This window comes from Lineus longissimus, chromosome 14 (assembly GCF_910592395.1).
Source record: "Lineus longissimus chromosome 14, tnLinLong1.2, whole genome shotgun sequence".
Lineage (NCBI taxonomy): Eukaryota > Metazoa > Nemertea > Pilidiophora > Heteronemertea > Lineidae > Lineus > Lineus longissimus.
The window spans coordinates 9,632,209-9,776,387 of record NC_088321.1 but is presented as its reverse complement, the minus strand read 5'-3'; the positions used below and the strand labels follow the sequence as shown (position 1 = coordinate 9,776,387).

Below are 144,179 nucleotides of genomic sequence, written 5' to 3'. Positions count from 1 at the left end.
CATTAGACTAGCAATATTACACTACAGGCGATGAAAGTCGATTGGCGATGGCGCTCGTCGTGTCCAATCACGCTCATTTTGGTTATACAGAGTTGAGATGACCGATTGGACAAATTGAGACCACAATTTCGAAATTCTGCGATGATAAGTTGTCATTCGATAGCGATATTACACTACTGGCGACGAAAGTCAGTCGGCGATGGCGCTCGTCGCGACCAATCACGCTCATTTTGGTTATGCAGAGTCGAGATGCTCAATTGGACAAACGGAGACCGCAATTTTGAGATTCTACGATGATCAGTTGAAATTAGACCAGCAATATTACGCTACTGGCGATGAAAGTCGGTTGGCGATGGCGCTCGTCGCGTCCAATCACGCTCACTTTTTTTATACAGAGTCGAGATGACCGATTTGACAATCTGAGACAGTAATTTCGAGATTCTGCGATGATAAGTTGTCATTCGGGAGCGATATTACACTACTGGCGATGAAAGTCGGTCGGCGATGGCGCTCGTCGGGACCAATCACGCTCATTTTGGTTATGCAGAGTCGAGATGCTCAATTGGACCAACTGAGACAGCAATTTCGAGATTCTGCGATGATTACTTGTCATTAGACTAGCAATATTACACTACAGGCGATGAAAGTCGATTGGCGATGGCGCTCGTCGTGTCCAATCACGCTCATTTTGGTTATACAGAGTTGAGATGACCGATTGGACAAATTGAGACCACAATTTCGATATTCTGCGATGATAAGTTGTCATTCGATAGCGATATTACACTACTGGCGATGAAAGTCGGTTGGCGATGGCGCTCGTCGCGACCGATCACGCTCCCTTTGGTTATGCAGAGTCGAGATGACTAATGGTCAAACTAAGACCTTAATTTTGAGATTCTGCGATGATAAGTTGTCATTCGATAGCGATATTACACTACTGGCGATGAAAGTCGGTCGGCGATGACGCTCGTAGCGACCGATCATGCTCATTTTGGTTATTCAGAGTCGAGATGACCGATTGGACAAATTGAGACCACAATTTCGATATTCTGCGATGATAAGTTGTCATTCGATAGCGATATTACACTACTGGCGATGAAAGTCAGTCGGCGATGGCGCTCGTCGCGACCGATCACGCTCCCTTTGGTTATGCAGAGTCGAGATGACTAATGGTCAAACTGAGACCTTAATTTTGAGATTCTGCGATGATAAGTTGTCATTCGATAGCGATATTACACTACTGGCGATGAAAGTCGGTCGGCGATGACGCTCGTAGCGACCGATTACGCTCATTTTGGTTATTCAGAGTCGAGACGACCGATTGGACAAATTGAGACCACAATTTCGATATTCTGCGATGATAAGTTGTCATTCGATAGCAATATTACATTACAGGCGATGAAAGTCGGTCGGCGATGGCGCTCGTCGCGACCAATCACGCTCACTTTGGTTATGCAGAGTCGAGATGACCAATGGTCAAACTGAGACCGCAATTTTGAGATTCTGCGATGATTACTTGTCATTAGACTAGCAATATTACACTACAGGCGATGAAAGTCGATCAGCGATGGCGCTCGTCGTGTCCAATCACGCTCATTTTGGTTATACAGAGTCGAGATGACCGATTGGACAAATTGAGACCACAATTTCGATATTCTGCGATGATAAGTTGTCATTCGATAGCGATATTACACTACTGGCGATGAAAGTCGGTTGGCGATGGCGCTCGTCGCGACCGATCACGCTCACTTTGGTTATGCAGAGGCGAGATGACCGATGGTCAAACTGAGACCGCAATTTTGAGATTCTGCGATGATTAGTTGAAGTTAGACTAGCAATATTACGCTACTGGCGATGAAAGTCGGTTGGCGATGGCGCTCGTCGCGTCCAATCACGCTCACTTTTTTTATACAGAGTCGAGATGACCGATTTGACAATCTGAGACAGCAATTTCGAGATTCTGCGATGATAAGTTGTCATTCGATAGCGATATTACACTACTGGCGATGAAAGTCGGTTGGCGATGGCGCTCGTCGCGACCGATCACGCTCCCTTTGGTTATGCAGAGTCGAGATGACTGATGGTCAAACTGAGACCATAATTTTGAGATTCTGCGATGATAAGTTGTCATTCGATAGCGATATCACACTACTGGCGATGAAAGTCGGTCGGCGATGACGCTCGTAGCGACCGATTACGCTCATTTTGGTTATTCAGAGTCGAGATGACTGATTGGACAAATTGAGACAACTATATCGATATTCTGCGATGATATGTTGTGATTCGATAGCGATATTACACTACTGGCAATGAAAGTCAGACGGTGATAGCGCTCGTCGCGACCAATCACGCTCACTTTGGTTATGCAAAGTCGAGATGACCAATGGTCAAACTGAGGCCGCAATTTTGAGATTCCGCGATGATAAGTTGTCATTTGATAGCGATATTACACTACTGGCGTTGAAAGTCGGTCGGCGATGACGCTCGTAGCGACCGATCACGCTCATTTTGGTTATGCAGAGTCGAGATGCTCAATTGGACCAACTGAGACCGAAATTTAGAGGTTCTGCGATGATTAATTGAAATTAGACTAGCAATATTACGCTACTGGCGATAAAAGTCGGTCGGCGATGGCGCTCGTCGCGTCTAATCACGCTCACTTTTTTTATACAGAGTCGAGATGACCGATTTGACAATCTGAGACAGCAATTTCGAGATTCTGCGATGATAAGTTGTCATTCGATAGCGATATTACACTACTGGCGATGAATGTCGGTCGGCGATGGCGCTCGTCGCGACCAATCACGCTCATTTTGGTTATGCAGAGTCGAGATGCTCAATTGGACCAACTGAGACCGCAATTTAGAGATTCTGCGATGATTAATTGAAATTAGACTAGCAATATTACGCTACTGGCGATGAAAATCATTCGGCGATGGCGCTCGTCGCATCCAATCACGCTCATTTTTGTTATACAGAGTCGAGATGACCGATTTGACAATCTGAGACCGCAATTTCGAGATTCTGCGATGATTACTTGTCATTAGACTAGCAATATTACACTACAGGCGATGAAAGTCGATCGGCGATGGCGCTCGTCGTGTCCAGTCACGCTCATTTTGGTTATACAGAGTCGAGATGACCGATTGGACAAATTGAGACAACAATTTCGATATTCTGTGATGATAAGTTTTCATTCGATAGCGATATTACACTACTGGCGATGAAAGTCAGTCGGCGATGGCGCTCGTCGCGACCAATCATGCTCATTTTGGTTATGCAAAGTCGAGATGGCCGATGGTCAAACTGAGACCGCAATTTTGAGATTCTGTGATGATAAGTTGTCATTCGATAGCGATATTACACTAATGGCAATGAAAGTCGGTCGGCGATGGCGCTCGTCGCAACCAATCACGCTCATTTTGGTTATACAGAGTCGAGATGACCGATTTGACAAATTGATTCCACAATTTCGATATTCTGCGATGATAAGTTGTCATTCAATAGCGATATTTCACTACTGGCGATGAAAGTCGGTCGGCGATGGCGCTCATCACGACCAATCACGCTCATTTTGGTTATACAGAGTCGAGATGACCGATTTGACAATCTGATACCGCAATTTCGAAATTCTGCGATGATCAGTTGTCATTAGACTAGCAATATTACACTACAGGCGATGAAAGTCGGTCGGCGATGGCGCTCGTCACGTCCAATCACGCTCATTTTGGTTATACAGAGTCGAGATGTCCGATTGGACAAATTGATTCCACAATTTCGATATTCTGCGATGATAAGTTGTCATTCGATAGCGATATTTCACTACTGGCGATGAAAGTCGGTCGGCGATGGCGCTCGTCGCGACCAATCACGCTCACTTTGGTTATGCAGAGTCGAGATGACCAATGGTCAAACTGAGACCGCAATTTTGAGATTCTGCGATGATTACTTGTCATTAGACTAGCAATATTACACTACAGGCGATGAAAGTCGATCGGCGATGGCGCTCGTCGTGTCCAATCACGCTCATTTTGGTTATACAGAGTCGAGATGACCGATTGGACAAATTGAGACCACAATTTCGATATTCTGCGATGATAAGTTGTCATTCGATAGCAATATTACACTACTGGCGACGAAAGTCGGTCGGCGATGGCACTCGTCGCGACCAATCACACTCATTTTGGTTATGCAGAGTCGAGATGCTCAATTGGACAAACTGAGACCGCAATTTTGAGATTCTGCGATGATCAGTTGAAATTAGACCAGCAATATTACGCTACTGGCGATGAAAGTCGGTTGGCGATGGCGCTCGTCGCGTCCAATCACGCCCCCTTTTTTTATACAGAGTCGAGATGACCGATTTGACAATCTGAGACAGCAATTTCGAGATTCTGCGATGATAAGTTGTCATTCGATAGCGATATTACACTACTGGCGATGAAAGTCGGTCGGCGATGGCGCTCGTCGGGACCAATCACGCTCATTTTGGTTATGCAGAGTCGAGATGCTCAATTGGACCAACTGAGACCGCAATTTTGAGATTCTGCGATGATCAGTTGAAATTAGACCTGCAATATTACGCTACTGGCGATGAAAGTCGGTTGCCGATGGCGCTCGTCGCGTCCAATCACGCTCACTTTTTTTATACAGAGTCGAGATGACCGATTTGACAAATTGAGACCACAATTTCGATATTCTGCGATGATAAGTTGTCATTCGATAGCGATATTACACTACAGGCGATGAAAGTCGGTCGGCGATGGCGCTCGTCACGTCCAATCACGCTCATTTTGGTAATACAGAGTCGAGATGACCGATTGGACAAATTGATTCCACAATTTCGATATTCTGCGATGATAAGTTGTCATTCGATAGCGATATTTCACTACTGGCGATGAAAGTCGGTCGGCGATGGCGCTCGTCGCGACCAATCACGCTCACTTTGGTTATGCAGAGTCGAGATGACCAATGGTCAAACTGAGGCCGCAATTTTGAGATTCTGCGATGATAAGTTGTCATTTGATAGCGATATTACACTACTGGCGCTGAAAGTCGGTCGGCGATGACGCTCGTAGCGACCGATCACGCTCATTTTGGTTATGCAGAGTCGAGATGCTCAATTGGACCAACTGAGACCGAAATTTAGAGGTTCTGCGATGATTAATTGAAATTAGACTAGCAATATTACGCTACTGGCGATGAAAGTCGGTCGGCGATGGCGCTCGTCGCGTCTAATCACGCTCACTTTTTTTATACAGAGTCCAGATGACCAATTTGACAATCTGAGACAGCAATTTCGAGATTCTGCGATGATAAGTTGTCATTTGATAGGGATATTTCACTACTGGCGATGAAAGTCGATCGGCGATGGCGCTCGTCGTGTCCAGTCACGCTCATTTTGGTTATACAGAGTCGAGATGACCGATTGGACAAATTGAGACAACAATTTCGATATTCTGTGATGATAAGTTTTCATTCGATAGCGATATTACACTACTGGCGATGAAAGTCAGTCGGCGATGGCGCTCGTCGCAACCAATCACGCTCATTTTGGTTATGCAAAGTCGAGATGGCCGATGGTCAAACCGAGACCGCAATTTTGAGATTCTGCGATGATAAGTTGTCATTCGATAGCGATATTACACTAATGGCAATGAAAGTCGGTCAGCGATGGCGCTCGTCACGACCAATCACGCTCATTTTGGTTATACAGAGTCGAGATGGCCGATTTGGCAAATTGATTCCACAATTTCGATATTCTGCGATGATAAGTTGTCATTCGATAGCGATATTTCACTACTGGCGATGAAAGTCGGTCGGTGATGGCGCTCATCACGACCAATCACGCTCATTTTGGTTATACAGAGTCGAGATGACCGATTTGACAATCTGATACCGCAATTTCGAAATTCTGCGATGATCAGTTGTCATTAGACTAGCAATATTACACTACAGGCGATGAAAGTCGGTCGGCGATGGGGCTTGTCGCGTCCAATCACGCTCATTTTGGTTATACAGAGTCGAGATGACCGATTGGACAAATTGAGACCACAATTTCGATATTCTGCGATGATAAGTTGTCATTCGATAGCGATATTACACTACAGGCGATGAAAGTCGTTCGGCGATGGCGCTCGGCGCGACCAATCACGCTCACTTTGGTAATGCAGAGTCGAGATGACCAATGGTCAAACTGAGACCGCAATTTTGAGATTCTGCGATGATTACTTGTCATTAGACTAGCAATATTACACTACAGGCGATGAAAGTCGATTGGCGATGGCGCTCGTCGTGTCCAATCACGCTCATTTTGGTTATACAGAGTCGAGATGACCGATTGGACAAATTGAGACCACAATTTCGATATTCTGCGATGATAAGTTGTCATTCGATAGCGATATTACACTACTGGCGACGAAAGTCAGTCGGCGATGGCGCTCGTCGCGACCAATCACGCTCATTTTGGTAATGCAGAGTCGAGATGCTCAATTGGACAAACGGAGACCGCAATTTTGAGATTCTACGATGATCAGTTGAAATTAGACCAGCAATATTACGCTACTGGCGATGAAAGTCGGTTGGCGATGGCGCTCGTCGCGTCCAATCACGCTCACTTTTTTTATACAGAGTCGAGATGACCGATTTGACAATCTGAGACAGCAATTTCGAGATTCTGCGATGATAAGTTGTCATTCGGGAGCGATATTACACTACTGGCGATGAAAGTCGGCGATGGCGCTCGTCGGGACCAATCACGCTCATTTTGGTTATGCAGAGTCGAGATGCTCAATTGGACCAACTGAGACAGCAATTTCGAGATTCTGCGATGATTACTTGTCATTAGACTAGCAATATTACACTACAGGCGATGAAAGTCGATTGGCGATGGCGCTCGTCGTGTCCAATCACGCTCATTTTGGTTATACAGAGTTGAAATGACTGATTGGACAAATTGAGACCACAATTTCGATATTCTGCGATGATAAGTTGTCATTCGATAGCGATATTACACTACTGGCGATGAAAGTCGGTTGGCGATGGCGCTCGTCGCGACCGATCACGCTCCCTTTGGTTATGCAGAGTCGAGATGACTAATGGTCAAACTGAGACCTTAATTTTGAGATTCTGCGATGATAAGTTGTCATTCGATAGCGATATTACACTACTGGCGATGAAAGTCGGTCGGCGATGACGCTCGTAGCGACCGATTACGCTCATTTTGGTTATTCAGAGTCGAGATGACCGATTGGACAAATTGAGACCACAATTTCGATATTCTGCGATGATAAGTTGTCATTCGATAGCAATATTACATTACAGGCGATGAAAGTCGGTCGGCGATGGCGCTCGTCGCGACCAATCACGCTCACTTTGGTTATGCAGAGTCGAGATGACCAATGGTCAAACTGAGACCGCAATTTTGAGATTCTGCGATGATTACTTGTCATTAGACTAGCAATATTACACTACAGGCGATGAAAGTCGATCAGCGATGGCGCTCGTCGTGTCCAATCACGCTCATTTTGGTTATACAGAGTCGAGATGACCGATTGGACAAATTGAGACCACAATTTCGATATTCTGCGATGATAAGTTGTCATTCGATAGCGATATTACACTACTGGCGATGAAAGTCGGTTGGCGATGGCGCTCGTCGCGACCGATCACGCTCACTTGGTTATGCAGAGGCGAGATGACCGATGGTCAAACTGAGACCGCAATTTTGAGATTCTGCGATGATTAGTTGAAGTTAGACTAGCAATATTACGCTACTGGCGATGAAAGTTGGTCGGCGATAGCGCTCGTCGCTTCCAATCACGCTCATTTTTGTAATACAGAGTCGAGATGACCGATTGGACAAATTGAGACCACAATTTCGAGATTCTGCAATGATAGGTTGTTATTCGATAGCGATATTTCACTACTGGTGATGAAAGTCGGTCGGCGATGGCGCTCGTCGCGACCAATCACGCTCACTTTGGTTATGCAGAGTCGAGATGACTGATGGTCAAACTGAGACCGAAATTTTGAGATTCTGCGATGATAAGTTGTCATTCGAAGCGATATTACACTACAGGCGATGAAAGTCGGTCGGCAATGACACTCGTAGCGACCAATCAGGCTCATTTTGGTTATTCAGAGTCGAGATGACTGATTGGACAAATTGAGACAACAATATCGATATTCTGCGATGATATGTTGTCATTCGATAGCGATATTTCACTACTGGCGATGAAAGTCAGACGGTGATAGTGCTCGTCGCGACCAATCATGCTCACTTTGGTTATGCAAAGTCGAGATGGCCGATGGTCAAACTGAGACCGCAATTTTGAGATTCTACGATAATAAGTTGTCATTCGATAGCAATATTACACTACTGGCGCTGAAAGTCGGTCGGCGATGACGCTCGTAGCGACCGATCACGCTCATTTTGGTTATGCAGAGTCGAGATGCTCAATTGGACCAACTGAGACCGAAATTTAGAGGTTCTGCGATGATTAATTGAAATTAGACTAGCAATATTAAGCTACTGGCGATGAAAGTCGGTCGGCGATGAAAGTCGGTCGGCGATGGCGCTCGTCGCGTCTAATCACGCTCACTTTTTTTATACAGAGTCGAGATGACCAATTTGACAATCTGAGACAGGAATTTCGAGATTCTGCGATGATAAGTTGTCATTCCATAGCGATATTACACTACTGGCGATGAAAGTCGGTCGGCGATGGCGCTCGTCGCGTCTAATCACGCTCACTTTTTTTATACAGAGTCGAGATGACCAATTTGACAATCTGAGACAGGAATTTCGAGATTCTGCGATGATAAGTTGTCATTTGATAGGGATATTTCACTACTGGCGTTGAAAGTCGATCGGCGATGGCGCTCGTCGTGTCCAGTCACGCTCATTTTGGTTATACAGAGTCGAGATGACCGATTGGACAAATTGAGACAACAATTTCGATATTCTGTGATGATAAGTTTTCATTCGATAGCGATATTACACTACTGGCGATGAAAGTCAGTCGGCGATGGCGCTCGTCGCGACCAATCACGCTCATTTTGGTTATGCAAAGTCGAGATGGCCGATGGTCAAACCGAGACCGCAATTTTGAGATTCTGCGATGATAAGTTGTCATTCGATAGCGATATTACACTAATGGCAATGAAAGTCGGTCAGCGATGGCGCTCGTCGCGACCAATCACGCTCATTTTGGTTATACAGAGTCGAGATGGCCGATTTGGCAAATTGATTCCACAATTTCGATATTCTGCGATGATAAGTTGTCATTCGATAGCGATATTTCACTACTGGCGATGAAAGTCGGTCGGTGATGGCGCTCATCACGACCAATCACGCTCATTTTGGTTATACAGAGTCGAGATGACCGATTTGACAATCTGATACCGCAATTTCGAAATTCTGCGATGATCAGTTGTCATTAGACTAGCAATATTACACTACAGGTGATGAAAGTCGGTCGGCGATGGCGCTCATCACGTCCAATCACGCTCACTTTTTTTATACAGAGTCGAGATGATCGATTTGACAATCTGAGACAGCAATTTCGATATTCTGCGATGATAAGTTGTCATTCGAAAGCAATATTACACTGCTGGCGATGAAAGTCGGTCGGCGATGGCGCTCGTCGCGTTCAATCACGCTCATTTTGGTTATACAGAGTCGAGATGACCGATTGAACAAATTGAGACAACAATTTCGATATTCTGCGATGATAAGTTGTCATTCGATAGTGATATTACACTGATGGCGATGAAAGTCAATCGGCGATGGTGCTCGTTACGACCAATCACGCTCACTTTGGTTATGCAGAGTCGCTATGACCTATGGTCAAACTGAGACTGCAATTTTGAGATTCTGCGATGATAAGTTGTCATTCGATAGCGATATTACACTACTGGCGATGAAAGTTGGTCGGCGATGGCGGTCGCAGCGACCAATCATGCACATTTTGGTTATGCAGAGTCGAGATGATCAATTGGACAAACTGAGACTGCAATTTTGAGATTCTGCGATGATCAGTTGTCATTAGACTAGCAGTATTACGCTACTGGCGATGAAAGTTGGTCGGTGTTGGCACTCGTCGCGACCGATCACGCTCACTTTGGTTATACAGAGTTGAGATGAACGATTGGACAAACTGAGACCGCAATTTCGATATTCTGCAATGATAAGTTGTCATTAGATAGTGATATTACACTACTGGCGATGAAAGTCGGTCAGCAATGGCGCTCGTCGCGACCAATCACGCTCATTTTGGTTATGCAGAGTCGAGATGCTCAATTGGACAAACTGAGACCGCAATTTTGAGATTCTGCGATGATTAGTTGACATTAGACTAGCGATATTACACTACTGGCGATGAAAGTCGGTCAGCGATGGCGCTCATCGCATCCAATCACGCTCACTTTGGTTATACAGAGTCGAGATGACCGATTGGACAAATTGAGACCACAATTTCGATATTCTGCGATGATAAGTTGTCATTCGATAGCGATATTACACTGATGGCGATGAAAGTCAATCGGCGATGGTGCTCGTCGCGACCAATCACGCTCACTTTGGTTATACAGAGTCGAGATGACCTATGGTCAAACTGAGACTGCAATTTTGAGATTCAGCGATGATAAGTTGTCATTCGATAGCGATATTACACTACTGGCGATGAAAGTCGGTCGGCGATGGCGCTCGTCGCGACCAATCACGCTCATTTTGGTTATGCAGAGTCGAGATGCTCAATTGGACAAACTGAGACCGCAATTTTGAGATTCTGCGATGATCAGTTGTCATTAGACTAGCAATATTACGCAACTGGCGATGAAAGTTGGTCGGTGTTGGCGCTCGTCGCGACCGATCACGCTCACTTTGGTTATACAGAGTTGAGATGAACGATTGGACAAACTGAGACCGCAATTTCGATATTCTGCAATGATAAGTTGTCATTCGATAGCGATATTACACTACTGGTGATGAAAGTCGGTCGGCGATGGCGCTCGTCACGACCAATCACGCTCACTTTGGTTATGCAGAGTCGAGATGACCTATGGTCAAACTGAGACTGCAATTTTAAGATTCTGCGATGATAAGTTGTCATTCGATAGCGATATTACACTACTGGCGATGAAAGTTGGTCGGCGATGGCACTCGTCGCGACCAATCACGCACATTTTGGTTATGCAGAGTCGAGATGATCAATTGGACAAACTGAGACCGCAATTTTAAGATTCTGCGATGATCAGTTGTCATTAGACTAGCAATATTACGCTACTGGCGATGAAAGTTGGTCGGTGATGGCGCTCGTCGCGACGGATCACGCTCACTTTGGTTATACAGAGTTGAGATGAACGATTGGACAAACTGAGACCGCAATTTCGATATTCTGTGATGATAAGTTGTCATTCGATAGTGATATTACACTACTGGCGATGAAAGTCGGTCGGCGATGGCGCTCGTCGCGACCAATCACGCACATTTTGGTTATGCAGAGTCGAGATGATCAATTGGACAAACTGAGACTGCAATTTTGAGATTCTGCGATGATCAGTTGTCATTAGACTAGCAATATTACGCTACTGGCGATGAAAGTCGGTCGGCGATGGCGCTCGTCGCGACCGATCACGCTCACTTTGGTTATACAGAGTTGAGATGACCGATTGGACAAACTGAGACCGCAATTTCGAGATTCTGCGATGATAAGTTGTCATTCGATAGCGATATTACACTACTGGCGATGAAAGTCGGTCGGCGATGGCGCTTGTCGCGTTCAATCACGCTCATTTTGGTTATACAGAGTTGAGATGACCGATTGGAGAAACTGAGACCACAATTTCGAGATTCTGCGATGATAAGTTGTCATTCGATAGCGATATTAAACTACTGGCGATGAAAGTCGGTCGGCGATGGCGCTCGTCGCGTTCAATCACGCTCATTTTGGTTATACAGAGTCGAGATGACCGATTGGACAAATTGAGACAACAATTTCGATATTCTGCGATGATAAGTTGTCATTCGATAGCAATATTACACTGCTGGCGATGAAAGTCGGTCGGCGATGGCGCTCGTCGCGTTCAATCACGCTCATTTTGGTTATACAGAGTCGAGATGACCGATTGAACAAATTGAGACAACAATTTCGATATTCTGCGATGATAAGTTGTCATTCGATAGTGATATTACACTGATGGCGATGAAAGTCAATCGGCTATGGTGCTCGTCGCGACCAATCACGCTCACTTTGGTTATGCAGAGTCGAGATGACCTATGGTCAAACTGAGACTGCAATTTTGAGATTCTGCGATGATAAGTTGTCATTCGATAGCGATATTACACTACTGGCGATGGGAGTTGGTCGGCGATGGCGGTCGCCGCGACCAATCACGCTAATTTTGGTTATGCAGAGTCGAGATGCTCAATTGGACAAACTGAGACCGCAATTTTGCGATTCTGCGATGATCAGTTGTCATTAGACTAGCAATATTACGCTACTGGCGATGAAAGTTGGTCGGTGATGGCGCTCGTCGCGACCAATTATGGTCACTTTCGTTATGCACAGTCGAGATGACCGATGGTCAAACGGAGACCGCAATATTGAGATTCCTCGATAATAAGTTGTCATTCGACTAGCAATATGACACTACTGGTGATGAAAGTCGGTCGGCGATGGTGATCGTCGCTACTGTTCAAGCTCCTTTTGGTTATACAGAGTTCACGATGACCATGATGATGACGATGACGATGATCATAACGCTGACGATGACGATGATGACGACGACGACGACGACGAAGACGACGACGACGACGAGTTTGTCCATATGGTCATCGCTAAACAAATTGATGGTGATTGGTTGTGACGATTGCAATAACCATCGCCGGTAGTCTAATATCGCTAGTCGAGTGACAACTTATCGTCGTAGAATCTCGAAATTGCGGTCTTACGTTTTCCAGTCGGTCACCTCGAGTCTGTATCACCAAAATGAGCGTGATCAGTCGGGACAAGGGCCATCGCTGACCGACTATCATCTCCAGTATTCTAATATTGCTAGTCGAATGATAACTAATCATCGAAGAATCTCGAAATTGCGGTCTCAGTTTGTCCAATCGGTCATCTCGACTCCGTATAACCAAAATGTGTGGGATCAGTTGTGACAAGGGCCATCGCCGACAGACAATCATCGCCAGTCGTCAAATATTCCTAGTCGAATGACAACTTATCATGGCAGAATCTCAAAATTGCGGTCTCAGTTTGTCCAATCGGGCATCTAAACTCTGTATTCAAAAATGAGCGTGATCGGTCGCGATGAACACCATCGCCGAAAGACTTTCATCGCCAGTAGTGTAATATCGCAGGTCGAATGACAACTTATCGTCGTAGAATATCGAAATTGCGGTCTTAGTTTTTCCAGTCGGTCATCTCAACTCTGTATAACCAAAAGGAGCTTGAACAGTCGCGACGAGCGCCATCGCCGACCGACGATCATCGCCAGTAGTCTTATATCGCTAGTGAAATGACAACTTATCATCGCAGAATCTTGAAATTGCCATCTCAGTTTTTCATGTCGGTCATCTCAACTCTGTATAACCAAAAGGAGCTTGAACAGTCGCGATGAGCATAATCGCCGAACAACTATCATCGTCAGTAGGCTATATCGCTGTCGATTGACAACTTATTGTCGCAGAATCTTGAAATTTCAGCCTCAGTTTGTATGAATGGTCATCTTAACTCTGTATTTAATCAAAATGCTAGCGCTCGTCGCGACCAATTATGGTCACTTTCGTTATGCACAGTCGAGATGACCGATGGTCAAACGGAGACCGCAATATTGAGATTCCTCGATAATAAGTTGTCATTCGACTAGCAATATGACACTACTGGTGATGAAAGTCGGTCGGCGATGGTGATCGTCGCTACTGTTCAAGCTCCTTTTGGTTATACAGAGTTCACGATGACCATGATGATGACGATGACGATGATCATAACGCTGACGATGACGATGATGACGACGACGACGACGACGAAGACGACGACGACGACGAGTTTGTCCATATGGTCATCGCTAAACAAATTGATGGTGATTGGTTGTGACGATTGCAATAACCATCGCCGGTAGTCTAATATCGCTAGTCGAGTGACAACTTATCGTCGTAGAATCTCGAAATTGCGGTCTTACGTTTTCCAGTCGGTCATCTCGACTCTGTATAACCAAAATGAGCGTGATCAGTCGGGACAAGGGCCATCGCTGACCGACTATCATCTCCAGTATTCTAATATTGCTAGTCGAATGATAACTAATCATCGAAGAATCTCGAAATTGCGGTCTCAGTTTGTCCAATCGGTCATCTCGACTCCGTATAACCAAAATGTGTGGGATCAGTTGTGACAAGGGCCATCGCCGACAGACAATCATCGCCAGTCGTCAAATATTCCTAGTCGAATGACAACTTATCATGGCAGAATCTCAAAATTGCGGTCTCAGTTTGTCCAATCGGGCATCTAAACTCTGTATTCAAAAATGAGCGTGATCGGTCGCGATGAACACCATCGCCGAAAGACTTTCATCGCCAGTAGTGTAATATCGCAGGTCGAATGACAACTTATCGTCGTAGAATATCGAAATTGCGGTCTTAGTTTTTCCAGTCGGTCATCTCAACTCTGTATAACCAAAAGGAGCTTGAACAGTCGCGACGAGCGCCATCGCCGACCGACGATCATCGCCAGTAGTCTTATATCGCTAGTGAAATGACAACTTATCATCGCAGAATCTTGAAATTGCCATCTCAGTTTTTCATGTCGGTCATCTCAACTCTGTATAACCAAAAGGAGCTTGAACAGTCGCGATGAGCATAATCGCCGAACAACTATCATCGTCAGTAGGCTATATCGCTGTCGATTGACAACTTATTGTCGCAGAATCTTGAAATTTCAGCCTCAGTTTGTATGAATGGTCATCTTAACTCTGTATTTAATCAAAATGCTAGCGATCAGTCGCGACAAACGCTTTCGCCGACCGCTTATCACCGCCAGTAGGCTATTTTGCTAGTGGAATGACAACTTTTCGTCATGGAATCTCAAAATTTTGATCTCATTTTGACTGAACGGGCTTCTCAACTCTGTATGACCAAAATCAGCGCGATCAGTCGTGACAAGGGCCACCGCCAACCAACTTTCATCGCCAGTAGGCTAATATTGCTTGTCGAATGAAAACTTATCGTTGCAGAATCTCAAAATTGTGGTCTCAGTTTGTCCAATTGGTCATCTCGACTCTGTATAACCAAAATGAGCGTGATTGGTCGCGACGAGCGGCATCGCCAACCAAGTATCATTGTGAGTAGGCTATATCGCCAGTCAATTGACAAGTTATTGTCGCGGAATCTCAAACTTCAGTCTCAGTTTTTCCAAACGGTCATCTCGACTCCGTATAACCACCGACTATTATCGGCAGTAGGTTATTATCGCGAATTAAATGACAAATTATCATTGCAGAATCTCGAAATTTCGGCCTCAGTTTGAAGCAGTTGAGCTTGCTGAGTCATTATTTGTCCATAAGCTACATTTCAATTCAACGATGACAATATTGTTTATATTTCCAGGAGGCCAGGAATGAAAAAGACCCCAAGATAGACATGAATGCTATTGACTCCAGAATATTGTATCTCAACGGCGTCTGTAAAAATTCGGATAAGCAGAGGCGACAGGATAGTTCACAGAATAGTTTGCAATCTTTTTTGTCTCAGTTAGCCCACCAACCGTCTATATCTTCATATGATCCTGGTGATCCTCTTAGATTCTTGGTCTGGAAAGACTCTTTCGGAAAAACTAAAGAACATGACATTACCTGCCCATACCTAGGTGACAAATTGAAACTAGATTGTTCATGTTCAATGCATTTAGCTGCGGCTACGGTAAGTAACCTGGTTCAAAAATTGGTCGATGTTTTTGAGCATGCGGGAAGACGGCGCATGTGGGATATTAGACGGAATAGTGGAAACCCAGCTTGTGCCCCCTCTATAAAGAACTATGGCAAGCAAATAGCTTTCGAGCAGGCTAAATCTCATGTACTTCCGAAACAACCAAAGCCGGTTTTTTGTTGGGAAACCCAAAAGTATCTCTAAGTACATTGATAATCAACTCAGTATGCCTTATTTCTTACCTAGACAAACATTTGTATTGATGCGGGACCAGGGCTACTTTAAGATCCAGTTTTCTTGCTGGTGATAGGGCATCGGATCTTCCTCTATCCCTACTCAAGAGGTGAAGTGCTTGGAGGACAATTCGAGCATGAGTATCTCTAAGTACATTGATAACCAACTCAGTATGCCTTATTTCTTACCTAGACAAACATTTGTATTGATGCGGGACCAGGGCTACTTTAAGATCCAGTTTTCTTGCTGGTGATAGGGCATCAGATATTCCTCTATCCCTACTCAAGAGGTTAAGTGCTTGGAGGACAATTCGGGCATGAGTTTTTGTCATAACCTCACAAAAACTATAAGAGGTGGTAATGGCAGTACAAACTGGTTTATAATATAGCGCTGTGATGATCAGCATGTTTGCCCAATTTCTGGGTTGGATCGATATGTACAGTGGTGCTTACAGTGGGGTGTGGATATATCTTGTGGATGTCTCTTCAGAATTGTTAATGAATGCTGAACGGTTTTGGATCAGAATGTCACTTATCAGACAATGTACATCCGTTTGAAAGAATATTTGGCAACTTTAGGATCGGATGAGGACGAGACACCTCACAGCCTGCGTGCTGGTTGTTCCATTCTCTTGGGTATGTCAGGGGCTGTTCAGTCGGAAGAACAGATGATGTCACATGTGGGCTGTAATACTGCCAATTCGACTAGGTATTACACTATGAGGGATGCCGGGATAGTTGCAGGGCGCTTGGCAGGGTCAGTGCAGACATCTGATGAGGTTGAGGCTACATTTGCAAAGTACAGTGATTGTAATCTTCATAATTCATTCTCATAACAGGTGATTTGTGACACCATATTGTGGATATCAAGTACAATAAAGTAATCTGAGATTATTGCTAATTTGTTCTTCTATCTTATCTGTTTTCATTATAGTATTGGGGGAATGTGTTGGGAGTATTGAGAAGGAGGAATTTTGGTGAATGTTATAAGGAAAGGTTCGTTTATGGAGCTTGACATACCTTATTTTCCCCCAATACTATAATGTGATAGAGAAGCAAGGGGAACAAGCAGTGTCAGTTGTGATAGGCGAACATAAAAAGTGATGCATGCACGAAACCATTGCTCGGTCACTTTTGTGTTAGACAACAAGGTGGAACCGACAGAAGGAGGGGAAATTAATATTATCCCATGAGGTGACAGGCACATGGAGGTGCCCACCCACCAACCCACCCACCCACCCATTACACCGAAGGTCTGGTGGTGCTTTGTTTCTGCTTTTCTAACACATGCCTGATTTTTCCCAAATACTACAATGTGTTAGAGGAGCAAGGGGAACAAGCAGTGTCAGTTGTGATAGGCGAATATCCTCAACCTGAAGGAGGTGTAAAACCCTGTGCTTGCTCAGCTCGCTTATTATTTGGTTACGCCTACTGAAAAACACAGCCCTCGGATGATGGGCGGGATAGATCAAATGGTGAACACCGCACGATTTGACTAACATTTCTCAAACTAAATTGTTAAAAACTCTATTTTTCAGTCAATTTTAAATTTTAAAAGAGCTATTTTTCAGAAAAATCCATTTTTGTTGGTGAACTGTCTAGTTCCCAAAAAAATTGCAGCAAAGTGGTTACCCATTTTTTCTTTGGTTACAGGATAATTACTCAACTGATGTGCTTATCTGAGGATTATAATATATAATCACTACTATAATGGACGTAGAGCTGTAATAGTTTGTAATGTTAATCCTCCATCAGTTTAGATCAGATGACTATCAAACTTCTCCTGAGAGTCGAGATTCATACAGAGCCCATCCTAGCGGGCTTAAATATTTGGATTCTGCAGCGATTATAGAGAAATTGCATTTTTTGTTGCTTCCATATAAGGGCATGGTCATCATCATGAGGTAGATTGTCAAATGTCACCAGGAGTTCTCATTAGCATATGAGGACATTTCTTGAGTCAACGGTGCAGAAAAAATATACCTAAACTAGAGGCCTGGCGGCCTGAATAGCTACGCTGGCGGAATTTAATAGCAAGGAATGAGATGAATGACAAGAAAATGTAGCAAGTACTATATGCGAGTACCAGAATGTAGGTTTATGGTAGATAGGGAGATGTGGACAGACTAGATGGAATCAAGCTTAGACAAATGGGGCCAAATTCATGAAGGGCGTTCAGCTTAAAAACAGCGTTTAACTACTGAATAGACAGATTCAGGTCCTTCATGTAAATCTTCACAGAATATGAATAGGCCCTATTACTAATCAGGGAGAAGTTACACACGTCTAATGAATTTGGCCCCTAGGGTGGATGACAGTTGTGAAGGTTTTATTTGAACTGCAGTGAATGATTAGTAGTTGAGGGGTTCTTTTGTCACATCCGCTCTTCAATACCTTCAGTGCCTTTGCTGCAACTGTGTTTAAGCAGGACAGCGCAAAACTGCTCTTTCAATACCTTTAGTTTGATACCATTAACGCGACTGCCTTCTTCTTACAGCGTTCAAGTTGTTTATAATTTTCTCTAATTGAAAATATTATCCACTAGTAGCGTACTTACCTGTTAGAATTACTTTTGAGTGTTATCCCGGCTACCCGGATCCAATGCCGATCTCATTTTTTATACCCCACCATTATCACCTCCTGCGCATGCATACAACGTACTTCCTCTTTATCTGAGGTTGCTATACACAAACCAAAAATCAACAACAGTGGGGAGGAGGGTGGGAACATTCTAACAGGTAAGTACGCTACTAGTGGATAATATTTTCAATTAGAGAAAATTATAATCCACTGCATAGCTCCCTTACCTGTTAGTATTACTTTTGAGTAGAAATACTGAAACTTATTAGGATGGTGGGAGTCTTGAAAAAAAGGATATGTCAGAAAGAGCTGATTCTGGCAGTCTCTGACACTCTTGGTCCTATCTAAGTAAATTCTAAGTGCCCTGCATGGGCACAACCAGATGTCTTCCTGCACACTGGAGACTGAAGACATTTCAGGTAAAAAGATTGCTTTACTCATGTAGTTGGCGGATTCATTTTTGGCCATGAACCCTGGGGATGGAATGAGTGCCACCCCTTCCCTTGACCAAGACAAATGGCCTTCGTCGATGGATAAGGCATGAAGAGTGCTTCTCCGCCTCGCCGAGGCTGCTGCTATAAAAAAGGCTGTCTTCCAGGACAGGAATTTCATATCTGCCTTCCCCAGAGGCTCGAAAGGTTCCAAACAAAGTTTCATGAGTACTAGAGGCAAATTCCAACCCAGGCAAATATGCCTAGACGGAGGTCTGATGTAAATGAAAGACTTAATTATGTCAGAAAGTAGAGGGTGCATACCCACTACTATTCCACCCCAACCTGGGTGCACCACTGATATAGCAGCCTTGTAACCTAGAATAGTTCTAACCTGGAGATTCTTAATCTCGAACAAATAAGTAAGGAAAGAGGAGACCTGGGCTAAAGTGGCCTGCAATGGTCGAATCTCCCTCTCCCTGCACCAATCAAAGAAAATTCGAAGTCTGGCATCGTATGTGTCCCGGGTTGACTTTCTTCGGGCCTGGGCTGCATGCTCTGCAGCATTGACAGGTATGCCTTTCTTAGCCCAGGCATTCTTGATAATCTCCATGCAACTAGCTTCATGATGGAGAGGTCTTTGTGGAGTTGTTTGTTGTGTGGTTGGTACAGTAGGTCGGGTCTGTCCGGAAATTTCAACGGCGACTCGATTAGGAGATCTAGTACCCCCGAGAACCAAGGCTGTCGGGGCCACCACGGTGCTATGAGGATTACAACACAGTCCTCCTCTTGTATTTTGTTGAGTACCCTCTGTATCAGGGCTACCGGAGGAAAAGCATAGCCCAGGATCCCCCTCCAAGAAATTGACAGGGCATCTACTGCCCATGCCTGATTGTCTTGAACTGGGGAGACATATACAGGAAGCTGGTGATTTAGACTTGTTGCGAAGAGATCGACATGGGGTCTGTCCCATCTGCTGAATACCAGCTTCAGAATGTCGCCCTTTAGGGTCCACTCTGTGGGGAATGTCCTGTCTCTCCTGGACAGAGCATCCGGGACTATGTTTTTCACCCCTGCCTTCAGGGAAATGCCAAGGCGTGCACACCAAAGCAGGACTGACCTCGTGAGGAGACACAGGTCCTTCGAATGAGTGTCCCCTTCTTTGTTTAGATATGCAGTCTCCTTTGTGTTGTCGGTTAGAACAAGTACCATCTTGCCCCCAGTGATTTTTTGAATCCCATCAAGGCTAGCTGTACAGCTCTCAATTCTAGCCAGTTTATGTGTTTTATTGCCTCTGCCTGGGTCCAAAACTCCTGAAAGGCTGCTGCCCTCCTTGAGTGCTCCCCAACCCTCGAGAGATGCATCCGTTGAAATCGTCACTTGGGTTTGTTTTTTTTGGGGGGGGTTATACTGACCCCTTTGAATAAATGGGCTTCTAGTGTCCACCAGTGGAGCTGACGTTTCAGATTGAAAAGTAGAGAAATATGTTTCGATAGGATATTCCTCTGGGGGCACCAGGACTCCCGTAAATGAAGCTGATGGGGCCTCATCTGAAGCCTCGCCCATTGGACAACGTCTATGTATGATGCCATCATTCCAAGGATGCTGAGAATTTCTCGAGCAGTGGCCCACTCTCAGTCCATTAGGGATGAAATTGCAGACTGTAGAGCTGATGCTTGTTCCCGTGATGGGAAGGCCAGACTGTCCACTTGGTTCAATATTGCCCCTAGGAAGACTATTACCTGGGTTGGTGCCAATTCGGATTTTTTCCAATTAATCAAGAAGCCCAGGACTGTGACAGTCTGGGTCACAAAGCTTAAGACCTGTTTCAGTCAGCGTCGACTGAACGCTCTTATAAGCCAGTCGTCTAAATAGACGTGAATTCAGATTCCTCTGGTCCGAAGGTGGGCCATGAGGGTTTCAACTACCTTTGTGAATACCCTTGGAGCCGATTTTAGTCCAAAAACCAGGGCCTTGAACTGAAATTGTTTGCCCGCAAACTGGAATCTGAGGAATTTCCTGGATTCTATGCTCACAGGGACGTGAAAATATGCGTCGGACAGGTCCAGCGATGCCACCCATTCGTTGGGTTTCAGAGACCTCATCACTGACCTGAAGGTCTCCATCCTGAACGGACGGCCTACTATGTATGAATTTAAAGCCTTTAAATTCAACACAGGACGCAAACCCCCGGTTTTTTTGGGAACGAGAAAAAGATTTGAATAGAAACCTACCTCTTGTGGATGCACCGGGACTTCCTCTTTTGCCCCTTTTCCAACATCTTTTCTATTTCCAAGGACATGGCCCCCCTCTTCTCTTGGCTGAGAGAATTTGCTGTGTCCGGATGAAAGTTTGACAAGGAGGGCTTTTTTCGAATTCTATGGAATAGCCATTTTCCAAGATGTTGAGCACATACTTGTCTTTTGTAATATTTCGCCATTTTTTGGCGAAAGAGCCAAGCCTGCCCCCACTGGAGGCCTTGAAGATGTCGTGGTGGTGGGGGGCTGGGGTCCATGGTTGCTATTGTGACTGTTTGGGGCGAAAGGACTGCTTGAATGACCTTTGCCCTTTTCCCCATTTGTTGCCCAGGTGACCTTGAGTTGCCTGCTGTTGTGCCCCCCATTTTTGCTGAGGCTTCTGCTGACCTTTTTTGTCTGCTGAATCATAGCCTGGGGCCCAAGCTTTGTCCCTGGGCAGTGGCAAGCCTCGTTCCTCGTGAGGGCCAATCCCTTGACCCGCTTGAACTGGTTACCAACGGAAGAAGTAGCTTTCCTCTTGGTATTTCCAGAATTGTCCCTGCCAAAACTGATGGCAGTCGACGCCATCGTGCTTGCCATTTCTCGAGCGTCACGTCTTAACTGTGAAGATTCCTTCGCAATATCATTAAACTTTCCTCCAAAAAGTTCAGATCCCTCCATGGGAACCTTCAGGAGGGCGTCCCTGTCTTACTTGTCTGGAAGATTTAGGGCTTCCACATACACATGCCTACGCTCGTTGACACATTTTGCCAATGCTGTAGTGCTCAGGGCGGCCACATCGCAAGTTGCCGTACCTAGTGCCCCCAAAATCGAAGCAATGTCCTCCTCCTCTGTGGAGCTCGCTTCTGGAGCCAGGGCCTGTCTGAGGGCTGCTAACAGGTATGATGAGTGAGACACCACTCTCTGTTGACAACGAAGAATTTGTCGATCCCTTCCAGGGCCTTCTCCGTCTTAACTTCAGAGGAGTAAAGTGACCTAGGTTTGAACCTACCGCTACCCACCTTGGTGTTAAGGTAAGTGGCAACCAACTTGTTGAGACTTGGACATTTGCCCCTCCGTTCGAAATCAGTCTCCAGCCATCCATATTGCCTCCTTAGTCTATTCTCATCCGAGAATGACACCTAGGAAGGCTCTTGTTAACTTTGTCCCACCTGATGTCCATGATGCCATCCACCGGAAACATGGGGGTCTGGGGGTCGGGCTGCGTCACAAGACCCGAGAATGCCCCTTCTAGAATGGAAGTTTTTCCTTTTTTCATTTGGTGTTCGACAGGGATGTCCAGAATGTTGGCCACCCTGTTCATCGTTGCTGGCCAAGTGTGTGGAATAACCTCTGAATCCTCAGAGGGGTCCACCTTGGATGAAATAGAAGCTGTCTCAGCCTGGTCTCCAGTAGAGTCCGGTCGTATTACCCCTTAAGCTGGTGCTACCCCCAAGGCAGCTGATTTGGGAATTCTGGAGATTCCCGGGGGCAGGGAAAAAGAAGTAGAGGGCGCCCCCCTCCACGGTCTCTTAGGGGAAGGAGAGTCTCCCCCTCCAAGAATACTATCTTCATAATTGTCTCCAAGTACAGAAATAATATCCCCACGATGGACAGGTGGACTCCTCCTTTTTTTCTCCCATGAAGGAACTCGATCTTTTTCTCCCAGTCTGCCCCAGCAGTGTCGGAGGATTTTTTTGAAGATGATGACCCTGATGGTATTAAGAGCTACAAGTTGAAATACAATAAAGAACAGCCCTTCCTGTCGTTAGTGAAGAAGTAGCATTGAGTTGACTCCGAGTTGGTGTCACTGTAATGTTGGCAGATCAGTGGTCATGCAATGAACGCTGCTCTTTTGAACTTTGACCATCCTTCGATTCTCGGAATATATCTCTCCTTTATAAGTTGGTCCTTACTTGTTGTTGGAGTATGGCCGGCCATGAGTGACCATAAGTACTGACCTATTGACGCTTAGTTCCTGGTCGACCTACAATATCACGGACTTGTCAGTTGCTTATTTGTAGGATGGTTATTCAGCCAGATATAGTTATCTGGTGATTGAAACCTGTGTCGTATGCCTTTTACGTACGATGTTCTTACTTGTACTTGTATTATACTTGACATTTTCCGTGGCCTTGGGATTGAATGAAATGCATGGCATTGACTACGTACCAATCCATGACCAATCGGAACTAAATGAGTTACCGCATTCTCCCAATGCATCGGAATGTACTATTACTATCTCTTCTTTTTGTTGTAGAAGATACTTTGATTTGTTTTTCACCTTTTTGCAGCATACTAGGGTATCTTATTTACATCCTCTTATCCAATGGGGATTGACATAAGTCAGTGGAGGGCAAGAATTGGTGCATTCAGCATGTTTAGTGTTCGCGGCAACCGCTCATCGATAACCAATAGTGATGATACCTGGTGTGGTCTTTGTTGGAATGTTGATTACATGAAATTGGGACTACTGGTTTCTTTAGTCCTATTGTTAGGTTTTGCACTAATGTGCCGGCCTGTTGGTCTTTTTATATTAACCTGTGTGGCTTGTATTATATTGCTTCAATGGTCCCTTGCCCTTCTCCTCTATGCCGTGACCTATACAGCACTGCATGTTTACAAATGCTGGTCATCACCTTCCTGCGTGTTGAGTGTGTGCGCTATAGTAACACTCATAGTAAGCGCATGCCCAGGTCTTCCTACCTTGTTACTATGTATTACTAACCCAGGCTTGATTAAACAACTTCTATTACTGTGTGGAGACATACACCTCAATCCAGGGCCTATTGGGTTGAACGTTCTATATTCCAACGTAAATAGCCTAACTGCAGAAAAGGGTCAGCGATTCAATGACATGAGTCTTACACTCAAATCAGATGATATTGATGTGGCCTGTTTGTCTGAGACCGGTTGTAATCTAGATTTGGCAAGTGTTAAAATAAATGGCTATCATTGTATGGATCAATCACTATACAAGCCCAAGGGACGCGGTCTGCTTGTCTTTGTCAAAGAGTCTCTGTGTTTCAAGAGAAGAAAAGATCTCGAAAACCAGTTGGATGACTGTATGTGGTGTGAGATCAAATCCAGCTTTAATACCATATTAGTAGGGTTATTTTACAGATCTCCTTCGCAATCTGCTGCATTGAGGAATGAGTACTTTACCAATGTAGACGACAATATTGGGAACGCCTTGACCGGAGCCTCAGGCACGGTAATAGTTGGTGGGGACTTCAATGCCCGCAGTAAGTTTTGGTGGAGTGATGACATTAATACTGTTGAGGGAAACTTACTTTACGACATCTCTGTCAAACATTCACTTTTCCAGTTCATTGATAAGCCGACTAGGATCACAGAGGCAAGTAAATCATGCTTGGATCTTATATTTTGTAATACAGCCGGCCAAGTCTCGAGTTCTGATGTTGGTATCCCATTTTCATTGTCTGATCATTGTACAACCTCAATCTGTTTCGACTTCGAACGGTCCTTTCCATCTGATCCTTCCATCTTGAGAGCTGGGAAGTTTTCCCAGCTTGATCATGAAAGGTTAAATTCATCGGTTCGCAATTTCGACTGGGATTCAGTCTTTAGATCTGGCAATCCCGATGCCATTTGTAATCTTTTCGTGAGTACTCTGTACTCAATGTTCGAGGCCCATATTCCTCATTCTGATAGAGTCAGCAGACGTAACGATATGCCATGGTTCAACTTAGTGATTAGGAGAGCAATACAGAGGCGTACAAAACTTTTCAAGAAAATGACCAAGGTTAACAGTGCCGGTAATGTTTACCGCTTCAGGGAAGCAGTGAGGAACGTAAGGGAGCTTGTTACCGGAGCAAAGCGTACACATCACGATAAACTCTGTAATTCGCTCAGTGAGCACTCAACAGGTTCGAGGAACTACTGGGCCATCCTGAAACAGCTACTGGACAAAAAGGTCAGTGGTGGAATAGCGACCTTGGTGAGTTCCGGTGTTGTCCTTGACTCGGATGGGATGAAATGTGAGGCTTTCCTCAACCACTTCTCAGCTAAATTTCATCACAACTACGTCACATCTACGGTTCCTGATTTTGGCAGAAGAACCGAGCGTTCGTTATCAGATCTACATGTCTCTAAGGAAGAAATCAGGAAGCTTTTGCTAAAGTTAGACTCATCAAAGGCCGGGGGCATTGATGGTATTACTAACAAAATGATAAAGCTGGTTGCTGGTTCCCTGGACGAACCGTTAAGTCGGTTATTTAACTTATTGTTGCTGTCAGGTCACTTCCCTTCAGCCTGGAAGGTGGGTATTGTTGTTCCCATATTCAAAAACAAGGGATCAAAATGTTCAACCGATAACTACAGGCCGGTAACCTTACTGAATTCGTTGTCAAAGGTATTTGAACGCACAGTGTATGAGGCTATCTTGAGGTACCTTCAGGAGGATAACTTGTTGTTTGAACGTCAATCCGGATTCCTGCCAGGTCACGATACTCAGAAACAACTTGTCGCCATTGTTCACAATATCTTGTCAAACAATGATGCCAAACGGGTAACAAGGGGCGTCTTTCTCGATATCTCAGGGGCATTTGATGCCGTACCACATTATCTCTTGCTAAAGAAGCTCAAAGGCTATGGCATTATTGGAAATATTTTTAATCTCCTTCAGTCCTATTTGAATGGTAGAGGTGTCAGAGTCAGGGTTAATAACACATTATCCAACCTGACCCAACCAGGCTACGTAAACTCAGGAGTACCCCAGGGATCAATACTGGGGCCTCTCATGTTTCTCATTTACATTAATGATTTAAGTGAATATGTTAGGAACTGTACCTTGTATATCTATGCCGATGACTGCTCACTATTTCTGCCAGTAAGCTACGCAGAGGACATCAATCTGTCAACAAAATTAATTCAGGAAGACCTTCACAGTCTTCTTGCATGGTCGAAAAGATGGAAGCCAGACTTCAAAGCTGAGAAAAGCAAGGAGGTTATTTACCACTCACCTCGTCGTAAGGTCGGCAACTTTTGTTATCTCGAACTAAATGGGAGTGTTATCCCCCGTGGCCAGTCTCACAAACATCTTGGTATCATACTGGATGAAACACTGTCGTTTGAGCATCACATTTTGTATGTTGTGGGTAAATGTAACAACTTATTGAACCCATTAAAAACTTTGCAGGGTTCACTACAGTCCAAACACCTCGAGAAGCTTTATTTCTCATTCATATTACCTCACTTGGAGTATGGTTCTGTCATTTTCGACTCGGCAAACATCACTTTACTATCTAGACTCGATAAGGTTCATTATCGGGCTGCCCTGATTGTGAGTGGTTGCATATGGGGCACTAATACCACCAAGGTTCTTGACTGTCTGGGCTGGGTGACCCTTGGAAGGCGGAGAACGGAGAAAAAGTTAATCCTGATGTACGATGTTGAACATAACAATATACCCACTTACGTTCACAATGAATTTGTTCAGTATCTGTAAGTGTCTGAGTGAGCGCTGGTTAGCTGCTGCTCCTTGGTCTCTTGATAATTTGTGTTTTTTCATCTGGATTGACAGTTTTTAAAGATCTGTTTCTTGGACTAACTGTTTTGTGAATAGACAGTGATTCTAGAGATGTCATTCTTGTTGAGAGGAATAACTCTGGCTTTGTGTTACTGTGTTTGTAAATTCTTGGCCCAAGCAGGGCGGGGACAGTGGCCATATTGCAGTGTGTCTAGCATTATGCATGAACATATACATACAAGTACATACTCAGCCAAACAGCTTCTAGACATGAGGAAATTGAGTACTCGTACTGTGCAATGTGAACAAGCGTCAGTTTCATTATTAAAGGACCTTTCCTTGTTCAGGAGAAACTCAACAAGGCGGAACTGTCGTGGGGGCACTCGGATTGTAAGGAAGATTCCTGTGGTGTGTGGTGGCAGTGCACGTCTGTCTATCAGAAATCGACACCCCGATCTGTTTCTACCGTCTTGGTTAAATTCCACGCTTGACCCCACTGCTCGGGACAGGAACTTAACGTCAGTGACCTTAGATGCAGGCCATGTTCCTAAATCAGATAGCAAGAACTCCATCGCAAAGTGCTTGATGGTAAATGCGCAGTCCGCTCGAAATAAGACCACTGAGATACTTGAACTTATTAACGAGAATCAGCTCGATATTCTCTTTATTACCGAGACATGGATTGTGGCAAACCAAACAGACGACCCCATCCTTGCTGCTTTAACACCACCAGGTTACATCTTTCTCAACTTCCCGCGATCAACAGCTGGCGGGGGCTTGGGAATTATCCACCGTCAGAACATAAGCGTAAAATCTGCGAAAGTTGGGCAGTATCAGACCCTGGAATTGATAGAGCTGTCAATTTCCAATAAAACCAAGGTTTTGTTGGTCTATCGCCCTCCTCCGATCAAAAAGAACAAGCTCAATTTTGGTGGGTTCATGCGGGAAATGGCTGAGTTACTTGACTCGTATGCAACTGAGACCGCCCCTCTAACCATAATGGGGGACATCAACGTTAAAGTGAATCGAAAGGATGATCCAGAAGCCATCAAGTATCTCCACCTGTTGGCTACGCATGGGCTCATCCAAATCATCGACAAACCGACCCACCGATCAGGCAACACCCTAGACCATATCATCATCCGGCCGTCAGCTGTTCTTGTACCAACCTTCACAGTGGAACCGCTAAAAGCCATATCCGACCACTTTCCAATTTTCTTTGAACTCTGCGGTGTCTATAAGGACTGTCCCAGTAACCAGGTAGAAAAGAAAGTACGGAAGCTCAGAAAAATCGACACAGTGACTTTTGCCATGGACATTTGTGAACGGTTGAATAGCCTAAACGGTGAAGAAAATTCTGTGTTGGCCTACAATGATGCCATGTCTTCTTTGCTTGACAAGCATGCTCCGGTGACCACTGTACGTATCAAGGGTACCTCTCGTAAGTCATGGTACAATGATGATATACATGCTGCTCGTAAGACACGGCGTCACCTTGAGCGCCAGTACAAAAAGTCAGGTCTGGAGGTACATCGCCAAATGTTTGCTGAGCAGAGCAAGATAGTGGTGTCATTGATAAATAGGGCAAAGACTGGCTATCTGCATGAGAGACTTGCAGCATGTAACACTCGTGACATGTTTAAAGAGGTAAATGGGCTCCTTTCCGCTGATCAAGGGGGGAAACTTCCCGACTCTGATGACAAACAGGAGTTGGCAAATAAGTTTGCTCATTTCTTTCATGAGAAGATCGAGACCATTCGTGCTGGCTTTGTTAATGAATGTACTAGCCCGACTGTCCCACCTTTGGAAGATCGTTGTCTGACCAGTTTCAGGCCTGTGTCCTCTGATCAACTGCGAAAGGTGATCAAAGAGAGTCCTCCCAAATCATGCGGTTTGGACCCTTTGCCTACTTGGCTACTCAGGGATGATGTTGTGCTGGATGCAATTTTGCCACTGTTGGTTCGTTGTGTAAATGAATCGATTGGGACCGGTCAGGTACAGGACTGCTTAAAGGATAGCTCCTGGAATAAATCGTTGGCAGCCTTTTTGAACGAAACCAATGGAAATATATTAAATGAGTATTCCTCTTTACCACAAACCTTTTGAAAGTGGAAGAAATATAATAGTTCAGGGAGAAAAATTGATATTAATAGTCCCTATTTTACTGACATGGACAGCGCCATTTTGAGTCAAATTTCCCTCGGTGATGACGCGGTGTGTGCAATGGCAGTGATTGGCTGAAATTCCGAAGCACCGATCGTGCATATTGTGGGCTTGTCACCGCTTTTCGCGCGTGCGCAGTGTGTGAATCCATGTCAATATCCGTTTCTTCGCGATCTCTCTCGCATGTCTCAAGATTTCACGCAATTAAATCATTCTAATTTCGTTTTATTTGGACATTCGCGTAATATATGGATTGCTTGAATGCAAAATGCCTCGGTGCATAGTCCAGTTTGGCCATCAACATCGGGTCCAGCTGCATCTTCAATAGCTTGAGCCATAGTGTCATTGCCGTCAATGACTCAAGCTCCCCCTCTTCATATTCCGGCTCAAACTGGTAGCCCTGTACACCAACATTTCCCCCTACATCCAAATCTTCATAACTCCCGCTGCTCATCGAAGTGTCACTGCTGTCAACGTAGCTTTCATCATCTGAAGCCCCCTTGATAACAATACAATAACACGATCTCAAAATATCAATCGGCTGACTGCTATTGTGACAATACTGACAATGTGAATTGCACACGTGACGTCACGATTCTCCGGTTTTGGAGGAGAGATCGCGAAAAAAGTGAGAAAATGGCGCCCTCCATGAACTCTGTGTTTAGTGGATTTAAAACACCTTTATTGGTACAAACGCAAATTTTTGAGCGATATACAGTCCTATATTGGAATAATAATGATATACGAAATATGCAGGTGCGTTAGTTTTCCCGATTATCGCTATAGCGATTTATTCCAGGAGCTATCCTTTAAAGAATGCCTTTGTGACACCACTGCTAAAGAAGTCAGGTTTGGATTGCAATATCCTCAAAAACTATCGCCCTGTGTCCAATCTTCCTTTTCTATCAAAAGTCATTGAAAAGGTGGTGGCGAAGCAGCTCGTGTTGCATATGAAGGTGCATGGCCTGTATGATCCGTTACAATCTGCTTATAGAGTTGGACACAGCACGGAGACGGCATTACTGCGTATCAAGGCAGACATCGATGTGGCTCTTGACAGGGGGCAGGGTGTGATTTTGATCCTCCTTGATATGTCTGCTGCTTTTGATACTATCAGCCATAAGCTTCTGATCTCACAACTTGAGGACAAGCTTGGTATCAGGGGGACAGCCTTGGAGTGGTTTAAATCCTACCTCAGCTCGAGAACTCAGTCGGTGCTCGTTCAAGGGCAAAAGTCTGACAAAATGCCTCTCCTCTCTGGGGTGCCACAGGGCTCCGTGCTTGGCCCTATACTCTTCTCTATATACATCAAACCCCTTGCGGCAATCATTGAAAATCATGACATGTGTCGTCATGGCTTCGCGGACGACATACAATTATATGATACGTTCGATGTCACACCAGAAGGGCTCCGCCTTGCCATTAAAAAGGCTGAATCATGTGTAGCAGATGTTCGGGAGTGGCTTGGCCCCAATCACTTGAAGGGCAATGATGATAAAACTGAATTCCTCATCATTGCGTCGAAGAGAAAGCTGTCAAGACTTGAGCCACTTCCTTCAATCCAGATCGGATCATCCTCTGTTACTCCCTCATCTCAGGTTCGAAATCTTGATGCTGTTTTTGATGCAAACATGTCTATGTCACAACAGGTGTCCCAAGTGGTGAGGGGGGTTTACTATCAGATCCATAGAATAGCAAAAATCAGACGATACCTGGACAATACCACCTGTGCCAGAGTAATAAATGCGCTAATAACATCTCGCCTGGATTTCCAAAACGGTCTTTTGCTCGGATTACCGGGCTGTGAAATCCAGCGCCTTCAAAAAGCACAAAATGCTAGTGCTCGCCTCTTAACCAGGTCCAAAAAGAGAGAGCACATAACCCCTATTTTAAAATCTCTTCATTGGTTGCCGGTGACATCACGTATCGACTACAAAGTTCTTCTCACAACCCACAAGGTCATCCATCATGAGGAGAGCCCACAGTATATGAAGGAACTTCTCAGTCTCCGTGCGCCCGGCCGCAGACTTCGGTCCTCGGATGACCCTTGGCTCCTTGCCATCCCACGTTCAAATGGGGTCTTCGGGGATCGATCTCTGTGTGTCCGGGCCGCGGGGCTGTGGAACGCCCTTCCAAGCTGGTTACGTGATGTCACTGTGCTAAACACTTTTAAGAGTAAACTCAAAACTCATCTTTTTATCCTAACATATTCAGAGTAGGCCATACATGTTTTAAATATTGATATTTTCCGGATGTTTTTAAACTGTTTTTTATCCTCATGAAATCACCACTTTTAATGTACTCATTTAATATTATGTACAGTGCTTAGAAAATGTATGCACCATTATTTTAGCACTTTAAATCAAATAAATTATTATTATTATTATTATTATTATCGAAACCCCGTCTTTGACGGGCGTCTTAGAAATCGCAGAACCTACAATCTTCCTAGAAACATGTCGCAGAATCTCACAAAATCCACAATACCCAGCTCAATTAGGCACTGGTCTTCCCTTCCAATAGATGTCCAAACTCGTTACTCTCGAAACTCTTTCAAATATCACTTAAGACTATTCCTAGGCAGGAATCAAATGTCCATGGCTACGCCCAAACTAAACCTACCCCGTCAAGCTGAAATCGTTTTGAATAGGACCAGATGTGACCTTATATTCAAAAACCACCTGTTTTCTCATAACTTTGTAAATGTTAACGACCCTTACTGTAAATGCGGACACAAGGCGCAAACCACACGCCACCTCTTCTTCAATTGCCCTCTTGCCGACATGCTTAGGGTTGATCTTCTTGATGACCTGAATACGCTGCCATCATTCACCTTTATATTCTACAACCTTTGTCAAGAAGACAGGCTGCAGGTGTTATTGAATGGCCATTACAGATTGTCTATTGTAGACAATATCTTTATCGTTACTAGAGTCAGCACCTTTATTGTTGAACTCGCCATTCTTTAACTTATGAAGCCTGTTTTCAATTATCATATCCTTGTTTGTTTAATTCTTCTCTGCCATCTTTCACTTTTCTCTATGTAATAATAACCAGGGCTAATAATGCTTGATAGCCTACCCCTGGGATTCATCTGTATGTTACAATATTATTGAAAGTAATAAAAATTATTTCAAACAATGACCTTGAACTATGACCCCCACTGTCAGAACAGCCGTTTTCAACATGCACAGAAGTCGCATCATCGGGTGTGAAAAGCGGTAAATCTACCTGAACGGAGTGAGACATGATACACAACAAGTTATAAATACAATATAACCAGAAAATCTAGCGTAAAAGATTAAAAAGAGCATGAAAAACACGGGAAATATTGAGAGCTTTCTTATCTGCGATCCGGGTTTGAACGTGCCGAATATAAAGAGGAAGTACGTTGCACGCATGCGCAGGAGGTGATAATGGTGGGGTAAAAAAAATGGTATCGGCGTTGGATTCGGGTAGTCGGGATAATACTCAAAAGTAATTCTAACAGGTAAGGGAGCTACGCAGTGGAATAGTGAGTCATAAAAGTATATCAGGGTAAACCTACTCTTAAATACTTTTAGTTTGATATCAAACACGGATGACACCTTTCGCTGTAACCGTCTCCAAGAAAGGTCAGTTGGTAATGAAAATGGGTTAGCACAAACCTACTGTTCATTATCTTTAGTTCGATACTAAACACGACTACTTTAGCTATAACAGTCTTAAAGTAGGGCAGAAGGTCATAAAAGTAGGTCAGTGCAAATCTTTCCTTCATCACCTTGAGTTTAGATTAGTTCTTATGACACTGCCCTATTCTCTCCCATAAGGCTACAATGCAGTCTCTAGATTGTGACATGAGGCATGATGCCGTCTCTAACATCACCCTCTCTACTCTTATATCATTCAGGCTCAATGCCATCTCTTACTTGATTGTGACATGAGGCACGATGCCGTCTCTTACATCACCCTCTTCTCCTATATCAATCAGGCTACAACGAAGTCTTGACATCAGGCATGATAACGTCTCATACATCACGCTCTTTTCTTATATCGATCAGACTACAATGTGGTCACTTACTTGATTTTGACATCACCCTCTTGTCTCATATCATTCAGGCGACAATGCGGTCTCTTACTTGATTGTGACATGAGGTATGATGACGTCTCTTACATCACCATACCCCTTGCCTGACCTCTTCTGAAAAGGTGCTTGACTTTCAGTTGCAAGTTGCAAGTTGCGGGACATTTTCATGTGGAAACAATTTGGATTCCTGGTATCAAATGATCAGACGCAGTGCTCTTTATCTTTACACTGGCAGATAAACTAAACATAAAGGACTCCAATTGCGCCGTGGATAATTTATTTTCTGAGTTATTACCCTCTCTCTCGACCCAGGGTCGAGCGCGACAGTAAAGGGGTAGGAATTCTAACTCGACCTAAGGTCGAGCAGTATAAGGGTTAAAGGTTGCATGTTCAAGAGTTTAGGTTTAATAATAATAATAATATAATAATAATAATTCTAATAGGCAAGCAATAATAGGCAAGCTTATTTGATATTATAATAAATAAAAAGTCAGAGATGCCTATTCAATTTCAAGGCTTCTTTATTCAATCAACTTGTATAATACAGTAAAACAAGACCAAAACATGAAGGACAAATCAGCTAAGATACAGCGTCTTCTTTCCCGATCCTGTCAATTTCATGGCTGACTGGTTGATTGGTTTCGTGTCACCAGTTCCACAGTATGCACAGCAACACCACTTTGCCAGTGGAGACCACCAGACCACCAGACTCGTAGATTATAAACTGCATCATCCTGTAAACATGAGAAAAAATAACACTTTGTAAAAAAACACCATCAAAATAAGATATTTATTATTAACATTCCTGATTATGTTACAAAAACAATGAGTAGTCTGTGCTGATACGTGAAAACCGTGAGAGGATATACAACCCTGTATGGCTTGCTGTTCATGTTGGTGGTAAGGTAAAACATAAATGTACAAAAACAGTTTTGTGAAAAACTAGTGAATTGGTGGTGGGGGGGGGGGGGATAAAATAAAGTTAAATTTGAAAAAGTTCACCCTTATTTACTAACGTTCACCTTGGTAGAGTTTGGATACATGGCTTGCAATGCATACTTTACTTCCCTGCACATATGTTGCAGTTTATTGCATTTCTTCATGTACCGGTATCGGGTATGTAACTGTAATGTATGGTGAATAATGTTGGCCCAGTTCATGCAGCTCCTCACGGTTTCCGTATCAATGGCAGTTTTATTGTTCGTTAAAAATACCTCGCAATTCCAGCAGACTACTTCGTCGCTATTATTTGTGTACTCTGACCAGTGTCACTATCAAAGGTATTCGATATCATTGTTATTTTGACAAGAAACATGAGAAAACATCAACTTCTTGTGAAGCGGTCCTCCATGTTTGTTCATCTAGCGTTTGGGTTTGTTTTGATTACGTCGATGATGTTTATAAATACAAAGAGGCTATTCTTATAACAACGTTTTGTCTGGATTTCAAAGTCATTCTCCTGTAGTTGTTATATTCATGTGTAATAGATAATTGTGAAGTTTTACGATTATTTCATTCTGATGATTGGGAAGAATTTTTTGCAACACCGTTTTGTGTATAAAATGTACTATGGCGTTCATGTGTGTTTTGATCTTCGACTTCATCTCAATGACTGAGCAAATTTAACGAGACAGAAAGCCAAAAACGGTAACACTTCCTATGTAAACAAGCTAAAACAAGGGAGTCATTCCATACTATGACTTTTCAAATAACAGTTGTCATGGCCAATTGTACCTAGCAAATGAAGAGAAAATACAGAGAAAACTCACCCTGGTTTTCTGTCAAAACGTCTGATATACGTACATGAACTGAGCGCATGAATCTGGGTTTCGCTACGTGTCTTTTATCGGCAATATTATTAAGAATTAGACAAAATAACCCCACAAAACGACATGTTGAAATTGAGAATCAAAATATAGGAAAATACCACTTTCTAACTGCTTGTTTTGAAAAATTTAGATGCGAACTATGTTTTGAAGTGAACGTACACACTCTTTATACATTCGCAAAATGGCCATCACTTTATCAGCCTCGGCTGCAATGCCTTAGGGCAATGCCTTATGTGTAGCGCATTCAGTACATTACAGAGACAGGTAGAATTGAGGCCGTTTTGCCATTTTTGACCAGACGACAATTTCCAGCTTAAAATCTGCCAATTACTACCAATTACGGGGCGTTTAGTCTTTCTGCTGTGAATAGCTATAATCCTATCGAAATAAGAGTTCAAAATATTGGTATCCTGGCACATTTCCTGGCCCAGCTACAGCAAATTTGAATGAAAATGCAACTATTTTGCTGGAACTACTTTCGGCCAGCTCCTGTACAAACCATAAGCTCCGCTGGAAGCCAGCGTAGCTAATAAAACCAAATTGCAAAACAAATATCAGTGTAAATTGTTTAGGTACCTACTAATGCTATTTATTCTCCCATTTCATGTAAATTTCAGTTGCTTTATTCACTTTTAACTGAGAGAAACAACCCATCTGACCAGTTGATGGCTTCATGTGACCATTTGATCCACCATATTCATATGCAATATTCCTAAACATCCCCCCCCATGCGCAACTTTATACTAGCCTCTTTGTACACAACAAGATAAGGGATCTACACCTATTGTGGCTTTGGGGCGTTAAACATACATGTATAGCCTATAGACTAATCTATTTTTGGAGGGATTGAGAACCTACCTGTATTCTTAGTACAGCAGGTATCCCCAGATCCCTGATGGGGTGAAAACGTTCTGGTTGAGGTGATATTCCGAGGGACCCCATAGGGGCATTGTTTATGGGTGCTGTCCCTTGATTATGAAGGGATTTTCAAATGAAGGTGACCATATATGGTCTGTCCAAAAGTGCTCTACCACAGCTTTCAATACTTGATGTATCTGAAGAGTCACCCATGGCATGGCCCATCAAGGAGCTGCTCACAGTGCTGAACCTCTAACTTGCCGGTCGACTTAAGTGCTTTGCCTGAGACCTTGCCTGGAGGAGCACACATTTTAAAGTTATAGTAGTGATATTTTAATTGGGTCGAGCAATTGGGCAGCGACATGACATGTGAAGGCCTATCTGAGTTCTCCTTCTTCTCCTCCATATAAATAGCAGCCTACTGTTGACTATTGAGGAACGAGGCATGTTGACATTGCCTTATCATCTCTATCGGACCAATTGACATACTTTTATATGCAAGCAATAGCACAGGGTCAGTCTGTGGACAATTGTTGGTTTAATTTGTCTCTTCGATATTGCCCCTTTGATATTGCATTTGATTTTCATTGCAATTCAATCTTTTGGCCCATGCAATTCAAGGTAGGCCTATAACCAATTTCAACCTGCCTGCGCCACGGGTATAATGCTAGTCTTGATAATTCGTACTGCTCCAAAAGGCGTTTAAGAGCCGTACAAAAACTTTTTACTCCAAGGGGCTGTAAATGTGATGTAGCAGGTGTAGCACTTATGAATGCAATGAAATAATGGTAGTCGAGTCAAGAATATCTCCAATACAAAGTTCACTTTATTCAGAAACCAATCCAGATTTGTACTTTCTATGCCGACTGGGATTAACATGAATAGTCACAGATGTAAGCATTACCTCACTCAAAGAGCAGTATCCCGTCTCTGATACTGGCATCTCAGTATCACAACTGTCTATCAGCTATGGGATTAGCATGCATTGTCACAGAGCTGAGCTTCACCTCATTCAAAGGGCGGTATCCCTTCTCCGATACAGGCTGAGCCTCTAATGCATCCAATGTATCAAAACCATCAATCACCCTGAAATAGAAGTATTTATGTCATTCTAAAAACAAGTCAACCAACCAAATCCTACCTAGATAGTTTGAATAAAGGCAATGCAGTGATAATGTCAGCATAGCATAACAATGTTCTTTAGCTTAACTAGTAAATAGGACATGGTCATACCTGTTCGTATGCCTGGATGTACCTTAAAAAATACTTATACCAAACATTTGCCAAGTATTGATATAAACGAGAGGCCTGGAGGCCTGGATAGTTACGCCGATAGGAACACATAAATAGGACTTAGAGGATACTCTTGTGATAATCTTACAATTGAAATTGAATACTAGAGGCCTGGCGGCCTGAATAGCTACGCTGGCGGAATTTAATAGCAAGGAATGAGATGAATGACAAGAAAAGGTAGCAAGTAGTATATGCGAGTACCAGAATGTAGCTTTATGGTAGATAGGGAGATGTGGACAGACTAGATGGAATCAAGCTTAGAGAAACGGGGCCAAATTCATGAAGGGTGTTCAGCTTAAAACAGCATTTAACTACTGAATAGACAGATTTAGGTCCTTCATGTAAATCTTCACAAAATATGATTATGAATGGGCCCTATAACTAATCAGGGAGAAGTAACACACGTCTAATGAATTTGGCCCCTAGGGTGGATGACAGTTCTGAAGGTTTTATTTGAACTGCAGTGAATGAAGAAGTTGAGGGGTTCTTTTGTCACATCCGCTCTTCAATATCTTCAGTGCCTTTGCTCCAACTGTGTTTAAGAAGGCAAGCGCAAAACTGCTCTTTTAATACCTTTAGTTTGATACCATTAACGCAACTGCCTCCCTCTAAGGGTGTTCAAGTTGTTTAGTGAGTAATAAAAATATATCAGGTAAATCTACTCTTAAACACTTGTTCGATATCAAACACTGATGACAACTTTCGCTGTAACCGTCTCCAAGTAGGTCAGTTGGTAATGAAAATGGGTTAGCACAAACCTACTGTTCATTATCTTTAGTTCGATACCAAACACAACCACTTTAGCTATAACAGTCTAAAAGTAGGTCAGAAGGTCATAAAAGTAGGTTAGTCCACATCTCTCCTTCATTACCTTGAGTTTAGATTAGTTCTTGTGACACTGCCCTATTCCCTCCCATAAGGCTACAATGCAGTCTCTAGATTGTGACATGAGGCATGATGCCGTCTCTTACATCACACTCTCTACTCTCATATCAATCAGGCTACAATGCGGTCTCTTACTTGATTGTGACATGAGGCATGATAACGTCTCATACATCACGCTCTTCTCTTATATCGACCAGGCTACAATGTGGTCACTTACTTGATTGTGACATCACCCTCTTGTCTCAAATCATTCAGGCGACAATGCGGTCTCTTACTTGATTGTGACATGAGGCATGATGACGTCTCTTACATCACCATACCCCTTGTCTGACCTCTTCTGAAAAGGTGCTTGACTTTCAGTTGCAAGTTGCAGGAAATTTTCATGTAGAAACAATTTGGTTTCCTGGTATCAAATGATCAGATGCAGTGCCATCTTTAAACTGGCAGATAAACTAAACATAAAGGACTCCAATTGCGCCGTGGATAATTTATTTTCCGAGGCATTACCCTCTTTCTCGACCCAGGGTCGAGCGCGACAGTAAAGGGGTAGGTAAGGTCGAGCATGACACTAGTATAAGGGTTAAATGTTGCATGTTCAAGCGTTTAGGTTTAATAGGCAAGCTTTATTTTTTAATATTGTAATAAATAAAAATTGAGAGATGCCTATTCAATTTCAAGGCTTCTTTATTCAATCAACTTGTATAACACAGTAAAGCAAGACCAAAACGTGAAGGACAAATCAGCTAAGATACAGCGTCTTCTTTCCCAATCCTGTCAATAAATGTACATAAAACATAAATGTACAAAAAAAATCAAAACTTTTGTGAACAAGAGGCCCAAGGGCCTGGCGCTCAGCTGAGTTGTTGTTGCGTTGTTCGTATATATTACATTGCTCGTCAAACTCTACTAAACTAAGGACTCAAAGCCTGAGGATATTAGCTTCTGGATGTGTAACAGTGAATTACGGTAGACTGGCGCAATCTACTTCAAGCAAGCTCCACCCTTGCAATGTGTGCGCAAACAGATAACCTAACCTATATTGGACCATCAATTCTACACACAGCAACATGATTCATCCTCAGCTGTTACCATGATGATGATGATGATGATCCTTTTCGCAAGTTGGTCGTCTTCTGTCTTTCTTCCATATTTTAGTGCCACCGGATGTAGTCTGCCCTTGTGGAGGGAACCTTTCAGCACAGGACACAAGAATCCATGCGAATTGAATCACATGGAGAGACTAGCCCAATCACCCGCTTTTGGCTGGGTAGAAATGGGTAAATCTCACAGACTGAACCTTAAACTCTACTGCCGACGTGTGAGGCTGGTCTGACAGATGAGCAAGTAGGGTCCACCTAATGCAGAAGGCACCAGTTTCCCTAACTAAAAGGGTAACATTAACAAAATGCTCTACCCAACTCTATTATTGCCTAAAGGCCTGTGTACACTAGTAAAATATTAGCAACATTTTTACAGCATTTCCAGTTGCAACAAATGTTGCGTAGTGTGTACAGAGCAAAACGCGTCTTACATTTACAACATGTTGTAAAATTGTTGTAAAATTGTTGTAAAATTGTTGCAAATTAAATGCAATGCAATTCTTTGTTGCATGTTGTAAAAATGTTGCAAACTCTTCAGCCAATCAGAAATAGGATTTGCGTCATGTGATCTACCTGAGGTCATGTGACTTGAACAAGAAGCAGGTATAGCAACTCTCAAGTGAGTGTCTTGCTTCGTAGGGTGATGAAACCTTTTCTAGAAGTTTCATCCATTCGCAGGAAGTTTTTGTATGACGGCTTGTCAGTCAGCCGCAACTCCTTTTACAGGCAGTGGTATGCCCCATGATCCACCCTCATTTTGATCCAGGGCCTGGTCCATATTCTCTTTGGTTATTTCGCCGCCTCTTCAGTCTCTCAACAATGACAGCTAAAATTGCTGCAGAAGCACTCAAAACACATCTTCTCTCCTTGGAATCATCCATTTTCCCTCCAAAATACCTATTTCCCTTTGTTCCCACTAAAAAGTTTGCAACAATTTACCAACATGTTGTAAAAATGTTGCTAATTTGTTGCAATTTTGTTGCTAGTGTACACAGGGCCTTGAAGGGCTTGTTGCAAAATTGTTGTAAAAATGTTGGTAAAATGTTGCTAATATTTTACTAGTGTACAACCTGCTTAAGTCAAGTGAAACTCTTACAAACCTTAGCAGAATGCCACCATTGAAATGTTGATAGCAAGTAAAAACTTTAAACAGATAGACTTGATTTTTTTACCCAACTGCCACATGCGGTTTTCTTTATTTAGTCAATTTTGAGGTAAGTATTACAGAATGAAATACTTAAATACTAAAACAGACTGGCTCTTCTGATGATTGCACTGGTGAACACCGAAGTCGATGGGATGTGCAAAGTCCAGTGTTTCTGCCAGAAATAAATTCAAGGGGGGGCAAAACCATAATTTTGCAGAAAATCCTGGTCAAAACAACAAATTTTGCCTGTTTTTGGACAATTTAGGGGGGGCAACTGCCCCCCTTGCCCCCCCCCTCCGGAGGAAACCCTGAAGTCATAGCTCGATCCTCTCTCTAGTCTTGGTCATCTGTGATGTGGTCACCAAATATGTTCAAATGCAGCTGCAGTATGCCAGTAGTGTAGTGCAGATCATTCCTGCAAAACATGATGAGGACACAACATTTTAATTTTGATAGATAGCTAAACTAGCCAAGTTTTATATCAAATACAAGGCCAACAACAACTGATAAGGCGCTAGGGCCGAATGATCAAGGAAGTTCATTGAGAATACATTGTGATAAGAGTGATGAATCAACCCCGTTTGAAGCATTGTGCTATGTACAGTGTGCATGTACCGTCAGTGTGTATCAGCTATCGCATTTATTGTTTGTTGACATTTCAAATCGCCGGAGTCGATCCTCAATTACACTGTTTATGTACATTGGCAACCTTACCCGATGATATCAGAACGATGTTTATTATTGTCTTGTTTATTCACATTAGTTCTGCTATGTGACAAGAGTTATTTGTTGAGTAATCCATGACTTAAAGCCGGACTTTGACATCGTTTCTCAGACCAAGCTGCATTTCGCAGATCGTTTTTCAACGATCGTCGACGAACTATTTCAAATTAATCACATCCAATTAAACAATCCAAGCCTTCCCTAATGTCATCAACATGCAATAACACAAGCAGCCAAATATTATCGCCTATGAAATTGTGCATTTAATGAGAACTTACCTCCGAATTGACAGAACGCGATCTATTCCATGGCATGGTCTCCTTACGTCTGAACTGCGCAGACTCCGAGACGTGACGTTCGCTGCACGTGGGATAACTCGCGCGAAATTTAAAATGCTCTTCTTGGGGGGTGCTCACTAAATTGTGCCAGTAACACCACCTGGTGAGAAATTCATGAACCACGCCTATTGATAATGAAAGAGAAAGCTTTGCTCTATAAGATTAGATTTGATTCATGATCCCCAACTTAAAGAATTAGGAGAAATCAGCTGCTGGAAAAGTTTTTGGAACATTTCGCTCCGTCTCAACGCCTCAGAGGGAAAATCTATCGCCTATCCGCCATAGTTTTGAAACGTGCCTGTTTAACGGACAGACAGACAGACAGACAGACGGACATTCATTCTACCATTTACTCATATGAATAGCTCAGCTTGTCAGCTGAGCTAAAAACTAGTGAACCGGTGGGGGGGGGATGAAATGAAGTTAAATTTGAAAAAGTTCACCCTTATTTACTAACGTTCACGTTGGTAGAGTTTGGACACATGGCTTGCAATGCATACTTTACTTCCCTGCACATATGTTGCAGTGTATTGCATTTGTTCATGCACCGGTATCGGGTATGTAACTGTAATGTATGGTAAATAATGTTGGCCCAGTTCATGCAGCTCCTCACGGTTTTCCGTATCAGCATAGACTGAGAATGGCAGTTTTATTGTTCGTTAAAAATACCTCGCAATTCAAGCAGACTACTTCGTTGCTATTATTTGTGTACTCTGACCAGTGTCACTATCAAAGGTGTACGATATCATTGTTATTTTGACAAAAAACCTGAGAAAGTTCAACTTCTTGTGAAGCGATTCGCCATGTTTGTTCATCTGGCGTTCGGGTTTGTTTTGATTACGTCGATGATGTTTATAAATACAAAGAAGCTATTCTTATAACAAAGTTTTGTCTGGATTTCAAAGTCGTTCTCCTGTAGTTGTTACATCTATGTGTAATAGATAATTGTGAAGTATTACGATTATTGCATTCTGATGATTGGGAAATTTTTTTTGCAACACCGTTTTGTGTATAAAATGTACTATGGCGTTCATGTGTGTTTTGATCTTCGACTTCGACTCAATGACTGAGCAAATTTAACGAGGTAGAAAGCCAAAAATCGGTAACACTTCCTATGTAAACAAGCTACGGGAGTCATTCTATACTATGACTTTCTAATAACAGTTGTCATTGCCAATTGTACCTAGCAAATCAAGAGAAATACAGAGAAAACTCACCCTGGTTTTCTGTCAAAACGTCTACCCTACGTAGATGAACTGAGCGCATGAATCTGGGTTTCTCTACGTGTCTTTTATCGGCAATATTAATAAGAATTAGACAAAATAACCCCACAAAACGACATGATGACATTGAGAATCAAAATATAGGGAAATACTACTTTCTAACTGCTCGTTATGAAAAATTTAGATTGGAACTATGTTTTGAAGTGAACGTACACACTATATACATTCGCAAAATGGCCATCACTTTATTAGCCTCAGCTGCAATGCCTTAGGGCAATGCTTTATGTGTAGCGCGTTCAGTACATTACAGAGACAGGTAGGATCGAGGCTGTTTTGCCACTTTTGACCAGACGACAATTTCCAGCTTAAAATCTGCCAATCACTGCCAATTACAGGGTGTTTAGTCTTTCTGCTGTGAATAGCTATAATCCTATCGAAATAAGAGTTCAAAATATTGGTATCCTGGCACATTTTCTGGCCCAGCTACAGCAAATTCGGATGAAAATGCAACTATTTACCTGGAACTACTTTCGGCCAGCTCCAGTACAAACCATAAGCTCCACTGGAAGCCAGCATAGCTAATAAAATGAAACAGCCAGGGGCCATTGTGCTCACTGTATATATTTTTTGTGGTTAGGAATTCATCCTGGTTAAGAAACTTGCTACCTGTATAGTATATAGGTCAAACCAAAGTTGGTATGACATGTGATGTATCCTTGATTGGAGTACCCGCCATAAAAATATCATCGAAAACAAGTCTCTAATAAGCGAGATATTGCACTTTTTACCCCTTATGTTTTGGCCCCAAGGTGGTCAAGTTGAGAATCATATCTGACTGAAATCTGTGGCAGAGGTTACATGACGTAGGGAGACATGTGTACCAAATTTGAAGTTCATAGCTTAAGCGGTTAAGAAACGTGCCAATATTACACTCAAACGACCAATTTACGCCATTTGACCTCTGTCACCTTGCAAATTAGGTCAAATTAAAAACCCGTATGATATGTGATGTATCCTTGCTAGAAGAACCTACCATAAAAATTTATCAAAAACGAGTCGCTCATGAGAGAGATACCACACTTTTTAGGTTTCCACCTCTGATTCTTGAATTGGCCAAGTCAAGAATCATATTAGACCGAAACTCATTGTCAGAGGTCACCTGACCTAGGGAGTCGTGTGTACAAAGTTTCAAGTTCAAAGCTCTAGCGGTTAAGAAATGTGCCACTGTTTTGAACCAGGATACAGACGACAACGACGGACACTGCGGTGTTGTATAGACTACCCTACGGTGAGCCAAAAATCTCTTCCCATTAAAGAAACAAAATGCAATCATAACATCATGCATTGGTATAGGCCAGTTTTCTTCGCCAGGCACCAGAAGAGCTGTTGTAGTTAAATGTGGTCTGGACCACATTTAACTCTATTTATATCTATTCCTTTTAAGTGTAGGCTGTGACAAACAAATCCAGTTCATACATGGTCACAACCTAGGGGCAACCAGTAAATGCAGTTGGGACCTTTACAGCAATTCTTTTGAAGTATAGGTTGTGACAACCTCAGGGCAACCAGTAAATGCAGGCTTGAAATTGATATCAATTCCTATAAACTTTTGAAACCTGAGCTGCTGGGGGTATTTTTGGGTCTTTTCAAAAATAAATTTTTAATAAGAGCAATGCGAAATGTGGCATATGCCCCGCCCGTGTGTTGGAACTAAAGATGGCAACCGTGGCAGGTATGTGAATTGTATAATATTAAGATGTTGTGGCAGATGAGGTATTTATCTAAAAACTGTGACTAAGGAAAGGAAAATGAGTCGTAATGACCATGAAATGGAAATTAGGTCATTCCCATTTATGGAATCAGCAGTTGACCAGGTTTTAAACTGTTGTAAAAGATTAACTATGGAATTAAAAAACTGATAGTTTGGGAGTGAAATTTGCTTTTGAAAAGTAATGCATTTTTCATAAAATATAGCAGTAGAAACGGATTTTACTTAAAAAAAAGACCGCAGCTTTCCTTCAACCCCTTATTCAATTTTAGTCTGATTCTCAAATTGGCCACCAGGGGGCCAAAACTAAATGAAATGGAGGTAAGGCCCCCAGACCCCCCCCCTTCATAGCTTCGGCTGCAATTGGTGGGTCGTTGGCAGGTTAAGTTTGCAAGTTCACCAGCACTGGAATTGTACGTTGGATTTTAATTTTGTTGGGAGCTTTGGATTATTATTATCCGGGTTGTTAACTGTTGCTAATCACAAAAGTACAATGTAGGCCAAAATATCCTTGTATTCTGAATGAAATAAATGTTTGCCAGGCCCGCCCGCCTGGCATCACGTAATTGGTGAGGACGCAGCCCGTCATCTTTTTCCCGGTTCATGTCGGTTCATATCATCCTCGGTTCATATCATCGCGGCAGGTAATCGGTCAATGATCATCGGTCAGTAATGACCTAGGTTTGAACGTAATTTATTTCGGTTTATTTGCTGCAAAACCTAGGTCATCAAGGCTATAGATTTGAGGTACGAACCACGCAATACACGAGGCGATTATCGGTTTCTGGCCGGTTCCTTATGGGTCCGTAAGCTGCCAAAACCGATACATACTTCTGGACCTGGCTGTATCTATGTACTCTTAACAATATCCTCGATTTTCAATTAAATCTGACAAATATGGTCGCCATCTTAAAAATTGAACGAAGTCCTGGTTATCTTAAACTGTTGAACAGATATCAACCAATTTCCATGTTACAGGGTTCATACACATACCAAGATATTTTTAAAAAGTATATTTCAGGGGTATATGGGTATGTTTTTCAAGAGTTTTCAAGGGTAAATCTCACCTAAAATTACTATAATGCACTGGGGGTTGGGGATAGTTTTGAGTGTTGAGAGGTCCAGCGGGTAGTTGTCCAGTCTCATGGAAAAAAGAAACTCCGAAAGGTTACCAGGACAGGTCCAGCAGGGACAAAACCATCACCTGAGACAATTTCCATTTCCTGCGGAAATGTCATTTTATTAGTTCATACCTACCCAGGTCAGACTTTTGCATGTGTACTCTTATCGGACACACCCGAGGAAAAATTATTCAATTTATAATAGAAAAAAGATTAGCTACAGCCTCTGCCTCGTAAAAGCCGCCATTACTTAGTACTTACTACTCGAGCGCAAGAGTAAGTCCCGTTGCTGTGGGGACAGGCAGGGCGGGTAGTCTGACCTGGTTAGGTATGAATTAATAAAATGACAATTCCACAGGAAATGGATATTTTATGTCGTTCATACTCTACCCAGGTGAGACTTTTGCATCGAATACCAACAACCTAGGAAGGAGGGTAAACGGTGACTTACCTTGTTGCAAAGTGAACTGTCTCCAGAGCCGCATAGCAGAACCCACCAGGTGAGACCAAGGGAACCCAGAAAAATAGGCATGGGGGCAACCCGGGCAAATGGCCAAAAGACCCTTTGAGAAAAACAAAGGAGAGCCTAATCCACCCCTCCTAGAGTAGGGGAAAAACACACACATGGTAAACGCTCAGCACATTTGGTCAAGAGGCACACTGTGGAATTACAAGAAATGCTGCGATTCAAAATAGGGGGAACCCAAAAATGGGACCCATGGAATAACTCCAAAGAGTCCTAGGCGGCTTAACCCTAAGACATCCGGATGGGGCGAATGCGCGGGCATGACAGCCCGGACAAATGTCTATGTCCCCCCCCCCCCGCTTTTTTGAAACTCAGGGGGGCGGAAGACACCTGTAGAGAGAGAAATTCGATGAGTGGACTAGGCAGGGAAACCTCTAGACCACGTGCTGAGCTGCGACAATTGGACCGAGAGACAGCATACCGTCTGTTAACGTGGAACAATCGCGCATATAATACTGGGAGAAAGTGGAGTGGGAACTCCACATAGCCACATCTAACACCTCGTTTAGCGCCACTCCCTTATACTCGGCGCAAGAAGTAGAGATGGCACTAATCTTGTGGGCCGTTACGGCGCCCAAGCGGCGAAGCTCTGGAGAAATGAGAGTCATAGAATAGGCCAGCCAGACGGTGGCCACTAACCTCCTAGCGACCGTAGCAGCAGCTATCTCCCAAGTAAACCCCTCTCGATAAGACACAAAGAGGCGCTTGCTGCCGAGGCAAATGGCAGGCTCCTTGGTCTTATCAATATAGAACTTCAATGCCCGAACCGGGCAGAGACTTCTGTCCAGAAGATCCCTAGAGACCGTAGCAGACAAGGAGGGGATGAAAACCGGGCGCCTGGTTCTTTGCAAGAAAACCTGGGATAAATTCTAGGACCGCAACCCTCTCATTAAAAGCCAATTTATCAAAGGCTAAGGCATGGAGCTCGGACCATCTCTGCGCCGTGGCCAAAGCCACGAGAAAGACGGTCTTAAAGGTCAGATGTTTAAAATATGCCTGGTGCATAGGCTCAAACGAGAACTTCATGAGAGCCCTTAGCACCACCGAGAGATCCCATTTGGAGGTACGCTGGATGGAACGGGGACGTTCCAGAGACATATTGCGAAGCAACGACGAGACAGTCTCATCCCAGGACGGTTGCCAGGAATCGGTCAACTTTAAAGAGACAGAAACAGCAGAGCGATAGACCTTCACCCCCTGAACCGAAAACTTCCAGAATAAGAAATTCAAGAAGTCGAGGAAGTTGGGAAGAGAGGGAGCGACCGGAGAAACTCTGTGCTCCGTACACCAGTCTCGAAAGACATCCCACTTGCTGTCGTATGAAACATGGGTAGACTGTTTCTGAGGCTGAGCGATAGTCTCCAGGCGGGAAGACCGTAGAAAGAAGGGTCTTGATGATAGACCCAGCCGATCGGGTGATACAACAGATTATCTCACCCCGGCAGACAGCGTGGGTGGTCTGTCAGGAGCTCCATCAGGACCGGGAACCAAGCCTGGTTCGGCCAGCACGGGGCTATCAGACAAACTCTGACTAGAGAACTTGCCACTTTGCTTAGTACCAGAAGCAACAGAGGGACTGGCGGGAATGCATTAGCATTGAGGCCATCAAAGGAGGCTGACAGGTTGTCCACTCCAAATGCCTCCTCGTCCGGAAGAGGCGAATAATACAAGGCAAATCTCTTGTTTAGCGGGGTCGCGAACAAGTCCACGACTGGGGGTCCCACATCCCCACCAGATGGGAGACCGCCTTGCGATGAAGGGTCCATGCCGTCTGGACCAGGCGGTCTGCCCTGGAAAGGGCGTCGGCAAGGATGTCCTCTTGCCTGGGATGTGATGGGGGAGGAGCTGAATGTCCAAGTGGAGACAAAGCTGCAGGAGCTCCCAAGTGAGGTGACACAAAGTGTCGGACCTCGTCCTCCCTTCTCTCTGAATCTAAGCAATCACTGTCGAATTGTCGGAGAAGAGAGAAACCCTGTGACCACCTAACCGAGACGTGAACGCCCCCACCGCCAGGATGACAGCCTGCCTCTCGAGAATATTGATCGAGAGGTGCGAATCCTCCGCTGAGCACGTGCTCTTGGCGGTCAGGTCCCCTTCGTTCAGATAGGCGCCCCAGCCATAGAGGGAGGCATCCGTGAACAGGGACATCTGAGGGGACAGAGAACTGAGCTCCATCTCGGACCCCCACAACTTCCAGACCCATTCGAGGAGAGAATTCGCGATCGAAATCCGACAATCAAGAGGGTCTGATAAGGGGTGCCAACTCGAAAGGAAGAGAAGCTGGAGGGGGCGCATGTACAGGTGGCCGAAATGGACCTGGTCCGCCGCCGAATGAGCAGGCCCAGCAGAGACAGAAACTGTCGAGCTGAGACGCTGTCTCGACGAGGAAATACCCCGACCAGGGACCGGATGTTGAGAATCGGGTCCGGAGGGGGGGGGGGACATGAGGCCCTCTCGTGTGCGAAAGCGCCCACCCACGAAGACAAAGTCCTGAGCTGGATCTAGCTCGGACTTGTGTAAGGATCTGAACCCGATTCCAGGACAGGTAGCAATGTTAATGCATATGGTAACTGCTCGACCTCAGAAACTAACGATCAATAAGCCAACTGTTTAATAATTTACTTAACCGACACTCTGTATCGATCGTCCTTCTCGGACCACGGGCCAAAATAATATTTCATGGCACTTGAGGATCAATAATCAGGTCGATATTGCTGTTTAAATAATTCACTCTTAATCGATCGTTCTTCTCGGACCAAGGACCAAAATAATAATTCTTGGCACCTTGAGGATTGATAACCGGGTCGATGGTAAATCAATGTAATTTCCTGAGTAAAAGTTTATCAATATCTGATCTTCCGAGGTCGATAGGAGCGGGCAAGTATTTAAGAAAATGCACCGCCATATCACACACACTCCTTTTCTCGCTCCTTCTGAAAGGCTCCCTACAAAGATTTCCCAAAGAGACTGCTTCACAAAAAGCTAATTTAACTGACTAGCCTTCTCTGGAACACTTATTGCTTTACCGAGACTTACACTATCTTGGAATTACTTTGACAGTTATTTATGATTTTAACATTCCTGACTTATCACATGCAGTGTTATATTGGATTACTGAATAAACTCTTTATGTTGTTAATTTTAGTCGTGGACTTTGGTTCTATTTTCGGTTGCGGCAGGCTACACACACACGGGGCAATCTCGGGCCTTCTGACAAGCGATCTCCCCATAGGCTAGTCTTCCCCCCAAACAACGTACTCTCTAAGACGGATACATCATCATCACCTGACAACCGGATTGGACGGCCATCCATCATTTCTCTCATTCCTCATCGTTTAGTATAATTAACACCCCCTCATTTACACTCCCCCGCCGTACATGGTGGAGACAGAAGTGTGTGTGTAGTGCAACCTGGGGATAAATTGTGTTTTCACGGATTAGTTGACTCTCTCTGATTTTTGTTTTCTTTTGGATATCGTACCATATATAATCATGGATGACGACCCAGTACAGCACTGGGTACGTAACTACGTACAGGGCGAAACGGCGGCGGTTAACACATTTCGGGCCACTGATCAACTCCGCCCAAACTTTTTCGGAGGAAGTTCCAGCGAATCGGTGACAAACTTTCTCTCTAAGAGGACGAGGATAGGTGGTGTGTAAATTTTACGCTATATTTGAAGGGACCAGCATATCTCTGGTTTTGTGAATTACCACAACTGGTGAGGGAAGATTGGGACGAGATCCGCCGCCAATTCGTAGAAAGGTTCGAGGCCACTGAAAATCTGTACGTTCAGAAAATGCGCTTCATGGATTGTTAGCAGCAACCAAATCAGAATCTGGAGATGTTTCTGGACTTTTTTCAAACCGGCTGTTCCAGATACGACATCACAGCAGGCAAACGCCTCGGCCTCTTCATTAAGGCACTCCAACCAAAACTCAAGTCCGCAGTCATACGTCAGCGACCAGATGACCTGACAACCGCTCGGACTGAGGAATCATGTCTGGAAATAGAACACGCAGCATCTAAGGACGCCGGAGGTCCGTTAGTAGCTCCCATTCTGCAAGCTGACAACACCTCCACACTCCGACGACAGGAACTCATTTCTAGCGCACAGTACAATAAAGACAAAGAGGAACAGTCTCACCTTATGGAACGGATGTTACAGACATTGAATTTATTAACAGATCAATTGGCAGAACGTACCACCCAGGACGTCCAGCCAGGTGCCAGCGCCTACCTGCCGACTCAGGCCCCACGGCCTCAGCCTAGCACGGCAAGCTACCCGACCCCTAGAGGAAACGAGCGGACCACCAATGGTCAACCAATTTGCCGTATCTGCAATCGTGTGGGTCACATGTCATATACATGTCGGGAACGTCAGCCACAAAAGGACCAGATAGCCGCGGCCCCTCGGAGTAAGTACTGTACCAACCACGGCCAGTGCGCACACACCACCAGAGAATGCCGCCTTTACTCGCCTGGACAGACAGGACAGCAACATCAGAACTCCTCGCATTCGGTAAACTACTTGGCCGGCATGCGGATGTAAGGGGACCGCATGATTATACTGGCTTCAAATCCCCGGATGATCTTACTCACATCGACGAATACGGAATGGCGACAGAATATCGATCGACGTTGCCACAGGAGGCATATTTTAGCTACGACCAGAACTGTATAACCTCAACGCGTGCTGTTACAGAAGAGGATTATGAAATGGATTACAATTCTCCCCATATCATTCAAAAATTCGGGAGGCAATCAGAGGACGGCCGCAGGGATAATGTATGCGGGTTAAGGTATAGTGCGTACAGTTCGCCATCAGGGTCGAGCAAGCTACCAGATGACAAAAGTCACGTTGATGGTTCCTTGCCTAACCGCAATGACGGGAGTTTGCCTACTTGTCCTTATAAACAGGTTCATTTTTCAGACAACATCACACACGTCCAAGAACGCCCCGTGCCTCAGAAAAGCATATTACAAACCCGTTGTTTAAATGATAAATTTGCAGGCTACCCCGACCGCGCCCCACCATGCCCCTCCCACCAGATTGTCCCTATCGATAACCCCCAAACATCTCTCATAATTACCCACAGTCCGTCTCCCAATTCCCAACATGTTTTTGATTCCCCCACTGACTCACGTTCTTATGACTCAACAGCATCTCGAACTGAAGTATCGATTAACCAGAACAAAGGTAGTATTTCCCATGGAAGGTTGAATATGGACCCCGAGTCCGCCATTGTTGCAAGTCCGCCTTGCACCATGGCCAGTAAAATAGAGGCTCAAGGAGCCACGTACGAAAAACAACAGGCTAAGAAAGCTTCCGAGCTGAGGGACTCTATGAAGTCATCTGCCGGTCTCTCTCGAGGGAAGGAGACCCCTAGACTTTTAAACAATTCTTGTTGATGTTACAATGTTCCCTAGACGACGGTGATATTCCACTCTGGTGCAAGTGACGTGGCCGGCCCACGAAACGGGCTTAATTGGTATATGTCACGTCATCTTACATCACTTGGTCAAGGTATCAACATCGCCTCCCGATAAAGTATCTAAACCCGATAGCCTCACGTACTACAAACAATTCTGAGAGTAAAATCACACACCTTATTTATCTTGCCATTTCTGTCCCCCCTGTTGCTACAACAGTATAATAACAATTTAGCTTACTTGCTTTCGTCATAATAATTAGCCCCTAAACGTTAAAATCCAACATTCGTTTTAAAGGTGATTTATAAAATTTAATTGTTAACAGCTTAACTCCGTATCATCACCCCCTTACTAAATTAACATTCATCTCCTGATGAATACAGTAACAAAATATCCACGTGTCCTGAAAGTTAGGAATGTCAATAATTCAATAGTTCAAAAGATTCAGCATACATTGGCATAGATGTCTTTTATCCTGAAATGTACATTTCATGTTCATTTTCGAGAATGTTCATGAGAAAAGTAAACTGTTAGTATGCACTGGGAACGTGCGGCGTGGCTGGGCACACTGGGAATGTGTGTTCTTTATTGGAATGGCAGGATGCACTGGTATCGTACATAGGTTTTGCTGAAATGCGTACTGGGAACGTACATAACATAGGTGGCACTCTAAACGTGTGTCCGATTGGTTGCACTCTGTGGACATTTACTAAACAGTTTTTCCGCTCCTCCAATGCAGTTTGCAGTACATCCTATTGACGTTGAGGTGGTGACTGTATTCGTAATTACACGCCTCCTTGAGGACGATATGGCTGGCGAGAAATGGTTAAACGATAATGTCAATGATGAAGAAAGTTCACGACGACAACGAGTATAAGATACTGACGACAAGATAATACGGGTTGGCGATATATACGAATATGAGTGGTAGCTACGAGTGGCATATGAGAATGTCTAATGCCTAAATACGATTATATAAGTCCACACAAGATTAATAATCACGAAAATTCTTTCGTGGCGGTTGGCAGCGAATGCATCCAGTGTTAATCCTTTATATAGGCGGGTGTATAATACATAGTCCTTATTATACTTCCATAGAGCGAATAAAACACAAGTTCCTTATCCTCGAAATCCGTTTCCAAACATGTAGCATATAAGTTCAAAGTTTATTATATGACGAGACGATTTGCGATCACGGTCGATTCCTTAGCAATTCCGGTACTCTCTCACAGCTCTCAGATTACTTAAAATAAAATAATTTGTTTTTATTTAAGGTTAAAATATTTTAAGGTTAAAATTTAGAGTCAAGATTAAGATGTCTTCTTTTTTTTAAAATTCAAGATCAATTGCAATTTCTTTGTAAAATCAGGATAGGCCAAGATTGGTTCATTCGAAAGGCATTGTTGGAGTGTCCGAAATGCTTTTTCACAGTCTGGTGACCGCTCAAATTTGGTACTTTTCTTCAGCAGTCGGTTAAGAGGTGCTGCAATTTCTGCATAGCCCTTTATCCAGCGTCTGTTAGTAGTTTGTTATACCTAACCAAGATCTCAACATTTTGACTGATGTTATCTTAGGGAACTCTGCAATGGCTTTAACCTTACCAGGGTCAGGACGTATTCCATCAGCAGATACCAAGAAGCCTAGATATTTGACTGACTCTAAAGCAAAGAAGCATTTTGATGGTTTCAGAGTGAGTCCTGCTTCACACAGTTTTGCAAAGATCTGAGACAGGTGATTGAGATGCTCCTCAAAATTTGATGAAAATACCAGGATATCATCAATATAGATGAGAATATGATTTGCACAAGGCAGTCCCATGAGCAACTGCTCCATAGATCTCCGAAAGAAGGTGGGAGCAGAAGTAAGGCCAAAACTGACCGTCTCAAACTCCCAAAATCCAGAGCTGACCGTGGAAAAGGCAGATTTTGGCATCGAAAGTTCGTCAAGCTCAAATTGATGATACGAGCTACGGAGATCAAGGCTACTGAAGTACTTAGGTTTTGCAGATCCCAATGATTGGATGGTGTTGGTAATTAAAGGCAGGCTAAAGGAATCTCGCACTGTGACGGAGTTAAGTTTTCGGTAATCGATACAAAAACGATAATTATCAGGATCATTAGGGTCAGGACTAGGGTCCTTCTTCTTTACCAAGATCACAGGCGAACTCCAAGGTGACTGAGAAGGTCTAATGATCTTCTGGTCTGACATTTTCTTTACATGCGCGTCAATGATCTTTTCCTGAACTCGGCAGGTGTTGTACGGTCTTTGCCTAATAGGTGGTGCTGTACCTGTATCAATGTTAAGCTTAGAAAAAGATGTTCTGCCTATGTCAGCATCAGTGTTAGCAAACACATCCCTATACTCAGACAATAACTCTTTAAGTTGTTCTTTCTGAGGTGCAGTTAGGTTTGCCTTAGACAAGTCAACTTTCGGAGGTTCTCTTTCTTTCTTAGTTCTGAGTTTTACATTAGACCCTTCTTTTGCTTGTTTTAGCTTGTATGCTCTGGAGGTAGGCTTATTCAAGTTATTGATGTGATGGATTGCAGGTTCAGCTTCATTGAAACTATCTTCATTTTCTAAGACAGAGACAACATCAACTGGCTGTTGAGACAAATAGCCCAAGTTGCTACATCTGTAAATGGTTACAGGGGTGTTGTTTGGATTCATCAGTAGACATGGTACTTTACCATTGTCCACTTTGGCCAACACTTTTGCAGCTTACACTTCATAGCGTGAATACAAATTTTCATTTGGTAAGATCAAACCTTCATGGCCATCAGAACAGTCAGGTGTGTCAATGGAAGGCTGTATTACCATCTGTGAACGAGGTGGAAGTTTAACTGAAGTAGAAGCAGTAAGTTTGAAACAGTCTGAGATATTCCTTCTGTCCAGCAATGGAATTGGAATCATGCCAGGAATAGTCAAAGTGTGATCATGAAAATTAATCAAGCTTTTGGTTTGTCCCAAGAAATCTGCCCCTAGAATGATATCTGCAGTCAATGGATCAGCCACAAATACTTCATGGCTGACTCTTTGGTTCTCCAAATCTAGTCCAAGTGTAACTTTTCCTAAGATTGTGATGTCTGAGCCATTTGCTGATTTTGCAATTCTGAGTTCGATATGCCTAAGATGTTGTTACCTAAGTGATGTGAAATTGTCATACACTCCCCTACTACATAAGCTGATGCTGGCACCAGTATCAACAAGTATCAGTACACTAACTCCATCTAGTTTGCATCTAATTGAGTTGGAAACAGTTGACAATACAACAGGAATGTTCTGGTTCTGAGTCCCTTGAGCTAATTCATAATCATTTTGGTTACTAGAGTGAGTGATTTCAGGTGAACAGTTTGACAACATTCTGGGTTCAAGACAATCAGTTTCATCATAATTCACAGCCTCAAACAATTCTAATACCTGACGCTGTGCTTCCGTCAGTGGACTATTTATATCTTCCTGGAAGTTACCCTGACCTCCAGTCTTCGTGTTTATGTCTGTATGCAAATCGTTTACTCTAAAATCAATACCAACAATTGACTGACCATTGCCTTGTGCCATATTGTTTGCACAGCTCTTAATATCAACAACCCTATGTTCTGAGTTGGCCACAGAGTTTCCAATCTATACTATAATGCGCGTTGTGGCCGCTATTTAGGAGGTAATTTTTGTTTCAAAATTGGGCCTTTGAAATGCGTCGAATTCTTGCAACCTTTGGCTTCGTAGGTCTGGATCATACGTAAGAGTGTCACTGAGGGTGTCATACGTCGAATATCTTCGTGGTTTTAGAATAAATAACAACTTTTCAGAGAGCACGTCGACTGGAGAGCTCCGCTCATTCTCAAAAGCATACACAAACTTCACGCATATTCTCCCTGCCACATCAGTAGCTTCCAGCACGTATGTAGTGCTATACAACCTGGTCCATGGTGCAGGGTATTAGCAGGGAGATTAAAGATTAGCCTGTTCTATTTTAGTTCTATTCGAGAAACACTGACCTGAGTGATAAGGCAAATTCTGCAGAGTGGTCCGCCGGAACATGCAGTCAGGGTATCAATAAACAGTTATGCCAGGATGGACAAAATATGTACAGTGGCCAGCGCTTGCTCTTTGTTTTATTCTTTACTGACAGATGTTGTCAGTTTGAAATGCGTTCTGCATCTCTCCATGCGCCTGGCTTTGGTCCGACAGTGGCATTTGGTACGGGAGTGGGTAGGTGATATGCCTAATATGTGAGGGCCTTATTTGGAACAGGACCTGCTGTCACTGGTCTCAATGCATTGTGCAAAATAGCGTACTCCAATCAATCTATTGGGGGTTGCATGTAGATAGCAGCAATAAGTCCCTAAATGCAGTTAATTTCGTGTTTAACCTTTAATAAAACTTCAGTAACGTTAGAAATTTAATGTAGCTCAATCATCGTGCCCATTTAAATAATGTATATTACATTTCAATTTTGCCCGCTCCATGGGTATATGCTAGTAGTACACAATTCATACAGTTGTGGACTCGACGACTTATTTTCACTTAAACAGTTCCTCTGTGGCTCTCCCTGTGGAGCAGATTCCTCTTTTCGTGGGAAGAATGCAGGGGCCCCTGGATCCAAGTTCATAGTACCTTCCTTGTACAAATATTCATTCAATGCATCTCTATTTCGCAAATTCTCATGATAACCATGGTCATTTACCACAGTTGGAGTGAGGGATGCATCACCCTCGCAGACCTCTTGGTCCATACCATTCATAGACAATATTTCATCAATGCTCCACAGGGTCTGTATCTCTTTAGATACAGATGGCAATGGATTTGTACTACACAGATTTGCCTGGCTGACCACATCAGGAGAAGTATCTCTCCTGTCTTTAACATATGACACATTACTTAATTCATCAACTGACTGGTGGGGCTGAATAAACCCAAACTGCTGTAGTCTAACTGGTGAGTTCTGTTCACACATCGTTCTAACAAGTTCACAATTTCTATCACTACTAGTTTTGTCAAAGAAAGATTCAATCTCACTCACTCTAGACCATTCTGTTTGGTGTTCAAAAGGTTTATTACCCTGCCCGAACGGAGCCCCTAAAAGTGTTCGAACAGTGTCTAGTTTTCCGACCTCATGCCCTTGTGACAATCTCTAGAAACATGGCCCGGTTGCCTGCATTTGAAGCACAGACCATTCTGAATACAGTATGCCTTGGTACGGCAGTCAGTGTCGACATGGCCACTGCGCTTACAAAATCTGCAGGTCCGTGGACCCACAGAGGAAAAATCGCGCTGTTGCCCAGAATTTCGAGGGAATGTATTTCTGTTTTGGAAACTATTCCTGTGATCAAAAGTAGACGGTGTTCTTGGGCTAAACTTCAAGGATTTCACTTCCTTCTGAAGTGAGGAGATTGCATTGACAAGCGTGTCATTGCGAGCCTCAGACTCTGTTGCAATAGTATTGACAGCTGCAGGTGCGCTATCAATTTGGCCTACTGATTCCCCTAATCGGGTATATAAAATTGCTTCATCGATTGTGGTTGGATTTTTTGCTATCACAAATGCTTTGAGTTTAGGTGATAAACCGTGGATGAAAGGGTTCAACCTTTCAGCCGGTGTCTTGCCAAGTTTGGCACAGCGAGCGGTTATGTCTTCTAGAAATGTTTCGAGTGGTTCGTTTGGACCCATTTTTCTACTTAGTAAGTTTTGCTCATCAACCCACCTTAGGTTGGCAGTATCATATTTATCCCTAAGAGCCTGTGTGAGAGCAGCGTAGGTCGCTTTCTTGCGTTCGGGGAGATTTGAGTAGAAATCCCAAGCCATGCCAGTCAAGGCAAGGGGAATAGCTGCGAGTTTCTTAGTGTCCTTCCAACGCTGGAAGTCGCAATAAAAGTTAAATTTTGCTAACCACTCAGAAAAATTTTCGCCAACCCTACCTTAAAAGAGTGGGGGCCGTGCGGACGTCATCTGTTCTGGCTGTTCTCTGTCCTGGAGGGCATTGATTCCTCTCAAGATGTCGATCAATCGCGGGTCACCCTGTGCACCTCGAGCTGGGGTTCCTGGTCCAACGGCTCCTTCATCCTCCTTTGCATCAGTGGTATCCTCCCCAGTGCGGGTAATAACATTTACTTCCATATTGAATATTGAACTTGTGAGTTCGGCTTCTCCAACTTGAATATCCGGCGTCTCCACCAGTGTTACGGGATCTTGTTTACGAGTTTTGGCTTGTTGGAGAATTGCTGAGTTGGGAAGACTAGCTAGCAGGAGAGAGGCTTCTTGTCTTTTAAACTTTTATTTGATAGATGATTGAATATGATACAGGATGTTGTTTCTATGAAGTCATCTGCCGGTCTCTCTCGAGGGAAGGAGACCCCTAGACTTTTAAACAATTCTTGTTGATGTTACAATGTTCCCTAGACGACGGTGATATTCCACTCTGGTGCAAGTGACGTGGCCGGCCCACGAAACGGGCTTAATTGGTATATGTTACGTCATCTTACATCACTTGGTCAAGGTATCAACATCGCCTCCCTTGATAAAATATCTAAACCCGATAACCTCACGTACTACAAACAATTCTGAGAGTAACATCACACACCTTATTTATCTTGCCATTTCTGTCCCCCTGTTGCTACAACAGTATAATAACAATTTAGCTTACTTGCTTTCGTCATAATAATTAGCCCCTAAACGTTAAAATCCAACATTCGTTTTAAAGGTGATTTATAAAATTTAATTGTTAACAGCTTAACTCCGTATCACCTTATTCATTACGACCTCCTCAAAACATGGGACCCCAATTTCGATCTCAGTCTAGCATCGCCCGGGAGGTTTCATTGCGCGCAGTCAGTAAATGGCCAAAACGTAGCTCTATTAGGTACCGTACCGGTAACACTCCGAATTCCTAGTTCAGCAGTAAAGTTTGAGTTTTACATTTGCAAAGACTTCGGACTGCCAATGATACTTGGAGCTGATTTCCTAGAACACACTAATCGTCGGTATGCTGGAAAACCATGCAGCTACAAATCGGTAACGAGGCCCCCCCCCCCCCTCAGACGACAGGAGAGCCCCATCAGTACTGTAGCTCTTGTCGAGGCACCACGCCATCCGGTCCACCTAACACAAAATGTTATACTTGACCCTGACACCCATACCAGTCTGCTAGGCATGCTAATGACAGACGTTCAACCCACTGTCACAGGCTATGTTCAAGTCCCAGACGACCTCGAACACAAGTACGGGCACGCCATTCACAAGACGTAGTGCCTCCCTGACGAGGACTGTCACCTCCAGTTTTCGGTCATCAATAAACGAAGCACTCCCCTTAGGCTATTCCGAAACATGAAGATTGGTGAGTTCGTGCCCGAGCAAACCCCGGTACCGTATGTCCGTCCCCTCCTTACCGACAGCGGTAACCCCGCAGACTCTGAAGACCCCCAGGCTAAACAGCTTCCAAAGCCTACCCCACCAATCTTAGATCACGACTCAGACCCAGACATTAACTTCAAAGAGGACGACTGGAGCCCTGGCCCAATACCAACAGAGTATGTTACCGACGAATACCCCGCAGTTTCCCTGCATGGATCGGCCCTCAATACCGAACAAAAGGTAGAAATGATGAGTTTCCTAAAGGAAAATAGAGACTGTTTTGCAAACTCATCTGACGAGTTGACCACCACTAACCTCGTTTACCATCACATAGACACAGACGGCTCACCCCCAATTCATAAGCCACCGTATAAATGTTCAATGTACCAGAGACAAGAAATTGAAAAACACGTCAAAGACCTGTTGCGACGAAAACTGATAGAGCCCTCCTCTGGACCGTGGGCATCACCGGTCCTCGTGGTCCCCAAAAAGGACAACACAACCAGACTGGTAGTGGATTTTAGAGCCATTGACAAGGTAGTGGTCAAATCCGGCTACCCCCTAACCCTAATTTCCAGCATCTATGACGAAATCGGAATGACAAAACCAGCTATATTCTCATCTCTAGACTTTCTACAAGGATTTTACTCCATACCAGTTGAGAAAGAATCTCGTGATATCCTCTCATTCGTCTGCCATCTGGGACGGTTCAGGTACCGAAATCTCCCGTTTGGCTTGTCCACCACTCAAATTCATACACCCAACTCATTCAACGCCTCCTGGCGGGCTACCTACACAAATTTTGCTGGAGCTATGTTGACGACGTTCTGGTGGCCAGTAGCTCACTTGAGGAACACATAGAACACCTCCGCTTGATATTTGCCCGACTGAGAGAAGCAAACTTGAAACTACGGGCTAGTAAATGTCTAATGTTTACTACCAAGCTCGAGTATTTGGGTTACATCGTCGGCACAGATGGGATCCAACCGACCCCACAGGAGTGTGAGAGCATAGCAAAATACCCAAGACCAAGGACAGTCAAAGAAATCAGACGATTCCTCGGCATGGCATCATTCTTTAGACGTTTCATATATCAATTCGCTAAAATATCCGGCCCAATGGTTGACTGCGAGGTGAGTTTTACTGCAATCAAATCTGCGCTCACATCCTCCCCCGTTGTCCTCACATTCCCCGATTGGGAGCGGCCATTCATTCTCACCACGGATGCGTCGAATGACGCCATTTCAGCGACCTTGTCCCAGAGCGATGATGAAGGTCAAGAACAAGTCATATGCTATGCTGCAAGAAGGCTAACAGAATTAGAACGCAAACGAGGCATCAGCGACAAGGAGCTGACCACGATCTTGTTTGGCATTGAGTATTATGGCAACTACCTCGATCGAAGGCCTTTTCGAATTTGCACTGACCATTTAGCATTGAAATACCTACAGGGTATCCCGGCACCCAGGGGACGCCTTGGTAGGTATGCTATGATACTAGCCTCCAGGGACTACGAAGTTGTATATCGCAAGCCACAAAACGTACAGCATGCTGATGCATTGTCACGTATTGATTTTGACCGTCTCGAAGGTGCGGACACAGACCCCCAATCTCAACCCGCTACAACGACCAAGACGACCTGATAGCACCCGGAAATGCTTCCATCTCGGCCGTAATGCCATGTAACTCAAGTTACTCTTGTCCCTCAGCATTCCCCAGGCTGTTTGTAACAGATATTCCCCAACAAAACGCTGATGACATTCCGCTAAACGACCAACGGGAAACTACCGTCTTGGCCATGGATAATGAATCACTGTTGCAGGACGTGCATCGCCTCCAACGCGAAGACGCTGAATCAAATTACATCATTCAGTATCTTGAACACCACGTACTTCCTGAAGATGACACCCTTGCCAGACAGGTAATCATTAACGCTGACCTGTTCATTCAAAACGATACTGGCATTTTGTACCGCCTAGCCCATGGGCAACGTATAAACAACACCAGCGAGTTATACAAACAACTCTTTGTCCCAGAACCGTTGCGGCTGTCCATTCTCAGAAGCCTACATGACGATCCCGTGGGATCACACTACGGAATAAACGGACTGTTTCCAAGGCTTTCTCAGACGTAGTACTGGCCCAAGATGTATTCCGACGTAAAGAATTACGTCTTGAGTTGTCACAGTTGCGCCGGACGCAAGGCCCTATCTAAACCCGTTAGACCAGAACTGAAACCTAACGTGAGCTATGGTTGCTTTGAACATGTCCACTGGCATCTACTAGGGCCACTCAAACTCACTGATGCCACCAAGAAACGGTACATTGTCGTCATGGCCAATAATTTCACGAAATACTGTGAAACTGCTGCGATTACCCGCCCGACGGCCGAAGCGGTAGCAAAAGTGTTTTATGATCAACTTCTTATGAGACATCCGACCCCAAAGTACCTTGTCTCAGACTCAGGCAGCTGTTTCATGTCCAAGCTAGTACGACAGATGTTGCGTTTCTTCTCAGTGAAACCGGTTTTTGTCAGCCCATATCATCAGCAGGCCAATGGATTAGCCGAAAGTGGCGTAAAACGCATTTATCAAATGTTGTCCCATTACGTCAATTCAAAACTGTCAGACTGGGACGTCTACCTATCTTCAGTCACTCATGCTGTACCCCATGCATAGCCAGTACCGGAATCAGTCCATACCAGGCCCTATACGGACACATACCTTGTACCCTGGTTGATGTACAGCTGACCCCATTGGATGAGAATAGCCCCACCGTTGAGGCTTATACATGTAGCTAGGTCATTTTGTATTTGGGCCTCAGTTTTTGTTACACCCTTTGTAGGCTTGTAGGCCTGTGACCTGATTGAACTGAGCCTCAATCTGGTGTCACAAAATTCCAACATGTCTTCCATGAACATGTTTTTTTTCTTCTCCATCTAATTTCCAATTTTGTTCAACTTTAAGGTGATGAACCTGGCTATGCCTCCCCCAATGGTCCAAGCTAAATATTACTAAAATCCCCCTGTTCTTTATTTCGTAGGTAGTAGGCCCACATCTTTGTAATTTAAGAAACTAAGTAGAGAGTCAGCATGACTGTAGTGCTTTGTATATAGTGTATGCTCTACAAGCACACCCCATACAACTTGTGATTTAGTGATACAACATTTAGAAATAAACACCACATTCACATATCCAGACGTGTTGTAGTTATAATTAGGGTATCGATCCATGATTTTCGGTTGTTACATACACAGCAGACCTCTGACAAGCTACGTTTGCTGCAAGAAGTCATACACGCTAACTTGGAACATTACCGTCAGACCATGAAGCGATATTTCGACCGCAAGTGTTACAACCCAGGTTTCACAGTGGGAATGCACGTCATGAAGTATACACCCCAGGTACCAGTTGGCCTACAAAAGAAGCTGTTACATCTCTACCGAGGGCCGTTCTTGATATATAAGCAAACAGGCCCCGACACCTTTCTATTGAAAACAGTAGACGGGAAACCGTTGAAATTCCCAGCCAATGCTGCCAGTCTGAAACCATATGTACACCGAAGCCTACATCTCATAGGCCCACCTGACAACCTCGAGGTTGAGATCGTTAGACCGCCATATCTGACCACGCCACCCACCAACATTGTCTCGGGAGACGATTCTACGGCGGCGCCGAACACAAAGGAAAAACCCGGACCTATGCCGCACCCAGATCCCGATCCCGGCGATGACAACCCTTCATCAAAGAATATTTTGATGCCAAAAAGTAAAAAAAACCCAAAGGAAAGTCTGTTTAATTTCCATGGCACCCTAAACTCGTCGTTGGATACCCCCCCCCCCCCCCCCCCCCCCGGAAAAAACACATCATTAGCATAGTAAATACGTAGAGACTGTGTTCGCACTTGAACTCATTAATGCTATTGCGGTCGGCACCCCCACTCAAGGTGGTCATAGCCTTCCCTCGGTAAGAAATAATAACATTGCCATTTCCCGAGTCCATGCTTATACCAATTGGTGGGCGAAAATAAACATAACAACATGCTTGCAGCACAACATTATTCCAATGCCAACACTCATCAACCATGTGTCACAAACCCTTCAGCATTTCCAACCTCAATGTGACCCGAGTTGAACGCTGTTTTGCCGAATGGAATAAAATAAACACAGCACTTAACCATAGTAACCAAGTCAAATCATCACAGCAGTTCCAAAACAATAGCCGGTTGTAATCTACTTACGTATTAAGAGATAAATACGGAGGTTGGCCTCGAAAACAATCAACAGGACCACGTTAGGCGTTCCTTCGGTAACGGTGGCAAGATAAAATAAAGAAGTGAGCCCTATATACACAATCTTATGTAACCGGCTCGTGCCCTTACGTCACCCCGACCGCTAAGACGGCCTGAATCCCCGGTTTTGGCCCAGTCTCTGGACAATACTGCCTGACGCAACCTTGGATTACCATCTTGCTTCATTCGGATTATCCCTTCCACTCAGCTCTTGGATTATACTTCGCCTAAACTCAAAAATATATTACCTTTGGAGCCTTCCTATTCAGTCCCTTTGGAATATACTGCTCCCCGGATCCTCGGATACCTTCGCTTCATTACATTCTGTTAGAAATATTCATCTACCAATTAACTACAATGGCCAGTACATCATCAACCTCTGCAGCTAGAACTACAATGGGAGATTTGGTGAGTCTTTTCATAGTGATATCGTGCGCCCCCCTTCCAACAACCGGACGAAATGACATGACTCTTCGCCATAACGTCGGAGTGCTGTTTTCCAAGCACGCGGTTTTGGATGTAGGCCATTCTACGTGGACTTACCTTTACCGGTTCAATGTTCCGGACTATACCGCGGTTGTACCAGACATTCCGGAGCTCGACTGCAAAACCATCTGCTGGCTCAGTCATCATTCCTGTAACAACGCTCGCCGGATAATTCAGGCAGCAGACCGCCGCAGAAACATTACCCTTTCCCAAATTCAGGAGAAAACCGATCTCATCATGAACTTAATACCGGTACGAATCACCTAGGTGCAAGGACCGGCTGCACGTCCCAAGAAACGCTCGCTGTTCGGATTGGCTCGAGAATCCAAAATCGCCCAACTCAACAGACATGTTAATTCAATGACAAAGTACATGGCTACCTCGTCAAAAGCTATTCGACATAACTCGGAGGAATTAGTCTCATTCGTGCACGCGTTGGACCAACGTTTCGACAACATCGTACAACAACTAAAGGACAACCATAATCTTATCAACCAAATGGCCGCTTTAGCGCAGTATAATATGTCTCAAATGCGGGCGGAAATGAACATGTTAATGAGTATGATCCACCATATAGGTGTTATAAACTCTCTTGATGCTGAGATGATGGATGCTAGTCAGCGTTGGTTAGACGGTGTGGAAGTATTGTTGAGAGGATATCTTAGTCCATCGATCCTACCTGTCAAACAACTCCAAGAATCTCTCCAAGAGATTCAGCTGCAATTGCAGGCTTACCCGTCGTACAAATTGTCACGTTTCGATCCCCTCTATTATTACCAGCGTAAAAATGTACTGTTCACCAAATCGAGACGAACCCTTTTTGTGTCTTTGAAAATTCCCCTCAGCTCCATTGACACCACTTTCGCCTTGTACCAAATCCTTACCCTTGCCCTACCAGTTAATGCGTCTTCAACAAACGTAACCAAAATCACTAACGCGCCTGATTTTCTAGCGGTCAGTGCTGACCGTAAATATTTTGCGGACATCTCCAGGGACCAGGTTTTAGGTTGTAAGGGCGAAAATGACATACTTTATTGTCTGACGGTGACCACCATGCGCTCCAGGGAACATCCCTCTTGTGCTTACGCTATTTTCATAAATGACGGTGGCCTAGTAATGAAACTATGCTCCTTCGCGTATCGCCCAGATGGTTTGGAAAACGGAGCTGTAGACATCGGAAATGATTTTTTGTTGCTATCAAATATCGACGAGAAATGGCAGGTGGTTTGCCCAGAACGGTTGCCCTCTTATAACCTCAAAAGTTGTAAATTTTGCTACATTCGCACCCCGTGTGGCTGCGACATATTAGGTAAAACTACGTTCATTCCTAGAAGAATTTCCAACTGTCAACCAAATGCAAAATTGAAGCTGTTGCATACCACCAATTTAGCTGTGGCGAGAAGCTTTGTAAATTCCCCCTTGGCAAAACAGCTTGATCCAGACACCACCTTTCATTTCTCCCAGGCGTTAGACACACCTCCTTGGAAGCTCAATGATGCCAATTTCAACAAATCTATCGAGCGTGATGAAGGTTTTAGCATGGATTTTCAGAAATTGGCTAACAACGTAAAGAAAAATAGCGACAGTTATGCTTCTACCACCGATTATCTACTTTCCCAAACCGAGAAACTCCCTGAGCCGACTAATCAAAACTTCATGCTCATTATGATTGCCCTAAGTATTGCTGGTTTATCTATGGTAGGCCTCTTATTCTTATTTGCCAAATATCGGGCGCTTGCGCTAGCAGTCTCAGTGGCCACCAGAGTACCGTTAACTTCCGCCTTTACATTGACGCGCCGCAATTTTTCACTTACAGTTGACCCGTTAGTGGTCCCCACATGTCTGTCTTCTGCCCCCTTACCCGACACAAACACCGACGGCTTCACACTCCCCGATCATTCCAACACATTAACTTATGTATTGGTCCTCCTCACCGCCTTGTGGATTCTTAAGCGCCTGTTCACTTTCCTACGCTCTTGTTTCTTTCACCCTTCAAACCCAATTAGACTCCGCACTGATACAAAGGCAAACATTCTTCTCTACCTCCAGAGTGATAATCGATCGTGCTTCTTACCCGTTACCCATTTGCAACCGAATGTTGTATTGACTGTGATCCGCGCGATGCCATCCATCGCTGTTTCCTGTAGCCATGTCCGAATTTACGCACACCGTTGCCTGCGTGCCGAGGTGTATATTGATTGGCATGCTACTATACGCCTACAACTCCGTGAGCTCGGTATAACCATTCCAAAAGTGGTTAGGGTCCCCTTACTGTCGACCACCTTGGTTAGAAAAATCCTTCAGGATTTACAGTTCACCCGTGTTTACCTGCACCTAGATGGAATGCTCACTCCCTTCCCTGAAATACGGCCCGCAGAAGTCGCCTTACCCATAAGCAATCCCATCTACCAGTTAGAGCCACCCTCCCGACAACAACTTCAAAGCCAAGAGTCGACCCCTAGAGCGTCAGATTTTACCACTGAACCCCTTTTGACCCCAGATTCCTCAGCAATTTCCAACCAGCCCGCGGTGACCCCACGCCGCCCAGCTTTCAATAAGTATCGGTCCACTCCATGAAATGGCCAGGGCCATTGTGCTCACCTCATGTGGAGGAAAGATGGATAAAGAGCATGGTATTGTGTCATGTAGTGTTAGGTTTGATGTAGGTCCAAGCAATAACAATTTCCCCAAAATGGCCAATTTACAGTACATTCGACCTCTGTGACCTTGAAAAGTAGGTCAAATCAAAGACGACCCGGGTGACACATTGAATGGTTGTTAGAATTAGATGTACCTATGATATAAAATTGGTGCCAATCGGGCAAGTCATTACTAGGAATAAAGGCATTTTGAAGAATTTAGGATTTGGCCCCCTCCCTGGAGGCCAAACGGCAAATCAGATCGCACCAAACTTCGGTACCTGAGATCACCTGACCAAGGGGTACATGTGTACTTAATTTGTGATCAATAGTCATTGCAGTTAAGAAACGTGCCATAGTTACGGTCTGACGGCAAATTTACGCCATTTGACCTCTGTGACCTTGACAAGAAGGTCAAATTAAAACCCTGTGTGACATATACTGTATGGTGGTTAGATGTACCCATGATATCAAATTGGTGGCAATCGGGCAAGAAGTTAAGGAATAATCACATTTTTAAGGTTTTTTGGATTTTGCCCCCTGGTGGTCAAGTGGTGAATCATATTGGACCAAACTTCGGTCCCTGAGATCACCTGACTAAGGGGTAAATGTGTACCAAATTTGGTATCAATAGTCATTGCAGTTTAGAAACGTGCCATCGTTACATCCTAACGGCCAATTTACAACATTTGACCTCTGTGACCTTGAAAAGGAGGTCAAATCAAAAACCCGGAGGATATATGATGCACCTTTGCTAGAAGTACCTACCATATTTTTTTCAAAATTTCCCGACTACTATTAAGGGAGATATTGCATATTTTCACTTTTAACGTTTGGCCCCCTGGTGGCCAAACCATGAAACTAATCGGACCGAAACTTGGTCTCCAAGGTGTCATTACATAAGGGTACATGTGTACCAAGTTTCAACTCAATAGCTCTAACAGTTACGAAACGTGCCCTGCTAACGGACGACGGACGACGACGACGACGACGACGACGGACGACGGACGCCACGGTATGGGATAAGTTCACCTCTGCTAAGAGGTGAGCTAAAAATGCCAGGCCCCTGAGATTGTATATGCCTAGGCTATACCAAGAACACTGACGTTGCCAGTAATCCACCCCGAACCACCCGCTAACCCCTCGTCCAACGACCCTCCACCGCCACCGCCACCACCACCACCCCCACCACCGAGGCCTGAGTGGACCCTCCTTCCTCCAGTCACTCCGGACAATTCACTGACTTTCACAGGCGACTCGACTGACTATCTCACAGCCGACCAATTGATGATCCCTAACGATCCCTATGAACGTACTAGCCCAGCTAAAACAGCGAAACATCGCTCCGTTTATTCAATTGTCGTGCCTCCTACGGAGCACAGCGATGTTGACATTACTGATCAAACTACCAAAGCAAATAAAGGACGATGTTTACGTCCTTCAGCAGGTTCTGTTAACTATTGGTCCCTCTGACCCGGCAACCTCACTCAGGGTGACAGCCCTCTCTTCCAAATATCACCTCCCGCACCATATTATGACGTCATTAATTACCAACCGACACTGCCATACCCTGTTTCAAGTTCTCGTACCGCGCCTGGAAGCAGCCCTACGAGCCGTAAACGCGTTTTGGGATAGGCAAACTCAACCGGCGACTTGCCTCTTATGTGCCACCACAGTAGACGCGGCCCATTTCGCATCACTATACTTTGCGTCTTGCTGCGACACCGTAGTCCACCCGGATTGCATACAGGCATCGTTACATATGGCCTATTTCTCCAAATGCCCGGGCTGTGTCGCTAACTTCATTCCGGAATTGCACCTCCTTAATTCCACCAGAACCGCAGGGAATTGAGGACGTTACTCCTGTCTCGTCACCGTGCCCTTCGCCAACCGATGTCGCTGACCTCCCCTATACCTTTAGTGTCAAAAGGGTTGTCAGGGATATTAACACCCCATCAGCCTCAGGCACCGGGACAGTAATCACTACGCCATATATATATATACAGAGTAATTAAGCCGGCGTGTTTGCCACTTCGTTTGTATTCCCAATTACAATATTGTTGACATGTTAACTCCGGACAGGTGTGTTATGGGTATTTTCCACCAGCCCCGGTGTAATATTTGTGGGTGTCTCCGTGTAAATTGTAGCGTAACTTGTACACCACTTGTAAATTATTGCAATCTGTCGTGGAACTGTTTAGCTTCACCGCATTACCCCCCCTTTTTTTTTAGAAGCGTAGGGACACGCTTCGCCGCAGCGAGGGGAATGTAAGGATGTGAACCCGATTCCAGGACAGGTAGCAATGTTAATGCATACGGCAACTGCTCGACCTCAGAAACTAACGATCAATAAGCCAACTGTTTAATAATTTACTTAACCAACACTCTGTATCGATCGTCCTTCTCGGACCACGGGCCAAAATAATATTTCTTGGCATTTGAGGATCAATAATCAGGTTGATATTGCTGTTTAAATAATTCACTCTTAATCGATCGTTCTTCTAGGACCAAGGACAAAAATAATAATTCTTGGCACCTTGAGGATCGATAACCGGGTCGCTAGGTAAATCAATGTAATTTCCTGAGTAAAAGTTGATCAATATCGCATCTTCCGAGGTCGATAGGAGCGGTCAAGTATTTAAGAAAATGCACCGCCATATATACGACTATAGTGAAAATAAGCGGAGCGGAAGCGCCTGGAACTGATAAATCTTTCCCTCGAAGTAAAACCGAAAGAAGGGTTGAAAATCTTGATGGGTAGGAACGTGAAGATACACTTCCTGGAGATCCAGCGAGATTGCAATAGCGTTGGGCTGCACTGGCACTGCTGCTGATCTGGTTGTCTCCATCTTGAAGCTGAGCACCCGAAGGAACCGGTTCAAGCTGGACAGATCGATGACCAGTCTCCACTTCCCCGACTTCTTGGGGACCAAGAAGACGTGGCTGAAAAAGCCCGGGAGGATAGATCGTCCACCACCCGCACCGCCTCCTTCTGGAGGAGGGAGAGAACCTCTACGCGCAGGGCTAGAGCCCTGGTAGGGTCTAAGGGAGGGACGACCGGGTGGGGATTGTGGAATTCTATTGACTATTGTGGGACCAGTTCAATTTATGCATTGTGGTGAAGTGTTTGTTGGTTTATATAATGTCATTATGTGTGCCCAATTGGGCTGTGTGTTGGCAAATAAATCAGACTGGTATATAGAACCAATGTGTTTGGATGTGTTTCTTGAAGCTGGAGAATTACAAATGGTGCCGTGACCAGGATTGCTATCTAAATAGAACAACATGCCGCCATGGATCCTAGACGAGCTGAGTGAAATGAGGTTCCAGCGTAGAAGTAAATGCAGGACTTTCACGATGGTTGCCAAGAAAATTTAAGGTGTCGTCAACAAAGTAATTGCAGACGTGGACGATTTTGAGTTGGTGCAATCGATTTTGAACATTTTACTTGAAAAGATCAAGGATTTGCAGATAATGGACATGAAAATCGAGTTCCTGTTGCTGGAACTTGACGAGTCTCTAGCAAAAGTTGAAGTGTATGAAACATCTGAACAGGCGTTGGCTGATCAAATGAAAATCACCAAGGCAAAGATTTTCATGGAGAAAAGGAAGGCTACAGTGACTACGGGTCCAGCTAGAGCTACCATACCACCGGATAAAACTCGTGTAAAAATGTCGAGGTTGCCAAAACTGACATTGCCGAAGTTTGATGGGACTATAACTGAGTGGTTGCCATTCTGGTAACGGTTTCAAGTGGAAGTCGATAAACATCCAGATTTGTCGGATATCAATAAATTCGATTATCTGTATGGATTATTGGAGAAAGGAACACTTGACGCGGTGAAAGCGATTTTGCCATCGGTTGCAAACTACACAGTTATAAAAGATACTTTGTTAGAAAACTTTGGTAGAAATCGAAAGATTGTGCGTGCCATTCTCTACGTCTCATCCATCTGCCAAACCTAAGTTATCTGGTTCAAGTTTGAGGACATTACAATGCTGTTATGACAGACTTACGAAGCCTCGCTAGGCTCAAAGTGGATACGAACGCATGTGCATCAATATTGGTACCTGTGATCGAGGAAAAACTTCCCAGTCTAATCCGGGGATACATCGCGGAAATTGACAAAGGGGACACCTTTAACTTGGGAGCCTTTTTGGATGCACTCAGGTGTCAAGTTAACCCTTTCGGACCCAACACCTAACCCACCCATCTACCCAGGCCCATAATGGGGATTTTTAAAGCTTTTTTCTGCTGGCCTGGTGTGTTAAAAATAAGAGAGATAGAAGAAAATGACTGCTTGGGTTGGATAGACAACTGAATAGAGAATATTTTCGTGGGGAAAAATTTTTTTTTTTAATGCTAATGAGGTCATGTGACCTCATTAGCATATTCTCAAAACTGTCAGCAAGTGATTTTTTTTACTTTGAAAATTCTTGGCTCTCTTAGTTTCAAGAACCACGAACAAAAACTGCTTGGAATAGGTAGGGGGGTGGGGCATCTTCATTTTCACACATTTTTTTTTCAATTATCTTCGAAATTATGATTTTGGGGACATTTTCCTCATTTTTGGGCGAAAACCTCAAAATCTGAAGAAAACGACATAATTTCATATTTCAGCCAAAATAAAAGGTAAAAACCACTTCTTTTGTTATTATATCTTTATTAGAACTATTAGAACTTTGAAACTGTGATAAACAAATTGTTTTTACCTGATATTTAGGTGAAAAAATACAAGATCACCCTGTTTTTGAATTTTTCACACCCGCAACTGCGACATGTAAGATTGTATGATTCATGGTCCAAGTGGTCGAACTCCCAGTCCGAATCAATGTTTTCCCCATCTTGACAGCTCCATATCTTCACCCCCCAGGTCTAAATCAGACTCGCTATCATCATCGAGCACCGCAAGAACATCTTCAGTAGACAAATGTGCTTTCCGTTTTGCCGCCATATCGCCGCGCTGCTACTCTACAATGCATGGAGTACAAATGTCTACTACGGCCGTATATATCGGTGGGGAATCCCCAAAACCAGCGAGACTGGTTTCATTGATTGTAGACATTGGTTTGATAGGCAGTTCGAAGATGGCAGCACCGTAACTTGCTAGTTATCAACGATCTTCTGCATCAACCGACCCACGGTTGCTCGGGTAATTGTGGTGGGGTCAAGATCAACCGTGTCACGGTTGCTCAGGTTCGAAAGGGTTATGCGCTACGAGGTAGAACAGCAGGTTGTCTTTGATGACACGAGATATAGACCCTCAGTTGGTATGGATACGTCATGCAGTCTCGGTGAAGCTGTGCCTCAATCGACAATAGGATCCTGTGCGGGACTCACAATCCTGAATTCAGGTAAACAACAGCATCAGCATGGAATGTACATTTTTCTTCTCTTAGCAGCCAACCTGCATCTAGCAACCGTTGCAGAACTTTCTCAAGATTAGCCAGGTGCTCCTGAGCGGTCTTGCCCGTAACCAAGATATTTTCGAGATACACAACGACATGATAAAGTCCTTGTAACAAATTGTCCATTGTTCTCTGAAATATGCCAGGCGCGGAAGAAATGCCGAAAGCTAGACGGTTATAGCAAAATAAACCACGGTGTGTGTTGATAACTGCTAGCTGTTTCGAAGCGTCGTCTAACTCCATTTGTAGGTAGGCATCTGACATGTGAATGTTTGCAAAGATCTGACCTCCGGCCAACTTGGCATACAGGTCAGCTATCTTTGGCATGGGATATTGGTCCCCCTGGTAGCCTGATTGACAGTGAGTTTAAAGTCACCACCGATACGAACTTGCCCATTTGGTTTACGAACAGGCACAATCGGTGCAGCCCAATCTGATTGAGCCACAGGTTCCAAGATACCGAGAGCTAACAATCTGTCAAGTTCTTTATCGATTCCATCGTGAAGTGCATATGGCACTGGACGTGGCTTATGAATACTGGTACAACATTAGGATCAATGTGAAGTTTTGCTTTCACGTCGACCTGCCCCAGGCCTGGTTTAAACAAGTCGCGATATTTCGACAACACAACTTTGATTTCACTGATGCGCTGATTTATTTTTTCTCACGCACAGAATGAGTCTCGAAAATAGTTTCCCACTTCAGATGCAATTTAGACATCCAGTCTCGTCCAAGCAGATCTGGACGATCTCCAGCCACGACTAGGAGAGGCAGCTCCGTCTGTTGGTCCTCGTACGTGACAGGAACTACACACATGCCTGATGGTCGAAATTCTTGGCCGGTATAAGTACGTAACCTTATCAAAGCTGGTTCAAGATTTAAAGTTTCTGTGCCGGTGCACAGTCTATCGAATTCACTCTGACTCACGATGGTTTTCGAAGCCCTGGTGTCGAGTTCGAAAGTTATGTCCACACCATTGATAACAGCATCAACGGTATATGGCGTGATAGGTGACTCCGCCCATGCCTGCTTTCTTCACTTGTTTACAACTTGTTTAATACGGAGTCCGATGATCCAAACAAGTTCTCCAAGTGTTCTCCCAAGGCAGGTTCTGATTATCGTCGTATTCATAATCATCACCCACATGATGCTGTCTATTCTTCGGATTGAATCTAGGTTTTGCTGATTGACCAGCCTGAGTCCCATGTTTTGCCTGTTTCGATTTCCGGCAAACCTTAGCAAAATGGTTCATAATACCACAGTTATTGCAGTTTTTTCCCTTTGCAGGGCATTCTTTAGCATGTGGGTATGGTCCCCCACACAATCCACAAGTTAAGTCTTTCGCCTTCGATTTTGCTTTGGGTACAAATTTCCTTGGTTTTGATTGATTATTATTTGACTCAACTTTCTTAATTACAGACTCCTGTCCATCAACCATGGCCTGAACCCCACTAGCCTCTCTAGCCCTAGCATAGGCTAAGAGTTGCTGCAAAGTGAGGTTTGGGTCCGCAATGCCTTTTGACGAACTTCAGAGTCACGACAAGTTTGTACGATCTGCGATTTAATCTCACGATCCACATCATGGAACTCACAATGTACGCTCAGTTTTCTGAGCTGAACATGATACTGGTTAGTCGATTCATCCGGCTTTTGTCGTGCCTGACGAAAGGTATAGGTTTCAAATTCAATGTTCTTGGCTGGTTGGAAATAAGCTTGGATTGCATCCTTGCATGCAGCGTAATTATCAGCATCACCTCGATTAGAAATATTTTGGAATATTGTGAACAGTTCCTCACCCACACAGTGTAACAGCATTGCTCTCTGCCCGAGTTGATTAGTGATATTGGTGGCAACTAAAAAGTTGTCAAACCGTTTGATGTATTGTTCCCAATGTGATGCTGCAGTCTCCCTTGATTCAAGAGAAAAAAAATGTTCCAAGTCCGCTAGCTTTGGTTTGAGCGACATAATGAAGGTTTACCCGAATATTGTCCACTGCACAGCACTATAGATACGAAGCACTGTACTGACCGATCCGATAATGTATGTTATGTACACTGATGTACACAACTACACGAGCAGGATTCTGCCTCGATCTACGGTCGATTTATGCACGAATACACGCGTGATACTGATTACTTTGTACTTTTGTTAGAAGTTAGTTTATCCTCGTCGCCAAATGTCATGTCTTGAAGTATTGATGGATGATACTTAGGAAAGATTAGCTAGATATGATAATGTGTACAAAGTTTCAAGTTCATAGCTCATGCGGTTAAGAAATGTGCCACTGTTTTTAATACAGGATACAGACGACGGAAGGACGACTATGGAAGACGGACACTGCGTTGTTACATAGACTCCCCTATGGTGAGCCAATAAGCGAAATATTGCACTGCGCCTGGGTACAAAGTTTCAAGTTCACAGCCCAAGCGGTTAAGAAACGTGCCACTGTTTTTGAAACAGGATACAGACAACGATGGACGACGGACACTGCGGTGTTGCATAGACTTCCCTACAGTGAGCCAAAAATCAAATCACACACATATCGTCCATCATCTCTAAAAGTTGCAGTGCTCTCCACTAAGCGGTTACAGAAAAGTTGCCTGGAAATGTTTTTTTATCATTTGATTCTCACCTAAAAGCAAAAGTGCTCAATGTCTAATGAACGAAGGAAATATAAAAATTTTGCCTGGAATTAAAGTTGTTGCAGCTTATAACTTCAAAGACAGGCAGTTATTTCTAAATAACTCAATATATTTGTCACAACAAAGCGATTGTGGTCTTGTTAGGGAGTTTTTCCCAAATGTACGCGATGATGACGTGCCCCGTTAACATGTATTTTAAAATGCGTTTCCAATGTGATTGCATGAGGACAACCCATTTGTGTCGTATATCACTGGAAACGGCCAATTTCCCTGATTCTGCAGGTTGTTAAATCGGGCATTATATTTCTTTAAATCATCAGTGTCGCATTGGCTCCTAGCTCTGTTCACCATCCCAAATGCCAATTGGGTCGGACAATCACGGAAAACCCCAAATATTATACATTTCTTCCTGTATAATTCTTACAGTGACCATATTCCTGTGAAAGACAGTTGCTTACGCTTCACAAAAATCAAAAAAAAATCTAGGGTCAACCATTGAAATTTTCAGATATGTTGAATTTTGCCAAAATCAGCGAAAAATGCAGCAACTGGCACTGGACGGCATTTTAACACAGGCCCGATGCACATCCCAAGTTCAGTGTATACATTCGTTGGCAACAACAGTAAAATGCGTTGTTTCTCGTTAGCCGCCTATTGAGTAGCGCTCCAGTTTTCAGAAACTCCAAATAACATGTCTTTGCCAAACCAACCACTTAATCCACACTGACATACTGCGAGGACCAAGAATCAATGATTTTCTAGGAACTACGGTTAGGGGTTGGTCATGCATGAATAAAAAAAATCCCTAATGAGACCTAAGCAGCCCATGGAAAGACCTCCTCAACACATGACTGACAATTAGGCCTACAGAACTAGTAATAGTCCATTTGGAAATGTTATGTCCACATCGTTTGGGGCTCTGGAGGTTGGACGTCTTTGAAGTGGTTGTTATTGATCCTTGCCTCAAAAACAAACAGGATTGTAGGGGTTCAGCATTCTCAGTGCAGAAATGAAGCCCAATAGTAATTTTTAAAGGGCCCCCCGGAGAGGCCATATTGTGTTTCTTGGTATTTCTCTTTCATAATTGACAATCGAGCTTATGGACTTTAAATAAAATTAAAACCTCAGCATTTCATCCAGATTGGTTGAGAAATAAACCATACAGAGTGGAAAATGTCCAAATTCAATGCAGTACATCAATGTACACAAATGCATACAAAAATATTTTTCGTAACCACGGTTACTAAAATTTAAAAATCATGTTTGGTTTTTGGGTGAAGACCAATATAAAACTTTAATAAATCAAACCAGTAGTTTGCCTTCCAGAGCCCCAAACGATGTGGACATAACATTCACGGATAAACTATTGTTAGCAACAGTAGTAAAGGCCTTGATGATTTTCTGCGTCTCTAGCTTTCAGGCCGGAGAATATCACCTCGTGTGATCTGGTGACTCGGATCAGCAACTTATGCAGTTTTCAGGCCGGAGAATATTACCTCGTGTGATCTGGTGAATCGGATCAGCGACTTATGCAGTTTTCTTTTCGAAATTAAACACTGACCTTTCAAAAATCCGATCCATCACTGATATATGGGCTGCAGCCTGTGAAAACATATTGAGGGTTGAAATCGCAATGTTTCTATCTATCATTACTCACTTGGCAAAAACTGTGTATTTCATATCAAGATGTTGCTGCCTGGCATATGTGATGAAAAACTGAGAACCATTCGTGTTTGCCCCATTGTTAGCCATAGACACCATTCCACGTTTATTGTGCTGAAAAAACAAATGTCATATCATTCAGTTACTGTTAACCCTTTGCCTACATAATGCGTACCCTGTACGCAGTAATTTACTATCGCTGGACACGTCACGCGTACTGGGTACGCCTCAAACAAATTGCGTTTTAAGTGAATGCATAGAACTGCCATCTGCTAACAACCTTCTTAACTGCTCTAATGATTCGTGCTGCCAGTACAAACAGTCGGCGGCCATTAGAACTACACAATGGCGATACTCATGACGTTTCTCACAGGTAAATAAAATTATGGAAAAAGTGCTCTCGTGTCCCAGGTGGGTTGTGGCTCAGGAGGCAAAGGGTTAAAGGACCACTCATTTAATTAAGGGCATTATTAGCAGCTGAGGGCTGTCCAGTGACTTGCCATTCCAGAGTGTGCAGACACATCATTAAATAACATGAAATGGAAAAATTCAAAAACTGACAGAAATATCGCGCGGTTTTGATCTATTCCCGACTGGACCAGAGTGAAGTCTCTGTAAGAGTTAGTAGGGTATTGAATAAGCGGGTTTGATCTTGCTGTCCTAAATATACCTTGATTTGAAGAGATGACTTGGAGGACGATGGATTTTATCACAGGAAATCAAACAGGAAGTGAATGAGTTCCGAAAACACAAGAATAAACAATCGAGACCGAAGGACACACAATTCTCTCAAGGTCAAAAGTCAACGTTTGAGAAACCAAAACAAAAGGAGTCGTGTTGGTTTTGTGGAAATGCGTGTCATCTGCGGGCTGAATGCCCAGCCAGGAACGCAAATTGTTCGAAATGCTCTAGAGTTGGCCACTTTGCCGCAACTTGCCATTCTACTTTTAGTGCAAATGGTAAATCTTCTCAACAAAGTCGTGGTCATAATAGGCAAACGAATGTGCTTCCTGTCAAGCACTATAAGGAACTTTTCATGCCTCAACATGAGTTGAATGCGCCGTGTGCAAAGCTAATAGCGCATGGTGGTACTGAAATCACCAACTTGGGATCTTGTGAGGTATTCATCCGTGACAATGGCCAACTTGTGAAAACACATTTTGATGTGACTGATATCGAAGGGCCCATCATTCTTGGTTGTCGGTCCTGTAAGGATATGGATCTAATCTGCATCAATTGTGCTGTAAAGACAACCCAAGTGTTGAAACCAAGAAACATTCTGATCAGTAAATGCTCATCAAGGACAAAGTTCTGGAGAAATATTCTGATTTATTCTCTGGTATTGGATGCTTTGTATGCGACCCATACCATATTCAGCTGAAAGAAGGAGCAACTCCTGTGGTTAACCCTCCACGTTCCGTTGCTGTACATATCGAAGACTCTTTCAAATCTAACTTGAAATAATCTCATCAGTCACGGAACCAACTGAGTGGGTCAACTCGTTTGTGATCCTTGATAAAGGGCAAGGCAAGGGTCTTCGTATCTGCCTTGACCCTAGAGATCATAACAAGGCCACAAAAAGGGAACATTACAACATGAGGACAATCGACAACATCATGCCCAAATTGGCTCGGGCTACTCATTTCACAGTTGTCGATGCTAAATCCGGATATTGGATGATTCCTCTTGATGAAGAATCCTCATTACTAACTACGTTTAGTACCCCTTTTGGCAGATTCAAGTTCAATAGACTGCCATTTGGTTTAGTAGTTTCACAGGATGTTTTTCAGCAGCGAATGGACACTATCTTCGCCAATCAACCTGGCGAGGAAAGTCATGACAATAACTTTAGAAACATGTGTGATCAGGCTCGCGCTAACAATGTGAAGTTCAGTCGTGAAAAGCTTCAATTCAAGGTTGAAGAAACATAATTCTATCGCCATCACTTGTCTCACGAGGGCCTGAAGCCAGACCCAGGCAAAATTCGCGCCATTCAAGATATGCAACCCCCCAAGGATATTCAGACATTACAATCATTTCTCGGACTTGTCAATTATCTGAATCGTTTTGATCCAGCGATTGCGCCTGTAGCCACTCCACTACGTGACTTGACAAGGAAGGAATCCACATACATGTATCTGTGGAACCCAGAGCACCAAAGAGCCTTTGAAAAGCTGAAGGAAATCATCACATCCACTCGTGTATTGAGTTACTTCGATCCAAAAAAGCCATCTTGCATACAGAGTGACGTATCTCTAAGGGGTCTTGGAGCTGTTCTTCTCCAGGATTCAAAACCTGTATGTTACGCATCACGCACGCTCAAAGACACTGAATCAAAGTACAGCAATATCGTGCGCGAATTGCTAGGTGCAGTTTGGGCACTCGAACGCTTTCATCATTTCGTTTACAGGAAATATGACTGGAGTTTATTCATCAACAAGAGCAATGCAAGGCATGGCATATGCCCCCGTGAGCACATTGAGTTGGTGTATTAGGAAAGTGAAGTGTTTTTCAGACAACCCTGGGCAGCTGGTGTCATAGCTGACTGGGTTTAGTTGACATCGTGAAAGAGTTATTGGTCTGTAATGCTCGCTGTACATGTTATCTTTTTCTACCCACATAAAAAGTTACATTGTTGTTATGCAGTGGTCAATTACAACTCTGAACCCCCCATTTCAGGGGTCCACACTGATGCGACGCCGCATCCGCGTCGCATCCGCGTCGCATCCGCGTCGCATCCGCGTCGCATCCGCGTCGCATCCTGAGGTTTCCAAAAAAATCCCAAGCGTTGAATTTCTGACGAACTGAGTAAACATCAGCGTCAAATTTCGTCGAATGTTTGAAAATAACAAAGATGATCTTTGGTGAATTCCTGCGTACGGGACCGCCGAACATACCGAAAGACCGTCACATGTCAAAAATGTGAATTTGCGTGGCATTCCTGACGTTCACTGTTCTGACAAGTAAAAAACAGGTGATAATAATAATAATAATAATAATAATAATAAAATACAGTATATTATAGTGCCCTGTCCAAGCTCTAGGCTTGCTCCAGGGCACTGTACAGAGTTTCAAGCATTTTAAAATGTCTATATGAAAATAATAATTAAGTCCATTTTAGTTAAAAGGGTCCATACTAAAAGTGTCCAAAAGGGTTAAATGTCAAAAGCTGATTTAAAAAGGTGGATTTTTAAAGCACGACTAAAAGATTTGGAGTCATTTATCACAGCAAGATCTTCCGGCAGAGAGTTCCACAAGTAAGGACCACTACATTGAAACGAACGATGACCATTTTTGTTTTTTGTCCTTGGAATAATTAATCTATGTTTGAATTGTGAGCGCAGTGGCCTAGTTGGCTGGTAAAGATTGACTGGTTCGGATAAATATGATGGTGCTGTGCCATGAAGTGCTCGGTAAACAAGCAATAAAACCTTGAATAGAATTCTATATTTGACTGGCAGCCAATGTAGTGTTTTTAAAACTGGAGTGATGTGTTCATTTCGTAAACAACACCGAGATTTCGAACTGATTCAGCCGGAGAAATAGACAACCCGTCGATGTTAACATTCACGGCGATCGGTTCTTCACGGGAAAATTTGGAAGTATACAGCATAACTTCAGTTTTATCTCCGTTTAGTTTCAAAAGGTTGCTCTCCATCCACGTACCAATCTCACTAAGGCAAGCTTCAAGTCGCTGAATCTGAATGGTTTGACTCATCGCATTGTTCTTTTCAAGGAAAATGTACAGTTGCGTGTCGTCCGCGCAGAAATGATAGTTGAGTCCATGTCGTCGGATTAAATCACCCAATGGCTTGGTGTACATTGTATATAGCTTCGGGCCGAGGACCGAACCCTGAGGTACACCGAACTGAAGTAATCTCGGACACGAAAACTCATCATCAATTTTGATGGACTGGTAGCGGTCGTTCAGATATGAGTTGAACCACTGGAGGGCCACACCCTTGATGTTGAAATGCACACGTAATCGTTCCAAGAGGATATTATGATCAAGCGTGTCAAAGGCGGCTGAAAGGTCTAACATTACTAACCCAGCTGCATTCCCTTTGTTGAGGGCGTCAAGAATGTCCGACTGAACACGGAGAAGAGCGGTTTCCGTAGAATGGAACGGCGTGTAAGCACTTTGGTATTGCTCACGTAGAGAGTTGGCCTGTAGGTGATCGTCCAATCTTTTGGCCACAACCTTTTCAAGAACTTTCGAAATAAAACTAAGGTTAGACACGGGGCAGCAGTTCTTTAGAGTGTCCTTATCTAGGCCTGCCTTCTTAAGCAATGGTCGAATATGTGCATGCTTTAAGTCCTTGGGAACTACGCCATCCGCCATAGACTGATTTACAATTTTGGTGATTATGGGAACAAATTCATCAACTGTGTCCTTTAGAAGCCAGGTTGGTAGTGGATCTAGGGCACACGACTTTGATGCACTGGACATGATGGTCTTCTTTACCTCATCCTCTGTAGCTGGATTGAAGACTGAGAGTTCACTGCACAAGTTACAAGCGGGCGTTTCAACAATGTTCGGCAGTCGTTGCATTCCATTTCGGATCTTGACAATCTTTTCAGAGAAGAAATTGTTAAATCTTTCGGCAAGTTCACTTTTTGAAACATGTTCTGGTAACACTGGCTTTTTCGAATCTGCCAGAAGATGCTTCGCTACCTGGTTGATTTTCCGTTGGTTTCCATCGCACTGGGTGAGCTAATCCTTGAAGTACGATCGTCTTGTATCCAGTAACATCATGTTAACTGCACGACACTGGGCTTGAAACATTGGCGATGGACCTCTAGTTTCGTTCCTCTCCACAGCCTTTCGAGGCGTCGGCCTTCCTGCTTAGCGTCACGTAATTCCTCGGTGTACCAAGGTGCGTTTGGACGAAGATGGATAGTCCGTTTACAAACTGGGGCATGGGAATCGATTAGCGTCTTAACACTCGATGTGTATGCTTCAACTAAATCCTCTGAAGATCCTTTCTTCGAATTCAACCCTGCTGCCCCCATGATGTCATTTCTGAAGGCGTCAGTGTCAATAGCTCGCAGCTTTCGGTACGATACCTCCTGCTTTAGATTCCTTGGCTTATCATACACTGTGTCGAAAGAAACCACATAATGATCACCTGACGGGTTGCCATCTGAATCGAAAAGGTCCGGTTTCGTAACAGATACATTCGTCACAAGGTCGCTCGTATCATTTGTTATAACAATGTCTGACGTGTGTCCCTTTTTATGGGTTGGACCTGTCACGTGTTGACGAAGACCATTGGCATCCAGACTGCTCTTTGATGCTCTGAAGCTCCAAAAAAGAAGAAGCACTGAATTCCTGGAGCAAGGATCTTGTGCTCTGGGTGAGAAACTGACGATTCCTGGACGACCCCTTTTTTCCCAGGTGTCGAATAAATGTCGAATGTCTGATAGGGGGGGGGGGGGGGGGTTCAGAGTTGTAATTGACATTCACAAACTAGGGGCAACCAGTAAATGCAGTCGTGATCTTTACATCAATTACTTTTATATGTTGTGACAAACCATTTGAGCAGCTAGATAAATGGCCACAACATATGTACAACCAATAAATGCAAGGTCAGGACCAAGTCCAAGGGGTATTGATAGCCAGCATTGATAAGGAGTTACTGCGCTTTGCACTGACAATACTCCAAGACAAGAACTTGAAACACAAAATGTGCGACATTGCGACAAGTTCGCTTAAAAGGATGCAAGTTCTCACCATTATCACCCAAACTAATGGGGTAAATATATTCCAAAGACTTTTGATGAGTAACTTTTTTTCTGATGCAGTGTTAACACGAATTTGAGCGCGATTACTATAACGGAAAACTCACACTCGCCCTTCTCAAAAATTGCAAATGGGATGGATGTTACTGTAGAACAGAACATTTTTGTGTGTAGAACATTTTTGGCAAATTTCGTGAGTGGGTCATCTACGTGGAAATATTCTGCAGCAACAATTCTATTTTATGGTTGACATGCCTATGAAGGGGCATTGCATCAAGTGAGGCCCTCTCGATATGACTAACCCATAATTTAATTTAATTTTCAAAAATTTGACGGATCAGATACTGCTGCCGTTTTGACAATTTTAGATATCACGTGACGGTGACTTAGCACATGATCGTTTGTTCTGCTTGCGCATTAATTAAACCCAGTGTCGCGTAATTATTCTTGACATGTTGTCTGCCACTGTTGCCAAGTCAGAGGTTCATCACTTTTCCCGTGGTTTTACTAAAGGGGTTTTCTATTGGCGAATTGTTATTTACGAGAGTGTGGGTGTGTAACTATTTCCCCCATGTACCATTGTGATCCCTTTAAAGAGACCATTCATGTATGGTCTCTTTAACTCTTTCGCGTCCGCTCCCGGGCATTGCCGGGTTGCGTTCCCAACAGTTGACGGCCGCTCCCGGCCATGTCCGGGACCCTATCTTCCCTGATTCAAATGCTTGTAGAGCCTACTATGTGTACTAGGGATAAAATACGAGCACACTGTCTGCTTCGTAGATAGTATCGCCATCTATACAAATTTTGACACCTTATATTGGCGGTTTGGGAGCTGGTATTGACCTTTTAGTCGGGCATGGTGTGATATTTGTTCCTGGTTTTCGATTTTGCTAGCCACAGGTAAAAGCCCTATTTACACATGTAACTGTTACTAACACGTAGTTTTAAGTCCAGAAGTCTCAGAAATACATTGATTGCCAGTTTTAGCTAGGATTTGAGTGGTTTTAGTGATGTTTTTGTGAGGCGACGTGCTGAACAGTTCAGGCCTATGCTATACAGCCTCCCTTCTTCATCAGATTATACGATTTGTACACTATATTTTTCTCTCTTGCATGTTTTATGCATTTCTCAGTGATCTCAAATGCATCCTGAGGATTGTGATTTGCCAAGGTATGGGTGTTTGAAGGCTTCAGGTACCTTTTTGTTGGAGTGGCCCAAACCTTGAAGTATAACAGGACATATATATTGTAATGTTTCTCATCATCAAGGTGCACTTGTCCCTGCAGGTATTTTGTGAGCCAAATCAAAGTGGCTTAGTTAGAAAACACTTACCGGTATTCTTTTCAGAAAAGATGGAAACTGAGATAGCCCAGATTTTTATGCATATGGATTCTGAAGATGATTTTGGGGGAGATAGCGACGATGAAGACGATCAGATGGATTATCAAAGTGCAAGCCCTGAACCTCTGATTCTCTGATGCAGGAGATGCTGTGAGGCTGGAGGCAAGATACTCTGAGCATTGGCCTGAAGATCTTCCTTTTCAGGATGCTACACCTGGGGTGAAGAGACGGAGGAAGTTGCGGATTTGTGCACAATGTCGAAAGGATCCAAATCCATATGTTGTGAACCACGACCTTCCACGTGCTCCCCCCAGGCCGGAGTCATCAGTCCAATGCCCTAAGTGCCAGGTAGCCCTCCACATCACCCCCTGCTTCAAGCTGTGGCATACATCTGCCTAATTAATTCAACAAACAAGCTGGTAATTGAAAAGAGCTTTTTTTAGCATTTATCAGCTATGATCCGAATCATGCCCCCTACGACCCCCCACGACCCCCAAGCCCAGGGGGGGATACAACAAAAGCTTGTCTTCTATATTGTTCTTTGAATGTTTCCTCCCAAAATTTAATGTTTTCAGTGATAAATAACTAAAGGTAAACCATTTTGATTCATTTCAAAACCGTTCATAATCATTGAAAAATTTGAAAATTTTTTCGACCCTTGCACTCAGTTACTATAATATTTTGCCTACAAGGGGTTAATCTTTTGACCTGAAACACTACATGCTATTAGCTTATGTTCTTATCATCATTTCCTAAAAATTTCAAAGCTGTATTGAGTGAAATAAACTTTCTAAAAGTTTTGAAGTGAAAAAAAGGAAAATTTCCCTTTTTGCACCGAATGACCCCAGATTTTAGACCCCAAGGGGTTAAAATTTTTGAAAACTTTGACTATGTTCATGTAGCTAAAGGTCTTGCCATTAGTTTGTTAAAGTTTCATCTTCATATTCCAAGCAATAAAAGTTCTATGATGTTTTTAGCAAAAAAATTCATTTCCTGAATTCTTCCAAAAAAGTATGCGGCCAGAGACTACGGTACACTATAAAAGTATGTGGACGCGAAAGGGTTAATACACTTGTAAATAAACACAATGTTTTAATCCTCGAGTTAAGTCCTTCTTTCTTTGAACTGTTAGGAAATATGGTGGAGGTCATGTGTAGTGTTTATGGCATGTATGAAGGGCAGACTTGATTTAGCCAAGGTCGGTGAATGTTGAGGACTGTTGATTGACTGTGACTGTCGTATTTGCTGAGGGTAGGTGACATTTTGTAAAAGTATGTGATATATTTAATAAGGTTGGCTTTTGGATAACCATTTGAATTGGTGTATGGTCGAGAGAAAAATTGAGTCTTGGTGAGATCGGTGTGCGGTTGAAGTTTGATATCCCAATTTTTGGATAAGTCCTCTGGAACCGCTGCTGTACAGTATGATGGAAGATGCCAAGTTTAGAAATTTTAGTGAATATATACATCCAGTGTAATTGAAGCGAATGTATATATGCTGTGTAATTTGTATGATTTGTTTTAATTGTAATTCATTTACTTTGTATGTTTCAGTTTTCCCTAAACTCTATGAAGAATCGTATTGAGACTTGAGGCCTGGATCCTTACAGGGTGTGGTCTGTTGTCATGGTTCGTTGCTAAGCGTCCAGTGTTATAAAAGCTAGGAAACATGCAGCCTCCGGGACTCAGTCCCCAACTTTTGGAAGTGTAACATTGTATTTGTATTTTAATACAAATACGGAAATAATATGGTACAATACGAAACATTTAAAAATGTTAGAACTGTAGCCAATCTTGTCATGTTTGTGATGAGCCATTTGTTGAATAAAGATGTTATTTTTTACTCTGTGTACGTTCTTTTTTGCGTTAGGTCGCAACACATGATAGATAGCAAAGAACAACTTGGAATTACTTGGGCCACGGCCTACAGTGTACTGTAGCAATAGCATGCATGCAATGGGGCATGGCCAGTAGTTGGCTTCGGCTATTAAATCAGGGCGGGCCTGATCAATGAAATGTCGCATGCAATCATCCTCCAAAGCAGACAAAATATTCTACCTCATCACAAGACTACCATCACTGTGCCAGAGTACGGCATGCATCCAAACACTAATGATCCAGTGTGCCCATGTGATTTTATACATTGCATTCGGTACCCATTAGGCGAATAGATTTCACCAGGATCGAATGAAGTGTCCACTCTTCAATTAAGCACTTCTCCACCGGTCGATTTCTTGTGTATATACATATTTAGCAAGCCAAGCCTAATTTAGATATCAGCCAATTAACTGAAATTTAGTATGGCTGTGTTAGAATGGCTAACGTTGATATAACACAGTTCAAATTTTTGAAATCAGTCTAATGGTTCATGAAAAATCATGATTTTTGTGATAAATTATCATTGGAAAAACGGGAGTCAGTGTAGCAATTGCAGAAAAATATGATCAACAGCGCGACAACACTTTGCCCATGACCAAGATTGGAAATGGAAGAAAATAAGCGTTTTAGGAGAAAATCTTTAAAAGTAAGGATTTTTTAGGAAAATTATGAAAATTGAAAAAGTAGGAGGTATCACAGGCCTGAGCTAGGGCCAGGGAGGGGGGCAGATGCATCCTCCGGACATCCCTGAAAAACGTGTTTTTAAGCAGATTTATTCATTTTTTATTCAGATCTTTAATTTTTTTAGCAAATGAAACAGACAGGGACCATTGTGCTCCAAATACAGATATTTGGTGGTAAGGAAATTATTCTGGTTAAGAAATATACTTGTTTTGAATACTTTGTACATTTTTGGGGATTCTTTTTCCCGTCCTTTTGTATTACGTCATATCCTTTGATACGTCATCACGTCGCCGTCTTTGTTGTTATTTACGTTACGTACAGTGGAACCTACCTTAGCGGACACCTCTCTATCAGGGACAACCTCCCTATTAAGGACACTAGTTTTGGTCCCAAATTATTACTTTCCATTCAATTTGACCTCTCTAATCAGGACACCTCTCTATTAAGGACAGCATTTGTCAGTCCAGTGGGTGTCCTTAATAAAGAGGTTCTGCTGTATTTCGGTTGGGTTAACGCCATTTTTTAGAATCATTCGCAGACGTCAGTCCTGTTTCCATTATAACATAGAAAATCACACTCTTAGGTATGATACCTTTCCTTTCGATTTCTCTTTGATTCGTTTGTAATGTTCATTCACAATACCGAATGTGTTTCATTGCCTCATGTTTGTATATTTGTTTTTGCAGAACGTGTTTTATAATAAATCATCAATCAAGAACGTTAAAGAACCTTTTTCTGTTAATCGTCATAGGATCTAAACCAATTTCTAAGAGCGACAATTTCTAAGAGAAATTATGGGTGATCATGACGAAGCTGAGAGTACGGGAGGCGTGGCGACGAGAGCGGAGAATTCGGCGAATTCCGTCCGGATTGGGACTCTCAAGAAGGAGAGGAAGACATTGCGTTGAAAGGTTACGCGCACCATGAAGAGGATTCGTGATGGCATGGAAGCTCGATACATGTTGGAGTTCAGGATAAGGAAAGAAGTAAGTGGCCTTGATTCAGACGTTGAAGTTGTTAGTAATATAAACGGGGAGCTAATTGAGTCCGTGGCGGAAGCTGACAGAGGTTCGAAGAATGGGAAGGCCAACTGTTGAATGATTATTATGGCTTCAAAGAGCAGTTCGAGAAGTATCATGTAGGAGCCAGTTTTCGCGGGTCTTATCACTAAGTGCAGATTTACTAGCTTCCAGCGATTCCATACACGCAAAAGCTTATTTATTACGAAATTTGAGATCAATAACGAAATATCTGGGGTGCTGCGTGGATGTTTTAAGCGTGAATTAATCTTGAAATCGCTCACTGAAAGATCGATGCAGACCAAAACAAATCCGAAGCGGCTCCCCCATTTTCGCGGGGTATTGCGCATGCGCGACTGATTGTTGTGTTTCTGTGTCGTGTGCATGATCCTAGGTATTGACCCAGTGTTTTGAACGTAATTAGAGAATTGCTTGCCTGTTTAGGACGCATTTTGGGCGCTTTCTTTGCGGAACGAAATGAAAATCAAAAATCAGAAAATTTCTTCTCTGGAAACGAAGTGACGCGCGAGAAAACGGGAAAAAACGGGTTTTCGCGAAATTGGGGATGACTCGAAATTGGGGAGCAGCACCATATGTAAAAGCTAGCGTACAATCGAAAGACCGCGATGGTGGTAGCAGTCTGATTGCTACAACGTCAACTGATGATGATGGCGGTAGTGTTGTCCATGCCAGCGCGTTGAAGAAAATAGGCCTCATGACAGTCATGATGCAAATCGTAGCGGCGATATCGTTGAGAATACGTCATCAACGCACAACCAATATGTGGAGAGAGTCAAAGCGCCCGAACGGCAGATCAATTCGATGATGACTTTGTCTTCAAGCGGCGGCAATATTTCCATAGCTGACGCATTGTTCAGATTGCAAGCATCAAAGGACATTCCGTCGGTTGAGTTTTGTAAATTCGACAGTAATTCATTGAAATATGTTGATTTTGTGGAAACATTTAAAGTGCAAATACATGACAAGCGTTATCTGTCAGATGACCAGCGTATGGTGCAATTGAAAATGCACCTTAGTTGGGATACCTTGAATGACAGGCTTAAGTTCCAGTGGGTTGATGTATGCGACGGCACTGAAAATGATTAAAGAGCAGTTTGGCCAGCGTAGTTTGATATGCAGAGCATTAATTCCACAGAGAGTTTGCGTCGGATCATTTTGCGTCTTCCTGATCTCCTCATCAACAGATGGAAGACAACAGTGACTGACATACGGGACAGAGGAGAAACTCCAACGCTCGAGCACATCAGTAAATTCGTACGGAAGCGAGTTAAGACTGATTTCGACCCAGACTTTGGTGACCTCCAGACAGGATCATACGACAAGACTGACTCCAAGACAAGGCAGAAGGACCGTAGCCATGTTAATGTACAGAAAGGTTTAACGCGGCTCAATACCAGACTACAGCAAAACCGGTCCCAAGATGTTACCTTTGCAAAGAATTGTACAAGATTTCAAACTGTCCGACTTTCAAGGATTCGTCAGTTTCTGAACGCTACAACATGGTGAAAGACAACCGTCTTTGTTACGGATGCCTCAACAGAGGTCACGTGACCAAGGACTGCAGATCCAAGCGGAAGTGCGAAGTGAATGGATGTAAGAGACAACACCATGCCATGTTACATTTCGATACACCCAGCGCCAGCAGTACAACCTCAACCTCAACCCTGGATAGAGGCGGAATTTTGCCAGTCGTACGTGTCCGTTTTAGAGCAGAAAATGGTCACATCAGAGAGGGTAACATGCTCATTGACAGCGGTGCAGGGACAACCATTGTCAGAAAGAATTGGCCAAGTCACTAGGATTACAGGGAAAACGCGAACACTTGGAACTTTCGGTCGTCAGAGGCGAAAGTCTGAACCAAGCCGACAGTAGAAGACTGAAATTTTGGATATCATCTCTAGCTGGTGGCGAGGAATTTGAGATTGAAGCACATGAAATAGAGAAAACGGTACTAAGTGTACCACCCCTTGACAGACCATGGCTGACTTCATACCGACATTTGAGAGACATCTGCACACAAGGCGGGAGCTGTTGATTTGATATTAGGCGTGCAGTACAGTCACCTACATGCAGAGGAAGAAATCTGTCAAGGCCTAAACTTCGAACCAGTTGGAAAACGCACGAAATTAGGATGGTTCGTCATTGGTTGTGACAGCACTAATATTCCCAGGATATCAGTCAACTTCGTCCAGAAATCTGACATGGAGAGATTTTACGACATGGAAACACTTGGAGTTCGCGCTCCTTCTTGTTCTTGTCCACTTGAAGTAATATCAAGAGAAGACAATGAAGCGATGGACTTGCTAGAAGCGTCTTGCCATAAGATAGGCGACAGATACGTCATAGGCCTACCGTGGAAGGAAGACCCATCAGCGCTACCAGACAACTATCCCCTTGCTGAGAAGAGACTTCAATCGTTAGAGCGCAGCCTTATGAAGAATCCGGAAAAAGCTGAACTGTACAAGAATGTGGTAAACCAGTACATTGAAAACAGTTGGGCAGTAGCATTGACAAAAGAAGAATTGGAGGATGAGAAGATGCCGAAGTTCTATCTTCCACACCGCGGAGTATATCGACCAGAGAAGGTTAGTACAGCACTTAGGGTAGTATTTAACCCTGCATGCAATTACGAGGGTGTTTCATTGAACTCCCTTCTACACAAAGGTCCGTGTCTCATTGGGGATCTTTATGGAGTGTTGCTTCAATTCAGAGAAGAACGTGTAGCCATCATCGGAGATATGCGAAAGATGTTCCTACAGATTTGCTAAACGAGCACGATAGTTTGGTTCATCGATTTCTTTGGAGAGATTTGGATACCGGAAAACCACCTACCATTTATCGTCTGACAAGACATGGCGAGCTTTGTGATGCTTAAATTAGCCGAGGATTCAAAGCGACCCTACCAGACTCAGCAGAGGTACTTGAGCGTGATCGGTATATGGACGACCTTATCTATTCAAGCCCTACGCCAAAGGTCGCAGGCGAGAGGATGATGGGATTGAACATAATCCTGAACAGCGGAAGTTTCGAAATCAAAGAATGGTTTTGTTCTTCTGAAGAAGCACGAGATCTCATGCAGCCGGAGTCCGAGGGATCTCCTGAACAAGAAAGTAGTGAGAGAATCTAGACCAACGCATCACCTATCAGCCTAGACAGCGAGGACCAAGAGATTCAGAAGACACTTGGCGTTTGCTGGAGTTCGAAGGCAGATACCATCCAATTCAAAGTGAAAGACATGGACGCCAAGACACTGACAAAGCGAGTGGTTCTCTCTCAACTTTCCATGCTGTACGACCCATTGGGATTAGCAGTGGCAGTCACAATCAGGGCAAGAATGGCAATGCAAGAAATCTGGAGGCTGGAGAAACTTGGTTGGGACGACCCATTGCCTGATGACCATGCAGAACACTGGCAAAGGATATTCATCGATTTGAAGAAACTGGAAACCGTCAAATTCCCGAGAAGCGTGAAGCCAACGACTGCAAATGGAGTTGCAGAATTACATGTATTTGCAGATGTGAGCTTAAAGACATACGGAGCAGTTGGATATATGCGATGGAACACAGACGAAGGCCCTAGAGTTCGACTATTGACTGCGAAAGGGAGAGTAGCCCCACTTCAACAGACTACAATCCCAAGACTTGAACTGATGGCAGCACTTGTAGCATCTAGACTAGCGAAAACAATTGTAACTGAACTCAAGGACAAACCGACCATGACGCTATGGACTGATTCGCAGATTGTTTTACACTGGTTGCAGTCAGAATCAATCACGTTAAAGCTGTTTGTAGGTGTAAGGGTGGCAGAAATCCAGTCTACATGGAGTGCAAGCCATTGGAGACATGTTCCTACAGACAAAAACCCTGCAGATGATCTGAGTCGCGGATTGACAGTTGAAGAAATAGAAAACAGGTGGATAAATGGACCAGAATTTCTGAAAGGACCACGAGAAGAATGGCCAGATGTTTCGGAAATCCAGACACCAGTAGATGACGTTGAAAGGAAGAGACAAAAACCCATTTGCATGACAGTGAAAACCGAACCACTGACTGACCCTCAGAACTTTTCAAACTGGCAACGACTCATTCGAGTGACTGCATATTGCCTTCGGTTAGTGCATAACATGAAATGCAAAATCAAGAAGAAGACTGATGAAATGAACACTGGAACTCTACAAGTTGAAGAAGTAGACCTCGGTAGGAACTATTGGATTCGTCACGCACAGAAGGAGTTAGGTAATTGGAAGAAGCGGTGCAATGACTTTACCCCCTTTATGGAAGACGGAATCCTGCGAGTTGGAGGAAGACTGAGGAAATCGTCATTGACATATGACCAGAAGCATCCCGTCTTACTTTCATCCTCAAGTTATATTTCCAGGCTAGTAATGCAAGACACTCACTGCAAGATGGGACACCCTGGATCGGAGAGGACCCTCTGCCAAAGCAGACAAGAATTCTGGATATTGAGAGGACGCCACCTAGCCAAGGAAATCACGAAGAAGTGCATGATATGTTGCATGTGTAGACAACATTGTCACAGTACACTGATGGCCGACTTACCATCCGAACAACTTAAACTCTTTTCACCACCATTCTCGACAACTGGAGTTGACCTGTTTGGACCCTTCTTGCTCAAATATGGACGGAACAAATCAATCAAAGCTTGGGGAGCCATCTTCACATGTGCGACGGTACGCGCCGTACATCTGGAAATTGTAGAAAGTCTTTCAACTCAGTCATTCCTCCAGTCATTGAGACATTTCGTAGCACACCACGGCTGGCCTATGACCATAATTTCAGACAACGGGACCTCATTCGTCGGTACTGAAAAGGACCTAAGAAAACTAGTGAAAGAAGGAAGAAAGCAGATCGAAAACTTTGCTATTTTGCACGGAGTAAAATGGAAGTTTATGACACCGCTCAGTCCACACCAAGGAGGATTCTATGAAAGCCTGATAAAGCAAGTAAAAGGCACCCTGAGATTAAAAGTTGGATCACACATCCTCACTTGGAATGAAATGTCCACAGTCTTCGCTGAAGTTCAGAGTTTGGTCTATTCCAGACCAATAGGATATTCATCCAATGACCCTAATGACTTGCAACCATTGACTCCAAACCACTTCTTGCTTGGACACGCGACAATTGACGTGCCACAAGGACCATTTCAAGAAACAACGAACCTACACAGACATTTTGAGTTCATGCAGGCCCTCGTAAATCAAGTGTGGAAGCGTTTTGCCAGAGAATACGTTCCAACCCTTACGAAGAGAATGAAATGGACGCTAACCGGACGCCAGCTTCAAGTTGATGACGTTGTCCTGGTATCAGAAATTAACACACCAAGAGGAAAATGGCAGATTGGTCGCATCACCGAGATCTTCCCCGGCGACGATGGGATTGTCAGAAATCTTAAAGTGAAAACAAAGTCGGGTGAGTATAAGCGCGCTGTCCAAAAATGCTGCTTATTATTAGAAAATTAAGACCTTGCCATATCAAATGGAGCATGGGTAGCGGGAGATAGGTTAAACCGAACTCGTTCATCATTTATGTGCCAGAACTTACATTACCTCATTGCATATGAACCTTGTAAGATGTGCATTTGTGTAAAAAAGCTATTCCTCAACTCATCATTCGTATAGATAGAGACTATAACCAATTGATTGATACATGTAGTAATTTGAGCATTTACAGACATGATGCTGATTTGTAATTAAGTCCTTACTGTCTCATATGTAACTGATTTCATATGTATTTGAATATATCTATTGTATTGTATATAGGTGTAATGTAATTTAAAGGGTAAGTATCAAAGAGTCAGAATTTGGTTGAATGTTATAGTCAAGACAAGCAATGTGTATATAATATGACTTGTTTGAAAAATGTATTGCAGCTTTGGCCCCGGAGAGTTTGTTTCAAATACTTTGTACATTTTTGGGGATTCTTTGTATTACGTCATTTCCTTGGATACGTCATCACGTCGCCGTCTTTGTTGTTATTTACGTTATGTATTCGGTTGGGTTAACGCCATTTTTTAGAATCATTCGCAGACGTCAGTCCTGTTTCCATTATAACATGAAAATCGCACTCTTAGGTATGATTACTTTCCTTGCGATTTCTCTTTGATTCGTTTGTAATGTTCATTCGCAATACCGTATGTGTTTCATTGCCTCATGTTTGTATATTTGTTTTTGCAGAACGTGTTTAAAATAAATCATCAATCAAGAACATTAAAGAACCTTTTTCTGTTAATTGTCATCAGATCTAAACCAATACTAGATGTATAGTATTAACCACTTAACTGTGCAGGACGAGATATCTCGTCATGCACGTGTGCACCGCTACTGGGTACGACGAGATATCTCGTCATACTGTTATACCTTATTTTCTAGTAGTCATATCAGTTCTATGCAATACCATGATCGTCAATGGGGATTCCCCGAAGTTCGTCGATGTTTAGTCTCAAGTTTTATTGAGGTGTGGCAGCACTGTCGGCGATTTCTCGGAAATGGCAGCACCAAAAAAGGTTAGGCGTGTTCTGGATGACAATCTTTTGGAACAGATACTCGATTCTGACAATGAATTGTCCGATTATGTATCTTCTAACGATGATGATGAACCTTATGCCAAGAATGCTTCCGATTTAGATGCAACAAGTCAGAGTGGGGATGATATGCCTGACAATGCAAGCTCTGACAGTGGCAGTGATGGTAATATCGGGCATGTGTTAGGTGGTCGCCGTGGCAACCAAGTTCAAGCGCGGGTAATTCAAAATCAACCTCCTTGGACAGAAAATGGACAGCGTCGTGACAGGTTTCAGTTTACTGCTGTACCAGGGTTGAAGGCTAATGTTGCCGATAAGGATGATCCAGTGCAGTACTTTGAACTGTTTTTTGATGATGACATTTTAGCAGTTATTGTGGAGCAGACCAACCTATATGCTGCACAGTTCATTGATGAGCGCAGAGGTCAGGAGAAACGTAGGCACGTTATAAACAATGGCAGGACACAAACTCTGATGAAATACGGGTTTTACTGGCTCTCCTTTTTCTACAAGGGATTATTCAGAAGCCAGATAACCAGATGTACTTCAGCAAGCGGCAATCCATTGCAACGCCATTCTTCAGCGATATAATGCCATGTGATCGCTTCCTTCTGTTGTGCAAATTTTTACACTTTGCAGACAACACCATGATGGATCCTGGCATTCCAAATGTGTCCAGGAAGCTCTACAAGCTGTACCCTATCCTAAACCATCTGCGCCAGAAATTCAAGTCTGTGTACCAGCCAGAGCAGGAGATTGCAATAGATGAATCGCTCATGATGTGGAAAGGCCGCCTTGGCTGGAAGCGAGCACGCTTTGGCATCAAGTCCTACGAGTTGTGCGAATCCCAATCTGGCTATATTTGGGATTTCTTCATCTACACCGGGCAAGACACCGAATACCGTGCTGAGTACCGTGATAACCCATCAATGGGAGCCAAGGTCGTCCTCTCGCTTGCACATCCTCTCCTCGATCAAGGATATGGGATAAACATGGACAACTTCTTCAGTTCTCCAGTCCTGTTTGACTTCCTGTGTCAGCATGAAACAGATGCTGTAGGTAGAATCAGATCCAACAGAAAAGGCCTACCTGTCCAGATGAAGCAGAAGCGGTTGAAAAAGGGGGAAAGTTGTGAATACTACCATGGTAAGTTGATGGCTCTCAAATGGAGAGATAAGAAAGATGTCCATATGCTCTCCACTTACCACAATGGTACCAAAGTAGATGTTAGACAGAGAGGAGATAAGGCGGTGTCGAAACCCCAAGTCTGCCTTGACTACAACGATACAATGGGTGGCGTTGACCTGAGTGATGCCTATCTGGTGTGCTATCCCTCAGCCAGGAAGAGGCTCAAAAAGTACTACCAGAAGCAATTCAGACATCTAGTAGACATGTCTGCTCTCAACGCCTACTTGCTGTACAAGAAACAGGGGGGAAAGATGGACAGGCTGACCTTTCAGTTGGATCTGATTGAGGGCATTCTGGCAAAGTACAAGCAAGGGGCACCTGCCAAGCCTAGACGAGGTAGACCTCCTCATGGTGAAATACCGCAGCGACTAAGTGAGCGTCACTTCCCCAGTCACATTCCTCCCACTCCCAAGAAAGACAAACCTACACGTAGGTGTGTTGTTTGTCAATCTAGGAAGAAGAGGAAGGAGTCAAGTTACTACTGCAGAAAGTGTGACAAAGCCTTGTGTGCTGCCCCTTGCTTTGAGCTTTACCACACTTTGGTGAGGTACAACACTGACATTCTGCCGAATCCAGCGGATGAATCGGATGGGTCAGGTGACATGGATGTGTCAGATCAGGATGACTAGACAGGCTAGATATATTACAGATTGAACTGTGTGTTACTGAGTTACTGTTACAGTTACTGTTGAAATTACAATGCATTGTGTTACAATGCATTGTGTGAATAAAACATACTTACTAAAAAAATTGTATTTTTCGCCAAATTAATCCCCCACTGGGGGTGGGTTAACGTAAAAAAATTAAGTGGTTAAGGTCAAACCAAAGTTGGTATGACATGTGATGAATCGTTGCTTGGAGTACCTACCATAAAAATATCAACGAAAAACAAGTCACTAATAAGTGAGATATTGCACTTTTTACCTTTTTTAGTTTTGCCCTTCTGGTGGCCAAGTTGAGAATCAGATCGGACCGAAATTCATTGTCAGAGGTAGCATGTTGTAGGGTGTCATGTGTACCACATTTCAATTTCATAGCTTTAGTGGTTAAGAAACGTGCCATAGTTACACTCAAATGGCCAATTTACTCCATTTGACATACGGTACATGTACATGTATGTACAGGGAAATGGATTTTCGGTCCGTAGTCGATCATTCTATTTCTTTTTCAGTGTTGGCAATTGGTTGTAGCAGAATTTTTCTACTGGTTGTTGGTAGGTTCGTGTGATGTTTGGGGAATGGAAATCCTTTCGGGATAGTCCATAGAGTTAAGAATGGGAATTCTTGCGAGTACAGACCATATATGAGGAGTGGGAATCTTTTATGGTGCAAATCTCAGATGATTTGGCAAACTATATAATTTTAACTTATCTTAATAATTCTCAATCTACAATATTACTTTTAGCTTCTGACAGCTTAGTTAACAAGTACAGTCAAACACTGGTTTCTAATTAGTATTAATTAACATTTTCATCAGAACAGAACAAAGGACTAAAGAATTCATGCTTAAACCTATACTAGATTCATTCAAAGTTATTGTGATCACGTTTGATAACCTATGTAATAATATTGACTATTAATTTAGCAGGCCCAGGCTATGAGAGAAGGCATACATGATCTTGCATGTTCAGCTCTCAGCCTTGTTTGGAATGTGTGATTCTATGTAGATACCACTTGTAGTCATAACAATTGTTTTCCTGCAAATCAAAGTGATTTGATTAGGCATTCAGGTTCAGGACTCCAGCCTGGGAACAACGCCAGATTAGGACACGCCATTCTGTGACAGCGATTGTACATCTTTGTATTTAGTTAAGTGAAATAATATATCTAGTTGAGGAAACCTGACTTAAGTCTTCTACAAACTTTTGAGCTATTTCCCCCCCATAATATTTGGTGGAGAACTCAAAGGATCCCGAACATTTCATAATGACAATATCAGCAGTCCCGCCATCACTTTCTTCAGTGTTAGAACATCTAGGATTAACCAATTCACCAAACGGGTGGACTCTTTCATCAGCTGGAGATGGACTTTCCTTAACGCTCAACTGGACGGAGGATGGGGGAGTCGAAAGCTTTGCTTCCCCACTACGAGTAACTGGTATGAAGTCACCATCAACACTTCGTCGTGATCATCGTCGTATGCAAGCCTACTTGCAGAAAGTCAAGAGCCAAGCTGTAAGTGACACTGTGACAAACTCTCTTCCTCTGATTTCTACTGTTCACGTTCCCAATACTGCCAATTCAAAGGACCAAGCAACAAGCATGTCAGCTCCAGAGAACCCTCCAGCAGAAACTTCATCAACAAGCACACAGTGTAATCCAGAAACGTCATCATGTGCGGTCCAATGCATCACAGAGAGTATTTCAGTTGGAATCCAGTGCAGTAAGGAAACGAAGTCTACCTCTAATCAGTGTGACCAGCTAATATCTGCTGATGCCCAATCACAGACAGGAACTGCACCGAAGGACCAGGATAGCAAGGATTCATCACTGCCAACTGCGGTCAACACAAAAACTGAATGCAGGAAAATGGTAACAGAAAGTGTTGTAGCAAGACGAAAGTGCTATGATGGAGAACAGTTTCTGATCAGGTGGAGAGATCGTCCAGCCAAGGAAAGTTCATGGGTAAATAGTGCTGACCTGGACGGGGAGGCAAAGACATTCATTTACAATTATGGATACAAAATTAGAGGCAAGGCCTATTCGGTGGATCCAACTCTATCGAAGGTACAGGATCTCCACAGTGACAATGTTGCCAACATCGGAGTACTTTTCAGCAATCCTGCAACACAGCAGACGAGTAGAGAAGCAGCATTGTGCCTTGAACCGCTGGAAACCAACATTACTGAAGTCTGTCCCATAGTTTCCAGAATACATACCGCCTGCAAAGAACTTTGCTCACACCCAAACCTTAGGTGTTCACCTTCAAACTACCACTAATAGGAATCCTATGACAATCTACGTGCCAGCTGTTTACAACGTCCAGGACTGCATTGAGGAATATATCCAGTGCTCTCCAGACATACGCAATAGTGACGCATCAAGAGTTTTTGCATACTTCCATTACAAACATTTGAAAAGAACATTTTCACTAGCCCATGACATGACACTCAACAAACTACCCAACACCGGCCAACCCCATGTGGTAAACAGAGTCTTTGCTTATGACCAAATGTCTTTCTCGCTTGATTTTGGTGGTGCCGTTTAATTTAGCCAATGTGCATTCTTGCAGTACCGTATATTTTTCTCTTTGTATTAATTAAATGCTTGTTACATGTAGTCTTTTCTCAAAGGTGTAAATTTAGAGTTTTAAAACAACAGGAGTATTTTATGGGGTGAATCCATAGTAGCTAACACACTCAATTTACGGTGAATTAATTGAACTGCTTTCTAAGTTATATTTTATCTGTTGTCTTGGCATATTTTGCAGTTTAGCTCATGATTTGGACTAGAACTTGGATTTTGGACTGGCTGCAACTTGTGTTAAAATTATCTTGATTCATTGCAGTTTGTGTCACCTCATTTTGTATGTCTATGATTGTATAATTTGCTTTGGTTTTGTCTTTGTAGACAACGTGTAATTCGCAGGAGCGAATTTGATTTTAAAACAACAGGAGTCTTTTATGGTGCAAATCTCAGATGATTTGGCAAACTATATAATTTTAACTTATCTTAATAATTCTCAATCTACAATATTACTTTTAGCTTCTGACAGCTTAGTTAACAAGTACAGTCAAACACTGGTTTCTAATTAGTATTAATTAACATGTTATTGATGTTGGATTAGCCACTCCAAACATGTTCAAGTTTGGCATTGTTTGTATTTCTGTTTCACAATATGAGTACACCTTTTCATCAGAACAGAACAAAGGACTAAAGAATTCATGCTTAAACCTATACTAGATTCATTCAAAGTTATTGTGATCACGTTTGATAACCTATGTAATAATATTGACTTTTAATTTAGCAGGCCCAGGCTATGAGAGAAGGCATACATGATCTTGCATGTTCAGCTCTTAGCCTTGTTTGGAATGTGTGATTCTATGTAGATACCACTTGTAGTCATAACAATTGTTTTCCTGCAAATCAAAGTGATTTGATTAGGCATTCAGGTTCAGGACTCCAGCCTGGGAACAACGCCAGATTAGGACACGCCATTCTGTGACAGCGATTGTACATCTTTGTATTTAGTTAAGTGAAATAATATATCTAGTTGAGGAAACCTGACTTAAGTCTTCTACAAACTTTTGAGCTATTTCCCCCCCCCCATAATATTTGGTGGAGAACTCAAAGGATCCCGATTAGGAGAAGAAACCCTTTTGGGGGTAGGCCATATATATGAGGAGTGGGAACCCTTTCAGGGTAGACCATTTAGGGATGGGAACTCTTTCGGGGGTAGACCATATTATGAGGAGTTGGAACCCTTTCGGGGTAGACCAGCTAGGGATGGAAACCCTTTCGGGGGTAGACCATATTATGAGGAGTTGGAAGTTATTGGAACCCTTTTGGGTTAGACCAGCTAGGCTAGGGTAGACCATTGAAATTCATGAGGAACACTAACCCTTGATGGGGAAGACCATGACAAGTGGGAACCCTTGAGGGGGTAGACCATAGAGGAGGAATGAGAATCCTTTTGGGATAGACCGTATGAGGAATGGTAATTCTTTCGGGGATGGACCATGTAGGTGGAATGGCAATCCCTTCAGCGACGGACCACAGATTATATTAGGGCCTAACGGTTACCCTGGCAGGGAAAGTCCAACCTAGTGATGTAAACTCTCTTGGGGCATCAGAGGAAGCTGATACTCTGGGGTAGAGTTAGGCGTCGGGATGAAGGGAAAAGGCATTAAAGATTGTGCAAGTGATGTGATATAGGTACTATTAAACTAGAGAAAACATAGCATTTGTCGACATGCTCGAGCAAAAGGAAGCTATGAACGGGGCTGTTTTGGAAGATCAACAACAAACAGGGTGGATTGAAGACATGTGCGCTAAATTATAGGCAATAGCTGCTGACCTGGGTATACATATCTGTATACGCCGAATTAGACTATAGTGGCTGATGGTGTAAGAGAATTTGGTAATTGGTAGGGGAACAAAGAATGTATGCCGGCTGAATTATAAGCAAGACTTGCAGATCTGGGTATACATAGCCGTAAACACCGAATTCGGCTATAGTTGCTAACAGTGTAAGTGTATTGGGTAATTAGGAGATGAAACAGAAGAATTCTATTATGTGCTTCTTTTTTTCTTAAATTAGCTTTTGACCTATAACTCTTTTGGATACATTTACTTGGACACTTTTTACTTTTTACTTGTTAAGATATTAATCTTTTTAAATTTATTTTCGCAATGGACATTTTAAAATGTAATCTCTGTACAGTGCCCTGGAGCAAGCCTAGAGTTTGGACATGGCACTATATGCCGTATTTTATATTATTATTTATTTATTGAAGTAGGCAAGCTCTGGCTAACAAGTGAATGGAAGTCAGTTGACAGCGGAGGGAATTGAATTTTGCAAGGGTATTTGTTTGGAAAGATTTAACTCCCTATAGCTGGCTGGGCTGGTCGGTTGCAGATGTTCCTCGCCCGGTTATTGAGGGCAGGGATTACGGTTTGGAGGAAAGGTAAAGGTTCAATGATTCATGGCAAAGGAGGTCAGGTCTGTGTTTCAAACATGTAGCTAGGCTCATATTCAACATAGGGGCAACTAATCCAGTGGGCAACAATGGCGGAGGAGTATTACAAGCTAGCCGATCAGGTGATTGGGCGTAACTCTGTCTAAGTGGCAAAATGTGGAGTAGGGTTCGAGATTGGTAAAATATATATCAACAATTAAAAGTAGGAGCTATTGGTTTTGGAGGGGAAGTGAAAATTCTTCAGTTCGAAAATCATGGCCTAATGACTAAAATGATTCTGGAGGAAACTGCAATATAAAAACACCTGTGACAACAGAGTCTTGGGGCAATGGTCCAAGAAAGGCTAAAAAGCTTTCTGAATCCGATAAGGGGGAAAAAGGCAAAAATGACAACAAATGTAGAGAGTGAGAGACCTTTAGCTTCACCCTGGAACTGAACCCACAGAGGACACGTTGGAAGGGGAGCTGATTGGCCCTGTAGCCCCTTTCAACCCTCAGGCCCTGGTTTTTAATTGGTCGGGCACAAGACCGGTTTGGGAAGAATTTCCCAAACAATGCGTTCAAATATTAAGTGACCAAAATGAGAAAACTGGGACCGATTTATCACCAAGTTTTAGTGTAGTAAGAGTGGTAGGTTTCCCTTCGACAACAGAGTACATGTACAGAAACTTGGGTACATTCTTTGAAAAGCATTTGTAGAAAGGATTTTAACTATAAATAACTTATTTTGGTTACTCTTTTTATACTTTATTTAGCACAACGTTTCTACCAGTGTTTGCACAGATTTGGTGTTATATAGCATATATTTTCGACCTCCAATGTGGTGGATCCGTGAGGTTGATCCATGATTTTGGCGGGAAATTCAAATTTGGTGGGAATTCAAATTTGGCGGTAAAATTCAAACTGTAGCTAGAGTTCAGAGTGGGGTCACTACTATAAATAGCATGGAGACAATGTGATTGATGAGTCATGTTTGTGATACAGTCATGCGGGCGTAATTGTGATGTGTTGATTGGTTGATTGTGCTATATACTGTGATGATAACAAGTATAACCTGTGGTCAAAGACAACCCAGCGACACCAAAGTGTTCATGGCTATGCCAATAAACAACCCAGTTCCTCACCCGAGACAGCTTTCGGAATGCGTGAGGATTACATAATAGGCCGGAATTCACCCATGTATGCCCTCAGTTCTACTGTAGTAATTAGGATTATATGTATTGATTAGAATCAACTTGGCGTGTACCTTATGTTCAAAATCACAACTAAACCTGCCTTCCTACTACACTGAAGATCAGGGACCTGTTTCATAAAACTTTTTTAAGAAGTTCCTTTAAGGAACCATAAAGGAAGGAGTTATTTAAAATTTAAAGAAACAAAATCAGAGCGTTTCACAAACTGGCTTGAAGGTACCTTTAGCCTGCCCTTCCTTTAGCAGGTGAATCTACGGTTCACCCACCAAGCGCCCATTAAAATTTACTCGAACGCTAAGTCGGAATTCAATTGAAATGCGGTAATATCTGCTCAGAGGCACTCTGCCGGTTCGTTATGTGATGTAATTATGTTGGATATAGGCCCTTCGTGCAGCGTGTTTGACAAGCATTTTGGCAAATGACAACCAAACTTTTAAGGGGGGGGGTCATTGATAAATAAACGAATATTTTTGGCTTTACTTTTACTTTGAGATGGTCCCTTATCCCCATGAATCAGTCTATAATGTTGCAACCAATTCCTCTCTTATTTGGTTTCCGTTCATGTCATTGTACCTTGGAGGAAACTCGTCATCCCCAGCATCACTATCAGAGGAATCATCGTCTGTACTATCCGGATCATGTAAGACTGGCAACTTGTATCTGACGGAAACATTGTGAAGAGCACAGCAAGACTGAATTACCATAGATGCTTTTGCAGGAGTGTAATGTAGCTCCTTCCTGAGGCATCTGAAGCGTTGCTTCAACAATCCATTGCAACGCTCAATGATGCTCCTAGCTTTACATTGCCTCCGTTGATAATGTTTTTCCTGTCGTGTTTGAGCATCACCAAGAGGTGTCATAATCCACCTCTTGGAAGGATAACCAGAATCTCCCAACAGCCAACCATTTGGTGGATTTCTCTCGAATTCTCGGCCTAGTGCTGAACTGTGAAAAACACGACTGAACAGGTCACGTGATGTACTGACTGGGGGGAATCGGTGACGTCATCTCATGGAATACCGTAGTATTGTGAGTGAAGTGAAATTATCATTTACAGTTAGTAAAAGGGTAGGCAAATGTAGGGAATTAAATTAGACTAACCGTTAATTAAAATAATTTTTACCTGTTTTCCCAAGTCCCATCAGGTATCTGCGATATTCATCTTTCATTACAGTACACATGTTCTCCAACTTTTTTTGTAAATCTTTCTCTGTTCGTTTTACTTACAGGTTCCTTTTGTTCATTGCGTCCGTAATCTTGGTCCATGCCCTGTGTTTTTTCTAGTTTGATATGGTCCCTGAGAATTCGGCTCTTATTATATTATTATATTCATATTCGTCACAGAGACGAAATTTTTCAGCCTCTGTGAAGTGGCCTTCCTTTTGCTCGCCATCATGATCTGTGATCTACCAGAAAATGCATTGGCCTATACGCCCTCGCAATACAGTCACAACTATTTATTCATTCATTCATCTTAACCCGTCCAATCAACAGAAAATGATTCAACCGTGTAAGGAAATGTGATCATTATACCCTAGCCACATGGGGAAGTAGGACTAAGGCATTTTATGTGTAAAACTTATCAATGTGTTACACATAGGATCATTATAAATAGCCACATAAGTGTTACACTAAACATAGTGTAACGCTTAAGGATTTAAGTGACTAAACTTGGGAATGTTTATCCCCAATGCACCTGTTGATGCAATATTTCGCCGACACAAATCTTCAACTGATGCCCGAAGATCTTTGACCAGACAGAATGCCACTGGTGTGCTTTCAGTAGCGCCACCATTTTTATGCAACATGGCATTACCAACTTCAATGAGAGAGTCGACAGGAATTCATTCTTTCATTTCATCCCTCATGAGGGTTTATTTGCAAAAATATTCACCCCCTTGTTTGCTAGAAATGTCCTCAAGTCACGGAACCTACTCATAGGGAGTTTCAACAACACTTTCAAATCAATACAATCACCAGGTGACAAGTTGGCAACATGGTTATGGTTATGGTTGGGTTGGTCTTAACAAACTGCGTAAGAGTCGCCACAAGATCTTCATTGGATGGACATTTCGTACAAGACACCAACTCAAGGACTCTCTTTAAAACAAGTGACCTTTCACTGAGAGATCTCTCACTTGCTTTTGACGATGGTATTACAGGTTTGACAACTAACATACGGGCAGATCGCTTGTTTGTGACAGTGCTGCGAACATCCATGACACAATCTGGACTTTGACCAACTCTTTCTAACATATCTTTGCCAGTTAACTTCCCTAATTTACACTTCAAATCTCTTATTTCCCTATCCTTCTCTAAAAAAGCAGATTCTAACTTTGCAGCTTCAACTGCAGCCTCATGTATCTGACTGTCACCGACCATACTGTTGAGCATACTCTCCATTTCTAATCTAACTACATTATCTTTCAGTTGGGAAATTTCACCTTCTGATTTAAAGACACTTTTTGAAAAAAACACTCTCCTGAAGAAAAAGCCGCCTTTGGAGTTTCTAGATTTCTGCACAGTATCCTTCATTCTCCTTGATTGTTGAGCCAGGTTTTTCTTGCCGTGATTTTGTAGATTGATTCAACGCACTCCACCGACTAAACCACTCACAACCAAGTTGGTTAATAGTACCAGTGTCAACCAAGTGCTGCTTGTTTTAGTTCAAGGATGACACTGTCCCGTGTACGAATATCCTGATCGCACACCTCCTGAATTTCACTGGCTCGGTCCTGTGATGCAGTAGCTGTTTAAAGGGAGGTTAATGTGACCACAGTTGAAGAAGGTCAAGTGAGAGCCTAGATTTTCACCGACACCCAACAGAGATTGAGCAATAGCTAATAGAAATCAAGTAACATTACATGCCACGGTGAAAATAGTTCCTTCGTACAATACACATAAGAGGCGTTATCGAAACATGAGTTATTTGTATTTCATGATTCTGTGTTTGGGAAGGGTCTGGTTTAATCATTGAATTAATAACGGTAGTTTTGTTTACTGTCACATCATTGTCGGAAGGGTGACGCTGTGGTCTCCATGCAATTTGTTGCGTCGCCCTGGGCAGTCATGTGAGGGTATATAAGGGCTGGTCATCTACCCTGTAGGGAGAGTGAACTAGACTAGAGTACAGTAGAGTTGAATAGAGTTGCCTTGGGATCTCCAGTTAGGATATCCAGGTCAAGTCAAGGAGATGTATGTAAATTGAAAGTGAGAGCAAGATACTGTTGAAAGAGACGAAGTCGCAGTTGTGTTGTCCGAGTCAGGATATAATTAAGCTATATTATTAAACTATATCAACCGCAGAAATTGTGATTGCCTCCATTTTATCGTTGCTATCGAGCCTCTTAGTCAAGCAGAGTCGCACCACTGGACGAGCTGAGTCGTCACACTGGTGGACGAACCGGGTAGACTCCCAATCACTCATTTATTCTGAGGAATACTGTTTATTATCTGAGTACATGAGAGGAATATTGTTTATATATGATTATACTGCTTGAGGAATATTGTTAGTGATTATCCTGAGGAATATTAACTTATATATATATACTAGCATATACCCGTGCTCTGCACGGAGTTGTTGGGAACTGTGAACGCAACGGCCAAGGAGGAAATATTGCGACGTCAACAACACGGACATGGTTTGGGTTGTTTTGTTAGCTGTTTAGTGGTTAAGTGTGCAATCGTTTGAAACAAAACATCATCCAAAATGCACTTTTTGATGCATTAAGGTAAGGAAATACGGTACTGTCCTGTTTGGGCAATATTGATGACTATGTCACAAAAAAAGCAAGGCCATTGAGCGCGTAATAAAGTCGAAGTTCGCGCGACAAAAATCTCCAACTGTGAAATAATATATAAGATAAGGATTATACACTCCCTGTCACCCTGGAGCTACGGAGCAGAACTGTCAAAGTAAGTCCCATGACACATGTCAGCGTTGGCAGCAATGTTAAAGTCACAACCACATGCATGAACAATATTGTCAACAGTTATGAGGAACCGGTGGCATCGGTAGGTATTACTACCAATGCCTCAACAACCACTGAAACCACTGTAACACCATCACAATTCTACGCTGACCGCAGGCATCGACCATGGAATGTTTGGGGCTACGGCCACCACCACCACCACCCATTCCCAGCAGTCATGAAGGGCACCCTCCAACGTCCGCCAATGGGGTTGATGGGGCCACTGGTACTGGCAATGAGATCCGGCTTCTAGCTGAAGCAATTGGTAATTTGGCACATGGTCCTGGTAAGAGAACAACCAAGCTTTCAGGCTCGGCAGCAAAACCTGAAAAGTTTACTGGGACCTTACACTCAGATTTAGGACAATTTCTTAACAGGTTTGAGGTGTACGCAGACTTTAATGGGTGGTCTGAGAGTGAGAAGGCGAAGGCGATCCTTACATTTTTAAGTGACTCGGCACTGGCTTTTCTCAAAGCCAGTCCGGTTGAAGACCGAGACACTTATGAAAAGGTGAAGGCGATCCTGAAGACTGAGTATGACCCCCAACCCTGCAGTGTGTAAAGGGACAGCGCTTAGCAAACCGAGTCCAGGGCCAAAAAGAAACCCTGGAATCTTACATTGAGAGACGACGTAATTTGTGTGTAATTGCTGGGAAAAAGATAGAGAATGACCTGAATAATTTCATAAGGTGTTTGCGGGAGAGTCTCCGGTTGTTTGTCCTAGCCAGGAATCCAGCCTCACTCACAGAAGCTGTCACAGTAGCAAGGTTAGGAGATTCATTGTACCCGCAAACAACAGGGGAATCTAACACTAGAGCCCTCCTGGGGGTGAACTCCCTCCATACAACAAATTTTGGCACAGAATCAACCCCGGTACGGCAGGATTGGAGAGAAGGTTCAAAGAACTGTGTCAGGCCCTCAGCACACTTGCCAAGGGCCAATCTGAGACGAATGAGCACATTAAAAGTCTTAGGCCATTTGAACCCAAGCCTGAAGCTAATTCTAGTAGGTTCCGCAACAGCCGCACTACCAATGGCGACCAAATTTGTGGTCGGTGCAACAGGCTAGGCCACACGGCCACGTTTTGCCGTGCCCACGCCCCGGTAAGCACCCAAGTAGGAAGCCCAAGGCCAAATCCTGGACCGAGTAGGCCTACAAGCAGGGGCTATAACCTGTGGGCCTGACAGGGTCTCTAATCGTGTTCTGAGGGAGTGTGCCTCTACACTGTGTTCTTCACTCGCATTTTTATTCAACGTTTCAATGCAGACAGGTGTTTTACCAAACGATTGGAAAATCGCTAACGTTGTGCCAGTGTACAAGAAGGGAGACAAGCATTTGATTTCAAATTATAGACCCGTGTCTCTCCTATCTGTGGTTTCTAAAGTAATGGAACGTTGCATTTATAACAGTATCTATCCAGTCTTAAGTCCGTCAGTCTATAAAGGCCAGCATGGCTTCTGTAACAGGCGGTCAACGGCCACTCAGCTTGTTCAGTTCCAGCATAGACTCGGCCAGGTCTTAGATAGTGGGGGTCAAACTGATGTTATATATTTGGATTTTGCTAAAGCTTTCGATTCCGTTCCCCATTGCCTCTAATTACATAAGATTCGTTCCTTTGGAATCTGTGGACGTCTTCTGAGTTGGTTACGTCGTATCTTACAAATAGGAAGCAGAGAGTTGTGATTAATTGCTCGGAGTCATCACTTTTAGATGTACTGTCTGGTGTGCCGCAAGGGTCAATTTTAGGCCCTCTTTTATTCTTATTGTACGTAAATGATATTGCTGAGGTCGTTAGTGACGGTACTGCCATGGATCTTTTTGCTGATGATTCCAAAATGTGTAGGGAGATAGAGTCTGTAACCGACTGTCTGCTACTTCAGACCGACCTTGATAAATTGTACGCTTGGAGTAAACGGTGGGGCATGACATTTAGCCCAAGCAAATGCATGGTCATGAGTGTTACTAGGAAGTTAAATCCGACACACTTCTTTTACAATATCAATGGTTTTGCATTGTCTCGGGTTGATAAATTCAAGGATCTTGGTATTGTCTTTTCTTCGGACCTGTCATGGTCATCTCATGTCAATGGTATTGCAAGCAGTGCAAGTAGAATGTGGGGTATGATCAGGCGTGTATGCGGGCGTACTGCAGACGTTAATTTGAATATCATGTTGTATAAATCACTTGTGCGTAGTCGCCTTGAATATGGTACGGTGGTATTCGACACACATGTGCGACATGATCTTGAAACTTTAGAGCGTGTCCAGCGGAGGGTGACTCGTCACATTTTAGGCCCTGATATGCCATATGTGGAGCGTCTGCGAGCGTTGTCTCTGCTGCCCCTGTCGTACCGTCGGGAAATCAAGGATCTAGTTTTTATGCACGATTCTTATTATAATGTCCTGGATTTTAATGCACGTTTTTATATAACCCCGGCTGTAAGGGGCGACGGTTTACGACTGGCGCAGCCGAGATTCCACTCGGAGACGTTCGGTGCCTCATACTGGGTGAGGACACCGAAGCTGTGGAACAGCCTCCCGGTCCAATTACATAATTTGAAAAAAATGCATTTTAAATCGTCCCTTAATGTTTATTATTTTGACAGGTTGGATCGTTTGGATGTCGACGACATGTGCACTTTCGTCACTTTCTGCCGTTGTGCAAACTGTCGGCCCACTTAGTGCGCATGTCGCCGGCACCCCGACGACACAACCCATATTATCTGGTGCCATATAATAGGTCTCGACCTACATGGTTACCAGTGTAATGCATGTACGTTTTATTTTGTTCATAATTCAATGTCTTGTCATGTTATATCAAATATTGTACATGTATTTTACACGAATAAATAAATAAAAAATAACGACAAGTCAAGCATGCAGTGTTTCGAATGTGGTAAATTTGGGCATGGGTACAGAGAGTGTTTTACCCGTCGCGATAATCATCCCAATCAGTCATCAAACTAGGTTCTGTTCATCTGCACGGGGCACAAGTGAACAGCAACAAATGCATGACTATAAACATAGATAATAAGGAAAGGGAGATGATTGGTCAGGACTTGACTCCAAAGGAAGTCACTAGAACATCCTCTGGAGGAATTGGTCTAGAGAAGTTAAACAAATGATTAACAAAGAATTCCATAAAAACTCTGTTACCGTTTCAGGCAAAGGCACAACGGCATTCTAGATCTGGCAAAATGCCCAGAACCATGCCCACCATGAAGGGTGAAATGTCGCACAACAAAGACTGTTATGAAACAATGGTTGAAGTTGAGAAATTAGGCAAACACATTGACCCAAGTAGTGAACATTCTAGTTCTAGCAAAGAGCGTAGAGCAATGTCCACTGTTGTTGTTGAGGGGTCATCTTACCCTCCCTCAGAGGAGAGAGTTAACTATCATGATACGAGCAAACAAAGAGGTACCTCAAGCGAAGTGACGAATTCAGAAATTAATGTTTTGTGTGTGAATACTGATGTGTCTAGTAAAGCCGCTTGCTCCGACCAGGGCCCGGTCGAGCAGGCACCTGAACCTTGTTCAGAAAAGAGCTCTTACTTTACCTACAGTTGGAACAAGTTGAATTGTGTATACGTGACAGCCAAGTTGATAATTATGTTGATGCTGATTATGCTTTGTGTTGGAGTATTATGTGATGGAATCCTTATGTTATGGAAAATGTTTGCTAACACAGTGGTGTTGTCGACCATGACTCTCCTATTGTTGATCTTATCGCCACAAGCGGTAGTGGAACTGGAGAATATCGAGCAAAATGAAACTTGCTCTAATCATCTCCAAGTGAGATCTACCAATGTTACCTTGTTTGGTCTGCACGCCCCTACAGACTCAATTCTTGTAACGAACAACACTAAAATTGATACGACCTGTCATAGAGACCTTAGTAAAACTGACAATCTTGATGCAGGTTCAAATGAACTTGCTTGGCCGAAAAGGGCTGAGCCCCCTACAAATGATGATATTTCTGAAGACGATGTTGACCTAGATAAATTACTTCCGTTCTATATGATGTTTCGGCAGTGGCTACTGTAGCAAATTTGAACATGCATGATTATACTGATAAGTCATTAGATGGTGTCCACTCAGTTTCCATGGATAAAGCTAGGGAATTGCGGTTAAAAAGCACCGATCCCCCTGATGTAGATTTAGCTAAGGAGTACCTTAACAGATGACGACGGTGAACCAATTTTGGTGAAATATCGGCGAGTCTTTGCCAACACCGATACAGAACTGGGCCGCACTTCAGTAAGTAAACACAAGATTGATACTGGGGATAACCCGCCAGTTCGGATGCATCCGTACAGAGTAGGTCCTGTACAGAAAAAGGTGATTGAGGACAAAATTGAAGACATGCTTGACCAAGACGTTATTTCCCCATCCTCCAGTCCATATGCAAGCCCAGTAGTACTAGTGAAGAAGGCTGATGGTTCGCAAAGGTTCTGTGTTGACTTTAAAGGTCTAAATAAACAGGCAAAACGGGATTCCTACACAATCCCAAGAATCGATGATACGTTGGATGCCTTAGGAACAGCTCAACCACGCTACTTCTCCACCCTAGATTTACACAGCGGCTACTGTGCTGTAGAGTTAGATGGTGAAGAAACTAAGGAAAAGACGGCGTTTGTCACATATTCTGGTCTGTTCCACTTCAATGTCATGCTGTTTGGGTTACCTAATGCCCCCTCTACATTCCAAAGACTGATGGAGAACGTCTTAAGAGGGTTGAACTGGAAGATTTGCTTATGTTATCTTGATGATGTCATAGTATTCTCAAGTTTCTTTGAAGAGCATCTCGCCCACCTGGAACAGGTCTTCCAGGCACTTGACACAGCCAACCTCACATTAAAACCTTCCAAATGTCACCTCTTCTGTAGAGAGCTAAAGTTCTTAGGGTTTACTGTGAATGAGAAAGGTATCAACGTCGATATGGACAAGGTGAAGGCCATTTCTGAATTTCCAGTACCAAGAAATGTGACCAATCTGAGGTCCTTTCTTGGCTGCTGCAACTTCTATCGGAAGTTCATTCATAAGATTGCCTCTCCTTTAAACCAACTGCTTCACAAAGGAGTACGGTTTGATTTGGGAGAACACCAACGGAAAGCCTTCCAAGAATTGAAGGACAGGTTGATTAACCCACCAGTCCTTGTTTTCCCACATTTCCGCAAACAATTCATAATCAGTTGTGACTGTAGTAATACTGAGCTTGGCATTGTCCTGGCTCAAGAAAAGGATGGCATGGAATGTGATATTGCCTACTCAGCTAGAGATCTGACTTCCAGTGAACAGAACTTCACGGTGACTGAAAAGGAGGCACTGGCAGAATGGCAATAAAGAAATGGAAACCATATCTGTCTGGCAAATAATTTGAAATAATAATGCAGTGATGGCAAACTTGACCTAGTATTGAAGTGCACCGCTGTGAGTTCGGTGGTTGACAATACGTTCGATTGCAAATACCCGTCCCCGCTTTTGTTTCTTTGGCCTAGGAGGGCCTAATGGCGGGGGTGTTTGTTGGTGGGAGTCGGCTGGCGCATGACCATTAACATCATCCAAGACATGTGAATCAGGCAATTGTACTGGCCAAGACCCCAGGGCAGTATAGTGTTTTAGCCGATCAGAATGTATTGGAGTCAATAGTAATTTGCCTTGCATGGTCTTTAAGCGATATGTTGTGCCAGTGGGGTTACTATGGACGATGAATGGGGCCTTCCACAAGTGTTGTAGTTTCCGGCTTAACTTGGGTTTTTAAGCTGGCACAAAAAGAAATACCTTGTCACCTATGTTAAAGGCCGGTTTCTTTGTCCGTTTATCAGAGTAGGCCTTCTACTTAGCTTGAGCCTTTCCCAAGTTGTCAAGACTGTTAGGATGAGCTATTTTGATTTGTTCCATTATTCTATCAAGATGTTGACTTGGGTACATAATTTGGTCTTTCTGCGGTAACAAGGCGACGTCAATTGGGAGACGGCTTCATGTCCGTAAAGCAGGAAAAACGGCGAATACCCAGTAGTCGGACAAATGGAAGTTCGATAGGAGAACAGTACTGGTTCAATGAATTGATCCCAGTCAGTTTGGTCCGATGCCGTGTGGAAGGAAAGTCCAGTTACCAAGGTACCGTTGAACCTCTCCGTCAATCCATTACATTGTGGTCTGTAAGACGACGTCTTGTGGTGTTCCGTACCCAAGTGTTTGCATAACTCTTGCACTAGCTTAGATAAGAAGTTGGTACCCCTGTCACTCATGAGAACTTTCATGCAGGAGTGACGGCAGATTATCTGACGGAATAAGAAGTCTGCTATCACTGGGGCTTCGATGGTCTTAACTGGAGAAGCCTCAGCCCATCGTGTCAGATAGTCAGTGAGCACTACAATGTGACAATTTCCCCTCTTTGTTTTAGTTAAAAGTTGCGACGCAGTCGATGCCTACCCGGTCCCAGGCATTGGCAACTGGTTCAATGGGCTGCAAGGGTGCCCGCCTAAGTGTTTGAGGCGTTTTCCTTGTACTACAATCTGGGCAACTCTTCACTCAATGTTCAATGTCTGGAAGCATGGAAGTCCAATAGTATCGCGCCCTGAGTTTGTCATAAGTTTTCTTAAACCCGAGATGACCAGAAAGGACGCGCTCATGACCGGCTGTCATTACCTCTGTCTTCATGCATTGGGGAATGACCAGGCGCAATGGGTTATCGTGGCTATCACCAGGTTTTGGTTTAAGAATTTGTTTGTACAGAACCTTTTCAGCATCAAGTTGGAATGTCCGAGCCGACAGGACTATTTGACGGGCTTCATCATAACTTGGGGGTAGGACACCTGTCTCCAGATATTTTATCATGGGTACCAGCGCTGGGTCAGAGTTTTGCTTCTCAGCCACAGTTGGTAGGTGGCCTGCCACTGGTGCCAGGGGTACGGGATCGTTGATTGCCATCACACTAGTTGTTCCCCATTCACGCCGACTTAACCCATCAGCATTGCGGTGAACTAACCCAGGCCTATGTACCATCTCAAAATTGAACTGCTGCAGGAACAGAATCCACCGGGCAAGGCGGCCGGTTGGGTTCTTCATGTTCATTATGTAACGAACAGCAGAATGGTCAGTTTAAGGAATTGAACCCGAGGCGGAGGACCTTGGTTGAGTTACCAAGACACTCGAGGGTGGAGCTAAAATACAGTCCAAACCCTCGCCTGTCGGCTCGGGTTTGGACGAAATTTTAGCTCCACCCTCGAGTGTCTTGGTAACTCAACCAAGGTCCTCCGCCTCGGGTTCAATTTCTATTCTAAAATACCTCAAACTTAAAAAGATAGGCCACGAAATAACTTGAATATGTGCGAATTTGGCAAATTCCATCCATCGCCTGCCCGGAGCGCCGGTAGCGCCGTTGTTAACATTATGTTACGGCAGCGCGTATAGGAAGTCCGGATCGGCTCGTTCAAGTGATGCTAAAATCCGCGCAAATGGGCTATTTGGAGCGTTTTTCTCAACAATATGTGTAGTGCTCATTAAAAAACTTAGGGTGGTTGATGCTTCCTTGGCTGATTTGTGTTTGAAGCAGTGTTTTGAGAGCCTCAAACTTCTGAAGTGAGCTGTGTGCATGGTTTCCACATTTTAGTGCAACCCGAGGGAACTTTGGTAGAGCATCTTGGTTGCGTGTCCAAAACACTCCACTCTCAGAACGAGGCTTATGCATTTTCCATTTAAAAGTTGACTTTACGGTACCAAGGTATTTTAGAATATTATTTTAAATTTTTTGCCAGACAGATATGGTTTCCATTTCTTTATTGCCGTTATAACTGCCAGTGCCTCCTTCTCAGTCACCGTGAAGTTCTGTTCACTGGAAGTCAGATCCCTACCTGAGTAGGCAATGGCACATTCCATGCCATCCTTTTCTTGAGCCAGGACAATGCCAAGCTCAGTATAACTGCAGCCACAACTTATTATGAATTGTTTGCGGAAATGTGGGAAAACAAGGACTGGTGGGTTAATTAACCTGTCCTTCAATTCTTGGAAGGCTTGCCGTTGGTGTTCTCCCAAATCAAACCGTACTCCTTTGTGAAGCAGTTGGTTTAAAATAGAGGCAATCTTATGAATGAACTTCCGATAGAAGTTGCAGCAGCCAAGAAAGGACCTCAGATTGGTCACATTTCTTGGTACTGGAAATTCAGAAATGGCCTTCACCTTGTCCATATCGACGTTGCTACCTTTCTCATTCACAGTAAACCGTAAGAACTTTAGCTCTCTACAGAAGAGGTGACATTTGGAAGGTTTTAATGTGAGGTTGGCTGTGTCAAGTGCCTGGAAGACCTGTTCCAGGTGGGCGAGATGCTCTTCAAAGGAACTTGAGAATACTATGACATCATCAAGATAACATAAGCAAATCTTCCAGTTCAACCCTCTTAAGACGTTCTCCATCAGTCTTTGGAATGTAGAGGGGGCATTAGGTAACCCAAACAGCATAACATTGAAGTGGAACAGACCAGAATATGTGACAAACGCCGTCTTTTCCTTAGTTTCTTCACCATCTAACTCTACAGCACAGTAGCTGCTGTGTAAATCTAGGGTGGAGAAGTAGCGTGGTTGAGCTGTTCCTAAGGCATCCAACGTATCATCGATTCTTGGGATTGTGTAGGAATCCCGTTTTGCCTGTTTATTTAGACCTTTAAAGTCAACACAGAACCTTTGCGAACCACCAGCCTTCTTCACTAGTACTACTGGGCTTGCATATGGACTGGAGGATGGGGAAATAACGTCTTGGTCAAGCATTTCTTCAATTTTGTCCTCAATCACCTTTTTCTGTACAGGACCTACTCTGTACGGATGCATCCGAACTGGCGGGTTATCCCCAGTATCAATCTTGTGTTTAATTACTGAAGTGCGGCCCAGTTCTGTATCGGTGTTGGCAAAGACTCGCCGATATTTCACCAAAATTGGTTCACCGTCGTCCTCTGTTCATCTGTGAAGTCACTCCTTTGCTAAATCTACATCAGGGGGATCGGTGCTTTTCAACCGCAATTCCCTAGCTTTATCCACGAAAACTGAGTGGACACCATCTAATGACTTATCAGTATAATCATGCATGCTCAAATTTGCTACAGTGTTAAAGGTTGCATGTTCAAGAGTTTAGGTTTAATAGGCAAGCTTTATTTTTTAATATTAGAATAAATAAAAATTCAGAGATGCCTATTCAATTTCAAGCCTTCTTTATTAAATCAACTTGTATAATACAGTAAAACAAGACCAGGACGTGAAGGACAAATCAGCTAAGATACAGCGTCTTCTTGCTGTTCATGCTGGTGGTAAGGTAAAACATAAATGTACTAAGAAAGATCAAATATTTTGTGAACAAGAGCTACGCCCAGCGAGCACATTATAGAGTTAAGGGTGGTTGGTCAGGGTGAAAAGTGTGTGAAATAGCAGGTAAGCGGAAAAAATGGAAACCGGTCTTCGTGACCTTGACCTTTGACCTTTTGACCTCCAAATCAATAGGCTTCTTGGGGCCTATACTAGTGCCCTGCAAACCAGGTTTGGTGAATATACATGATAATGAAAGGTAAGCGGAAAATGGAAACAGGCCTTATTTACTAACGTTCACCTAGGTAGAGTTTGGACACATGGCTTGCAATGCATGCTTTACTTCCCTGCACATATGTTGCAGTGTATTGCATTTGTTCATGTACCGGTATCGGGTATGTAACTGTAATGTATGGTGAATAATGTAGGCCCAGTTCATGCATCTCCTCACGGTTTTCCGTATCAGCATAGACTGAGAATGGCAGTTTTATTATTCACAATGTGATCTTATTTCTGTTCCTGAAAAGTTGTTTTCAGTGTATTTTCTCCTTGAAATCGATCACTTCAGGTACTATTACTGTGCATACCTAGCTAAATTAGTGTCTAGTTTCGTCTCTGATGACATTTGTTTCGTAAAAATCGCTGTTTTTTTCTAAAAAGGTGTTTTTGTGGTCATTTTGGCTGTTTATTTCGAGGGTACGGGAAGAGGTCATCATTCACTCGATAACTCTTTTTAAAATGAAATAAAAGCGTTTTAAGATACATGATATGAATTGATATTAATATTCGTCAAGTGGGATTGTCGGTGGACGTTCATTGTTGAACAGTTGTGCTGGAATTACGAAAAATATATCGATACCGTTGAGAGTTCATTCATTAGGGGCCTGCTCTCAATTTTCCTTACAACGCCTCTGGCACTGGTAAATTGCCACCATCTTGAAAAGCAGTGCCGCGGATGTGGAAATGTAAAAAGGCTATCGCATCGCCACTACGCCTGAGAACGATGGCTGCCCTGCGCTGCATTGATAGTTCGTAATAAATTCACATAAAAACACACCAGAAGATCTCCGATTTTATTTACAAAGATCATATTTTGTTATTTATTGATAAAACAAGCCATTTTACCACAGCAGGTGACACATATTAGGCCTGAATAAGACTTTAGAATTTGAAGTGGCGGTGACGATGCCGATATCCAAGATGGCGGAATTATACCAGTGGTCAAAATCTCATCTATTTTGGGTAATTGCATCATTATTTCTTTTTGTGATTGGTGATTTGTAAAATTGAGAATGATTGAAAAATCAGTATTTTTTCACCTAAAGGCATGAGTGAACATTTGATAAGTTTATTGTGATTTAATTGGTAATTTGGTCGACATTTTGACAATTATATTTAGCAATATTTCGATAAATGCGGACCTGCTTCTTCCTCTTTTCGTAATCCGTTCGAAGGGGTGACGGTGTTTCGATAACTCAGGTCAGTTTCACGGCAAAAATAAGTGGTAGTTTTGAAATTCGAATGTGCATTTATTGATGTAACGATAAAGTACATTTCCAAGAATAATTAGTGAAAGTTTCAGTAGGTGCCGATTTTTGTAAAGTAGTGTATGGCGATGGATTGGCTCAGCCATGTGCTCGTCGTGTCAGCGGGGCGCAAGCCGTCATGGGGGATGTACACTACAATGCACGTGATTGATGGTTGAACATTCACTCTCGTTGACAGTGTATTATTGAAATATTTGATTGTGATGATGGTGTATTGTACTAGGCCTTGCATGCTCCCAACGTGTGGCATATTTCACATTGATACTACCAGTATCAATTACAAAAAATTAGATTGTGAGTAACAATAGGCCTACAATGCTACATGTCATGAGGGTGGGAACGGGGAAGGGGGGGGTAACTGTCTCGACGTCCCGTTAGGAAAAAAGGCTTATCCCGTTTCCCAATTTTAGCCGAATCGTGACGCAAAACACGGCTTGTCTCAAATCCCGCTAAAATAAGGGTGTCTATCCCGAATCCCGACAGTTATTTTCGGCCCATCCCAGTGTCCCGAAAATACCCGTTCTCCCCCTCATATATAGTAGACCATATTGTCACATTGATGTTTTCTTTCATTACAGTTAGAGTTCGAGATCTACATTTTCGACAAAGGCCTGGTGTAATATTACGTACTTGATGAAGGTAATATTAATTTCTTCAAATTTGAAGCATGACGTTAATGGGGTACCAGCACAACTTCATTGACTGCTACGTGGCGCTGGTGGTAACTAAGGTATTGCATCGCTCATATCACTTGAAAAAAACATTTACCCTACCTCATCAGGAGCGCCACAATCATATCATTGGTGTGAAAGCATTTGTATGAAGTTTTTCAGTTCTCAATGTGTTCAAAACCTTAATTGTGAAATTGTGCACTTCGAATTCAAATTTACATCACTACGTTAGTTTGACATCCATTGATGTCACAGTAATTTCACTGTTATGCTGTGTTGCTTTCAGGTTTAATGACATGAATGAGTACAAGTACATTACATTTTTCGACGAAGGCCTTCTGTAATTTCATACGCTTCTTACTGGTTAGTATTGATTCATAATTTCTAGTAAAAAAGTTAATTTTGAAAGTGAAAAATATGTTGCAATACAATAGACCTGCAAACCATATACGCAAGTGTTGAACAAATATCACACATATTCCCCAGTTGACTTGTGATGATATTGATAATGGTGGTGGTGGTGTTATCATGTACATGGCTTCTAACGTAGTAAATGTTTTCTTTTCAGCAACATTCAATAGATTTATTTACTGTATTATCATTTCGACCAAGGCAAATTCGATACTTCAATTACACAAGGTTAGTAACTTTTGTTCACAAAATCCAAATGGAGGCAAATACAGAACAATCAAACTTAGTCATTCCAGTCAGTTACTGAAGCACAGTGAAAACTGTCGGGAGCAGTGCAACTGATGGCATGTCAAACTTCCAGTGACTGTCCCTGTCCATATATTTCAAGACAGTACAAATCTTGTAATCATTTTGTTTATGCAATGTACGTTATTATGTATCATTTCAGCACAATCAAACTTGGTCATTCCAGTCAGTTACTGAAGCACAGCGAAAACTGTCTGAATTAGTGCTGCTGATGGCATGTAATTACTCTACTACCACTACCAGTGACAGTCAATGTCCATATATTTTCAAGTGTGCGAAATTAGTACTCGTCTACTTCTTAGTGTTATTTGAATGCAAAGTATGTTATAAAAATATTTTTTCAACACTACGTGTGTATATCAACATTCTCATTCCTGTCAGTTACTGAAAATCAGCTAAAGCAATCGCTACCTATGCAGCTGATAACAGCAATTCTTTTTGTTCCCAATGCCCATCCATGACAATATATTTCACGCATGTGACAATCATGTAATCATCCTGTTTTTTGTGTTCTATTCATGCAATAAATAAATTCAGTATTTTCAAATCATTGGTGCTACAAAACTATTCTCATTATAGATTATTCATATTTTATAAAATGCTGTCATGTCAAATTTTGTGTCCTATAAATCGTTATGAAGTCGGCATTTTATATACAACTTTTGTACTCCTCCTAAATAAACATACAAATCTTGTTTTATGTAAACTTTGTATATTCTATAGATATACAACACTCTAATGTCACAATGCCTCTCTCACTCGCTTTTATATAGCAAGATGTATGAATAAACATGACACACCAACTATGTACAAAATTGCTAACAAACTGCACCATTTGTCAGTACACCACATGAAATACAGAGATATGTCTTAATTCTAATCTTTCATTAGCGACACCATTTCTTACCCGAGTGCCTCCTTCATTCATACATCTTGTACTTTAACTCAAGATACCCATCTTTGAATATTTTTAGTATACCAAGTACTACAATGTCAATGTATTGAAGTCATGTTCTTGTAGTGTTATTGGCTTTCAATTATCTTGTCAAAATACCACTTGGTTCTCGCAAAATCTCAATAAAAACAAATGCTATTGCATGTATTGCATATTCTAACAGCTATCCACTGTATCGATTTATCCATCATCTGTACTATTTGTCACAAAAATGTTATATTATGTAAATCATATTTCATTACATAATGCACACTGCCAATTACTGCTGAACCATTCATATGTCATTTAAATAAATAATTTTCAACTTTTTAAAACCGTCTTATAGTACTGTTCTTGTCACTTAGCTAAACCAATTGCTCTATAGCATGAAATTTCCAGAAATGCCCCAGGGACTGAAAAGTGCTGTTTTAACAGAGAGGTGTCCTAATCTTAGAAGTCGAGTTGAATGGAAACAACCAATTTGGAACAAAAAACTACTGTCCTTATTAAAGAGGTTGGAAAGGTGTCCACAAAAAGTAGGTCCACTGTATATGAATGTACAAACCCTGGTACATGTAGTGACATCATCTACTCCTCGATGTGGACACTTGCAAATGCAGCGACAATGTCACATCAGTTATTTAATTCATCATCCTTTGTGCAGATTGCACCACCCATCAAGCATGTTGGTGACGAATAGTGTCGCAGCATTTCGTCACCGAGCTTACACGAAAATGCACTGTCATTCATTCAGCCATAAGTGTAAGACTGTAGGGTTGTTTCCAACCAAAACATGTTCGAAATGTGTCGAGCATTCGGAACACCCAAAGACTGATTAGAGAAGTCAAAATTGAATGGAAACAACCAATTTGGGACCAAAACTAGTGTCCTTATTGGAAAGGTTGTCTTTAATAGAGAGGTGTCTACTAACAGAGGTTCCACTGTATATAATGCAGGAACCCTGGTTGTGACATTGTCCACTCCTCCAGCTGCACACCACCAAATCCACAACAATGTCACACCAGTTATTTAGTTCATCATGCTTTGCGCTAGATGGCACCAACTGTCAGGCATGTTGGTGTATATAGAAGATAAGTGTCCCTGCATTTGGTCTCAAACCCAGGTTGTGACGTTGTCCTCAGGCTGTTCATTCATATCTTTGGAATAGGTTGGCCAAGCCTCATGGTAGAGTTTGCTAGTAAATTTCGTCTTGGTGTTTTGAATAGTTGACACATTCTCAACTTGTCAATTCTTGACAACCTTGGAAACAACCTTATGGCTGAATAAATGGTCCTGGTCTCCAGTCATCTGCAGCCATTAGGGTATTCATTCTTTTGCTGGCTGCTTCATTCTCTGCTAGTTGAAAATGGGTCATCCTAAACATCATCTATAAGGATTTTAGTCATTGATTGCAATAAATTGTTATGATCATAAATTCACAAACATCATAGACTACCTGTGATAGATGCCGATTGTTTCAAATAGTTGCCACATTTCGAACTTTTCATAGCTGGCATAACGCTGCAGTCCTACACTTACATGAATGCATGAAACTCTCCATCAAATCCTGTGCCGTAAACTGCCATAGCCAATACAATCGCCAGCCCCCCACGACAATTTTACTTCCTTTTGCTTACCAGATAAGAAAGACTGTATAGCTGATTACTATATATATTAGAACCTTGTAGGTCAACACTGCTGAATACTACATACCTCATTTATGATCACCAATCTTCTCCCACTCTTTCTTCTTACCGAATGTGTCCACACTGCACTTATGGTCATTGTACTTTCATCTTATGTAAAATGTAACTTTTTACACGGTTTCAATAAACGATTTGTAATTTGTAATTTGTAAATTATAAATTTCACTAATAATTTGACGCCGCCAATTCCACTGGTCTTCGAAATACGTAAGCTACACTGTTGAGGGTAGTTGTAAAACAAGAAACACAGAAACGAAACAGAAACACAGAAACGCAGAAACGAAACGCAGAAACGAAAATCAAACGGGTTTTCATAAAAGTTGGAATCAAGCGGCACGCCGATACTTTCCTTGCCCAATCCGTTGTTATTGTCGTTTAAAAGTAAAATCTGAGGTTGGTGGGTTGCGGCCAGCCGGAATGCAATAGAGTTGTTGAGGGGATACATGGAGCAACTTGGGGGGGGGGGGGGGGGGGGCGGCACGATATGGGTGAAGTCTTTTGAGGTGGTGGTGTAGTACTTTGGTAGGTTCGATTCGATTCCTACAGCATGTTATTTTAAATGAAGGTGCAGTGCAACATCTTGCCTTGTAGTGTTCAATTTACATGAAGTACCAGGATCATCCTACAAATCCCGTCTGATGCAGCACTTAATGCAAGGTACGGTACCAGTACATGGGTGAATCATTTCGACGTTATGTGAGACGTGAGAGACCAATTTTGGCGACTAGAATAGAGTAAAGTGGGGGGGGGCGGGCACTAGACTTGGACTTGGAGTAACTCAATCTTGCCTGCCCAGCTGCTGCCTTTAAATAGTCCCTTTAAATATCTGTTTATGTTAATGAGGTTGCAGTAGGGAAGTTCAGCCTAGTGTCGTGCACAGGCCATGGAATGTACAAAAGAACAGGACTCGCTATTCGAAGGACTATTTTCTATTTACGCCGTGTAGTACATACATGTAGTGTATTGGCACGATCAAGGCCGGATGCTGCCAATCTGCGCACACGTTGATGAGGCTAAAAGGGGTATTGGGAAATGAGCATTCCTCCTTCCATTCCGACTGAATACCAGTTTTAGTTACACCCGCGTTCGCGGCCACAACCATGGCAACAAGATGGAGTCTGCAGACCAGAATTCGCCAGAAGACTGGTTTCTGCGTTTCGTTTCTGTCTTTCTGTGTTTCTGTTTCGTTTCTGTGTTTCTTGTTTTACAACTACCCCACTGTTGACGACTATGACACTCCTCACAAACCACATTGTGAATCAGACGCCGATAGGCTTGTTGTTTGTTAAAAATACCTCGCAATTCCAGCAGACTACTTTGTCACTGTTATTTGTGTTCTCTGACCAGTGTCACTATCAAAGGTGTACGATATCATTGTTATTTTGACAAGAAACATGACAAAACGTCAACTTCTTGTGAAGCGGTCCTCCATGTTTGTTCATATAGCATTCGGGTTTGTTATGATTATGTCGATGATGTTTATAATATAAATACAAAGAGGCTATTCTTATAACAAAGTTTTGTCTGGATTTCAAAGTCATTCTCCTGTAGTTGTTATATTTATGTGTAATAGATAATTGTGAAGTATTTCGATTATTTCATTCTGATGATTGGGGAGAATTTTTTGCAACAGCGTTTTGTGTATAAAATGTACTATGGCGTTCATGTGTGTTTTGATCTTCGGCTTCGACTCAATGACTGAGCAAATTTAACGAGACAGAAAGCCAAAAACGGTAACACTTCCTATGTAAACAAGCTACGGGAGTCATTCTATGCTATGACTTTTCAAATAGCAGTTGTCATGGCCAATTGTACCTAGCAAATCAAGAGAAAGTACAGAGAAAACTCACCATGGTTTTCTCTCAAAATGTCTACCGTACGTAGATGAACTGAGCGCATAAATCTGGGTTTCTCTTTGTGTCTTTTATCGGCAATTTTAATAAGAATTAGACAAAATAACCCCACAAAACGACATGTTGACATTGAGAATCAAAATAAAGGGAAATACTACTTTCTAACAGCTCATTATGAAAAAATTTAGATCGGAAATATGTTTTGAAGTGAACGTACACACTCTATATACATTCGCAAAATGGCCATCACTTTATCAGCCTCGGCTGCAATGCCTTAGGGCAAATGCCTTATGTGTAGCGCGTTCAGTACATTACAGAGACAGGTAGGATGAAGGCCGTTTTGCCACTTTTGACCAGACGACAATTTCCAGCTTAAAATCTGCCAATTACTGCCAATACAGGGGCGTTTAGTCTTTCTGCTGTGAATAGCTATAATCCTATCGAAATAAGAGTTCAAAATATTGGTATCCTGGCACATTTTCTGGCTCAGCTACAGCAAATTCGGATGAAAATGCAACTATTTTGCTGGAACTACTTTCGGCCCGCTCCAGTACAAACCATAAGCTCCGCTGGAAGCCAGCGTAGCTAAAAATGCAATGAAGATGATTGTATTCTTACGAAATACCTGTAACGAACGACGGAACACAGACGAGATGACAGTATTCAGAGGCAAATTTTGCAAAAAAAATGTCTATCTTTCCAAAATAATAAGAAAATTGTGTCAAGCGTATTCGAACTAGCGGCTTCTGATTTCTGAGCGCGACATCCAAGCCACAAGGCCAATCTGACTATCCACTAAATGAGGGATTGCGAATAACATCAGTGAGGTTTCGCAACCACCCGGTTAGGCCCTACGACGACGTTTATCTATTGTGTGAGTTCACCCGAACAATAGATAAACGTCGTCGTAGGGCCTAACCGGGTGGTTTCGAAACCTCACTATTGATCAACCGCAAACCACGCTTAGGTCATGTTGATCAAAGAAGGTTGTGTGTAGGCCTACGAGGAAGAAAAACATGGCTGTACGGAATCTGGTGAGGCTTTCAGGACGGAATAGCAGGAGTCCATGTATTTACACTCGTTTTCATCAGATATAATCCACAATTGGGTTTAGGTGAATATTCTTTCTGTGAGCTTGTGTGCTTTTACAGATCATATTTCTACTTTAAAGGAGGTTTTAGGACGTATTTGCCCCTTACGATTGTCCATGTGCTTGGAATGTACTAGGCCTCGTATCCAGGGTGTGAGAGCTAGCATAGCGTAAGCCTCATAGCATAATTATTCAAGCAATGTTTACTTATTTAATGGTTTTAAAAATGTTGAGACATCTGTTATAAGTTTTTGTTAAAGTTCGAATAAAAATTTCCTAAGCGTTGTCTAAAAAAATGGTTCTTAAATTTTCCCAAAACCTTCAAAATTAATATGAGTTAGGCAATTATGCTATGAGGCTAACGATATCTAGTACGTCCTCCCTGCAAATAGCAGTGTAGGTTTATTTGTTGATTGGGAAGGGATTTTTTTCTTAGTTATTTTCCATAATTCTAACTTGTATCTTTTTTCTTTCAGTTTCGGTCTCATCAGTGCACACACATGAAAATTTTTGCACATTGTATTCCGTCAGCATGGTTTGACATTAACAACTGGTTTAATAAGTATTAAGTAGCCATCAAGGCGGTGGGTGTCTTTTGATAACACTTTGCATCTCACTGACTATGATAGTGGGTAATTTGAATCACCAGATACCCCAAGAGCCAAGTGCTGTTTAAACTTAGTGGAGACCAAAGCAAGAAAATGCTCTAGTGGAATCAGTCCTTAAAATTGCTTTTCTTGTTGTCCGCTTGTATTGCCTTACCCGTAAATCTTCATGAAATTCATTCTCGAATTTACATCCCCAAATACTTGAGCCACCTTTGCCAGTGCCTGAAGGGTCACCAGTCTGCACCATGAAACCCTTGATGTTCCGATGAAATACACAACCATCATAGTAACCACTAGCACAAAGAGCCAGGAAGTTCTGCAAAAAAAATAAATGACATCAAGAAATCCCAATCATGGATGTCAACAGAAATCTTTCAAAAAGTGGTTGGTCGGTGACTAAATCAATCCAATTTCTTACCTCAGCTGTCCTTGGACATTCTTCACAGAACAACTCCACTTTGATATCACCTAGATCAGTGTGCAAGGTGACAGACTGCAAAGGCAAATACAAAAGCGACATATCATCATAATAATCATCATGCTAAGTGCACATTCAATTTCAGATAAAATGACCTCAAAGAACCAACAGAGTTACATGGGTTTTTTTTTTGGCTCACAGGTATACATTGATTCTCTATACAATGCGCGGTGTCCATCGTTCGTCGTATCCAATTAAAAAAATAATGGCATGTTTCTTAACTGCTAAGGCTATTGACTTGAAACTTTGTACACATGACCCCCTAGGTCGGATGATCACTGACACTGCATTTCAGTCAAGTTTGATTCTTGACTTGGCCACCAGGGGACCTAAACTAAATATAACAAGAGGTACATGGGCCTGGTGCTCAGCTGAATGCAGAGATGCTCAGTTTTCTTTCCTGGGAGTTTATATAAATATTCTGTCACAAAACTGAACAAAAGATTTCCAAGATGGTCACATGCCATATTAAAATGAAACGGCCAGGGGCCATTGTGCTCACCGTATAGATATTTGGTGCTTTGTAATTCATCCAGATTAAGAAACATTGTACATGTATAGTATACAGGTCAAACCAAAGTCGGTATGACATGTGATGTATCGTTGCTTGGAGTAAGTACCATAAGAATATCATCAAAAACAAGTCAATAATAAACGAGATATTGCACTTTTTACCTATTTTAGTTTTGGCCTCCTGGTGGCCAAGTTGAGTACCAGATCAGATCGAAATTCGGTGTCCGAGGTTACATGACGTAGGGAGTCATGTGTATCAAATTTCAAGTTCAAAGCTTTAGTGGTTAAGAAACGTGCCATAGTTACAATCAAACGACAAATTTACGCCATTTGACCTCTGTGACCTTGAAAATCAGGTCAGATCAAAAACTCATATGATATGTGATGTATCCTTGCTAGGAGAACCTACCATAAAAATGTTATTGAAAACGAATCACTAAAAATAAGCAAGATATTGCACTTCTTACTTTTTCCATTATGGCCCCCTGGTGGCCGAATAAAAAATCAGATCGAGCCAAAATTCGGCATCAGAGGTTATCTGATGTAGGGGGTTATATGCACCAAGTTTCAAGTTCATAGCTTTACTGGTTAAGAAACGTGCCATAGTTTACACTTTAATGGCCAATTTACGCCATATGACCTCTGTGACCTTGAAAAGTACGTCAAATTGAAAACCCGTACGATATGTGATGTACTCTTCCTATGGGTACCTACCATAAAAATTTTATCGAAAACAAGTCACTTATAAGCGAGATATCACACTTTTTAGATTTCCACTTTTGGCCCCCTGGTGGCAAAGTTGAGAATCAGATCAAACTGAAATTCAGCACCAGAGGCTATGTGATATAGGGGGTTATATGTACCAAGTTTCAAGTTCATAGCTTTAGTGGTTAAGAAACGTGCCATAGTTTACACTCTAACGGCCAATTTACGCCATATGACCTCTGTGACCTTGAAAAGTAGGTCAAATTAAAAACCCGTATGATATAAGATGTATATTTGCTATGAGTACCTACAACAAAAGTTTCATCGAAAGCAAGTCACTAATAAGCGAGATATCACACTTTTTAGATATCGACATTTGGCCCCCTGGTGGCCAAGTTGAGAATCAGATCGGACCGAAATTCAGTGTCAGAGGTCACCTGACCTAGGGGGTGCTGTGTACAAAGTTTTAAGTTCATAGGCCTAGCGGTTAAAAAACGTGCCACTGTTTTTGAACTAGGATACGACGGACGACGACGACGACGACGACGACGACGACGACGACGGACACTGCGGTATCGTATAGACTCCCCTACGGTGAGCCAAAAATAGCATCGCAAAGCGAGCATAACCCCTCAGCCTATTAAGGTTGAATGTGAGATAATGGTGAAGTTGGCTTAGTGGAGTGGCTAGTTTGCATATGGATATTAAAATTGTGGAAACCTATTTTGAGGATGTGAGCGTGGTGGCCATATTGAATTTCGAATCGCGCTGATTTTCGAAAGGAACCTTCCCCTTACAAAACTGCATTAGGCCTACACTCACTAAAAATTGATTCCATCCTCCAAGCCGTTCTCCTCGAAATTGACGGAAACCGATTTCAAGCACGTTGCCCTGGTGACCATATTGAGAATCAGAACGAGCCTGTTTTCGAAAGGAACCTTGCTCTAGTCACCCCCAACGTACATACCAAAAATGAATTTGATTGGACAAACGGTTCGCCTCGAAATTGACGGAAACCGATTTCAAGCAAGCCGCCCTAGTGGCCATATTGATAATCGGAACGCGCCCGTTTTCGAAAGGAGCCTCGCTCTAGTCACCCTCAACGTACATACCAAAAATGAATTTAATCAGACGGTTCTCCTCGAAATTGACGGAAACCGATTTCAAGCACGCCGCCCTGTGAGTATATTGACAATCAGAACGCGCCGGTTTTCAAAAGGAACCTTCCTCTAGTCTTCCCCAATGCACATACCAAAAAAATCATGATTTTAGCTAGCATAATTCCTGAGATATAGCCGAAAGTAGTTTTTCGCATGAAGCACCCCCTGGGGCCAAGTGTAGGTTGAAAACCGTCGAAACTGCCAAAACGCACAATGGTACCATAAGACCTTCAAACCACCCAGAGATGAAATGCCTAGCATTTATGGTTACGGATATATGCTCCGGAAACCACTGATGGTCAATTTACGCTATTTGACCGCTGTGACCTTGAAAAGTACGTCAAATCAAAAACCCGGGAATTATGTGATGTAGTCTCATGAGTACTGTTCTGAGTAAAAATATCATGATTCAAGCTAGCATAATTCATGAGATATGGCCAAAAGTAGTTTTTTGCACAGAGCGCCCCCTGGGGCCAAGTGTAGGTCGAAAACCGTCAAAACTGCCAAAAGGCACAATAGTACCATAAGACCTTCAAACCACCCAGAGATGAAATGCCCAGCATTTATGGTTACGGATATATGTTCCGGAAACCACTGATGGTCAATTTACGCTACTTGACCCCTGTGACCTTGAAAAGTTGGTCAAATCAAAAACCCGGGTATTATGTGATGTAGTCTTATGAGTACTGTCCTCAGTAAAAAATATATTGATTCAAGCTAGCATAATTCATGAGATATAGCCAAAAGTAGTTTTTGCGCATAAAGCGCCCCCTTGGGCCAAGTGTAGATCAAAAACCGTCAAAACTGCCAAAAGGTACAATGGTACCATAACACTTCAAACCACCAAGAGATGAAATGCCCAGCATTTATGGTTACGGATATATGCTCCAGAAACCACTGATGGTCAATTTACGCTACTTGACCCCTGTGACCTTGAAAAGTAGGTCAAATCAAAAACCCGGATATTATGTGATGTAGTCTCATGAGTACTGTTCTGAGTAAAAATATCATGATTCAAGCTAGCATAATTCATGAGATATAGCCAAAAGTAGTTTTTGCGCATAAAGCGCCCCCTTGGGCCAAGTGTAGATCAAAAACCGTCAAAACTGCCAAAAGGTACAATGGTACCATAACACTTCAAACCACCAAGAGATGAAATGCCCAGCATTTATGGTTACGGATATATGCTCCAGAAACCACTGATGGTCAATTTACGCTACTTGACCCCTGTGACCTTGAAAAGTAGGTCAAATCAAAAACCCGGGTATTATGTGATGTAGTCTCATGAGTACTGTCCTCAGTAAAAATATCATGATTCTAGCTAGCATAATTCATGAGATACAGCCAATAGTAGTTTTTCGCATGAAGCGCCCCCTGGGGCCAAGTGTAGGTCGAAAACCGTCAAAACTGCCAAAAGGCACAATGGTACCATAAGACCTTCAAACCACCCAGAGATGAAATGCCCAGCATTTATGGTTACGGATATATGTTCCGGAAACCACTGATGGTCAATTTACGCTACTTGACCCCTGTGACCTTGAAAAGTAGTAGCAGGTACACATTTTGAGACAGCTTTCATAGAAAAAGAACCCCAGCAGACCACTAATTGCCATCTTTGAAAGGATAGGCCACCCTTATAACTACTGATTGAAGATAAATAGTCACAGAATTAACTGAAATTGACTTCACTCATCCGCTCATATGGACCCGGAACGAATAGCGGTTGTTTAATCATACCATGTAACCAGGCAAGACTTAGGCCTAAGGGCAGAGTTTACTACAATGATTTCTTGAGCACTGACTCCCATTCCTGACGATGACCCTTTGTGGTCCTAAAAGATGTATGGTACATGTTCATTTGTACCGGAAGGTATAGAAGACAGTAGGTAACCCGTATAAAACATTATTTCATTATACATGTTGTCCTCATCAATAATTTCGACAGTCCCTCATTTAGCACTAAACCACTTGGATGCCAGTGGCATTTGAATGGAAGTGTTACCAGAGTTCCTAATCATGTTAAAATTGTTTTAGATGCTATGGTCATTCTATAGTCTAACTAGATTCAAAGACAGAACAATAATTAAAAGGGGTTGTGTATTGGTTGTCAGTACTGAGGAACAATACACAGCCCCTTTTACTTTGCATAACTAATAGGGTAAGTCCAGAATGTACAGGCACAGCCACTCCTAGAATGCTTCGGGACTGAGATAGAAGACCAGCCACCATTCCTCCCCTTTCCCTCCTCATTTATTCAAAGTAACCACAGATCAGTAAGTAATGTGACTGGAACCTGACATTGGCTGATATGAATAAAGTCTAGCAAATGCTTTTAATTCAATTTTGTACAGAAAGGTCTGTTGTAAATGTACATGGAGTTTTAGATAAAAGCATTTGCTAGTCTTTATTCATATCACCCATTATGTTTATGGGCCACCCTGTATAAAACAGCAAGCAAATGGGTTAATTCAACTTTAAGGAGCAACAACTGATCACTGTGATTGGGCACATAACAGGGGACTTTACACGTTGCTAGATCAGGACAACCCTCCTGAACCGCATCGAGGCGTGTTCGGTTAAAGTTGGTTCACTTCGTTTTCACACGGGGACTGTTTGCCGAACTGGCTTCGATCCGGTTCCAGGTCGGTTCGTTACTTGAGTCGTCGATTAGTGGCGCTTATCAATCTCCTGGTGGTGGAGGTACGTAAATAGCAGAAATAACAACAACATAAACAAAGAACGTCACACGCGAGTGCCATTTGCAAACCGGCTCCGAGGTGATGTATCCTTGCTAAGAGTATCTACCATAACATTTTTACCAAAAACTAATCAGTAATAAGCGAGATATGGCACTGTTCAAATTTTTTGTTTTGGCCCCCTGGTGGCCCAGTTAAGAATCAGACCAGACCGAAAATCAGTGTCACAGGTCATCTGACCTAGGGAGTCATGTGTACCAGGTTTAAAGTTCATAGCTTTAGTGGTTAAGAAACGTGCCATAGTTACACACAAACGGCCAATTCACACCATTTGACCTCTGTGACCTTGAAAATAAGGTCAAATCAAAAACCGTAGGATATGTGATGTATCCTTGCTCTGAGTATCTACCATAAAAATAGAATTGAAAACAAGTCACTATTAAGCGAGATATTGCACTTTTTACTTTTTTTTAGTTTTGGCCCCCTGGTGGCCAAGTCAAGAATCAGATCAGACTGAAATTCAGTGTCAGAGGTTAAATGATGTAGGGAATCAGGTGCACCAAATTTCAAGTTCATAGCTTTATTGGTTAAGAAACGTGCCCCAGTTACACTCAAACGGCAAATTTACGCCATTTGACCTCTGTGACCTTGAAAAGTAGGTCAAATCAAAAACACGTATGATATGTGATACACCCTTGCTAGGAAAACCTACCATAAAAATTTCATCAAAAACAAATCACTAATAAGCGAGATATTGCACTTTTTAGATTTCCACTTTTGGCCCCCTGATGGCAAAGTTAGGAATCAGATCGAACCAAAATTCAGCACCAGAGGCTATGTGATATAGGGGGTTATATGTACCAAGTTTTAAGTTCATAGCTTTAGCGGTTAAGAAACGTGCCATAGTTTACACTCTAATGGCCAATTTACGCCATATGACCTCTGTGACCTTGAAAACAAGGTCAAATTAAAAACCCGTATAATATAAAATGTATATTTGCTATGAGTACCTACAACAAAAGTTTATCGAAAACAAGTCACTTATAAGCGAGATATCACACTTTTTAGATTTCCACTTTTGGCCCCCTGGTGGCAAAGTTAGGAATCAGATCGAACCAAAATTCAGCACCAGAGGCTATGTAATATAGGGGGTTATATGTACCAAGTTTCAAGTTCATAGCTTTAGTGGTTAAGAAACGTGCCATAGTTTACACTCTAATGGCCAATTTACGCCATATGACCTCTGTGACCTTGAAAACAAGGTCAAATTAAAAACCTGTATAATATAAAATGTATATTTGCTATGAGTACCTACAACAAAAGTTTTATCGAAAACAAGACACTAATAAGCGAGATATCACACTTTTTAGATATCGGCATTTGGCCCCCTGGTGGCCAAACAGAGAATCAGATCGGACCGAAAATCAGTGTCAAGAGGTCAGCTGACCTAGGGCATTCTGTGTACAAAGTTTCAAGTTCATAGCCCTAGCAGTTAAGAAACGTGCCACTGTTAGGATACGACGACGACGACGACAACGACAACGACGACGACGACGACGACGGACACAGCGCTATCATATAGACTCCCCTTACGGTGAGCCAAAAAGGCAAAAAACAATTTCCAAGATGGCCGCCTGGAGGCCAGAAAGTAGGTCATACCGCGAAAGAGAAAAATATTTCCGGGCATATTGCCCAAAGCTACCATCACACCAAGTTCTAGCCATCTAGCCCTAGCGGTGACGAAACTTGTTCCGCTAACGGACGACGACGACGGCGGACGCCACAGTATCGTATAAGCTCCCCAGAGGTGAGCTAAAAACAGAAGTTTGGAAAGCAATAAGCAAACTGAAGAATAGAAAGGCAACCCGAATCGACAAGTTACCAAACGAGATATTGAAGTGTCTAAACACGTTATTTAACAGTATCTTCTCGCATTGATAAGTACCTCAAATTTGGAAACTAAGTGTACTGTAATTCACCATATCAACAAATGAAATGGCCAGGGCCATTGTGCTCACCTGTCGATATGAAAGGGAGAGTATGAGGAAGAACTTGTCATTGTTAGGGGTTAATCATGCAATAGTTGTGGGATGGTGTGGTTTGTCTTGAAAAAGTGGAGTTAGTCGTATTGTTTTCCGCGTGCACATGTTACTGACGTTGGAATAAGTGAATCGTTATTTGTGGGAGAAGCTGAGAGATGTTTTCTGACCAATTAAGATAGGTTTACATGTGTCTTAGCTATTCAGTGACTATTGAAAATAAACAGCGCATTTACATTTTGTAAAACCTGCTGTCATTGGCCGAAATTTCAAATGAATGGGATGTACCTGTGGAATTGCGTGTGATTACGCTATCTTGAAAGGAGTATTTATCCTCGGCTTGCGATTAGAGAGAAATGTTGAAAAATATGATACAAGAACAATTGAAGCAAGGAATGCACAGTACACGGTATAGAATATGATGTACTGAGTAACTAGGTAGCAGTTTGTATTCATTTTTGAGACAAAAACAAGACAGCCCTATAGAGCGGATTCATAAGTAAATGTCACTGCCCTTTTGGGCCGCTGCGCAAAAACTACTGGGCCGATTTCTTCAAAGTTTGGTTTTTCTTGAATCTAATTTCAGGACCCAAGAGGATTTTCATATTTCAGTAACCATGGTTACGAAATAATTTTTTTTGTATGTATTGGTGTACATTGACGTAGTGTATTGATTTTGACATTTTCTCCTCTGTACTGCTTATTTCTGGATGCATTTTGCTGAAATGTTCAGGTTAATTTTTTTTCGTGTGTTTCTTTAAAGCTGCCAAGTTTCATTTAGAACTATCCATCAAAAAAAATCGGGCCTCCCAGATTCCCCCAAGGGCAAAATGGCCAAAGGGCTCCAAAGTTGACAATTTTTTTCTTTATAATTTGCAAATCTCTAACCTGGAAATTGTGTTGGGTCCCGAAATTAGATTCAAGAAAAACCAAACTTTGAAGAAATCGGCCCAATAGTTTTTGCACAGCGACCCAAAAGGGCAGTCAGTGACATTTACTTATGAATCCGACTATAGGCCTAACTATAAAAGCACTGATGACAGCTGTGCTACACTTTCATCATTATCATCATCTACTTTAGTCAACCAGCTCAGATGACCTTTCTAGGGGCAGTGATCGGTAACGTAATGGTGAACTCCTTCCGACCCAACAGGCAAATGTTTACATTCGTGTCTCCGTGTATCATGGATTCATGTGTATACTAACACCGTTGTTGTGTTGACACACTGACTGACTCTGACTGTGTACATTTCTGCAGCGACGAAAAACGATCACAAAAATGGTTCTTTTTAAGCACTCGTGACATGTTTACAAAAATTAAAGCAAGTGTTTTTAGTAGAGGTTTACCTAATGAGTAGCGTCTGGGTGATTATAAACCATTAACTTGTGTTTAAAAGCCAACATTGTATCGAAAGGTTCCGGCTTGACGCTAATCTCCAATGACGGCAGCAGCCATTTTGCCATACTCTCAAACTTTGGGATCGTCAAATGCAATGGAAATCACATAATTTCTGACACACACTGCTACAATTCATCATTTTATTGTTCTTTCACAGTATTATTACGCCACCCCATTTCGGATTCGCAAGGCAGCTTGTACCAACTGGCTCTGCATTGACTATCCCCATTCCAATCCAAGCCGAAGAACAGTGTGACAAGTTTCTCATTTTACCTTCCAATCACAGTCAAAATTTTCTAAAACAACCGGCAATGAGGACAAACTAATAATCTCAAACCAATCACAAGAATGTAATCAACACATACGACCTCATCCGAAGAGCGGATGATTAAGTTTCAGCATTGATTCAAGGTGATTTAATTTCTTCTTCGTCTCGCTTCAAATTCATAAAATGGCTGTCTTCCATACTTGTAGTATGCAGATCTCGTGGCGCAGTACAACACTGCGCATCTGGGATACCCCGACGGATTGCCTCAAACCGCGAAATTCAAAACTGCTGGCAATGTGCCAACTGACATTTTTGCACAATAACGCCACCTAGTGATATGAAACGAAATTAATCTATTTAATATCGAAACCTCTATATCAGGCCGACCTCTAAAACTTCATTTCAAACTTCAATCTGCTGGAATAAAGAAAATGGGCTTTTTTAACCTTGACCTACTTATACCTGAATAGTAGGTCACACTGACCTAAATCTGTGTCAACATGTAGAGATGCCCAATAGGTGTCTACATATCAAATTTAGAGAGTCTATCACCAATAACAAAAAAACGTGCCATGATTAAAGAAATTTTAGAGTTCGACCTCTGTGACCTTGAAATGAAGATCAAATCAAAAACCCGTGTGATATGTGATGTACCTTTATTAGATACACCCACCATAAAATTTTCATCGCTCTAGCTTCAACCATAAGCTTCAAAATGACAAAAATAGGTTTTCAAAGAGCACCCCCTATATGGCAGACCAGCAGTCAAATTGCGCTGATTTTCATTCTGAAGGAAGGTCTTGCCTAGGGGTACCCACACACCAAGTATGAACTTTCTGGGTCAAGCGGTTAAGAAACGTGCCACGATTTTGTCAAAAGTTAACGACGGACGACGACGACGGACGCCGCGGTATCGTATTAGCTCACCTGACAGGTGAGCTAAAAAGGAAAGGACCGTTTGGAACCTCTAAGTTATCAGGTCATAAGCCTGAACTCAACAGTGCGCAAGTTGTTCAGCTTGGTATTGCATAATAGGCTAACGCGATTTGTTGACGAAAATAATCTTTTGTGTGAGGAACAAAATGGCTTTCGTCCGAGTAGGAGTTGTGTAGACCATATTTACACATTTAAGTTCAGTTATCCAAAATAGAAAGATAGCAAAACAATCTATCTACGTAGGTTTCATAGACTTCTCTAAGGCGTTCGATTTAGTGGATAGAGTATGCCTCCTATACAAACTACAGTAACTTGGAGTATCGGGAGCGTTCCTGAGTTGCATCAAGGCCACGGACAACACAGCCCGCATTCGTATATTAAATTTGGTTGACTCGCTTCTTTGGACTTGAAACATTCTACATTTATACTAGTATATAGGTCAAACCAAAGTCGGTTTGACATATGATGTATCGTTGCTTGGAGTACCTACCATAAAAATATCATCAAAAACAAGTTACTAATAAGCGAGATTTTGCACTTTATAACTGTTTTAGTTTTGGCCTCCTGGTTGCCAAGTCGAGAATCAGATCAGATCAATATCTTAGGCTATTTACATGACAGTAGGGAATCATGTGTACCAAATTTCAAGTTAATAGCTAGCGCCAATAGCGGTTAAAAAACGAGGCATAGTTACACTCAAACGACCAATTTATGCCATTTGACCTCTGTTACCATGAAAAATAGGTCAAATCAAAAACCAATATGATATGAGATGTATCCTTGCTAGGAGTTCTATAAACCTACCATAAAACTGTTATCGAAAAGGAGTCATATCACACTCTTTAGGTTTCCAGTTCTGACCCCTGGTGGCCAAGTCAAGACCGATATTTGGTGTCAGAGGTAACATGACATAGGGAATCAGGCGTACCAAATTTCAAGTTCATACTCATAGCTTTAGCGGTTAAGAAATGTGCCTTATACATGCTTCCCGAAATTCGTGGCTTGCATTGGAACTCACTTTTTCCCCCTTGTCTGTCATCAAAGGCATTCAAGTGTGTTGGTCAACCATGACTATCTCCTTTGTCCCTCCACCATAAGATCTAGTTTCCCCTTATGACATCACTATTCGGACACTCAGCGCCCCATTTCTGGAAAGGTGTATAGTTACAGTACACTCAAACGGCCAATTCACACCATTTGACCTCCGTGACCTTGAAAATAAGGTCAAATCAAAAACCCACAGGAAATGTGATGTGCCCTTGCTCTCTGAGTACCTACTATAAAAATATCATTGAAAATAAGTCACTGTTAAGCGCGATATTGCACTTTTTACCATTTTTTGTTTTGGCCCCATGGTGGCTTAGTCGAGAATCAGATTGGATCGAAATTCGGTGTCAGAGGTTATATCAATCATGTAGGGAGAAAGATGTCCAATTGTGGAAATACATACTAAATATAAATTTCAACATTGTCATTGTGTAGACAGATATACCAATACTATGAATACCAAGTTTAAACAACTGCACTACGGCAATATGTATTGGTGGATTTCTATTTAACTGGACCACACACAAGTAATTACCACCGGCGTACCCCTTTAACCCTTTAGCTCCCGTACCGCCCGTAGCCGCCCGTGTTTAAAACTCCCACCCTAAGATATCCAAGGGGCCGAGAAGTAAAGTAACACCACAGGGGCGACGCTTAGACAGAGTGTAATCTTCCTCGTTCCTAGGTGGGTTGCTGTACATTTTACCGAGTAACACTAAATAAAGGGCGAGTTGGCGAGTCAGCCTCCTGACCCCATTCGTGTATTCATGTACAGGAGACAGCCGGGTTGTGTTTTTCGGTCGAAAGTATTGGGTTGGATTATCGTACATTAGGGTTTCTTTAAAGATTTTTTTGATTAGGTAGGAACTTTTTATGATTCTATTGTTTACTACAGGGCCTTTCTGTCTATTTTCACTAAATTGCTGAGAGTGTTAATGCTTTCGATACCAGTGGGTTAAAATGAAAAATTAATGATATCATATTGTAGGTATGATAGTTAGCTTCGAAATAAATAATATGGGGAAGGCTCAGGCCTTGATAGGGAGCTCTTCGTTAATAGGGCTGGTGAGCGAGAAGACTCTGGTGGTGGTGGTGGTGGTGGTGGTGGGGGGGGGGGGGGTATATAGGATGATGCCATCATGGCAGTTGACCGAAGAAGCAGTTGGCTAGCACACAATGTCAATGATGGCGAGTAGTTGGTGGTGGGGAGAGGGGGAAGGGGGATATAGTAATTATATAGTTAGGATGACGTCATCATGGCAGTTGACCCAATAGACGCTGACGCAGTATAGAAAATAGGTGGGGAGAATGTGGGAAGGAAACTAAACACAACAAACAGGAGAAGGATAGGTATTTTGCCCGGAGATAAGCACAATGATCCCAAGACCCAAGTGTAGGATTTGAATTCAAAAAGACCTTAGCCAACCCCCTGTCCTGAATAGTTTGAGGGTAGCGCATGCGTTTGAGTTAGTGCGCATGCGCTTTCTACAGAAAATTGAAATGGCTTCTGTTGTGTTGTGGTTTCACGGTAGGATTTTGTCATGGAAACGGGGAAGTAAATATTGAGACCAATGCACTTTCAAGATTATTGCATTATAAATGGGACCAGACCGTCGACATCCTCTCACACGCCATGACATTGACGAAATCGTTGTCGAAACGGGCAGCCCCTGAACGATCATGATGGTAGCACACTCGAAATCTTTTGCGTACTTTTGCCAGTTCAAAGCACGACTTCTTCGCGGAAAGAGAAAAATAATCTCTGGCAGCGATGCAGATTGTTGTTATGCATTTCGATTCGCTCCAGGGTATTCGTCACACTTTGATTCGCCCCTGTTTTGACGAAATCTCCAACCTTAAGCGGCTACTCTGCGTAAAAATCATCGGTCCCCCTGCATTGTTTTTGAAAAAGGAAAATCTCTCCCCAGGTAAATTGCTGTGCATAGGCGTATACGAATCCTCGCGTGCAAAAATTTCACCTGGGCGAGGTGGTTTTCTGGTTCCGGGTCAACTTTTTTTCATTGACGGTATACACACACTCTAACCATATAGCTCGCTTAAGAGCTCCCTTCACTTGTAGTACTTCATTTCCGATAGATCTCTTTTGCCCAAAGACAGTCTATAAATGCTTCCCGAAATTGGTGGCTTGCATTGGAACTAACTCTTTCCCCCTTGTCCGTCATTAAAGGCATTCAAGTGTGTTGGTCAACAATGACTATCTCCTTTGTCCCTCCACCATAAGGCCTAGTTTCCCCTTATGACATCACTATTTCGGACACTCAGCGCACCATTTTTGGAAAGGTGTAGGCCTATACACTATAGGAATAGGCTACCTGGAAATCTTCAGGGAGATGCTGGAAAAAAATTTGTGGACCCCCCAGGAGCTAAAGCAGTAAAGGGTTAAAACATGGCGGATGGTAATTGCTATTTACAAAGGTAGTCGCAAGGTGGCATGGCTTCCTTTTTTTCAAACATGGCGCAGGCACCTTAAATGGAGACAGTACAGTTTCCAGCTTTAAAGTGATACTATGATGTGATTTACAACTTTGCGGAAATACGTCCGTTTTTAATTGTTGATCACAAATGTAAAACTCAAATTTTCCATTTTTGATTAGATTTAATATAAAATCGCTGAATGTAAACCATCGTGACCGCGAAAATGTTCATGATGTTGTGACATCATCAACGAAAACGGCATCGAAGCGAGCCGTCTGGGCGGGATTAAACCATCAATTTCTAGAAAATGTGCATTTCGATTCGAAAACCTTACCGATTTATGAGAAAGTGACGTAGTCATTTGTCAAAAACAGCTAAAACATCTATATCATAATACTATAAGGCGGCTCGCTAAAGTGCCATTTGGGGGTCGTGTTTCGTCTCGAAATTTTGCACGTTTGCGGGTGATATGTTATCCTGATGCAACGTCATGTTTATTTTCGGAAATTTACTTCAGCGGAGCAGTAATGAGGATTTTTTAATCGGACACGGTCAATTCTCCTTACCACTCACGGAAGCCAAGCCATTGCTGTTTAGTTATGCAGGGGATTAATGAATCACCTGCACTCCCTGTGGGGTGACTAACACCAACTGTTGAACGGCTGGCTGTAGGGGGGTGATTGGAACAGCCTGTACACGTGTTGACCTCCTGACCCAAGGTTAATGTTATTTTCAATCCACGATTGTAGGTCACCTGATCTTCGAGATTTCGCGGGGAAAGAAATTGTAAACAAACGTATGTGTGCAGTTCAAATGTTAACAAAAATGTATTTTTGGTACTTTCGGTTGCTGGACTTGGGTTTTCCCGCAGTAAGGAGCTGGGGTCAAATTGGTGGTCTATTGTTTATGGGTGCTGTGTTAGCCAGAGCTAACCCGTGATAATGAAGGTTACCATGGTATGTTTATGTGCTCACCACAGCTCTCAATACTTGATCTGAAGAGGCGCGCTGAACCTGAAATTGCCTTATCAAGGAGCTGCTCACGGTGCTGAACTTCTAGCTTGCCTGTCGAGTAAGTGCCTTGCCCGAGACCTGGCTACATGTATAGGAGGAGCACGCATTTTAAAGTTATAGTAGTGATGGTTCGAGCCATTTGGAGGCCGACATGTGAAGGCCTATCTGGGTACTCCTTCTTCTCCGTATAAAAAGGCGCATATTGCTGACTAAGCAACGAGGCATTGCCTCATCATCTTATCGGACCAACTGATATACTTTTATATACACGCATACAGCACGCCACAGCTAGGTCCGAGTCTGTGGACAAATGGTTGGTTTAATTTGTCTCTTCGATATCGCTCCTTTGATATTACATTAGATGTTTATTGCAATTTAATCTATTCAAGGTATAGCCCATTTGAACCTGCCTGCGCCACGGGTACAATGCTAGTAATCTATATAATAATACTGGAAGGGGGACGAATAAAGTCACACTTAGAGGCGTTGGATTGCCTTGAAATTTTGCATGAATTGTGGTGACACCTTACCCTGATGCAACGTCTTGGTTTTGTTCAAAAATATACTTCAGCGGAGCAGTAATGAGGGATTTTTAATCGGACACTGTCAATTCTCCTTACCACTTACAGAAGCCAAGCCATTGCTGTTAAATTATGCAGGGGCTTAATCAATTATCTGCACTCCCTCTGGGGTGAATAACATTACCTTTTGAACAGCTGGCTGTAGGGGGATGATTGGAACAGCCGGTATACCTGCTGACCTGCTGCACTCCCTCTGGGGTGAATAACATTACCTTTTGAACAGCTGGCTGTAGGGGGATGATTGGAACAGCCGGTATACCTGCTGACCTGCTGAACCCAGGTTAATGTTATTTTCAATCCACGATTTCGCGGGAAATGAAATTGTAAACAAACGCATGTGTGCAGTTCAAATGTAAACAAAAATGTATTTTTGATACTTTGGTTGCTGGACTTGGGTTTTCCCGCAGTTAGGAGCTGGGGTCAAATTGATGGTCTATTGTTTATGGGTGCTGTTTTAGTTAGAGCTAGCCCTTGATTATGAAGGAATTTTCAAATGAAGGTGACCATGGTCTGTTTATGTGCTCACCACAGCTTTCAATACTTGATGTATCTGAGGAGGCACTCTGAACTTGGCATGGCCTTATCAAGGAGCTGCTCAGGATGCTGAACTTCTAGCTTGCCTTTTGACTAAGTGCCTTGTCCGAGACATTTGGAAGCCGACATGTGACGGCCTATCTGAGTTCTCCTTCTTCTCCGTATAAAAAGGGGCATATTGCTGACTGAGCAACGAGGCATATTGACATTGCCTCATCATCTCTATCGGACCAATTGATACACTTTTTATGCACACATACAGCACGCCACAGCTAGGTCCGAGTCTGTGGACAAATGGTTGGTTTAATTTGCCTCTTCAATATTGCTCCTTTGATATTGCATTAGATTTTCATTGCAATTCAATCTAATCAAGATATAGCCCATTTGAACCTGCCTGCGCCACGGGTATAATGCTAGTATCATAATATTATCATAATATGGTGAAATTTGACACGAGTTAGTTACCCTTTAAAAGCCCAGAACCAGGTTAAATATGAACAGCACCTTCTGCGAAATTTCCGGAATGTTGTATGTCATATGCTTACCATTTTGTTTATGTCTGAGTGAATTCACTGCCTCTTTTTTGTTCCAATGATGCAGATAAATGCCTCTTCAAATCAAACTCGTAGACACGCTAGACATGGACGAAAACATTTTCAATTACAGCGCGGCTTGGGCAAACTCGCACAGTGCCGAAATTTGTAAGCAACGAAATCAGCGCCTCTAGTGTCAAGATTGGCCAGGAATTTGCCGAGGTCACATGACAGACAAAAATAGATTCGAATTCGAGAAACTTGCATATTAAACTATCAAACACCTTGTTGCTCGCCGAGTATTTTGTAAAAATTTGCTCAGGATGTTTTTACGTCTTGTTAGTTTTAACTTAGTATTTTAGCAACCTCATTCTGAGCGTACAGAAAGATGCTCTATATCTTTCCGTACCGATCTTGACACTCGAGGCGCGGATTTAGTTCGTCGGCGAGTAGGCCATAATACCTCCATGAGTAGGCCTACAGTATGGGCCGTGAAAACCGCAAAAAATCTGTACATGTTTTTGTAAGCGGTCGTCGCTCGCGCAAACTTGTCTTGCATGTTTTTGTGAAAGAGGACGTCGAAGAACGCGGTCGTATATCAAAACAGACGTTGGGTGGCGCTCGCACAAACTTCCCTCACATGTTTTTGTGAAAGAGGACGTCGCAGAACGCGGTCGTATAAAAAAACAGACGTTGGGTGGCGCTCGAGACGGGTCATCCTATTTAGCGTCCAGTGGCGACCAGTGGCGTCCAACACGAAATAATAGGGTGTATATGGTTTAAAATGTTTTCAAGCTCCTAAAACTCTTTCAATAAACAAGTTTTAGAAGTTTGGTGGAGTTTGCAAACCTAGTTTTTGAATAATCATCACCAGAAAACGATCTTAGTATGCCAACCTGATGCCAGATCCCGATTCCGCTTTTTCTATAAACCCAAGGAACGGCAGCTAAAACAAACATGGCGTCCAGTACTTTTGCTGGACGCATACTAAGATCGTTTTCTGGTGATAATTATTCAAAAACTAGGTTTGCAAACTCCACCAAACTTCTAAATATTGTCCAACGTCTGTTTTGATATACGACCGCGTTCTCCGACGTCCTCTTTCACAAAAACATGTGAGGGAAGTTTGCGCGAGCGCCACCCAACGTCTGTTTTGATATACGACCGCGTTCTTCGACGTCCTCGTTCACAAAAACATGCAAGACAAGTTTGCGCGAGCGACGACCGCTTACAAAAACATGTACAGATTTTTTGCGGTTTTCACGGCCCATACTACAGGGGGGGGGGGGCAGATCATCAACGATGCGAGTCGATGTATTGCGCATGTGCTGAATTGAAATAATGTCATTGTTTACGATCGATTGCACATGCGTTGAAATACCACGTGTCATTGTCGTTTTCTGTATTTAGGCTGCAGTAAACAGAACCACGAGCTATTTCTTGGCAGATCCATTCATTACGGAGTGTCTAATCATTTTCATCCTATCAAATTACATTAGGGTTAAGTAAATGATGTCTGCTAGTATATGTCTGGGGGGGGGGGGGGTAGGGTAATTGAGTCCCACTGTACTCCCAGTGCCAGTCTAGTTGTATTCTCACGAAAACGTACATTTTGAAGGTTTACTTCCTTCCTAACTTCTGTCTGGAGGTAACCCATCTGCAGATTGTAGAACTGCAACACCATTTATCTCTCAAGTTCTCTGATCCTTGTCAACTTCCAGCTGGTATTGTGTCAGTCCTGTTACGGCCACATGCCTTCAAATCCTTACCCTTTGCGTACTCAACATACTTTGTGGTGGTATCTATCTCGCAGCTTCTTATTATCTTATTCTCAACAGTCAATAAATCATTCACGATCAGGGAAAACTCACCATTCTTCTCTGACTTCGACAACTCACACCATGTCAGTCGAGTTTACTTTATTATTTAATGTGACTAATACTACACGTCCTTTAGAATTCCGCCATAACATTGACTCGGATCGTTGATGATATGAGGTTTCTAATGCCTCCTTGAGTATGGGGGGGGGGGGGGGGGGTTCAACTTGCTGAAAAGTTAACCAATCTCTATGTGTGTCTCCAGGCTCCCTTGGGGTCACTATCAAAGGATATGAACGTCTTCCGCGCTCGTTGTGGTGGGTGTGGTTAGGAGGGGATAAATAAATGGACCCCCAAAATAGGCTAGACTAGCTCATTTAGAAACCTGTTGCAAAATGTTTCAGCACTTTGCTTTCCTCGCTTTCGTTTTCTGAAGCAAAGTTTCGCACTTTTGTACGTTTCACTCTTTCCAGGCTCCCATTCAAATTCAATTGTGCAAAGTTTAGATAGAAAAGAGACTTACTCTGTGTACAATAAATTTCTCAGTTGTCATCGTTCACGCAGGGTGGGGGGGGGGGGGGTAATGATTATGTGCGTCTGGTGGGGCTAACCCACCACACAAAGGGTCTGGCATTGGTTTTTCTTGAAACGTGAGGATTATATGCTGAACATTTTGCAACAGGTTTCGTGCGGTTGGCATGGTTTAAATGGGCAGGCGGTATTTGCACCACGCCACCACGGGCACCACGCGACCACCACGCCACCACGCGAACAGGCGGAGCGATCATAATGACGATATCAAAATAGCGGTCGATTCATTGGATCATGGTTTCTTGGAACAATTATAGATGGCGTTGGCTGCTATCCTAGCTTCTCTGATGCCCGTTCTTGGGATTATTGGAATAAAGGCGTACGCCAACTACGGAAATACGTACTGAATTACCGTTGAGTAAATAGACCTATACTCCAACTGACGACTGACCTGCAAAAACCATACGAGTACGAGTGGGTTATATAGTCTCCCTTTAAAGGGGTGGCCGTTCGTTTGGGTGGGGTGGGTTGGGGGGGGGGGGGGGAGGAGTTAGATTTATCACTCACTCGAACACGTGTGCATAGTTTCAACATACTGTTGTGTGAGAGACCCTTATTGGCGACTTTGTGTAACTTTATCTTGCCTACCTAGCTGTTGCCTATAGTTTCCCATTAAAGAGGGACTATGTAGGAGCAGGGGGTCAAATTGGCCAACTTTAGCTGACTTATAAACAAAGTAAGGGCATTAGGTCTTATTTGATTCATCACTGAATGTATCCCTGTTAAAGGCGTGACTAGGTTAGGACAAACTGTGAGAGGTGAGAGACTCACTGGCTACTTTGTGTAACTTTATGTTGCCTACCAAGATGCTGCCTATAGTGCCCCTTTAATGGACATGTCTCGAATCTTATGCATTCTTTAGGGAAGTTGAATCACTAGGCTTCCCAAGCCAACAAGCTTGGGAATTCTTCTTCTTATCTTCAATATTGTGATCATTATTATACATTGTATATTATTATTATAATCGACGCGCCCGCCTGACCTTTGAAGACCTTTGTTCAATGGACACCAAAGCCTAAGTTGCATTCTGTCATCTGTAGCTGTGACTAATGACACATCTACAAAATAAGTCAGTTTGATGAGAAAGTAAAGGTTTCAAACCAAAACAGGTGCCCTCTGTAATGGAACTCATTTGAACGCAATATGTTGCGTAATGACTTTGGTTATAATCATGCTGAGTATGAAAGGCTGGGCTGTATCCGTCAGTACCTGACTGACGATTGGACCCATCGTTTGCATTTGGTAACCCCCCCGTTTTTTTAATGGTGTGATAAGATCTCTCATGACAAACGGTTGGACACGGATGTATAGCGGCTTAATAATAGCCCTGCTTTTTGCGAATGCCATTAACAAGTAATAAATACTCGTAAATCCCGTCAGGCAACAACGCAGTATACCAACATGCCATCTATAATTGGTAGGTGTAACCACAACTCTCAAGTGTCTGTGGTCTGATGGTCTGTTTTGATATCGTCATTATGATCGCTCCGCCTGTTCGCGTGGTGGCGTGGTGGTCGCGTGGTGGCGTGGTGCAAATACCGCCTGCCGTTTAAATGAGCTAGTCTAGCTTAGATCTGGGGTGAGGCAATTAGGGACGTTTGGCGGGGGTTACCCCACCCGCTCAAAATGTCTGGCGATGATCAATCTTGATACATGTAAATATGCTGAACATTGCCATGCGGCCATCTTGAAAATGAAACAAAGTGGGATTGCAACCAAATTTCATGTGATTGTATATCTATGTACTTTCTACCATATCCCTGATTTTCAGTCAAATCCATTCACCAATATGGCCGCCAGGCGGCCATCTTGAAAATTAAACCAAGTCCTATTACTCCAAAACTAATGATCGGATTGCAACCAAACTTCATGTGGTTATGTATCTATGTACTCTTATCAATATCCCTAATTTTCAAAGACAAATATGGCCGCCATCTTGAAAATCCAACGAAGTC

The 144,179-nt window shown here is 42.9% G+C and overlaps 1 protein-coding gene across 1 annotated transcript; it reads right to left on the bottom strand.

The window, feature by feature from the left end:
• Positions 1 to 36,619: 36,619 nt before the first annotated feature.
• LOC135498924 (peptidyl-prolyl cis-trans isomerase-like 3) lies at positions 36,620 to 139,958 on the bottom strand. Its single transcript, XM_064789441.1, has 5 exons — positions 139,829 to 139,958; positions 123,897 to 123,971; positions 123,633 to 123,794; positions 75,841 to 75,959; positions 36,620 to 36,899 (listed from the first exon to the last, which is right to left on the bottom strand). Exons 1-5 carry the CDS (start codon positions 139,829 to 139,831, stop codon positions 36,764 to 36,766), a joined length of 495 nt encoding a protein of 164 aa, XP_064645511.1. The 5' UTR covers positions 139,832 to 139,958; the 3' UTR covers positions 36,620 to 36,763.
• Positions 139,959 to 144,179: the final 4,221 nt, after the last annotated feature.

What these genes read in the sequence shown, in the direction of transcription:
- LOC135498924 (XM_064789441.1), bottom strand. An exon ending in AATTTCATGAAGATTTACGG is followed by an intron (nt 75,960 to 123,632) that starts GTAAGGCAATAC and finishes TTGTTTTTTCAG; the next exon opens with CACAATAAACGTGGAATGGT. An exon ending in AAATACACAGTTTTTGCCAA is followed by an intron (nt 36,900 to 75,840) that starts GTGAGTAATGAT and finishes CTTCTATTTCAG; the next exon opens with GGTGATTGATGGTTTTGATA.